This window comes from Oncorhynchus kisutch, linkage group LG14 (genome assembly GCF_002021735.2).
Source record: "Oncorhynchus kisutch isolate 150728-3 linkage group LG14, Okis_V2, whole genome shotgun sequence".
Classification (NCBI taxonomy): Eukaryota; Metazoa; Chordata; class Actinopteri; order Salmoniformes; family Salmonidae; genus Oncorhynchus; species Oncorhynchus kisutch.
This window is the reverse complement of record NC_034187.2, coordinates 31,875,381-31,992,323: the sequence shown is the minus strand read 5'-3', so window position 1 is coordinate 31,992,323 and position 116,943 is coordinate 31,875,381. Positions and strand designations below refer to the sequence as shown.

General features: G+C 41.9%; 8 protein-coding genes and 1 pseudogene across 10 annotated transcripts in view; 2 read left to right on the top strand and 7 right to left on the bottom strand.

Annotated features, from left to right (window-relative positions):
- Positions 1-4,454: 4,454 nt before the first annotated feature.
- On the bottom strand, positions 4,455-7,209 carry LOC109903163 (gap junction beta-3 protein-like). Its single transcript, XM_020499804.2, has 2 exons — positions 7,064-7,209; positions 4,455-5,853 (listed from the first exon to the last, which is right to left on the bottom strand). Exon 2 carries the CDS (start codon positions 5,773-5,775, stop codon positions 4,936-4,938), a length of 840 nt encoding a protein of 279 aa, XP_020355393.1. The 5' UTR covers positions 5,776-5,853; positions 7,064-7,209; the 3' UTR covers positions 4,455-4,935.
- A 13,907-nt stretch (positions 7,210-21,116) lies between these two features.
- LOC109903164 (gap junction beta-4 protein) lies at positions 21,117-26,280 on the bottom strand. 2 transcript variants are annotated; one of them, XM_031788260.1, is made up of 3 exons: positions 26,093-26,216; positions 25,464-25,568; positions 21,117-23,820 (listed from the first exon to the last, which is right to left on the bottom strand). In XM_031788260.1, the coding sequence occupies exon 3, from the start codon at positions 23,686-23,688 to the stop codon at positions 22,864-22,866; it is 825 nt and encodes a 274-aa protein (XP_031644120.1). In that variant the 5' UTR covers positions 23,689-23,820; positions 25,464-25,568; positions 26,093-26,216; the 3' UTR covers positions 21,117-22,863. The 2 variants fall into 2 exon arrangements, with proteins under 2 accessions (XP_031644120.1, XP_020355394.1); XM_020499805.2 differs by lacking the exon at positions 25,464-25,568 and having other exon boundaries at positions 26,093-26,280.
- Positions 26,281-28,700: 2,420 nt separating this feature from the next.
- Positions 28,701-33,311, bottom strand: LOC109903958 (peptidylprolyl isomerase E (cyclophilin E)). 2 transcript variants are annotated; one of them, XM_020500993.2, is made up of 10 exons: positions 33,186-33,311; positions 32,752-32,850; positions 32,533-32,576; positions 32,083-32,109; positions 31,840-31,921; positions 31,645-31,748; positions 31,414-31,537; positions 29,629-29,814; positions 29,348-29,490; positions 28,701-29,259 (listed from the first exon to the last, which is right to left on the bottom strand). In XM_020500993.2, the coding sequence occupies exons 1-10, from the start codon at positions 33,214-33,216 to the stop codon at positions 29,191-29,193; spliced, it is 909 nt and encodes a 302-aa protein (XP_020356582.1). In that variant the 5' UTR covers positions 33,217-33,311; the 3' UTR covers positions 28,701-29,190. The 2 variants fall into 2 exon arrangements, with proteins under 2 accessions (XP_020356582.1, XP_031644118.1); XM_031788258.1 differs by lacking the exon at positions 33,186-33,311 and adding an exon at positions 33,020-33,050.
- A 1,887-nt stretch (positions 33,312-35,198) lies between these two features.
- Positions 35,199-44,184, bottom strand: LOC109903959 (polyadenylate-binding protein 4). The gene is made up of 15 exons (XM_020500995.2): positions 43,564-44,184; positions 40,147-40,340; positions 39,937-40,052; positions 38,737-38,876; positions 38,483-38,577; positions 38,182-38,319; positions 37,915-38,010; positions 37,541-37,810; positions 37,184-37,274; positions 36,895-37,014; positions 36,636-36,769; positions 36,389-36,479; positions 36,067-36,197; positions 35,858-35,962; positions 35,199-35,624 (listed from the first exon to the last, which is right to left on the bottom strand). Exons 1-14 carry the CDS (start codon positions 43,757-43,759, stop codon positions 35,861-35,863), a joined length of 1,914 nt encoding a protein of 637 aa, XP_020356584.1. The 5' UTR covers positions 43,760-44,184; the 3' UTR covers positions 35,199-35,624; positions 35,858-35,860.
- Positions 44,185-55,221: 11,037 nt separating this feature from the next.
- LOC109903961 (histone deacetylase 1) lies at positions 55,222-68,011 on the bottom strand. The gene is made up of 13 exons (XM_020500997.2): positions 67,830-68,011; positions 67,052-67,164; positions 66,805-66,922; positions 66,566-66,640; positions 62,548-62,686; positions 62,255-62,396; positions 59,760-59,852; positions 59,389-59,638; positions 59,107-59,215; positions 57,807-57,937; positions 56,361-56,549; positions 56,217-56,271; positions 55,222-56,110 (listed from the first exon to the last, which is right to left on the bottom strand). Exons 1-13 carry the CDS (start codon positions 67,879-67,881, stop codon positions 56,083-56,085), a joined length of 1,494 nt encoding a protein of 497 aa, XP_020356586.1. The 5' UTR covers positions 67,882-68,011; the 3' UTR covers positions 55,222-56,082.
- Positions 68,012-68,062: 51 nt separating this feature from the next.
- LOC109903960 (proto-oncogene tyrosine-protein kinase LCK) lies at positions 68,063-84,868 on the bottom strand. The gene is made up of 12 exons (XM_020500996.2): positions 84,600-84,868; positions 82,551-82,660; positions 79,180-79,240; positions 78,979-79,069; positions 78,708-78,809; positions 78,260-78,513; positions 77,887-78,039; positions 76,129-76,308; positions 71,342-71,418; positions 69,321-69,474; positions 69,010-69,141; positions 68,063-68,795 (listed from the first exon to the last, which is right to left on the bottom strand). The coding sequence occupies exons 2-12, from the start codon at positions 82,653-82,655 to the stop codon at positions 68,593-68,595; spliced, it is 1,512 nt and encodes a 503-aa protein (XP_020356585.1). The 5' UTR covers positions 82,656-82,660; positions 84,600-84,868; the 3' UTR covers positions 68,063-68,592.
- Positions 84,869-93,751: 8,883 nt separating this feature from the next.
- Positions 93,752-96,365, bottom strand: LOC109903962 (protein FAM167A). Its single transcript, XM_020500998.2, has 2 exons — positions 95,872-96,365; positions 93,752-95,319 (listed from the first exon to the last, which is right to left on the bottom strand). The coding sequence occupies exons 1-2, from the start codon at positions 96,238-96,240 to the stop codon at positions 95,056-95,058; spliced, it is 633 nt and encodes a 210-aa protein (XP_020356587.1). The 5' UTR covers positions 96,241-96,365; the 3' UTR covers positions 93,752-95,055.
- Positions 96,366-104,249: 7,884 nt separating this feature from the next.
- LOC109904519 (myotubularin-related protein 9-like) lies at positions 104,250-109,760 on the top strand (annotated as a pseudogene).
- Positions 109,761-115,847: 6,087 nt separating this feature from the next.
- The window catches only part of LOC109904520 (L-threonine 3-dehydrogenase, mitochondrial-like), a 3,705-nt gene continuing 2,609 nt past the window's right edge, over positions 115,848-116,943 (top strand). The window contains exons 1-3 of the mRNA XM_020501737.2: positions 115,848-116,046; positions 116,570-116,612; positions 116,809-116,879. Of these exons, the coding sequence (XP_020357326.1) occupies positions 115,857-116,046; positions 116,570-116,612; positions 116,809-116,879 (304 nt within the window). The 5' untranslated portion in view covers positions 115,848-115,856. The remainder of the gene's footprint in view (positions 116,047-116,569; positions 116,613-116,808; positions 116,880-116,943) is intronic.

The following is a 116,943-nucleotide window of genomic DNA, read 5'->3' as shown; positions in this document are numbered from 1 at the left end:
AGCAAGTGATGCAAATCTAAGTTTATTTGTCACGTGCGCCGAATACAACAGGTAGACCTTACAGTGGAATGCTTACTTACAGACTCTAACCAATAGTGCAAAAAATTAGTTATGTGAACAATAGTAGTGAGGCTATAAAAGTAGCGAGGCTACATACAGACACCGGTTAGTCAGGCTGATTGAGGTAGCATGTACATGTAGATATGGTTAATGTCACTATGCATGTGTGATGAACAGAGAGTAGCAGTAGCATAAAAGAGGGGTTGGTGGGTGGCAGGACACAATGCAGATAGCCCGGTTAGCCAATGTGCGGGAGCACTGGTTGGTCGGCCCAATTCAGGTAGTATGTACATGAATGTATAGTTAAAGTGACTATGCATATATGATAAACAGAGAGTAGCAACAGCCTAAAAAGAGGGTTTGGGGGGTGGCACACAATAAAAATAGTCCGGGTAGCCATTTGATTACTTGTTCAGGAGTCTTATGGCTTGGGGGTAAAAACTGTAGAGAAGCCTTTTTGTCCTAGACTTGGCACTCCAGTACCGCTTGCCATGCGGTAGTAGAGAGAACAGTCTATGACTGGGTTGGCTGGTGTAAAGGTCCTGGATGGCAGGCAGGTTAGCCCCAGTGATGTACTGGGCCGTACGCACCACCCTCTGTAGTGCCTTGCGGTCAGAGGCCGAGCAATTGCCATACCAGGCAGTGATGCCAAATCTTTTTAGTTTCCTGAGGGGAAATAGGCTTTGTCGTGCCCTCTTCACGACTGTCTTGGTGTGTTTGGACCATTCTAGTTTGTTGTTATGGGGTTATATCCTTCCTGTTTGGCCCTGTCCGGGGGTGTCCTCGGATGGGGCCACAGTGTCTCCTGACCCCTCCTGTCTCAGCCTCCAGTATTTATGCTGCAGTAGTTTATGTGTCGGGGGGCTGGGGTCAGTTTGTTATATCTGGAGTACTTCTCCTGTCCTATTCGGTGTCCTGTGTGAATCTAAGTGTGCGTTCTCTAATTCTCTCCTTCTCTCTTTCTTTCTCTCTCTCGGAGGACCTGAGCCCTAGGACCATGCCCCAGGACTACCTGACATGATGACTCCTTGCTGTCCCCAGTCCACCTGGCCATGCTGCTGTTCCAGTTTCAACTGACCTGAGCCCTAGGACCATGCCCCAGGACTACCTGACATGATGACTCCTTGCTGTCCCCAGTCCACCTGGCCATGCTGCTGCTCCAGTTTCAACTTCCACCTGACTGTGCTGCTGCTCCAGTTTCAACTGTTCTGCTTTATTATTATTCGACCATGCTGGTCATTTATGAACATTTGAACATCTTGGCCATGTTCTGTTATAATCTCCACCCGGCACAGCCAGAAGAGGACTGGCCACCCCACATAGCCTGGTTCCTCTCTAGGTTTCTTCCTAGGTATTGGCCTTTCTAGGGAGTTTTTCCTAGCCACCGTGCTTCTACACCTGCATTGCTTGCTGTTTGGGGTTTTAGGCTGGGTTTCTGTACAGCACTTTGAGATATCAGCTGATGTACGAAGGGCTATATAAATAAATTTGATTTGATTTGATTTGATTTTGTTGATGTGGACACCGAGGAACTTGAAGCTCTCAACCTGCTCCACTACAGACCTGTCGATGAGAATGGGAGCGTGCTCAGTCCTCCTTTTCCTGTAGTCCACAATCATCTCCTTAGTCTTGGCTACGTTGAGGGATAGGTTGTTATTCTGGCACCACACGGCCAGGTCTCTGACCTCCTCCCTATAGGCTGTCTCGTCATTGTCTGTGATCAGGCCTACCACTGTTGTGTCGTCTGCAAACTTAATGATGGTGTTGGAGTTGTGGGAGCCTGGCCATGCAGTCGTGGGTGAACAGGGAGTACAGGAGGGGACTAAGCATGCACGCCTGTGGAACTCCAGTGTTGAGGATCAGCATGGCAGATGTGTTGCTACCTACCCTCACCACCCGGGGGAGGCCCGTCAGGAAGTCCAGGATCCAGTTGCAGAGGGAAGTTTAGTCCCAGGATCCTTAGCTTAGTGATGAGCTTTGAGGGTACTATGGTGTTGAACGCTGTGCTGTAGTCAATGAATAGCATTCTCACATAAGTGTTCCTTTTGTCCAGGTGGGAAAGGGCAGTGTGGAGTGCAATGGAGATAGCATAATCTGTGGATCTGTTTGGGCAGTATGCAAATTGGAGTGGGTCTAGGGTTTCTGGGATAATGGTGTTGATGTGAGCCATTAACAACCTTTCAAAGCACTTCATGGCTACGGACATGAGTGCTATGGGTCTGTAGTCATTTAGGCAGGTTGCCATTGTGTTCTTGGGCACAGGGACTATGGTGGTCTGCTTGAAACATGTTGGTATTACAGACTCAATCAGGGACATGTTGAAAATGTCAGTGAAGACACCTGCCAGTTGGTCAGCACATGCCCGGAGCACACATCCTGGTAATCCATCTGGCCCCGCAGCCTTGTGTATGTTGACCTGTTTAAAGGTCATACTCACGTCGGCTACGGAGAGCGTGATCACACAATTGTCCGGAACTGCTGATGCTCTCATGCATGCCTCAATGTTGCCTGCCTCGAAGTGAGCATAGATGTGATTTAGCTCGTCTGGTAGGCTTGTGTCACTGGGCAGCTCGAAGCTGTGCTTCCCTTTGTAGTCTGTAATAGTTTGCAAGCCCTGCCACATAAGACAAGCGTTGGAGCCGGTGTAGTATGATTCAATCTTAGCCTGTATTGACGCTTTGCCTGTTTGATGGTTCGTCGGAGGGCATAGCAGGATTTCTTTTAAGCTTCCGGGTTCCGAGTCCCGCACCTTGAAAGCGGCAGCTCCACCCTTTAGCTCAGTGTGAATGTTGCCTGTAATCCATGGCTTCTGGTTGGGGTATGTACGTACAGTCACTGTGGGGACAACGTCCTCAATGCACTTATTGATAAAGCCAGTGACTGATGTGGTGTACTCCTCAATGCCATCGGAAGATACCCGGAACATGTTCCAGTCAAATGACTGAGTCAGATCTAGACGATTTTTGTTTTACCATTTGCCTATTTCCTCATTATGGCACAGAAACATTTGTTGAGATTCTCTGAGAATTTGTGTGAGCAAGCTAAAAGAATCTGCATAGCAGGCCCAGCTTGTCATTCAGGTTTCTCTTTGCATTAGGACAAGGAGTGTTTGTCTTCCACTCCTTGTCCTAATGCAAAGAGAAACCTGAATGACAAGCTGGACCTGCTATGCAGATTCCTTTAGCTTGCTAACACAGACTCCCAGAGAATCTCAACAAATGTTTCTGCGCCACAATGAGGAAATAGGCAGATGGTAAAACAATAATTGTCTAGATCTGACTCAGTCATTTGACTATTTCTTGGTCCATTTTTGTCATTGTCATCATTGATTGGGAGAATGCAGAACAGGAAACGGTAAAGTAGATGTTGTCCTTAGCTGGCAGATATGGGCCAATGAGTTGATGACTTGAACATACACATCAGAGAAATTCCAACATCTAATTGAAAATGAACACTAAAGCAATATTTAGTGTTAGAAACATCCTTTCACTGACTGTACGTGTGTGGACCTACATCAATACGACATACTGTATTACATGGTTATAACAGGATGTCTTTGTGCTTGTGGTGCTGTATGTCACATGGGTCTGTTTTAATGTCCTGACTAGAGATGTTCTGATCGAGTCAGTCAGGGTCACCTGAATGGGGCCAAATGTCAAGTACTTGTCTAGAATCCAGAAAAAGATAAGTCAACAGGAATGTCAAATAACTACTGTAACATGAGACTGAAGTAAATTAAATGTAAACATTTTATTTATCAAAATAAAAATGTTCAAAGTGGAAGTTTGAAGCTGATTGTGAAGGTTCTGCTCCTGACAATGAGGCTATCAGGTATCCACACCAATGTTCCATGACGAACACTGTAAGGCTGAGATTTTATCCACTTTATTGTCCACCCTGTTCTTCTTTGCTTTAATGTGCTCCAGCTTTCCAAGATGCCAGGGTTTACTTGCATAAGTGGACTTGATCAATTAAATAGCAGCTTCTATTAGAATAAATGCTGTAAATAAAACTAAATAAATGATTAGAGCATCAAGTAGTGGGAAGCCACTGTCCATTTTAGACTAATCTTGCAGTAACACTGTAAAGTCCAAAGTAAAGAGATTTGTTATCATTCTGTTGTCATCATATTGAGGTCATAAAACAGGGTAGAAAAATGTATTTGAGGGTAATGTTCTACTAGTTTTCATGCAATCTTTTTTCACTTTTTCACTTACACCAAACATCTTAGCTATATATACAATTGTGCGACAGACATCCTCAGTAAAAAATGTATTACAGATTTCTTGATTTATCTTAGATTAATTCTGACTGTTTTGAGGATGTGTTACTGGCTATGTTGTTGCTACGGTGGCTTACGAGGGACAAACAACAGTAATATTGCTGCTTTTTTCTTGTTTTTCAAGCGAAAGTCTTTAGGGAGTATGCGAACACAGACGTTCATTTCGCCTAGCCGAGTTTTGCTATGAACAAACCAAATCTAGTATGCGGGCACCTTTACCCCTGGCAAGAAACCCCAACGTAATGTGAAAACAAAGTGAGACTAACTGGAAAAGCTTTGTAAGATGTTACAGTAGACAATTATAGATTTTTTTGTATTTTTTTGTATTCAGTCTGGCAGTGGGAGCTGAGTTGTATAAAATGGGGTGTGGCTGAAGATCAGGGTTGTCTAGCCCCAGGGTCATGGAACATCAGTACAAAGCCTTGCACCATGGCAGTATAGGGCAGTAATAGGACAGTAGAGTCTTAGAGAAAAACATGTCTCTCATACAGAGTCTTAAAGGAGGACAAGCATGAGCAGACTTGATCAATAAGGTGAGACCTGGCTCCATAGGCATACATGTTGTGGTTGAATCTTGGGATAGTTCAGGCATCCTATGCTGCAGAGGACAGGTTAGGGGCAGACGCCCGCATGTGAGTCGGTAAAGGGGCTTGAAGGTGGCCTGGGGACTGGAACCTTAAGGGTTGTTTCTCCAGCTGAGACATGGGCAGAGTGCAGTCGCTGTAGGAATTCTCCTTGCTGTACCGTTCATTCAGGGCCATGGTGTTCTGTTTTCTCCTCTTATTTTGTGCTATGTGAGCGATCCGCTTGGAGACAAGGTATATGATCTCACAGACGTTGAGCACAATGCAGAGGGCCGAGGCGCCCACCATGAAGTAGGTGAAAACTTTCTTCTCTGTGGGGTGGCCGATGTAGCAGTCCACCTGATTGGGGCAGGGGCTGACCTCACACTTGACCAGCCGGGGCAGGTAGAAGCTGTCGTAGATTTTGTGGAGGATGTAGAGGAAGGAGATCTCGATGCCCGTCTTGACGAAGAGACTAAGCAGGTAGGTCCACCAGAGGCCGCCGTGCCTCTTCCCTGTGTTCTCGTACAGCTTGTCCTTGTTGCCGTGCATGGTATTCTTCCGTTCGCGTTCATCGCGATACGCCACATGCATCATCACCATAAAGGAAGGGCAAGTGACAAAGATGAGCTGCAGGGCCCACAGGCGAATGTGGGAGATGGGGAAGTAGTGGTCGTAGCAGACGTTGGCACAGCCGGGTTGCTTGGTGTTGCAGTCAAAGTCCTTCTGATCATCGCTCCACACACGCTCCGCCGCCACCACGTACACCATCACCCTGAACACAAACACCACAGAGAGCCAGATACGACCAAATGCCGTGGAGTACTTATTCACCCCACTCAGGAGGGCTTGGAAGGTCTTCCAATCCATGGTTGAGGCTGGATGTTGACAGTCTCTTTTTCAGAACTTGCCTCCTTTCGTTCGATAACTATGGAACACTGGAGCAACCTGAGTAGATAAAAGAGAAGATGGTTGAGGGAAGGCATCAATGTAACCTGGATCCTGGTATGAATTAATTGCACAATGCCCTTCAAAATGGTATGATACAATCCACACAAACAAAAGGAGCTTATCAGCTTTTTGGGTGTAGGCCTTTGTTTATGTGTAGATCTCAATCTACAGCATTTTATAGCAACCAGAAGTACATTATTTCTTATTTGAGAACTTAGGTGTTCTACATTGACTGAGATTTTGTTTCCCTTTTTCAATCGATTTTTTTTATCAGTTTACTTCCACATATCCCACATATTCATATTCATATAGTCAGCTTTAGTCAACAAATATCGCTTTAGAATAGTTTATTTCTCCTTGTAATATTTAACTCTTAATATCTAAGGTTTACACAACCATATAAAGTCAATGTGGCAATTCATACATTTTAAAAACTGATGACAGTAGATGAGAATTGGGGAAAGGGGGATACCTAGTCAGTTGTACAACTGAATGGCTTCAATTTAAATGTGTCTTCCGCATTTAACCCAACCCCTCTGAATCAGAGAGGTGGGGGGGGGGGGGGGGGCTGCCTTAATCTACATCCATGTCTTCGGCGCCCGGGGAACAATGGGTTAGGGCCCGGTGGGCATACAAATTAAGGCATATGCTACTATAGTAGGACTTAAAATGACTCAATTTACCACACACTGACTAGGCTATAACAGTTGGGTTGTCTGTGATATATTGGATAAGAATAATTTTCCAATTTAATCAGAGTTTTACTGTGTGGCTGTACAGGGAAGGAAATCAATGTTATCATGTTTATTTGTTCTTTGTTCCCTCATTGTTTATGTCTGCTTATACATTTTACATTTTGGTATAAAGCCAATGTGAACTGTTCAAAAAGTATCCCTAAGAAAGGAATGGATACAGTTGAAAGTAGAATACTTTTTACGCATAGGCCTACCTGCTCTTCTTATTGCGCATATTCAGGTGGCTGAGTAACCTATACATTTTATGATATGTCGGAACAGAGTAAATCTCAGACTTTTGTAGTAACAGAGTAAATTAAATGGGCTATCTGGTTACGCCAAAACTTTAGGCTACAATTCAACATCAGCGGAGTAAGACAATCAACATACCTTTTTACACCATGCTCTCTTTAAACTCATCCACAAAGTAAGGAACAGATACATTCATAAAAATAAGCCTACTTTTCACTTACTTAACAAATGTCAATCCATTGTTTGTGCTTCAGTTCATAATCAGTTTTCTTCTGTTTTCTGTAGTTAATTCGTTTTACGCATAGATTAGCCCCGCTCAACAGATATAATGCTGTTGTCATGATTGATGTGTCTTTGGCGTTTGTCTGTGGGTGGGGTTTAAAAAATAAACTTGTAGCCTACCAATTGAGGCCCAGTTTTTTTTCTGGAATGGGCCTACACCACACTGTATAACATTTCCTGTCAAATGTACAGTAACTTACTGGCAAGCAATTGGTAGTAAGTTACTGTATTTGATTTTACAGTACAGCTACTGTAATACATTTTATGGTACCAAAAATGTTCATGTAATCTAATTTACAGTACCACGTCAGTTACTGTAATATAATTTACAGACCAATTACAATTACAGCATATTAATGAAATTACCCAGTGACATATTACCAAGTGTTTTTGCAAGTTTTCATTTTTATATTTTCATTTACATTTGGGTCATTTAACGGGCACTCTTGTCCTTAACAATTTACAGTTGGTGCATTCAACCAAGATTGATAATTTAAAAAAAACATCATAGTCATAGCAAGTAAAACTTTTCTGTCATCGTTACTGAAAATCCTGTTGTAGTTAAGGATATACTGGTCTTCAAAATAATTGTAATTACAACAAGATAACTTATGGTATATTTCTGACTATCTCTGGATAATGCTAATACATTACTGAAATATTCACGGTAATTGGATGCCTGCTTCCTATAAATTACTATAATGTCAAAGCAATGAAAGACAATACAATACAGTACAATACTGTAAAAGTGACAAAGAAACGGTAGGAAAGTCATGTTTTACAGTACTTTACTGTAATTACGAGGGAGTGGTGCAAGCAAGTTGGCTGATAGGCATTTGTATATTATAGCATATTAATGAATACTTGTACACAATCGCCCAACCTTAACACACACACACACACTCTCTCTGTGTGGTTACAGTAGGCTAATTTATGTCAATGGTTTTAGGAACAGCAGTAACATCAGGGAGGATTTAGGCTACCAACTGCCTAGCCAGTTGTAGCTCAATCTTGGGTGCAATGATCACTTTCCTGCACTGACTGACTGTGTGGAGGCTCATTGTGCCATGCACAACTTTTTCTCTGCTGGCACAATTTGATTGGCTGCTGTCCGATTCAAATTTTAATCCCTTAAATGAAGACTTTATGTGCTGCACACCTTTTTAAATAGCATAATCTTTTATATTTGGGTTTGGGGAGGGTATCAAGTCATAAGGCTCAAGTCCAAGTCAAGTCACGAGTCATTGGTGTTAAAGTCAAAGTCGAGTTGCAAGTCATCATATTTGTGACTCAGTCTGACTCAAGTCCAAGTCATGTGACTCGATGTGTGACTCTGGTGTGGCCACCAGCTGCATTAAGTACTGCAATGCATCTCTTCCTCATGGACTGCACCAGATTTACTAGTTCTTGCTGTGAGATGTTACCCCACTCTTCCACCAAGGCACCTGCAAGTTCCCGGACATTTCTGGGGGGTATGGCCTTAGCCCTCACCCTCCGATCCAACAGGTCCCAGATGTGCTCAATGGGATTGAGATCTGGACTTTTCGCTGGCCATGGCAGACCACTGACATTCCTGTCTTGCAGGAAATCACGCACAGAACGAGCAGTATGCCTGGTGGCATTGTCATGCTGGAGGGTCATGTCAGGATGAGCCTGCAGGAAGGGTACCACATGAGGTCGGAAGATGTCTTCCCTGTAACGCACAACGTTGAGATTGCCTGCAAGGACAACAAGCTCAGTCCGATGATGCTGTGACACACCGCCCCTGACCATGACGGACCTTCCACCTCCAAATCAATCGCCGCTCCAGAGTACAGGCCTGTAACGCTCATTCCTTCAACGATAAACGTGAATCCGACCATCACCCCTGGTAAGACAGAACCGCGACTCGTCAGAGAAGAGCACTTTTTGCCAGTCCTGTCTGGTCCAGAGAAGGTGGGTTTGTGCCCATAGGCGTCGTTGTTGCCAGTGATGTCTGGTGAGGACCTGCCTTACATCAGGTCTACAAGCCCTCAGTCCAGCCTCTCTCAGCCTATTGCGGACAGTCTGAGCACTGACTGTGCGTTCCTGGTGTAACTCGGGCAGATGTTGTTGCCATACTGTACCTGTCCCGCAGGTGTGATGTTCAGATGTACCAATCCTGTGCAGGTGTTGTTACACGTGGTCTGCCACTGCGAGGACGATCAGCTGTCCGTCCTGTCTCCCTGTAGTCTTAGGCGTCTCACAGTACGGACATTGCAATTTATTGCCCTGGCCACATGAGCAGTCCTCATGCCTCCTTGCAGCATGCCTAAGGCATGTTCATGCAGATTAGCAGGGACCCTGGGCATCTTTCTTTTGGTGTTTTTCAGAGTCAGTAGAAAGGCCTCTTTAGTGTCCTACGTTTTCATAACTGTGACCGTAATTGCCTACTGTCTGTAAGCTGTTAGTGTCTTAACGACCGTTCCACAGGTGCATGTTCATGAATTGTTTATCGTTCATTGAACAAGGATGGGAAACAGTGTTTAAACCCTTTACAATGAAGATCTGTGAAGTTATTTGGATTTTTACGAATTATCTTTGAAAGACAGGGTCCTGAAAAGGGGACTTTTTTTGTTGCTGAGTTTATATACACTACTCACACATGTTAAGTTACAGTACATACACAATAAATAGGTATTAGCATATTGTTGAAAGGCCATCTCTTCTCCATTAACTAAACTCAGGACAAACGGAGATAAGGAAACAGCAGATTATTTGAGCATGTTTTGTTTGTGTTGATGTTCATTTCTATCGCCTGTTTCTATGCACAGTTGTTTCTTCTAGTTGAAACTTGTTCCAGAATGCTTCCAACCCTCCACTAACATAAGAGACCGCCACACCCAGAGATGAATATGAGTTTTTGTTCAGCTGCTGTTTCTTACACCTGATTGGTGGAAAGCATCAAAGGTTTACCTGGTGCTAGGCAGTGGTGGAAAAAGTAACCAACTGTCATACTTGAGTAAAAGTAGAGATACCTTAATAGAAAATGACTCAAGTAAAAGTCACCCAGTAAAATACTACTTGAGTGAAAGTCAAAAAGTATTTGGTTTAAAATATACTTAAGTATCAAAAGTAAATGTATCAAAAATAAATGTAATTGGTAAAATATACATAATCATTTCAAATTCCATATATTAAAGAAACCAGATTACACCATTTTCTTGTTTTTAAAATGTACGGAAAGCCAGGGGCACACTCTAACATTCAGACATAATTTACAAATGAAATAAGTGAGTGAGTCTGCCAGATCAGGGGCAGTAGGGATGACCAGGGTTGTTCTGTTGATAAGTACGTGAATTGGACTATTTCCCTGTCCTGCTAAGCATTCAAAATGTAATAAGTACTTTTGGGTGTCAAGGAAAATGTATGGAGTAAAAATTACATCATTTCCTTTAGAAATATAGTGAAGTGAAAGTAAAATAAAGGCACAGCAATTCCTTATCATATTACCTGTTTTTCTTTTAAGTTACCCTCTTTTCATTGTGTTTCTCTACCCTCTTTTCATTGTGTTTCTCTACCCTCTTTTCATTGTGTTTCTCTACCCTCTTTTCAATGAACACTTTTAATTTTTACTTTTGTTTGTTGCATTGACATGCAGAGACCTTCCTTTGCAACACAATATTAGGAATGTGTTTCATTTGGCTATTTCAGCCACACCTGTTGCTGGCAGGTATATTTATTCTTATTTATTTGACCTTTATTTAACTAGGCAAGTCAGTTAAGAACAAATTCTTATATTCAATGACGACCTAGGAACAGTGGGTTAACTGCCTTGTTCAGGGGCAGAACGACAGACTTAAAATCGAGCACACAGCCATGCGATATTCATAGACAAGCATTGGCAATAGAATGACCTTCCTGAAGATCTTTTAACGATGGCGGAGGAGATGGCTGCCGTTTTACGGGCTCCTAAACAATTGTGCTATTGTGTGTTTCTTCACGTTATTTGTCACTTATTTCGTACAAAATGACCGAAAAGAGCTTCTTGATATCAGGACACCGATTACTCACCTCGTACTGGACAAAGATTTTTTCAGTAAAATAATATGCACACACACACACACACACGCACGCCATTTACCACATAGAAGCTAAATATTTTTACAATTTAATTATAGGTCGCCCTTTTTCTTTTATCTCAGGCTTTATCTAAATATTCCGCAAACGGAAATACACATTTCATTTTCTCCTCATCACTCAGCCACATAACGCCAGGGTATATCTGGTGTGCTTTCTGGAATAAGAGCAAGCGTATGTCGTGGTAGAAAGGGCAATAGAGGATAAAAATTTGTTTCATTCTCTATTTCTTCGAGGTCACAATAGTTACATAGTCTTTCCTCTTCCATTTCACCACAATACCGACCTGTTTCAATATGCAGAGACAATGTCCCTGATCTGACCTGTTTCAATACGCAGAGACAACATCTTCCGTCAAGATAGAACTGCCAAAGGGGGAGGAGTTGCAGTCTACTGCAGAGATAGCCTGCAAAGTAATGTCATACTTTCCAGGTCCATACCCAAACAGTTCGAACTACTAATTTTGAAAATTACTCTCTCCAGAAATAAGTCTCTCACTGTTGCCGCCTGCTACCGACCCCCCTCAGCTCCCAGCTGTGCCCTGGACACCATTTGTGAATTGATCGCCCCCCATCTAGCTTCAGAGTTTGTTCTGTTAGGTGACCTAAACTGGGTTATGCTGGGCTTGACAATCTGGACCCTCTATTTCTGAAACTATCCGCCGCCATTGTCGCAACCCCTATTACCAGCCTGTTCAACCTCTCTTTCATATCGTCTGAGATCCCCAAGGATTGGAAAGCTGCCGCAGTCATCCCCCTCTTCAAAGGGGGAGACACCCTGGACCCAAACTGTTACAGACCTATATCCATCCTGCCCTGCCTATCTAAGGTCTTCGAAAGCCAAGTCAACAAACAGGTCACTGACCATCTCGAATCCCACCGTACCTTCTCCGCTGTGCAATCTGGTTTCCGAGCCGGTCACGGGTGCACCTCAGCCACACTCAAGGTACTAAACGATATCATAACCGCCATCGATAAAAGACAGTACTGTGCAGCCGTCTTCATCGACCTTGCCAAGGCTTTCGACTCTGTCAATTACCATATTCTTATCGGCAGACTCAGTAGCCTCGGTTTTTCGGATGACTGCCTTGCCTGGTTCACCAATTACTTTGCAGACAGAGTTCAGTGTGTCAAATCGGAGGGCATGCTGTCCGGTCCTCTGGCAGTCTCTATGGGGGTGCCACAGGGTTCAATTCTCGGGCCGACTCTTTTCTCTGTATATATCAATGATGTTGCTCTTGCTGCGGGCGATTCCCTGATCCACCTCTACGCAGACGACACCATTCTATATACTTCCGGCCCGTCCTTGGACACTGTGCTATCTAACCTCCAAACGAGCTTCAATGCCATACAACACTCCTTCCGTGGCCTCCAACTGCTCTTAAACGCTAGTAAAACCAAATGCATGCTTTTCAACCGATCGCTGCCTGCACCCGCATGCCCGACTAGCATCACCACCCTGGATGGTTCCGACCTTGAATATGTGGACATCTATAAGTACCTAGGTGTCTAGCTAGACTGTAAACTCTCCTTCCAGACTCATATCAAACATCTCCAATCGAAAATCAAATCAAGAGTCGGCTTTCTATTCCTCCTTCACTCACGCCGCCCTAGTAAAACTGACTATCCTACCGATCCTCGACTTCGGCGATGTCATCTACAAAATTGCTTCCAACACTCTACTCAGCAAACTGGATGCAGTTTATCACAGTGCCATCCGTTTTGTCACTAAAGCACCTTATACCACCCACCACTGCGACTTGTATGCTCTAGTCGGCTGGCCCTCGCTACATATTCGTCGCCAGACCCACTGGCTCCAGGTCATCTACAAGTCCATGCTAGGTAAAGCTCCGCCTTATCTCAGTTCACTGGTCACGATGGCAACACCCATCCGTAGCACGCGCTCCAGCAGGTGTATCTCACCGATCATCCCTAAAGCCAACACCTCATTTGGCCGCCTTTCGTTCCAGTACTCTGCTGCCTGTGACTGGAACGAATTGCAAAAATCGCTGAAGTTGGAGACTTTTACCTCCCTCACCAACTTCAAACATCTACTATCTGAGCAGCTAACCGATCGCTGCAGCTGTACATAGTCTATTGGTAAATAGCCACCCATTTTCACCTACCTCATCCCCATACTGTTTTTATTTATTTACTTTTCTGCTCTTTTGCACACCAATATCTCTACCTGTACATGACCATCTGATCATTTATCACTCCAGTGTTAATCTGCAAAATTGTAATTATTCGCCTACCTCCTCATGCCTTTTGCACACAATGTATATAGACTCCCCTTTTTTTCTACTGTGTTATTGACTTGTTAATTGTTTACTCCATGTGTAACTCTGTGTTGTCTGTGCACACTGCTATGCTTTATCTTGGCCAGGTCGCAGTTGCAAATGAGAACTTGTTCTCAACTAGCCTACCTGGTTAAATAAAGGTGAAATAAAAATAAAATAAAAATCCCTGATCTGACCCGTTTCATTACGCAGAGACAATACCCCTGATCTGACCTGTTTCAATATGCAGAGGCAATATCCCTGATCTGACCTGTTTCAATATGCAGAGGCAATATTCCTGATCTGACCTGTTTCAATACGCAGATGCAATATCCCTGATCTTACCTTTTTCAATACGCAGAGGCAATATCCCTGATCTTACCTGTGTACATAGCGATCTTTTGCTTTTAGGTAGGTTATACATAATATATCTCTCACACACAAATTCACCCTTAGTATTTATCACCACAAACCGATGCTGGCACTAAGACGGCACTCAATGAGCTGCATAAGGCCATAAGCAAACAAGAAAATGCTCATCCAGAGGTGGCGCTCCTGGTGGCCGGGGACTTTAGTGTAGGAAAACTTAAATCCATTTTACCTCATTTCTACCAGCATGTTAAATGTGCAACCAGAGGGGGGGGGGGAAACTCCAGACCACCTTTACACCACACACAGAGACGCATACAAAGCTCTCCCTCGACCTCCATTTGGCAAATCTGACCATAATTATATCCTCCTGATTCCTGCTTACAAGCAAAAACTAAAGCAGGAAGTACCAGCGACTATCTAAATAAGGAAGTGGTCAGATGAAGCAGATGCTAAGCTACCGGACTGTTTTGCTAGCACAGACTGGAATATGTTCTGGGATTCTTCCGATGGCATTGAGGAGTATACCACATCAGTCACTGGTTTCATCAATAAGTGCATCGATGACGTCGTCCCCATAGTGACAGTACGTACATACCCCAACCAGAAGCCATGGATTACAGGCAACATCCGCACTGAGCTAAATGGTAGAGCTGCCGCTTTTAAGGAGCTGGAATCTAACCCGGAAGCTTATAAGAAATCCCGCTACGGCCGCCGACGAAACACCAAACAGGAAAAGCTTCAATACAGGACTGAGATCGAAACATTCTACACCGGCTTCAATTCTCGGATGTGGCAGGGCTTGCAAACTATTACGGACTACAAAGGCAAGCACAGCCTGTAGCCGATGTTGATTAAGACCTTTAAATAGGTCAACATTCAAGGGTAAGGGTAGGTAACAACACATCTGCTACACTGATCCTCAACACGGGGGCCCCTCAGGGGTGCGTGCTCAGTCCTCTCTTGTACTCCTTGTTCACATCATTAAGTTTGCCGACGACACAACAGTGGTCGGCCTGATCACCGACAAAGGTGAGACAGCCTATAGGGAGTCGTGAAGAGGGCACAACAACGCCTGTTCCCCCTCAGGAGACTGAAAAGATTTGACATGGGTCCTCAGATCCTCAAAACGTTCCTCAGCTGCATCATCGAAAGCATCCTGACTTGGAGTCAGGAAGCAAGTCCTGTTTCTATGCACAGTCCTTTCTTCCAGTTGAAATGCCCTCCGGAGAGGGAGCACACGTGACACATAGCCTGTTCTCTCTGCTACAGCATGGAAAACGGTACCGGAGCGCCAAGTCTAGTTCCAAAAGGCTTCTTAACAGCTTCTACCCCCAAGCCATAAGACTCCTGAACAGCTAATCAAATGGCTACCCGGACTATTTGCATTGTCCCCACCCCAACCCCATTTTTACGTTGCTGCTACTCTCGGTTTATTATCCATGCATAGTCACTTTAACTCTACCTATGTGTACATTTTACCTCAATTACCTCTACTAACCGGTACCCCCCACATTGACTCTGTACTGGTACCCGCTGCATATAGCCTCGCTACTGTTATTTTATTGTTGCTCCTTAATAATGTGTTATTTTTTTATTTTTCATATTTCTTTTCCGGCATGTTTTGTTTTTGTAAGTACATTTTTTAAACTTCAGTTTATTTTAGCAAATACTTTCTTAACACTTTTTTCCCTTAAAACTGCATTGTTGGTTAAGGGCTTGTAAGTAAGCATTTCACTGTTTCAAGGTTGTATTCAGCGCATGTGACAAATAAAATGTGATTTGATTTTCAGTGACTTTCAACGTGGCACCATCATAGGATGCCACCTTTCCAACAAGTCAGTTTGTCAGATTTCTGCCCTGCTAGAGCTGCCCCGGTCAACTGTAAGTGCTGTTATTGTGAAGTGGAAATGTCTAGGAGCAACAACGGCTCAGCCGCAAAATGGTAGGCCACACAAGCGCCACACAAGCTCACAGAGCGGGCCCGCCGAGTGCTGAAGCACGTAAAAATCGTCTGACCTTGGTTTCAACACTCACTACCGATTTCCAAACTGCCTCTGGAAGCAATGTCAGCACAAGAACTGTTCGTTATGAGCTTCATGAAATGGGTTTCCATGGACGAGCAGCCGCATAAAAGATCACCATGCGCAATGCAAAGTGTTGGCTGGAGCGGTGTAATGCTCGCCACCTTTGGACTCTGGAGCAGTGGAAACGTGTTCTCTGGAGTGATGAATCACGCTTCAACATCTGGCAGTCTGACGGACTAATCTGGGTTTCGCGGATGCCAGGAGAATCAGCCCAATGCATAGTACCAACTGTAAAGTTTGGTGGAGGAGGAATAATGGTCTGGGGCTGTTTTTCATGGTTCATGGGTCTAGACCCCTTAGTTCCAGTGAAGGGAAATCTTAACGTTACAGCATATAATGACATTCTAGACGATTCTGTGCTTCCAACTTTGTGGCAAAAGTTTGAGGAAGGCCCTTTCCTGTTTCAGCATGACAATGGCCCATGCACAAAGCGAGGTCCATACAGAAATGGTTTGTATAGATCGATGTGGAAGAACATGACTGGCCTGCACAGAGCCCTGACCTCAACCCCATCGAACACCTTTGGGATGAATTGGAACGCTGACAGCAAGCCAGGCCTAATCACCCAACATCAATGCCGACCTCACTTATGCTGGTGTGGCTGAATGGAAACAAGTCCCTGCAGAAATGTTCCAACATCTAGTGGAAAGCCTTCCTAGAAGAGTAGAGGCTGTTATAGCAGTAAAGGGAGGACCAAATCCATATTAATGCCCCTGATTTTGGAATAAGATGTTGGACTAGCAGGCGTCAACATACTTTTGGTCATGTAGTGTAGTGGTCATGTACACTGCTCAAAAAAATAAAGGGAACACTTAAACAACACAATGTAACTCCAAGTCAATCACACTTCTGTGAAATCAAATTGTCCACTTAGGAAGCAACACTGATTGACAATACATTTCACATTCTGTTGTGCAAATGGAATAGACAACAGGTAGAAATTATAGGCAATTAGCAAGACACCCCCAATAAAGGAGTGGTTCTGCAGGTTGTGACCACAGACCACTTCTCAGTTCCTATGCTTCCTGGCTGATGTTTTGGTCACTTTTGAATACTGGCGGTGCTTTCATTCTAGTGGTAGCATGAGACGGAGTCTACAACCCACACAAGTGGCTCAGGTAGTGCAGCTCATCCAGGATGGCACATCAATGCGAGCTGTGGCAAGAAGGTTTGCTGTGTCTGTCAGCGTAGTGTCCAGAGCATGGAAGTGCTACCAGGAGACAGGCCAGTACATCAGGAGACGTGGAGGAGGCCGTAGGAGGGCAACAACCCAGCAGCAGGACCGCTACCTCCGCCTTTGTGCAAGGAGGAGCAGGAGGAGCACTGCCAGAGCCCTGCAAAATTACCTCCAGCAGGCCACAAATGTGCATGTGTCTGCTCAAACGGTCAGAAACAGACTCCATGAGGGTGGTATGAGGGCCCGACATCCACAGGGGGGGGGTTGTGCTTACAGCCCAACACCGTGCAGGACGTTTGGCATTTGTCAGAGAACACCAAGATTGGCAAATTCGCCACTGGCGCCCTGTGCTCTTCACAGATGAAAGCAGGTTCACACTGAGCACGTGACAGACGTAACAGAGTCTGGAGACGCTGTGGAGAACGTTCTGCTGCCTGCAACATCCTCCAGCATGACCGGTTTGGAGGTGGGTCAATCATGGTGTGGGGTGGCATCTCTTTGGGGGGCCGCACAGCCCTCCATGTGCTCGCCAGAGGTAGCCTGACTGCGATTAGGTACCGAGATGAGATCCTCAGACCCCTTGTGAGACCATATGCTGGTGCGGTTGGCCCTGGGTTCCTCCTAATGCAAGACAATGCTAGACCTCACGTGGCTGGAGTGTGTCAGCAGTTCCTGCAAGAGGAAGGCATTGATGCTATGGCCTGGCCCGCCCGTTCCCCAGACCTGAATCCAATTGAGCACATCTGGGACATCATGTCTCGCTCCATCCACCAACGCCACGTTGCACCACAGACTGTCCAGGAGTTGGAGGATGCTTTAGTCCAGGTCAGGGAGGAGATCCCTCAGGAGACCATCCGCTACCTCATCAGGAGCATGCCCAGGTGTTGTAGGGAGGTCATACAGTCACGTGGAGGTCACACACACTACTGTGCCTCATTTTGACTTGTTTTAAGGACATTACATCAAAGTTGGATCAGCCTGTAGTGTGGTTTTCCACTTTAATTTTGAGTGTGACTCCAAATCCAGACCTCCATGGGTTGATAAATTTGATTTCCATTGATAATTTTTGTGTGATTTTGTTGTCAGCACATTCAACTATGTAAAGAAAAAAGTATTTAATAAGAATATTTCATTCATTCGGATCTAGGATGTGTTATTTTAGTGTTCCCTTTATTTTTTTGAGCAGTGTATATACTACCTACACATGTTAAGTTACATACACAATAAATTGGTATCATCATATTATTGATAGGCCATCTCTCCATTAACTTAACCCAGGACAAATGGATATAAGGAAACAGCAGCTTGAGCATGTTTTGTTTGTGTGTTGGTCTTGATTTCCAGCTCATGTTTCTATGCACAGTCCTTTCTTCCAGTTGAAACTTGTTCCGGAATGCTTCCCAGCCCTCCACTAACACAAGAGGCCGCCACACCCAGAGGTGAATACGAGGTTTTGTTTGGCTGCTGTTCCTTACACCTGATTGGTGGAAAGCATCAAAGGCTTACCTGGTGCAAGGCAACTCTATTATTGAATGGAGAGGTGGGCCAGCGGAAGGCGCGAGGCAGTGGGTGAGAGGGAGGGGGGCACTTTCAAATCAGCAAGAGAATTCATCCTTTCAACTTTTTTAATAAAAGCACAGCAATTCCTTATCATATTACCTGTTGTTGTTTTTTAAAGTTACCTGACTTTTCATTGTTTCTCTACCCTCTTTTCATTGAACAAATGTTATTTTTACTTTTTTTTGTTTCACTGACATGCAGAGACCTTCCTTTGTTGTCTCTTTATTCCCTTATTCTTCATGGTTATCGAGAGGCCAGGGATGGACTGAACTAGAAGGTTTTTGCTTACTATGGAGATCATCCCAAATCTAAATCTCCAAGGAAATGGACTGTGGCTCATTTCTCCTTGATACGACCAGCAACCACCCACTTTTATGAGCAAACTTTGGAGATAAGCTTTCATAGAAGATGTTCACAATGTCTTTTACTGGATGGCTGTGTTGATGTTCCCAGGACAAAGAGTATCAGTATATTTTCAGATGGCCATAGGAACATCTTTGTTGGGAGAATATTTGTGGGCAAAACAAAAAAACTCCCAGATGTGTGGTGTATGGAAAACATCATCAAATATCTACTTGTGATAATTCCCCAAACATGTCAGAACATATCAGCTCTATGAGGAGGATTGCCTCTATTCAACGCGTTACTGCATGTCCCCACGCATGACACAACAAAGGCAAAAAGGCTTATGTTATATGAATGTACAGTTCCTACATGTGCATTCAACTTTACTGTGTGTGAATAGTATGTATTTGAGCATCCATGTTCTCAAACAGACACACAAACACACCTGAGCTATTGACATATTTTATATTTCATACAGGCTGATACGTACTAATGCTTCAGGATTATAACACACTGGGATCACACGTATGTACCCATGGGATGTGAACTTTCAATGACATCAAACACTTTCTTCATTTCATATAACACCTCTCTCAACTAGTGTTTACTGTTCATCCACTTTGCCCACGCATCAGAGGTCTCAGCTCAGTGAATGGGCAATCTCCCCCACATACATTCCTGCCCTTGAACTGGTTTCTATTTTTCTGTATTTTGTTCACATCCACCAAGGAGAAGTATTCTACCTCTATTCACATTCCACAGGCTATTCACAACGACTCATCCAATAGATCCATGCAATCCTTTAGTCGCTCAATCAAGGGCTGTGTTTTACACAAATTCTGATATTCTGCCAAATGACTGTCAAAAGAGCTGATCTGTTTGGTCAAATTACAAATTAGGGAAACAAATATCAGAATTGGGCTGTGTAAATGCAGCCAATATGACAGTTAGGCTCAACGTAACTACACAGACAAAGGATTTTGAGAATGAGGCATGATGGTAATGGTTCACCACTAGACTAAAAGTTATCATCAGGTATTGTAAGAAAAGATCCTCCCAGATATCACACTTCAGGAATCTTTACAATGGTCATAGGCCTCTTATAAGACACGTCAACATCTTCCCTGGCAACACTTGCTGTAATTTATGTACTAGGTCTAGGAGACAGGGATGGAGTGGAAAGTTCCTTTTTGGCTCCAGTTTAATGACAACTGATCCAGGCAGTTGGACGGGCACACCTGATGGAATGCAGCCCATGACTCAACCGCTGTGCAGCGCATGTCTCCACACGCTGAGAGAATAGACCAGGAAAACTACTCCAATGTTCTGTGTCAGTACTTGTCTTATAGGGCGATGTACAAACAGAAGATGAGGAGCTGGGGCAGAACTAACAGAGAATCCTGTACAGTCTTGCTGCTGCAAAGGTGTGTTATTTTCTTTGTATACGCAGTAAAAGACCCACAAGTCCTTATTCAAGGCGCTGAATAGAGAGAAAGGATACAGGCAGATTACATTCACTGTGTCAACAGACATGGTCCCTCCTTGATTCCTGGTTGACTATTACAGAAGACAAAAACATACACATCATTGAACAACTTTAAATGCCTTTCTGGAATACCAAGTGAGAGTAACTTGTTTGATTTCACCTCACAGCCCCGTGTTCACCTTTACTACACATATCATCCCTTTTCTTTTCTCTCATTTCCATGTAAACAGAGGAGTCACCAACTCAGAACCTGTCCCAGAGATGGTCAAATTCCTCCACTGGGGGGGGGGGGGTCTACAGTTCTGGCTGACGTGTTAAACTGGGGACCCAACCTCTATTCATACAAATGGCAGTGGTGGAAAAAGTATCCAATTGTCATACTTGAGTAAAAGTAAAGATACCTAAATAGAAAAGGATTCACGTAAAAGTGAATCACCCAGTAAAATACTACTTGGGAGTAAAAATCTAAAGGTATTTGGTTTTAAATACACTTAAATATCAAAAGTAAATGTAATTGCTAAAATATACTTAAGTACCAAAAGTAAAAGTATAAATCATTTCAAATTCCTTATATTAAGCAAATCAGACGGCACCATTTTCTTGTTTTTATTTTATTTACAGATACCCAGAGTCACATTGCAAAACTCAGACATAATTTACAAACGAAACGTGTGTTTAGTGAGTCCGCCAGATCAGAGGCAGTAGAGATGACCAGGGATGTTCTGATAAATGGACAGGTCCTCTTATACAATGAGAGTGTGCTTCATATGTTCTGGTCCCCATATAGAATGAGCTATATGAATAACTGCTGTGACTAATGCACTGGTGATGATATGGGACTAATATCAGCACCCAGAACCAAACCATCCAAGGCTGTCACAAGAGAGTAAAAGGGGACTGATACTGTATAATTCAGAAATTATGATTAATCTGAAATAAAGTATATTTCCTACCATACTCAAGGACTTTATTCATGGTCTTGATCCTTATTTAAGAATCTTTGAACAAAAAAACCCTTCATTTGAATACTGTCTGTTGTGCACTTCAGTCATTGTATTTATCAAATTTATTAGAAAAATACATAAATTGCATTGTATAAATATACAAACAAAAAAGTGAAATAGATCAACTGCAACTGTACTTTGATAAAAATATGTAAATATACTTATAAGTGGACCTCACTGTTTGCATCCATGTAATATACATTCTGGGACATATCATCAACAACTATGTTTACTGAAACACATTCAAATCAACACGCTTTACTGGCTTTGTGCAGAGTGCATGTATTTTATAATCTAAACATACACATGAACACAGAAATGAATCGTCAGTATTCAAGCCATAGTTGTGCATAACCTACTGACAAACAACATGACCAAAAAAAAAATAGTCTCTCAATATCCAGAAGGATTTAAAAAATCTTTAATCATCTGACAATATTGACGTATGTGCCATCTTTTCACAACAAAGCCTAAAGCCGCCTCTGCTATTAGTAACGGAGGATGAGACAGGTAACACTTCCCAGGGCATAAGAACAGCAATGGTGTGGGCACAGTGTGGCAAGGGTTGAGTCCTTCCCGAAAAATAACAATGGTAAAGTTGTGAGGTGTGGTAGACAGCAAACAAATAACTTGAGAATATATCACATTGCCCAGCCCTGGTGCAAAACTCTGCTAATGATGGATGTTTTATTTAAAGTGACTCAATTCATTTGATTGTGTTGTAATCAAATTGGTCACATGCGCCGAATAAAACAGGTGTAGAGCTTACCGTGAAATGCTTACTTACAAGTTCTTAACCAACAATGCAGTTCAAGAAATAGAGTTGAGGAAATATTTACTAAATAAACTAAAGTTTTAAAAAAGTAACACAATAAAGAGGCTATACAGGGTGTACCGGTACCGAGTCAGTGTGCGGGAGTGGGGCGGGAACTCCGGTCATCAACACAAAGGTAAGTAAACACTGCCTACAGAGGAACAATGAAGAACCCTGGCCATGTCTTGCCTATCCAGAAGAGAGATGGAAGATACTTCTCACTGCCTCCAGACTCGTTATTCGACTTCTTTACATTCTCTCTTTTTGGTGTGTCATCATAGTGGTCTTTCACTTGTGGTCAGACTCGCTCAGGTGGAACAAACTTAAACTTGAAACCTTTTTTCAATGCTGAATTGAATGTCAGAGAAAACAGAAAGGTGTTCATGTATTTTTTTTGTTGCCAAAAATCTTTTCTAAATGTAAAAGTAATCAACAGTATCTGTAATCTGATTACAATATTTTTGTTGGTGACGGAATTGATTACCTTTTTTTTGTTTTGTAATCAGGTTACATGTTACTGATTACATGTAATCAGTTACTCCCCAACCTTGAGTATAAGATGGGGCTGAGGCATCCTTGCTGGGCAACTTTAGAGAGTTGGACTCCATTTGATTCTTGCCACCGATCACCAGAGACGTAGCCATGACGCCCTGGCGTGACTGGATGGTGGAGTTGCGTGATTGGTGTATCTGGGTGCAACACTCTTTACATCGTTTCCCCACCAGGTACAGGATCTCAAAGAAAGATAGCAGGATACAGGCCAGGCTGGTGACCACCATGAAAATGGTGAAGATACGCTTCTCTGTGGGGCGAGAGATGAAGCAGTCCACCTTGTTGGGACAGGGCTTCTGCTCACACTTGATGAGAGAGGGGAAGTCATAGCCCTCGTAGATATGATAGATTAAATACACAAAGGTGCCGTCCACGGCTATCTTGAAGACAAGGGTCAGGACGTAGGTCCACCACAGCCCCCCGCGCTTCTTGCCGGTGTTCTTGTAAAGTTTCCGACAGCCCTCGCCATATTTGAGCGTGTGTTTGCGCTCACGTTCATCTCTGTAGGCCACATGCATCACCACCATGAAGGAGGGACAGGTGACAAAGATGAGCTGCAGGGCCCATAGGCGGATGTGGGACACAGGGAAGAAGTGGTCGTAACAGACATTATGGCAGCCAGGCTGGGCCGTGTTGCACTGGAAGTCCTTCTGCTCATCCCCCCACACCTTCTCTGCTGCCACGACAAACACCATGACCCTAAAGAGGAAGACAACGGACAGCCACACACGGCCGAATGCCGTGGAGTACTTGTTCACCCCACTGAGGAGGCCCTGGAGGAATGCCCAGTTCATTGGGAAGCTGACTCACAATCTACCTCTCTGACGGAAGTTAAGATGGAGGATGGTGTGAGAAACCCTTTTCGGTTGAAAACTGTTGGTTGAGATCTCAAGTCAAATTCTGGAGTGTTCTTTACTTCCAGCCATCTATAGAACAGAGAGAGAGGGATTAGGGGGAAGAGATGGCCTTTGAGTATGAGTGAACAAAAACATAACTGGTGTTATGACATCAAAACTTTGAAATAACACATGGAATAATGTAGTAAGCAAAAAATGGTTAAATCAAAATATATTTTATATTTGAGATTCTTCAAAGTAGCCACCCTTTGCCTTGATGACAGCTTTGCACACTCTTGGCATTCTCTCAACCAGCTACATGAGGTAGTCACCTGGAATGTATTTCAATTAACAGGTGTGCCTTAAGTTAATTTGTGGAATTTCTTTCCTTCTTAATGCGCAATCACCCTTTGCCTCGATGACAGCTTTGCACACTCTTGGCATTCTCTCAACCAGCTTCACCTGGAATGTTTTTCCAACAGTCTTGAAGGAGTTCCCACAAATGCTGAGCACTTGTTGGCTGCTTTTCCTTCACTCTGCGGTCAGAATCATCCCAAACCATCACCATTTGGTTGAGGTCGGGGGGATTGTGGAGGCTAGGTCATCTGATGCAGCACTATCACACTCCTTGGTAAAATAGCTCTTATACAGCCTGGAGGTGTGTTGTGTCATTGTCATATTGAAAAATAAATTAAACTAAGCCCAAACCAGATGGGATGGCATATCGCTGTAGAATGCTGTGGTAGCCATGCTTGTTAAGTGTGCCTTGAATTCTAAATAAATCACTGACAGTGTCCCCAGCAAAGCACCACCACACCATCACACCTCTTCCTCCATGGCTTCACGGTGGGAACCACACATGCGGAGATCATCCGTTCACCTACTCTGTGTCTCACAAATACACGGCAGTTGCAACCAAAAATCAGACCAAAGGACAGATTTCCACCGTTCTAATGTCCATTATTTGTGTTTCTTGGCCCCAGCAAGTCTCTTATTATTGGTGTCCTTTAATAGTGGTTTCTTTGCAGCAATTCGACCATGAAGGCCTGATTCACGTAGTCTTCTCTACACAGTTTATTTTGAAATGTGTCTGTTACTTCAACTTGTAATATATTGATTTGGGCTCCAATTTCTGAGGCTGGTAACTCTAATGAACTTATCCTCTGCAGCAGAGGTAACTCTGGGTCTTCCTTTCCTGTGGCGGTCCTCATGAGAGCCAGTTTCATCATAGCGCTTGATGGTTTTTGCAACTGCACTTGAGGAAACTTTCAAAGTCCTTGACATTTTCCACATTGACTGACCTTCATGTCTTAAAGTAATGATGGACTGTCATTTCTCTTTGCTTATTTGAACTGTTCTTGCCATAATATGGACTTGGTCTTTTACCAAATAGAGCTATCTTCTGTATACCACCCTTACCTTGTCACAACACAACTGATTGGGTGAAACACATCAAGGAAAGAAAGAAATTCCACAAATTAACTTCCACAAAGACACATCTGTTCATTCAATGCATTCGAGGTGACTACCTCATGATGCTGGTTGAGAGAATGCCAAGAGTGTGCAAAGCTGTCAGCAAGGCAAATGGTGGCTACTTTGAAGAATCTCAAATATATTTAGATTTGTTTAACCATTTTTTGGTTACTGCATGATTCAATGTGTTATTTCATAGTGTTGATGTCTTCACTATTATACTACAATGTAGAAAATAGTAAAAACATTTTTTTTTAAACCTGGAATGAGTAGGTGTGTCCAAACTTTTGACTGGCCCTGTATATATTTAACCCCGGGCGCTGAAGACGTGGATGTCGATTAAGGCAGATTCAGAGAGGTTTAAACTGAAATGTGCAGAAGACCCATTTCAGTTGAATACATTCCGTTGGACAACTGATTTGGTACATTATTCCCATTTTTTATTCACACATAATTGTTTTTTCCCTGTGTAAAATTCTCAATAAATAGGCATAACTGGGAGCTATTTTCACACTTACCGTCTTTTTCAAAATTAGATTGAATGATGAATAATAATGTGTATGTATCAAGGATGGCAAAAGCACCCATGTCCTAAAAGTACATGACAAGATTCCTATTTAGGAGCAAGTTAACTATTGCAAAAAGGCAAGTTAAATGTTCAGAGTAGGTCTTAACACCGACAGGCTATGCAGCAACTACAGTACTTTATTCCCCAATTGTTTATTCTAGTGAGTTCGCTGAATAATAGAAAAAGAATAGAGATAATCTTTCCTAAACGCAGTCTCTTCAACCAATGAAAAATAACCCAAACTTTCTCTATCGTAATCTAATAACCTTACACTACTAGTATTGATACACAGGTGGAAATGTAAACAAATCATGTACTTACACTTCAAAATGTCTATGACAAAAGGACCATAAACTCAGTCGGGGAAGTTGCAGTCCGAATAGGAACGGAGAAACACCCTTTGAATGCGACCCTACCGATGAAAATCGGTTTCTCAACGCAGGCGTGTGGGTGGAGCAGTCAGTCACACATAGCGATGTTGTCGTGCAACAATGAACTTGTTCAGGTGTGGCGGGTGGGGCTCGTGAACCTTGCGGATGAGCGGTTTCACGGGCCATTTAAATGTACAGAACTACAATATAAACATGCATTAATTCAAAATATTTGAAGTTATCAGTTAATTTAAGGAAATCAGTCAATTGAAATAAATGCCTTATGCCCTAATATATGGATTTCACATTACTGGGAATAAAGATATGAGTCTGTGGGTCACAGATACTTTTGATCAGGTAGTGTATGTGGACACCTGCACATCGAACATCTCATTCCAAAATCGTGGGCATTTATATGGAGTTTGTCCCCCTTTGCTGCTATAACAGCCTCCACTCTTCTGGGAAAGCTTTCCACTAGATGTTGAAACATTGCTGCAGGGAATTGCTTCCATTCAGCCACAACAACATTAGTGAGGTTGGGCGATTAGGCCTGGCTCAACAAACCATTTCTGTTTGGACTTTGCTTTGTGGAGTGGGGCATTGTCCTGCTTAAACAGGAAAAGGATTCCCCAAACTGTTGCCACAAAGTTAAAAGCACAGAATGGTCTAGAACAGGGGTACTCACCTCTTACTCTACGAGGTCCGGAACCTGCTGGTTTTCTATTCTACCTGATAGTTAATTGCACACACCTGGTGTAAGTCAGTCCCTGATTAGAGGGGAACAATGAAAAATGCAGTGGAACTGTCTTTGAGGTCCAGAGTTGAGTTTGAGTGGTCTAAAATGTAATTGTATACTGCAGCGTTAAGATTTCCCTTCACTGGAACTAAGAGGCCTAGTCCGAAACATGAAAAACAGCCCCAGACCATTATTCCTCCTCCACCAAACTTTACAGTTGGCACTATGCATTGGGGCAGGTAGCGTTCTCCTGGCATCCGCCAGACCCAGATTTGTCTGTCAGACTGCCAGATTGTGAAACTTAATTCAACACTCCAGAGAACGTTTCCACTGCTCTTGAGTCCAATGGCGGCGAGCGTTACGCCACTACAGCCAACACTTGGCATTGCACATGGTGATCTTAGGCTTATGTGCGGCTGCTGGGCCATGGAAACCCATTTCATGAAGCACCCAACGGACAGTTCTTGTGCTGACGTTGCTTCCAGAAGCAGTTCCAGAGGCAGTTTGGAACTCAGTAGTGAGTGTTGCATTTTTACGTGGTACATGCTTCAGCACTCGGCAGTCCCGTTTTGTGAGCTTGTGTGGCCTACCACTTTGCGGCTGAGCTTTGTTGCTCCTAGACTTTTCCACTTCACAATAACAGCGCGTACAGTTTTCCCTGCGGCAGCTCTAGCAGAGCAGACTTGTTGGAAAGGTGGCATCCTATGACAGTGCCACATTGAAAGTCACTGAGACATTCTACTGCCAATGTTTGTCTATGGCGATTGCATGGCGGTGTGCTCAATTCGATACATCTGTCAGCAACGGGTGTGGCTGAAATAGCCAAATCCACTAATTTTAACTTGTTTCCACATACCTTTGTATAGTGTACATTAGAAAAAGTAGGAGCGTAGATCAGAAAACAAGTGGTGTGACCACCATTTGCCTCATGCTGAAATATGAGGTGATGGTGGCAGATGAATGGCACGACAATGGGCCTCAGGATCTCGTCATGGTATCTATGTGCATTCAAGTTGCCATTGATTAAATGCAATTGTGTTTGTTGTCTGTAGTTTAAGCCTGCCCATACCATAACCCCCCAGCCACCATGGGGCACTCTGTTCGCAACGTTGACATCAGCAAACCGTTCTTCCACACCACGCCATTCATGCCATCTGCCATCTGCCAGGTACAGTTGAAACCGGGGTTCATCCGTGAAGAGGACACTTCTCCAGCGGCCATCAAAGGTGAGTATTTGCACACTGAAGTCGGTTACGACTCCGAACCGCAGTCAGGTAAATACCTTGGTGAGGACTACGAGCATGCAGATGAGCTTCCCCCGAGATAGTTTGTGCAGAAATTATTCAGTTGTGCAAACCCAGAGATTCATCAGCTGTCTGGCTGGCCTCAGACGATCCCGCAGGTGAAGAAGCCAGATGTGGAGGTCCTGGGCTGGCATAGTTACACATGGTCTGCAGTTGTAAGGCCGGTCTGACGTACTCCCAAATTCTCTAAAATGACGTTGGAGGCGGCTTATGGTAAAGAAATGAACAGTCAATACTCTGGCAACAGCTCTGGTGGACATTCATGCAGTCAGCATGCCAATTGCATGCTCCCTCAACTTGACATGTGGCATTGTTGTGACTAAACTACACAATTTAGAGTGGCCTTTTATTGTCCACAAGGTGCACCTGTGTAATGATCATGCTGTTTAATCAGCTTGTTGATATGTCAACACCTGTCAGGTGGATGGATTATCTTGGCAAAGAAGAAATGCTCACTAACAGGGATGTAATAAAAATTTGTGCACTAAAAGAGAAAAATAAGCTTTTTGTGCAAATGGTACATTTCTGGGATCTTTTATTTCAGCTCATGAAACAATTTACATGTTGCGTTTATTTTAGTTCAGTATAATTTGGACTGGAGCTGCTGAACATAGGCTTTCATTTCAGACATTTTATTTAAAAAATAGCGGAGAAAATACATGACCAAAAACATTTAATCTAAAACAGGTCAATTTTATAGTGAGTAGATGTTGGTACAGTATTGTGAAATACAACAAAACGTTTCATTTTACATCTGGAAAATGTGAAATTGACACAGAAGCTGTTCATGTTCATTATAAAAAAAAGTGTTTGCAATATTTACATCACAGAGAAGGTGGAACCAACAGGAACAATCCATGTACAGCAGATGAGTCATAGGCAACTGCAGTACATGATACAACATTTGCCCTTTTAACAATTCTGCAGTCTGACACTGCTCATTTTTCTCAAACATTCAGTCACACAGAGCTACATTAACATACAACAGTCACTCTTCTGTACTTCAACTCAAACATACTCTCCACAGTCTGAAATGATCACTTTTTGCTTGGGCTTGCCTTCTTTTGTTCCTTCCGCCTGTGGGGACAGAAAAACAACATGACAGTCTTAGTACACAACTTCTTCACAGTCTAACCACCCATGCATGTCCCTCTCCACCGCTTACCTCCATGGCTTTGACCACCTCCATGCCCTCCATCAACTCTCCAAACACCACATGTTTGTTATCCAGCCAATCCGTTTTATCACAGGTGATGAAGAACTGAGAGCCGTTGCTGTTTGCTCCAGAGTTAGCCATTGAGAGCTGACCTATTACACATGAGAGGAGAGCATTGTGATCAGAAACCATATTCAACCAAATCTGCGTATGGCAATGCCTCTCGTGCACTTCCTCACCACTCTACAAATTAATTCACAGACAGCCATTTAGACCTGGGCGTGTCTCACCTGCAGCAGTGTGTTTGAGGACAAAGTTCTCATCGTCAAACTTGCGCCCGTAGATGGACTTGCCCCCAGTACCGTTGTGGTTGGTGAAGTCTCCTCCCTGACACATGAACTGAGGGATGACGCGGTGGAAACTGCTGCCTTTGAAGCCAAAGCCCTTCTCATGTGTGCACAAGCAGCGGAAGTTTTCTATAGGAGATATCAGGGTCGAGAGGGTTGGAGATTTTAGGGGATGCTCCTTCTATTTAACAAGCATACAGTACTTCAGACTAGCTGCATGTTTCCTGCTTTACATATGAGCTCTGATTTGATACATCCTGATACCCAGTCACTTCACCCTGCTTCAGAATGTATTCATACCCCTTGACCTATTCCACAATGTTATAGCCTGCATTCAAAATGTTTCAAAATGTTTCCCATAATGACAAAGTAAAAGTGTTTACAGAATTTTTTAAACACAGATATCTAATTCACATAGTATTCACACCCCTGAGTCAATACTTTGTAAAGGCACCTTTGGCAGTCTAAGAGCTTTCTACACTTGGATTGTGCAACATTTTCCCATTATTCTATTCAAATTGGTTGACAATTGCTAGACAACGATTTTCAGGTCTTAGCATAGATTTTCAAGTAGACTTAAGTCAAAACTGTAACTCAGCCACTTAGGAACATTCACTGTCTTCTTGGTTAGCAACTCCAGTGTAGATTTGGCCTTTTGTTTTAGGTTATTGTCCTGCTGAAAGGTGAATTAATCTCAGTGTCTGGTGGAAAGGATACTAAACAAGGTTTTCATTTAGGATTTTGCCTGTGGTTGGTACCGGTACCCCGTATATAGACTTGTCATTATTTTACTGTGGTTTTTTTGTATATCATTTTTTTTAACTTTAGTTTATTTAGGAAATATTTTCTTAACCAACAATGCTGTTTTAAGAAAAATAAGAGTTAAGGGCTTGTAAAGTAAACGTTTCACGGTAAGGTCTACACTACACCTGTTGTATTCGGCGCATGCGACAAATAAAATGTGATTTGATTTAGTTCCATTCCGTAGATTTGTTTTAATCCTGAAAAACTCCCCAGTCCTTAACGATTACAAGCATACCCATAACATGATGCAGCCACCACTATGCTTGCAAATACAGAGAGAGGTACTCCGTATTATGTTGTAATGGATTGTCCCAAACATAACATTTTATATTCAGGACAAAAAGTGACTTGCTTTGCCACATTACTTTAGTGCACTGATTAATATTTGTATTCCGTACATGCTTCCTTCTTTCCCCTGTCAATTAAGTTAATATTGTGGAGTAACTACAACTCTGATCCATCCTCAGTTCTATCACAGCCATGGTGAAATCCCTGAGCGGTTTCCCTCCTCTCCGGCAACAGAGTTAGGAAGGACACCTGTATCTTTGTAGTGAGTGGGTGTATTGATTCACCAGCAAAGTGTAATAACTTTACCATGCTCAAAGGGATATTCAATGTCTGCTTTTTAATTTTTACCCATCTACCAATAGGTGCCCTTCTTTGCGTGGCATTGTAAAATCTCCCTGGTTTTTGTAGTTAATCTGTGTTTGAAATTCACTGCTCTACTGAGGGACCTTACAGATAATTGTATGTGTGGGGTACAGAGATGTGGTAATTCAAAAATCATGTTAAACTATTATTGTATACAGAGTGACAAATACAATTGTATTTGAATATCCCTAAATAATCCCTGAAGTCTAATGATTAAGTGTTCTATTTTCAGAAATGTCCCTGGTACTTTATAACAAGGAGGAGCATAGATACCTGCTGTCATAGGAACAATGTCTGCTCGGAGCAGAAAGCGCAGTCTCCCTGCTGGCTTGTTGCCAATCTTGATGTCCATGTAAACCTGGGGGTTCGTTCTGCCCTTCTTGGCTGGGGGCTCGCCCTGCAATCAGTGATAATATATTATCGTGTCAGGCTTTAAGATCATAATATGATACTATGCAATGTACTACACTCACAGAGACAGGCAGGAACACACAGTCAACTTACATCTGCTGTTGTTGATTTGGCTGATTCTCCAGTGGACTCCGTAACCTCAGCGTCTTCGACAGTCGTTCCCGAGAACTTCTTCAGCCAATCATCATCCGACCAAACTGAGGAAATGGTATACAGTTAGTTTTACCACATCTAAAAGCCATGGGACAGTTTAAAGTCTTTTTAGAGAGACTAACGCATATCACTCACCTGGACGAGAAGAGCCCTCTTTGATCCTCATAGGTTTGGCAATGTTGACCCGGATGGTTCTTCCAAACAACTCTGACTCATTCTGTCAATAAAACAGAGGGAAAACATGCATCAATGAGAATTGTCCAATACCACAGCTTTTAAACATGTGAGTCACTGTCTCAGAGTACATACTATCAAAACAAGGGATAATGCAAATCACTGTTCGTTAAACCAATTTGTTAGTGGGAAGCAAACACTCACCATGTTATCAATAGCAGCTGCAGCATCCTGTGGAAGATGAAGAGGGGGATGAAAGACAATCACAGCAAACCAGTACAACACAATCACCATGATGACTAATGACCATCCACCATAACCTAGATTAGGATGTTAGGTGACGCGACAAACAGGCGCAATGCTAGAATTCTACAAAACACAGCAGTGATCAAATCAATTTTCACTAAACGTCAATAATGTGGTCATCAAAATACATAATAAATCTGAAAACATGAATGTGGACGTTAACCATGTCTAAAAATCACAATACTGTACGATATGATATTTATGTGAAATGACCCTAAATGTATGTAAAATAATTTTTAAAGCATACCGCGATCCATGCTGAACCTGTGGAATGACCTCACAGTGGTAACTAGCTAGCATCTCCAACATAATTTTGTATACTTACATTGAGGTTTTCATTAAACTTACCTCTGCCAATTCAAATTCAATGAAGGCGAATCCTCTGTGCTTCTCTGCAAAGTAAACAATAACATGAGACGTTAACGTCTGCTCTAAACTTCAGGGTTTCATCCACAAACAGTAGCAGTTTGCTCCGGCTAAGTAAACAGGACGGATAGATTACTTTCTTTTTACTGATTCAGCTGATTGTTTATGCCAAATTTGAATGGTAAAGCCATTTATTCTGACCTGTTTCATAGTCTATTGGAATCTGAATGTCTGTGACATCCCCGAACGGAATGAATGCCGCGTGCAGCACTTTTTCGTCCACCTCTTCTGTGAGACCACCTGTCAACACAACAGGCACACACAATCAAGTTAGTTTAGTATGAGTTGATTCAAATCAGATAAAACGTTCTTTCAAGCTTTTATAACTAAAGGTGTTCATATAATATCACGAATGGGGCATTACAACAACCAACAGCTTGATAGACGTTAAATTGCTAACGTTACACACACTTGCTGCCTGCAACTAGCTAACTATCTAGCCAGCTTATTCACAGACTGGTCCACTTTACACGTAAATAATGTGTAGCTTAATTGCCAGGAGATTACTAAGATATGTTTTTTTCAACTACACAGTAACTACGTACAAAAACTATTGCAAAGAGTAGCCAACTCACCAACATACAGCACTCGTTTGGTCGCCGCCATCTTGTAACCTTTAACCCTTGAACCCAACAAGACTCGTGATTGGTGCGTTACAACCAAAGCCCACCTCTCTGGTGATTCACGTTTGAGCTCCGGCGCCACCTGTCTTTTCCATTTAAAAATTATCGCTCAATCTTAACCAGTGGGACTCTCCAAAAGCTGAAATCTTACAGCTCAACTCAAAATACAGTATAGTACCTATTTTTTTTTTTTTTTCAATCACTGTTGCTGGCTAATTTTATTTATTTATTTATTTTACCTTTATTTAACCAGGTAGGCAAGTTGAGAACAAGTTCTCATTTACAATTGCGACCTGGCCAAGATAAAGCAAAGCAGTTCGACAGATAAAACGACACAGAGTTACACATGGAGTAAAAACAAACACAGTCAATAATGCAGTATAAACAAGTCTATATACAATGTGAGCAAATGAGGTGAGAAGGGAGGTAAAGGCAAAAAAGGCCATGATGGCAAAGTAAATACAATATAGCAAGTAAAATACTGGAATGGTAGTTTTGCAATGGAAGAATGTGCAAAGTAGAAATAAAAATAATGGGGTGCAAAGGAGCCAAATAAATAAATTAATTAAAATTAAATACAGTTGGGAAAGAGGTAGTTGTTTGGGCTAAATTATAGGTGGGCTATGTACAGGTGCAGTAATCTGTGAGCTGCTCTGACAGTTGGTGCTTAAAGCTAGTGAGGGAGATAAGTGTTTCCAGTTTCAGAGATTTTTGTAGTTCGTTCCAGTCATTGGCAGTAGAGAACTGGAAGGAGAGGCGGCCAAAGAAAGAATTGGTTTTGGGGGTGACTAGAGAGATATACCTGCTGGAACGTGTGCTACAGGTGGGAGATGCTATGGTGACCAGCGAGCTGAGATAAGGGGGGACTTTACCTAGCAGGGTCTTGTAGATGACATGGAGCCAGTGGGTTTGGCGACGAGTATGAAGCGAGGGCCAGCCAACGAGAGCGTACAGGTCACAATGGTGGGTAGTATATGGGGCTTTGGTGATAAAACGGATTGCACTGTGATAGACTGCATCCAATTTGTTGAGTAGGGTATTGGAGGCTATTTTGTAAATGACATCGCCAAAGTCGAGGATTGGTAGGATGGTCAGTTTTACAAGGGTATGTTTGGCAGCATGAGTGAAGGATGCTTTGTTGCGAAATAGGAAGCCAATTCTAGATTTAACTTTGGATTGGAGATGTTTGATATGGGTCTGGAAGGAGAGTTTACAGTCTAACCAGACACCTAAGTATTTGTAGTTGTCCACGTATTCTAAGTCAGAGCCGTCCAGAGTAGTGATGTTGGACAGGCGGGTAGGTGCAGGTAGCGATCGGTTGAAGAGCATGCATTTAGTTTTACTTGTATTTAAGAGCAATTGGAGGCCACGGAAGGAGAGTTGTATGGCATTGAAGCTTGCCTGGAGGGTTGTTAACACAGTGTCCAAAGAAGGGCCGGAAGTATACAGAATGGTGTCGTCTGCGTAGAGGTGGATCAGGGACTCACCAGCAGCAAGAGCGACCTCATTGATGTATACAGAGAAGAGAGTCGGTCCAAGAATTGAACCCTATGGCACCCCCATAGAGACTTTAATTTAATTGTTATAATAGTTGTCTTACTTCTCAATTCCCCAAACTTTTTAAATTTTTTTATGGTCCTCGGTTCCTGCGAAGGTAGCTAGTGTTACTCATGTAACATTAATGAGCTTTTTGGTTGTGAAATGAATGAATAATTTGATCAATAACCAATAATCTAATCTTTATTCAATGCTTCACTTGAGCAATGAAATGTGTACACACTAGGCATTTTTACACTGCATTTTTCTTAGCTCCGGGTTAAGAGTCCCTGGACTAGCTTATCCGGTTCAAACAAGCATTGGTTAACCTAAGATTTAGCCCTGGGGTAATGTGCAGTGTGAACACGCCTACTATGGGGCTATGGCAGTATGCAAACTATTGTGGAAAAGAAAAACAAACATTGTAAATGTGATATTCATCCCTTTATTGAGAATACCATATACCACACCACCCATAATAACATGATGGGACGGAGGAATCCAATTGTCCAAATCATATCATAAAACAAAACTGTCAAACAAAGAATAAGAGCAAAGCAAATTTTAATCAGAGAAAAGGGGTCTGTCCTGGCCACAAAATAAAGGGCCTTATTTAGTTGGAAGTTTTGCTTTTGGTAAAGTTAAAATGTATTACAGAACTATATATTTTTTTAATTAGACAAATTAAGTACTGTAATCTCTTAAAAAAAATATTTAAGTATGTTTTTAAAAGATTTTTTCTATTTTTTTCAACCTTGTTTTTATTTATTTTTGCATAGGATTTTGTAGAGATGACCCAGTCATTTGAAGCCAATGTAGTGATCTCTCCCCATCTTTTTCTCAGTTGATTGTGTCCTGGGGGGGGGGGACACACACAAAGCATTGGATAAGAAATATGAACCCACTACAATTGAACTAATCAAAAGCAATGGATTAAGTTTGCAAATCTATACACCATTAATGTATGTTGCCAAAAAGTTTGAGTAGACACCATTATCAGTGCTAGGGCAAAAGCTCATGCTTCGGTGATATCATAGCTCACATTTTCTCATCTATTAATCTAACAAACATTTAGTAAGCGGTCTTACACATCAGGAAGTAGAGGCAGCAGTGGTTGTAGGGATGACTCCCACTTTTTGTGTGGCATCCTTCTTTGCCTGGTGGGCCTGCAGAACGGCAACAGCCTCCTCCACCTGCACAAACACGCAGAGAAATAGGAGAAACAATTAGAGCCTTAGCCAACACTATATGACCCTAGATCCATTTTTATGATCTGATATTATCCTGTTCCTGGTACCTTGGAGCGCAGGGATTCGTGGGACTCCAGCATGTGCAGCAGCTCAGAGTTGTCAATCTCAAGCAGCATCCCAGTGATCTTCCCTGCCAAGCTGGGGTGCATGGCCTGGATCAGGGGGAACAGGCGCTCCCCTGAGCGAGAGAGACAAGAGACAGGGAGGGTTAAGATTGGCTTTCATGGTTTCAAATCTTACTGTATAATTACACCTTATTGCAATGATGTTCAAAATCCCTCCAAAAGGTTCTAGACTCTAGATTCTAGAATTTGGCATTGAACTTCCAAGGACCAATATGACACACCACCAATCTGTTCCAGCACTCACCCAGCATCTGCTTCTGCTCCTGGGGGGGTGCAGAAGCCAGCATGGAAGATGTGAGAGGCTCCTGACCCTGCACATGTACAGCTGGCTGAGCCTGAGAGGAGGAAGACAGGGAAGAAAGTGGTTAAAACAAGGGAGTGATGGAACAGAAAAATAGTGGAAGGGAAAATAGAGATTTGAGGGACAGAAGAGTTGAGGGATGAAGGAGGCAGCATTAACTATGCTAAAGATGGAGGTTGGTGAGATTTACCTGCTGTAAGGCGATGGGCTGCACCACTTGGGGGTTAGTATTGCGTATGCTGGTGGCGTACTTGTAGGGTGGCATGGCACGAGGGGCAGGGACTCCCATGGAGGGACGAGGACCCATAGCCTGGCCAGCACCTCCTAATGGTAGGGATGACACATAAGGATGTATGATGAGCCAGTATATCAAGCTTGATGAGGTAATATTTCCACCATGTAAATTATAGTCAGTGGCTTTCAGATATACTGAGGCAATCCAGTCTTACCAACTCTCTGAGCTCCAGCAGGCCCCATGCCTCGTGGGCCCTGGGCGCTGGGAGCCAGGTGTCTCAGGTTGGCACGTGGACCAGGCTGGCGCAGGGAGTTGGGCATCCCCTGGAAACCACCTAGAGAGAGAAGAGGGGGGTGGCAGTGTTACTATTGGACAGCAGTTCAAGTCAACATAATGTCACTAGGACATATAGTAATTTAATAAATATAGCCTGTATCTATAGCCTAGATATATAGCCCATGATACATTTAGTTATTATGTATGATGTCATCTCTAACCCTCACCTTGGCCTCTGCCACCCTGCTGCTGCCAGCGGGGGTTGGGCCTCATCTGGGTCAGCTGATTGGGTGCATAGTAGGTGGTCCTGTTTTGGCCCTGGGACACACACACAGTTAATGACAGAAATGTAACCATGTATGCAATAATGTTGCACAAAATTAAAGTTCTACATCTTGTAAACAACAACTGACTCACTTGTTACAGTGCCAATTATCTTACTGGTATTTACACAGCAGTATTTATCATTTCAACTGTCAGAACCTTGACATGGCTTTTTGAAGGGCATTTTAAGGGCATTTCCAGTAAATCCCACATAACTTTCTCTCAAACCCATTTGAACCCTCTCTCCCTCCCTCACTAACCTGAGGCACTGCAGGCATAAAGTATCCACTGGCGGGCTGGAACTGGTTGATGATGGCGTTGGCAGGCATGGCCCTCATGCCAGTGATGCGCTGCATGTACTGGTTAGTGAGGTGGGCCTTGCGTTCTTCTTTGCGCTGAGCCAAGGCCACGTAGAGGGGCTTGGAGCCCACAATGCGCCCGTTCATCTCAGTCACAGCCTTGGTGGCCTCCTCAGGAGAGGAGAAGCAGACAAACCCAAAGCCCTTGGAACGCCCCTCCTCCAGCATCACCTGCAGCAAGTGAAGCCGTGTTATATCTGGATAACACACTCCAAATACACAACTGAAAATAGTAATTGTGGTGCACTGTTTTGGCTTCTGCTGCACTCTCTCACTTTGGCACTGGTGATGGACCCGAATGGGGTGAATTCCTTGCGCAGTTTCTCGTCGTCAATGGTGTCGTCCAAGTTCTTAATGTAAAGGTTAACACCCTGAAACCAGAAAAACAGTGTCATGACCACAAACATACATACTCAGCCTGGCTTATTCCCTTAATGGATGGGTACTATGAAACAAGATGTCAGGTCGATTAATGGCATTTGGTTGTAATCAGTGTTCTATTAGACATAGTGGTGCCAGAGGAGAGTGACATGCTAGTTGACCTGGTAACGGCTGATCCTCTCCTGTTTCAGCATCTCAAACTTCCTCTTCAGCTCCCCCTGCCGTTCAATCTTCTTCTGAGCGCGTCCCACAAACACAGTCTTCCCATTGAACTCTTGGCCGTTCATCTCCTCACATGCCTGAGTAGAGATCTATTTGTTACAGCCAGTCTATATGCCGTAAACCCATAAGTTAACACAATGTGATTATTCGTACGATTGTCTCACTTAGTCTTTTTACACCAACCACGAAAGCCTGCTGACTTGTATTGACATGACTGTTGTTATGAGGGTATAATAGTACCTTGTTAGCATCCTCGTGTTTCTCGTAACTCACAAAGCCAAAGCCTCGAGATTTGCCACTAGGGTCGGTCATAACCTTCACACTGAGAATTCTACCTGCAGGGGGAAAACAAGAACAAATGGGACTCCGCTATATGCGTTTTGAGAAATGCAAGTGCATGTCTAGTTTCCTTGAAAAGATTGCAAGACAAATATGTGATAAACAAAAACGTCTCCACTAATAAGCAAACTGTGTATGTTTCAGTCACAGCTTACCGTATTGGTCAAACATTTCCTTTAGCTTGTCATCGTTCATGTCGTCTCCAAAGTTCTTGATGTAGACGTTGGTGAACTCCTTTGCTTTGGCCCCGAGTTCTGCCTCCCTCTCCTTCCGAGACTTGAAACGTCCAACGAACCTAAACACCACGAGAGAGCAATGACAACTCTTGTAAAACGGTCCTGAGCAGGAGGGAGAAAGGGACTGTGATCCATCTCTTATATTTTCCCTCTGAGATCCATGTTTTCAGGCTGCAAGCAGGTTTTCACAGCACTGACATTGAGGAGTCCCAGACTTAAATGGAAGGAAGCACTTTGTATAGAACAGCAGCACAGTGAGTCAGTCAAGGACCTCTCAGGAACAACATTGAACACACTTCTTCTTGCACTGTTTATGGCACCACAATCAGGCAAACTGAGCATTCATGCTATACACCCAGAACACAGACACAATGACGTTTCCTGGTCCAAGACTTGAGGCATGGAGGGACGGAGGTCCATAAAAAGGAAAGCTGAGGACCAGACTAGGTTGATAGATCATATTTTTCTACTCAGACTGTACCTTGTTATGCAGACCTCTCCCAATCTGGCTCCAGTATTGCATTCCTGCATTCGCTCCATCACTAAAACACACAAGCGTGGTTACACACACACACACACACGACAGGCAGGTGGACGGGTGGACAAACGTACAGACAGAAGGATGCTCAGCTGACACATGGAGTGAGGTGACCACAGAGAGTCGAAATGGGTTGTTGTATAGGTTTAAAGGCACATTTCCCTGTAAGCACTGCAAAAAACATTCACTGTTAGTTGTGTAATTCACGCAAATCACACAGAAAGACAGGGTGTATGGGGACTGAGTGTGAGAAAGAGGCTCGTTATATGCATCTACAGCAGGGATGGGCAACTGTGATGGGGGCGGGGGCCACAAAATAAGATCGATCTGCGGGCCCGTGGGCCTCCAGTTGCCGATCCCTGATCTACAGGTTGCTGTTCCTCTGCTAACCTCACCCTTTTGCCGTGTCACAGTATAGGCCAACAGATGAACTACTTCAGACTCCAACCATGTACAATCCTCATCAATATCCTAGCCGCCCTTGATTGATCTAAACTGTCCACTTTCTACACAATGATGTAACTCCAGTTCAGCCCCTTCCCCACACCTCCCCACCCGCTCTTCTTTGATCAGACACTCACACCTTGCGGTCGTTCAGAAGCATGCCGTTCATCTTCTCAATGGCACGGTCGGCTGCGTCCTGCGTCTCAAAGTGGACAAACGCGTATCCTTTGGATCCATTCTCATCACACACAACCTGTTTGAGAGACAAGTTGATGTTCTTTTTTTTTTTAAGTACACAAGTCTATGGTCATACCAGATGTCTATGGTCAGAAACACTGCAATCTTACTTTGCAAGACAGAATGTTCCCAAAGGCAGAGAAGGTGTCATAGAGGGCCTTGTTGTCGATGGTCTTGTCCAGGTTCTTGATGAACACGTTGCCCACCCCAGACTTCCTGAGTGAGGGGTCTCTCTGTGACCACATGATTCTGATTGGCTTCCCTTTCACCACATCAAAGTTCATGGTGTCCAGGGCTCTCTCGGCTAGAGGGGAGAGGTCAGAGTGTTAACTTACATCATGGAGCCAAAAACATATCAGCCACTGTGTACACCACCAAACACCATGTTGTTTATGCTATATAGTGCTCACTTCAAATCATGCACACCGCACCATGCTGCATGCTACACCATACGTACATCTCCCAAATCATTCACACTACCACATTGTGTCGTGATGGATAGGACCAGGAGTTACTCCTGGTCAAGTCATGTGGTCAGGAAAAACTACTGGCCCTAGTTTATTGCACACCTAAGAAACCATGCTACTACTGGATTGTCCGAACTACTACACCATGTGGCTATGGAGTCTGACCTCCGCCTGCCACCACATTGAGCAGCTGTTGGGGGGCAGTTGGCTAGGCAGGAGCACATGGCACTAACACACAGACAAATGGGACCAGAAGTGCCACAAGACACAAGTCATAATGGTTGATTCACCCTCTCATAATGAATAGATACAATGGCAGACATATAGTGCATGTACAGATATAATTCAGTGAAGCAAATGGCTCTTAAACTTTACATTCTCTTATAGGTTCTCCAATAAACACCAGCCATTGTATTATTTTTCATGGTCCATACTACCTATGCCAGTGTGTGTAACTTTCCAGATCTGCCTATCATGATTTCTGTTGTGCCAGTTCTCATTTTCCTGCCCCCTCTCTCATGTCCATCTGGGTACACATGCCAACCAGAGAGCACCCCTTTGTTCCTGTCACTCCACAGCAACACACACCCGGGCTTTAGAGCTAAAAATGTCTGTTAAACAAAACGGAGCTCCCTTGCGTCTGCTGGCATCAGCAGTTTGCTGTGCAATTGTACTTCACACAAACCAGCTCAGAGAAGGTGTGTGACGGTCACCCTGTCTGTCTAGTTCTCGAAGGTTCCCATGGCCATGCTTGATGAAAGACCCTGAGCACCATGTAGAGCTGAGATTGCTCAATGGATGAATAGCAGAGATAAACATGATGAAATCAAATAAGAGGTAAAGTGAATGTGACACACAAACAAGTGAACTTCACTGGTCAGTTTGAAGATATTATACTGTAAATGTATTTAGTCATACCGCTGAAAACTGGATAGTTTATTCTAGGCGAGGCTGATAGCCACCCTAATTAATTGTCAAACATTACCCTTGTATGAAGACTAAAACTTTTTAGATATTATAGGCAGGCAACATTTGGACTGCCTGAGAGAGCGACTATATTTAGAGAGGGGTCCTGAGAGGTATGTGCTGGTGTGGAGTGAGTTTATTCATTCTCTTCCATTGATGGAGGGAGACACATTCAACAAGAATGTTCAGATGAGCAACCCCAGGTCTTGTAACTATTTACAAATGCAGCTGTGACATGCTGAAACCCAAGTGGAGACGGTCAGCCAAAGCTAGTTTAGTCACACGAAGGAACACTACTCCCCTCAAATATGTGGTTGTAGTTGTAGACATCTGTGGTAGTTGTACTACACTTTTACTTCCTGACATGTTATATTGATTGTGTATTGTCATAAAAGTACAACCCTCAGGTTATATTGTGACCACAGAGTTCTCTAGCTACACTAAGTCAGATATCTGGTGGCAGGTGTGAAATGGAAAACAGCCCCATAGGTCCACACTGCTTAACAAGTTGGCAGACACACTGTCGTAGAACACACCCCATATGGTACAGCTCAATCGTGTCAGGTCACACCCCCTAACAATTACATGATTCTACTGCACATAAAAGCACTACTTTGGACAATTAAAAGATGAGTGATTGTTGAATCGAGTGGTAATTCAAAGAGTGCAAGTCTGTGTTAAACGTTCAGACTTCGTACAATAGGAGCAGGGGCTTGGATACAAATGTTGGTAATTCCTCCAGTGTACCCTGCAAGCACGTACCCTGCAAGCACGTACCCTGCAAGCACGTACCCTGCAAGCACGTACCCTGCAAGCACGTACCCTGCAAGCACGTACCCTGCAAGCACGTACCCTGCAAGCACGTACCCTGCAAGCACGTACCCTGCAAGCCACTACGACCTGAGCAAAACATCACAGATCAACATGTAGAGGAGAGAACATGGAGGTGTTGAGAATGACACACTTCAACAATTACTCAAGAAAACCAACCAGAAAAGGGTGTTGAATCCACATTAAAAGTTTCAGCAGAATTGTATTCGCAGAAGCAATCTATTCAGACTTGTTCTCCTCAGATCAGAGGACATCACATGATCCCCAGAAAGCAGGGAAATGTAAGTTAGGTCGTGTTCTCCTGCTTAGACATTTCTGACTCATGCCAGATCTTACAACGCCTGGATAGGTATTTTAGGTATCAGCAAACCACATATGTTTTAGCACTCTAGTGCCCGACTGCACAGTCAATAAAGTGGTACGCAACCATTGGTTGGTGCGTGCAACCTCTAATCATTGGGAACGTGGCCTTACTGTTCAGCTGGGCCGTTTCTTCCTCTCTCTGTAAGGCAGCAGAGAAGGTATTGGGAATTCATTTCACTACAGAACGGTTCCCTTATGGCCCTTTAAATAGGAGCAGAAATGGGTCACTTTGGGTTAGGCACTGTGGAGCAGGACTCTGGAGCAAAGCTGCAGCCATCCGTTCAAAGTTAGAGGCACAACACAGACAGTAGGCTGGTTACAACATATCCAAAGCAGGAGTCTTGTACATGTGAAAACAGGAGTCCTGGAGCATATCCTGGTCAATCCTCAAACAATGACACATTGAAGTGGGCCACCATATGGGTCAAGAGATATTCCAAATGTTGTACTTCTCCACTCACCAGAGTTAGTCCATTAAGGGTAAAAAGCATTCCATACATTCCATAGAGTCCATACTGCATGTATTAGTTGTCTGATTCACTGTGCCAGGCATGGTTCAGTGCAAGTTGTGTGGAAAACATTCTCTCCCACTATAGTTTTTCATTCATTCCGTTCCATGCAGCATTGGGGCTTAGCCTACACCTCTTAGATTGCCTGTGTATCGGTATGTCTCTATTATGTCGTCTGGAGGTAACCACTGAGTGCTAGACAGGTGTGAATGCTGTAGATACCTTTAACAGGAAATCACATCACAACTGATTTACACTCAATAAAATCAAGATGTGTTTTACATTGTATTCTCTATAGGACGAATGCACTGAACTGTTGACATGCTCAAATAAATCCAACATCCAAGCAACGCTTTACGCCGTTATCTTGGAGGCATGCTTGATTGCTTACCGTCGGTGGGTTGCGAGAAATTCACATAGGCATAACCCAGAGAGCGTCGGGTGATCATATCACGACATACTCGAATAGACAACACCGGTCCTGCTGGGCTGAATTTCTCATACAGCATAGCCTCCGTGATATCAGGGTGCAGATCGCCAACATAGAGAGAAGCCATTGGATAACTCCCTGTAGTCTCTGTATTCATTTCTCGGAGTGCACAAAATGTATGAATTCTTCCTTCGCGCTATAATCACGGGAATTGTTGATAAGAAATGTTCCCTGGGGCCGAATCTAAGTAAAAACACTGAGTAAAAACACTCAGAATGCGAGTTGTGTTCAGATCGAAGTTTCAAGACTCGCTGACAAGGAAAAGTGACAGCTAAAAACAGAATGGAATCTCGGCGTATTCTCCTGATAAATATAATTGTTTTAAACGTCGGGTTAAGCCCGAGGCCTCCTGTTAACACAATTTAGCGACGTATTTTTATTTTGTATATTACAGAAGGCCTATTTATTTTTAAGATTTTATATTTTGTATTTTTTATATTTTTTTGTTTTTTTAAAGTTGTTAAAGAACGGTGAGTTAGACACTCACGGTTGTTTTGTGGCCGGGGAAAGAGACTGCGTGGGAAAAGCATGGTCACTTTATAGACAGTGCAGTGCGCAGAGGAAATAGGGTCAAACTTGGAATAGAAAAAAAACTGTGCATGAGGTGTAAAAGGGAGAGCGGCGGGTGTACGGTCACAACTACCCACCACAGATCCCTACAGCGACATCTGGGTTTGACAACGTGGTCATTATAGCAGGGGCCGCTTTAGTGTGAAGGGGCCCAAAACGCCTAAGTTTTAAGGACAAGAGAGAATATTTTGGCCAAAGTTACACATTTAAATTGAAAAAGTGGAGTTACAATAACAGAAACTGAGTTTATAAACATGTTCATTGACTACTCCACCTTGTTCATTGGATTAGGCTACTCTGCCTTGTCCAGCTCCCTAAAGAAAAATTACAAAGAAAAACAGTTATGAATGAAAAACCATTCAGTGGAAAAAGTTACACTAACTAAAGGATACAAGTGGAATGAATAAATCAAATTGAACCTGTCAAAACTACAAATGACCTCATCAGATCCAGGAGGAACAACACCAGGTTCCGCTGCCCAACCCTCAGCCTCTTCACTGGGAACCTCTCCTCCATGCCAAAACTCCTGATCCCTGGTTCCTTCAGTCTAGGCCTCCTATCCTCATAAATCTGTGTCTGAAAGACGTCAGCGGCTTGGGACAACTGGAGCTTAGTGTGGACCACAAACTGGGAGTTGTTGCTTTGGTCACCAACTTTTCAGTCTGCTGGCTCCAGACCCCATCAATGGCAGAATTCAATAGAGGCTGTCTAAGAGAAGACAATACATTAAAATAAGCCTGAAACATGAATGGACTGTCAAGACCTAGAGGAATATTATAGAGCCATGATAGTATAATCACATTAAGACAATTAAAATCATAGATACGGACCAATGAATAAGTTCTTATTCAGAGCCTTTACACCTGGAGCCACAGCAGCTGCACACAACATCCCCACTAAGCTTCTCTCATCTGTAACAGATTGGCCACCCATTAAAGCTACATGTTATAGAATAAATCAATGTTTCCCTAGCCCATGCCCAGATACCTTGATTTGATCTTGTTGCAAGACTTAGCATCTGGAGACACCATGATTATAGATGATCACACTGCAGTGCACATAGGTCTAGGAAGGACAGATGAATTCAGAATGGAGTCTAATGTGGACAGAGAACTTATTGTCCTATGGGCAGGCCTGGTGGACACATACCTGGAGGTGGATGTGCTGCCCTCTTTGATAGATACTGGTTTCAGATGCATTGGTCCAGAATGCTGCAAGTTCCATGCGAACATTATATTTGTAAAGAGATTAGTAAAAAAAAAAGTGTCAATTTCACAGTGTCCCCTTTATCATGACTCATAGTTCATCACATTCATAGCATGTAAGACTCCAGTTTGTTCAAACAAGTGTAGTGGGACTCACCTCAGACCTGAGATAGAACAATATTGTAATTAAGCAACATACAACACCCACATTACTTAAACACAAATGTAGAAGCTTTGAAACAAACCTGTGGCATGAAGGTATCGACAGTACAAAAGCAGACAGCCACCAGGTGGGAGTTCCTAGGGTTTAAGTGGAGGACATTGGAATAGGTCTCAAATCCATTGTGTGTAGTATGTTATACACGTATACACGTTATACACGTGGAACCTATAAAATCATTGAGAGATGATATTTGCAAATGATTTGCTTACTGGCTGGTTGGTTACACTCAATTGTATTAACTAGTCTGATTGTGTGGTCTTTTACATTACTTTACCCTAACATGTATGTATGTATGTATGTGTCGGTAGGCCTAGGCCACACATCATTGGAAGTACAATTGAAATTCCCTTCTGCTCCGTATTGACAGACAACTATTTCACAGGTAATAGAGGTGGGGCGTAGTTACAGTTAGTTAGACAAAGATATGTGAAAACTGGGTCATTCCAACCATACAGTGTCTCTTGGACCTCATAACATTTCGGGAAAAGGTATATTTCTTAAATGTGTATTCTATCAGAAAAAGGACACGTTTGACTTTCAGAAAAACATATTGGTCAAGCTCGGGCACAGACTTTTTTTTAGGTGCATTTTCCAACCTGTTAGGTGCATAATCCTAACAGGGTGGACATTTGGCCATCGCTCTGTGAGTGAGCAATATTGAGCCAGCATAATGGTGAATGCTTGAACAACATTTGAACTTCTCTATCAAACATATTTAGAAATGTTCATTTTCTCTATAATTTTTCCTAATGGTGAAAATGTATGATTTGTACGTACAGACTAACAACATGAAACATGAGTGTTTATTTATTTAGTTTTGCACCATTGTTTTCCCACCAAAGAAAAGATGACACTTCCTGAATGTGGTGTCATTGTAGGAAGGGTTATTATCTTAAATGGAGAATTACAGCAAACTAACAACGTGGACAGTGATATCAGGGCCACACAGAAAATCTTAAATAAAAAATAAATACAACCGTGAAAAAAAAAGTTATTGATGAGAGAATTTAACTAGGACTATAAAATAATGAAAGATTGAATATTTTATGGCTTATTTCTTGTGGAAGTTGATGATTAACACCCAGGGTCATAGCAAAACCACCTACATCCCAAAAAGTTTTTAAAAAATGCATAAAATTCCCATTCAAGGTCCATATTGTTTTGTTTTTAAGGTAAAGGACACCTGACCTTATTTAAAGCTTTTTGGAATCCATGTTTACACCACATAAAAAGTTATATTTCCTGGGGACAGAAAAGGCACAACCGCAAACTTGGAATGACTCAACTATGAATGACCCATACTCGATGAGGTTACAGCGCATACAAAACGCCACAATGGAACGTATGGATTCTAAAAATGCAGAAAATAGATATTGTGGTGGCAGCTGCAGAGAAGTACTTGGGGGTACGAGATTTGACTTCGGAAGAGTCACAGCGTGTGTTGAGTGATATCTCAGGCTGTTGGCATGAGGTAGGATCAGATAGATTTAACCCTATGGCAACATTTTGTATAAACTAAGCTGTAACTTCGAGTATGGAAACATAGTTATCACATATCTTGTGTCACAAACTGTAGCTAGGCGAAGTGTAGCATAATCATGCTGATGCACAGGCAACAATTGTCTATAATATTGACAAGATGGTCGACTGATCGCATTTAACAATGGAAATACATGTCCCCAAAGGCGAAAGGCAGGGGGCGGGGGGAAGCGAGATCAGGTGGGAACCAATGACCTTCTGTAGAAAACATATCAATACGCTTGTAACAATCTAAGCATTATTAAACTTCTATTCACTCAAATAAGCCTCACATATTAAAATAGCAAATCATTTTTATCTTTACCAAATTTGACACACTCTCATTGCCCCCCATACAAAAAACTCCTCATTTGCAAAGGTCGCGTTCCCCTGCTCAGATGTTGCATGCATCAACCAATGGTTGAGTGCTACGTCATTGAACTGTGTCATCGACTAACGGAATGTAATAACTTACAGTACCAGTCAAAAGTTGAGGGTTTTTATTTTTACTGTTTTCTACACTGTAGAATAATAGAAGAAATCAAAACTATGAAATAACACACATGGAATCATGTAAATCAAATGTTATTAGTCACATAAGCCGAATACAACAGGTAGACCTTACAGTGAAATGCTTACTTACGAGCCCCTAACCAACAAAGCAGTTTAAAAGAAACAAAAAAATACGGATTAGAAATAAAAGTAACAAGTAATTAATGAGCAGCAGTAAAATAACAATAGCGAGACTATATACAGGGGGGTCAATGTGTGGCGGAACCGGTTAGTTGAGGTAATATGTACATGTGGGTAGAGTTATTAAAGTGACTATGCATAGATGATAACAACAGAGTGTTGCAGCGGTGTAAAAGAGGGGGGCGGGGGGAGGGGCAATGCAAATCATCTGGGAAGCCATTTGATTAGGTGTACAAGAGTCTTATGGCTTGGTGCTCCGGTACCTCTTGCCGTGAAGTAGCTGAGAGAACATTCTATGACTAGGGTGGCTGGAGTCTTTGACAATTTTTAGGGCCTTCATCTGGCACTGTCTGGTATAGAGGTCCTGGATGGCAGGAAGCTTGGCCCCAGGGATGTACTGTGAAGATGCTGGAGGAATCTATATCCACAGTAAAACGAGTCCTATATTGACATAACCTGAAAGGCCGCTCAGCAAGGAAGAAGCCACTGCTCCAAAACTGCCATAAAAAAGCCAGAATACGGTTTGCAACTGCACATGGGGACAAAGATTGTACTTTTTGGAGAAATGTCCTCTGGTCTGATGAAACAAAAATTAGAACTGATTGGCCATAATGACCATCGTTATGTTTGGAGGAAAAAGGGGGAGGAATGGGCCAAAATTCACCCAACTTATTGTGGGAAGCTTGTGGAAGGCTACCCAAAATGTTTTACCCAAGTTAAGCAATTTCAAGGCAATGCTACCAAATACAAATTGAGTGTAAGTAAGCTTCTGACCCACTGGGAATGTGATGAAAGAAATAAAAGCTGAAATAAATCACTCTGTACTATTATTCTGACATTTCACATTCTTAAAATATAGTGGTGATCCTAACTGACCTAAGACCGGGAATTTTTACTAGGATTAAATGTCAGGAATTGTGAAAAACTGAGTTTTAATGTATTTGGCTAAGGTGTATGTAAACTTCCGACTTCAACTGTACATAGTGTGGTCTACAGTTTATCGTGAGATACTATACCTCAGGCTCGAGATTTCCTTAGGTATCGTGCACCAGCTGTTATTTACAAAAATACATAGCCCGCCACCCCTTGTCTTACCAGATGTCGCGGTTCTATCCTACCGGTACAGCGTATAACCAGCCAGCTGTATGTTGATAGTGTAGTCGTTCAGCCACGATTCCGTGACGCATTTTATATTACAGTTTTGAATGTCCCGTTGGTAGTTTAATCTTGCACGTAGGTTATCTATTTTATTCTCCATGCTGGAATGCTTTTCCAGCAGTCTTGAAGGAGTTCCCGCATTTGTTGGCTGCTTTTCCTTCCTTCTGCAGTCCAATTCATCACAAACCATCTCAATTGGGGCGAGGTCGGGTGATTGTGGAGGCCAGTTCATCTGATGCATCACTCTCCTTGGTCAAATAACCCTTACACAGCCTGGAGGTTTGTTAGGTCATTGTCCTGTTGAAAAACAAATGATAGTTCCACTAAGCCCAAACCAGATGGGATGGCGTATCGCTGCAGAATGCTGTGATAGCCATGTTGGTTAAGTGTGCTTTGAATTCTAAATAAATCACAGACAGTGTCAGCAGCAAAGCACCCCCACACCATCAAACCTCCTCCTCCATGCTTCATGGTGAGAACCATGCAAGCAGATATCATCCGTTCACCTACTCTGCGTCTCACAAAGACACTGAGGTTGCAACTAAAAATCTCACATTTGGACTCCAAAGGACAAATTTCCACCAGTCCAATGTCCATTGCTTGTGTTTCTTGGCCCAAGCAAGTCTCTTCTTATTATTTGTGTCCTTTAGTAGTGGTTTCTTTGCAGCAATTCGACCATGAAAGCCTGATTTCACAGTCTCCTCTGAACAGTTGATGATGAGATGTGTCACTTGAACTCTGATGCATTTATTTAGGCTGCCATTTCTGAGGCTGGTAACTAATAAACGTATCCTCTGCAGCAGAGGTAACTCTGGGTTTTCCTTTCTTATGGCGGTCCCCATGAGAGCCAGTTTCATCATAGTGCTTGATGGTTTTTGCGACTGCACTTGAAGAAACTTTTTAAAGTTCTCTACATATTCCTTGACTGCTTGACTTTCATATCTTAAAGTAATGATGGGCTGTGGTTTCTCTTTGCTTATTTGAGCTGTTCTTGCCATTGTATGGGCATGGTCTTTTACCAAATATAGCCATCTTCTGCATATCACCCCTACCTTGTCACAACACAACTGATTGGCTCAAATGTATTAAACTTACTTTAAAAAGGCACACCTGTGAATTGAAATGCATTCCAGGCAAGTACCTCGTGAAGCTGGTTGAGAGAATGCCAAGGGTGTGCAAAGCTGTCATCAAGGCAAATGGTGGCTACTTTGAAGAATCTCAAATAAATTTAGATTTGTTGAACACCTTTTTTGGTTACTACATGATTCCATATGTTATTTCATAGTTTTGTTGTCTTCACAATTATTCTACAATGTTGAAAATAGAGAAAAACCTTTGAATGAGTAGGTGTGTCCAAACCTTTGAGTGGTACTGTGTGTGTGTGTGTGTGTGTGTGTGTGTGTGTGTATATCTATACAGTGGGGCAAAAAAGTATTTAGTCAGCCACCAATTGTGCAAGTTCTCCCACTTAAAAAGATGAGAGAGGCCTGTAATTTTCATCATAGGTACACTTCAACTATGACAGACAAAATGAGAAAAAAAATCCAGAAAATCACATTGTAGGATATTTAATGAATTTATTTGCAAATGATGGTGGAAAATAAGTATTTGGTCAATAACAAAAGTTTATCTCAATACTTTGTTATATACCCTTTGTTGGCAATGGCAGAGGTCAAACGTTTTCTGTAAGTCTTCACAAGGTTTTCACACACTGTTGCTGGTATTTTGGCCCATTCCTCCATGCAGATCTCCTCTAGAGCAGTGATGTTTTGGGGCTGTTGCTGGGCAACACGGACTTTCAACTCCCTCCAAAGATTTTCTATGGGGTTGAGATCTGGAGACTGGCTACGCCACTCCAGGACCTTGAAATGCTTCTTAAGAAGCCACTCCTTTGTTGCCCGGGCGGTGTGTTTGGGATCATTGTCATGCTGAAAGACCCAGCCACGTTTCATCTTCAATGCCCTTGCTGATGGAAGGAGGTTTTCACTCAAAATCTCACGATACATGGCCCCATTCATTCTTTCCTTTACACGGATCAGTCGTCCTGGTCCCTTCGCAGAAAAACAGCCCCAAAGCATGATGTTTCCACCCCCATGCTTCACAGTAGGTATGGTGTTCTTTGGATGCAACTCAGCATTCTTTGTCCTCCAAATGCGACGAGTTGAGTTTTTACCAAAAAGTTATATTTTGTTTTCATCTGACCATATGACATTCTCCCAATCTTCTTCTGGATCATCCAAATGCTCTCTAGCAAACTTCAGACGGGCCTGGACATGTACTGGCTTAAGCAGGGGGACACGTCTGGCACTGCAGGATTTGAGTCCCTGGCGGCGTAGTGTGTTATTGATGGTAGGCTTTGTTACTTTGGTCCCAGCTCTCTCAGGTCATTCACTAGGTCCCCCCGTGTGGTTCTGGGATTTTTGCTCACCGTTCTTGTGATCATTTTGACCCCACGGGGTGAGATCTTGCGTGGAGCCCCAGATCGAGGGAGATTATCAGTGGTCTTGTATGTCTTCCATTTCCTAATAATTGCTCCCACAGTTGATTTCTTCAAACCAAGCTGCTTACCTATTGCAGATTCAGTCTTCCCAGCCGGGTGCAGGTCTACAATTTTGTTTCTGGTGTCCTTTGACAGCTCTTTGGTCTTAGCCATAGTGGAGTTTGGAGTGTGACTGTTTGAGGTTGTGGACAGGTGTCTTTTATACTGATAACAAGTTCAAACAGGTGCCATTAAAACAGGTAACGAGTGGAGGACAGAGGAGCCTCTTAAAGAAGAAGTTACAGGTCTGTGAGAGCCAGAAATCTTGCTTGTTTGTAGGTGACCAAATACTTATTTTCCACCATAATTTGCAAATAAATTCATAAAAAATCCTACAATGTGATTTTCTGGATTTCTTTTCTTCAAATTTTGTCTGTCATAGTTGAAGTGCACCTATGAGGAAAATTACAGGCCTCTCATCTTTTTAAGTGGGAGAACTTGCACAATTGGTGGCTGACTAAATACTTTTTTGCCCCACTGTATATAGATTAGGGTCGAATACATTTATTTCTATTGACTGATATCCTTATATGAACTGTAACTTAAAATCTTTGAAATTGTTTCAGGTTGCATTTATATTTTCTTCAGTACATAACATCTTGGTAATCAGGATTTATAAACTGGGTGGTTCGAGCCCTGAATGCTGATTGGCTGACAGCTGTAGTATGTCAGACCACTTATCACGGGTATGACATTTTTTTTGCTGCTCTAATTACATTGGTAACCAGTTTAATAGCAATAAGGCACCTTGTGGGTTTGTCGTATATGGCCAATATACCACAGCTAAAGGGCTATATCCAGGCACTCCGTATTGCGTAGTGACTAAGAACAGCCCTTTGCCATGGTATATTGGCCATATACTACACCCCTTCGGGCCTTATTGCTTAAATACAGTACACCTGGTACATTTTTGCCTACCCGTCACAATAGCTTTTTTGTTAATTGGCCCCTGCCCTCTTGCTGATGTGGGTGCTGTTGGTGGGCAGTTGTGTGTCAGGTCTTTTGGCAACCACCTCCACTGTGGGGTTATCCATTTCCATGGTTAAGGCCATTATGAGTGGAGGTCAGGGCCTGCTGAAGCATTACAAGGTCCCTGATGCCATTGGCTACTCTAGCATTACCAACAAGTGCCCCTTTGATCCCATAAGGATATATGTAAGTCCTTTAATAGAAAGCTAGTAGACGGGATACACTTGTGTGAATATATTGAAGTTTCAAAAATGGAAGAGTTGAATTGATTGAACAGATTCTGTAAGTAGTGAGGTTATTTGTTTATAAGCAGAGACGAAAAAGGTGTCTGCATACATAGGTTCAGTTTGCACCTAGAATAACTTGGCTTGGCAAAATAAGTGAACGTCTGCGATCTAAATAAGATTTTTTTTTTGCATGAAAATGAGTCGTCTCTCGTTGAATGACAACAAACAATTAATTGAAGAATCCCGTCCATAGTTCCCACTCCTACTAGTGGTACTGTTGACCAATCACCGATGAATGGGCGTAAACTTTGGCTACTGAACTTTGACTTGCCTGAATAAAAAAATAATGTGCATGAAGAGCCAAAAGAAAACCCTGGTGAACACCAAAACATACAAAAACGTCACAAAATTGTCATAATATATGCGCAAACTGTTTCGACTGGGAAGCATGCGACAGGCTTTACACTATTCGACTAAAATACCATACTCACGCCTTTGTTCCTCACTAGGGAACTACTATTATTCTGCGGGTGCCTCTCATCCTTTTGTCTGTGGTGGAAGTGCTTCTCTCAGGCCAGCTGTTTCATTACCTGCACCTCCTTCCTCCACACGTGCAGGAGACCCAGGAAGATGGCCTACCCTCCTGGCATTGACTAACTACCCTCACATGAATGAGGAGTTATCTGACCTGAAGACTTGTAATAGCTCACAGAACTAGAGAGCTGAAGCCTATGTGTGGGTCTCTGGTGTGGGCTAATGCGGCCTTGAGGCGTGTGTATGATTGGTTTGTATCCAGGTCGGTCACAAAGTCCTGCCTTCACTTACAAACTACAATGCTAAATGTATCACTGACACTGCTGATCAGAGGTGTATTCATTAGTTGGATTCCATTCATTTTAATTTGATGGTTTCCACGTGTTGCCATTCCAATCCGATAGTCCGAAGTGTTTGGCACAAGCTATACATCTACAAATGATCGGTTCTTCCATGCTCTAAAGTGAAGTCCACATAGTTCCTTCCAACTTCTTGTCTCTTTTCTTTTTTAAGAGAGACACGACTTGAAGCACCTTTGGCAGTGATTACAGCTTCAAGTCTTCTTGGGTATGACACTACAAGCTTGGCTCACCTGTATTTGGGGAGTTTCTCCCATTCTTCTCTGCAGTTTGATGGGGAACGGAGCTCCACAGCTATTTTCAGGTCTCTCCAGAGATGTTCGATCGGGATCAAGTCCAGGCCACTCAAAGACATTGAGACTTGTCCTGAAGCCACTCCTGTGTTTTTGCTGTGTGCTTAGGGTCGTTGTCCTGTTGGAAGGTGTAACTTTGCCCCCAGTCGGAGGTCCTGAGCAGGTTTCCATCAAGGCTCTCTTTACTTTGTTCCATTCATCTTCCCCCTCAATCCTTTCTAGTCTCCCAGTCCCTGAAAAACATCCCCACAGCATGCTGCTGCCCCCACCATGCTTCACCGTAAAGATGGTATTGGCCAGGTGATGAGCTGTGCCTGTTTTCCCCCCGACATGACTCTTGGCATTCAGGCCAAAGAGTTCAACCTTGGTTTCATCAGGCCAGAGAATCTTTTTTCTCATGGTCCGAGAGTCCTGTAGGAAAACTCCAACCTGGCTGTCATGTGCCTTTTACTGATGAGTAGCTTTCGTCTGGTCACTCTACCATGAAGGCCTAATTGGTGGAGTGCTGCAGAGGTGGTTGTCCATCTGGAAGGTTCTCCAATCTCCACAGAGGAACTCGAGCTGTCAGAATGACCATCGGGTTATTTTTCATCTCCCTGACCAAGGCCCTTCTCCCCCGATTGCTCAGTTTGGCCAGGTGTCTTGGTGGTTCCAAACTTCTATTTTAAGAATGATGGAGGCCACTGTTCTTGGAGAACTTCAATGCTGCACATTTTTTTGGTACCCTTCCACCAGATCTGTGCCTCGACACAATCCTGTCTCGGAGCTCTACGGACAATTCCGTCGACCCCATGGCTTGGTTTTTGCTCTGATATGCACCGTCAACTGTGGGACCTTATATAGACAGGTGTGCCTTTCCAAATCATGTCCAATCAATAGAATTTACCACAGGTGGACTCCAATCAAGTTGTGGAAACATCAAGGATGATCGATGGAAACAGGATGCACCGGAGCTCAATTTCAAGTCTCATAGCAAAGGGTCTATATACAAAAAACAATCAAATTCTGAAAATCAGTTCTGTCATTATGCGGTATTGTGTTTGAGGGAAACTTTAATTTTAGAATAAGGCTTTAATGTGTCAAAGTGAACGGGCCTGAATACTTTCCAAACGCACTGTATTTTTGTATATATAGTGAATGTTAACTTAAACTTCTCTGCCATGTAAAATGAGCAACAGCCATGCTGGTAACTAGCAAACTAAACCTGAAGATGTTTACAATTTACAACATGACATTAAATTATATTTCTGTAGATTAATAAGACCAGTAGATTTTCATAGCATTGTTTTTATTGGTTTCTAAAAGTAGTCAAAGATTGTGCAGTCCTTCATATTTGTATGAAGTTTACAAGAACTCCAGGGGAAAAAAATATCAATTTTAATTTTGCAGAATAAAATCACATCCACACAACACTGAATGTGTCCATTTTTGCTTGGCCAACTTTACTAAAAATGTTGTAGCATTACCAAAATACCTTTGAACATCCCGTTCCAAGTGAAAAATCTAGGAACGCTGTTTTCATTGAAATGTGGGGATGACATGGGTCCTAAACAGTCACTGGTACTAAACAATAACCTCTGAAAATACTAAACTACAATACATGGATGGAAGTCCATCACGATTGTTTTGTTTTATCACATACTGGAGGAGCAGCATTCTATATTGTTAATCTGGGTAATACAGAATGAATACATCTTTGAGAAGTGGACCTAATTGTCATGCTTCAACTTCATTTCCGAACGCACATAAGTGGGACTAAATACACGAGTGGATTAAATAAATTAAATCCAGAAGATATAAAATACTTCGTGCTAGGCCTGTAATAGACTACAGAAATGTTTGAGTAAGGAGAAGCGGGATAGGATTTCATAGGATAAAAAGATTCGAAACAAAATGGGCCTAAGCATACAGAAAACAGTACTTACAAATAAATCACTCCATTTGAATTTCAGTCCTTGAACAGAAACATTTATATGTTCTAGAAAAGACATTTAGCCCATTCCAATTTGAAGGAGCAGGATCTGTCATTAAAATGTATAGTCCTTCAGGGATATTCTTTGTAGCAGCCAGGAAAGGTAACTGCTCTGAAAAATAAAACCGGTAGGATCGCTTTAAGGAGAGCTAGGAGCTCCTCACGGTGTCTTGGACTCCTCTTTTGGCCTGTTGGATAAACAGGGAAAATGACTATTAGATTTTTTACAAACTTATTTAATGATGACTATTTGATACGACAAGTTTAAAATGGAGGTTTGAAATGTTTGCTCACCCCTTTGTGGAAGTGTCCATTTTCTCCTCATCTGGCACCTTTTCTTCTTTAACTTCTATAATAACAAAGCAACAACAAATAATCCTCACATGTTCAATGGGACCATGGTATGTCTGATATAGAACGAAGTAATGATTTTGATACCTTTCTTCTCATCAGCTTTCTTTTCGTCACCTGCTTTCTTCTCCTCACCCTCTTTGTCTTCCTCAGTCTTGGTCCTCTTGGCCTTCTTGAAGCTGGCTGCATTTCTGCGTCCGCCCCCTTGACCCTCAGCCTCGTCCTCAGAGTCGGAGAACTCCTCGTCACATGCTATCCTCTTATCGTGGGCACGGACTGCACAAAAGCAGAAGACGAGTATAAGCATCTCCGTGTGTGTGACATTAACTCACACACCAACTGCATACGCCGGGCAGATTATGTATGATACTCACCAAAAATATAAACATGTAAAGTGTTGGTCCCATGTTTCATGAGATGAAATATAAATCACATTGTCTATACACACAAAAATCACCTTTCATGGATTTTGTGCACAAATGTGTTTCTCCCTTCCCTGTTAGTGAGCATTTCTCCTTTGCCAAGATAATGCCACCACCTGACAGGTGTGGCATATCAACAAGCTGATTAAACAGCATGATCATTACACTGGTGCACCTTGTGCTGGGGACAAGGCCCCACCAAAACACGCAATTGAGTCAACACAATGACACAGATGTCAAGTTGAGGGTGCATGCAATTGGCATGTGGACATTCCTGCAGTCAGCATTTCTCTACTAAGCCGCATCTAAATGTAGTTTTAGAGAATTTGGTAGTACGTCCAACTGGCCTCACCACATGTAACCATGCCAGCCCAGGACCCCCCCATTTGGCTTCATCACCAGACCTGTGTGTGAGCGGTTTTCCGATGTCAGCATTGTGAACAGAGTGTCCCATGGTGGCGGTGGGGTTATGGTATGGGCAGGCATAAGCTACAGACAAATACAAAACTGCTTTTTATCAATAGCAATTTGAATGCACAGAGCTACGTTGACGAGATCCTGAGGCCCATTCATCCCCCTTCATCACCTCATGTTTCAGCATGATAATACACAGCCCCATGTCACAAGGATCTGTACACAATTCCTGGAAGCTGAAAATGTCATGTCACCCATTGGGCATGTTTGGGATGCTTTGGGTCAACAGGTACAACAGCCTGTTCCATTCCTAACAATGTTCAGCAAATTCGCACAGCCATTAGAGGTGTGGGACAACATTTCGATAGGCCACAATCAGCCTGATCAACTATGTGAAGGAGATTTTTCACACCGCATGAGGCAAATGGTGGTCACACCAGACTGGTTTTGTGATCCACGCCTCTACCTTAAAAAAACAGGATATCTGTGCTCAGATGCAAATCCGTATTCCCAGTCATGTGAAATCCATACATTTGAGCCAAATGCATTTATTTCAATTGAAGTATTTCCTTCTATGAACTGTAAAATCTTTGAAATTGTTGCATGCGTTTACATTCTTTATTTGGTGTATTTGCAAACTGGGCAAAGAACTTAGAAGATGTTTTTGCTATGAATCATATCTCAATACAAAACTTACTGGAGATGCGTTTGTTAGGGTCTTCCTCCTCCTCATCGCCACTGTCCTCCTGCACAGCATCTTCTGGGATGGCCTGCATCTGAACACCCGGGGCATGGGGCAGCATGCGCAGGTTCTCAAACAGACGCTGCCTGAAGGGACACACATACAAGTGACATTAAACTAAATTATATCTCAACACAATTATAATAGTGCCAAAAATACACTCATGACACAAGGATCAAATGTAAAACATAAGTGTAGTAATATTACCTTTTTGGTAAGTGAAATTACCTGATTAACATAAATAACTACACAACCAAAAGTATGTGGACATCTCTTCAAATTAGTGGATTCGGACATTTCAGCCACACCCGTTGCTGACGGGTGTATAAAATCAACACGAAATCATCAGCCATGAAATCTCCACAGAAAAACATTGGCAGAAGAATGGCCTTCCGAAAGAGCTTAGTGACATTCAACGTGGCACCATCATAGGATGCCACGTCCCCAACAAGTCAGTTTGTCAAATTTCTGCCCTGCTAGTGCTGCCCTGGGCAACTGTAAGTGCCGTTATTGTGAAGTGGAAATATCTTGGAACAGCTCAGTGGCGAAGTGGTAGGCCACAAGCTCACAGAACCAGACCAGAGTCCTGAAGCATGTAAAAATCTGCCCTTATTTGCAACACTCACTACCAAGGTCCAAACCGCCTCTGGAAGCATCAGCACAAGAACAGTTAGTCGGGAGCTTCGTGAAATGGGTTTCTATGGCCGAGCAGCTGCCCACAAGCCCGATGGCAAGCGTCGTCTGGAGTGGTGGAAAGCTCACTGCCATTGGACTCTAGCAGTAGAAACGTGTTCTCTAGAGTGATGAATCACGCTTCATCTGGCAGTCCGAAGGACGAATCTGGGTTTGACAGATTCCAGGAGAACGCTACCTGCCCCAATTCATAGTGCCAACTGTAAAGTTTGGTGGCGGAGGAATAATGGTCTGGGCTAGGCCCCTTAGTTCCAGTCAAGGGAAATCTTAACGCTACAGCATACAATGACATTCTAGATGATTCTGTGCTTCCAATTTTGTGACAACAGTTTGAGAAAGGCCCTTTCCTGTTTCAGCATGACAATGCCCTTGTGCACAAAGCGAGGTCCACAAAGAAATGGTTTGTCGAGATTGGCCATGTAGTGTAGCTTATATAACGGTTATATCTATATAATCTATACTAAGAACCAAACTTGATGTTACTTCATGACATGAAAAAATATTTTTTTATGATGTACAGTTGGACTAAAGCGCACAATAAAAGGTGTGGTCAAGGACTCACTTGATCTTCTCCAGGTAGTCGTTGGTGTTCTGGTTGGTCATGTTAGAGGGGCTGATGTGCAGTTTGAAGTCCGGCCCAAAGTACTCAAAGTAATCATTGTATGGAAGCTCTGTGGAGAAACACCAATGTGTTATCAACACGGTGGGCAGTGGCATGTCTGCTTTAGCAGAACCTATCCTTAAAACACTCATGCTCCTCTGACCTGTCAAAAGCAACTGTCAAAGATCGTCACACTAGAAAGTAAAAAGTCCACAAATCAAATGGTGCAGCAGGAGAGCTCACCATTGGGTATGGCGCTGTCCAGGGCCACGGCTGTCTCATAGGTCCAGCAGCGGGCCACGTTCCGGATGGTGTAGCCTCCACCACCCAGCATCAGCAAGGGCAGGTTGAAGCTCTTCATGTATTCCACACACTTAGCATGGCCTTTGATGGTGAGGTTAAAGCAGCCAAGCCTGTCTCCTGAGAGGGAGTCAGCTCCACACTGAAGAACCACTGCACTAGGCTGGTACATCTCCATCACCTTAGCCATGATCTACACACAGATATAAAATTACACGATATGGTTGGCTAAATGGAAACAGGGTCTATCTACATGGTCTATGAGTTACAGGGAGGAAAGATTAAACACTAAAGATTTTTTTTTAAAGACTTACAGGTTTGAATATGGCTTCGTAAGACTCGTCGTCTATACCATCTCTCAGAGGGTAATTCACAGCATAGTACTTGCCCTTCCCGGCGCCAATATCCTTGAGGAGAAACAAGTCAGTCAACTACAAATGTGGACAGTTAATTGACCATTAAGATGAATGAGAACATATATTTAACAGCAACAACCTGCGGAAGAGTTACAGGGGGAGGAGACCAACGTCAACCAATAAAGCATACAGGAAACTACAAGCAACAGGCCATGAAATTGGAATTCAAAGTATCCTTTAGTTGCCATTTAATAAACAATGCCTGCCAATATAATATTGCAATGCTTAAAAGCCAGATCAATGCCAGTGGGCTGGACAGACCAGAATATTGTGACCATAACCATGAATACAAAGGTTCAAAGGAAACCCCCTAGGATTGAGGTCGAGAAATGTTCAAACATTTAATCATGAGCTATTTCTAAATGATTTGGCTGCTGTACCCTGGGAGCTGATTTATCTAGAGGATTATTTAAATCACACTACAGAATGTTTTATTGATTTGCTCACTGAGGTAATGGACCATCATGCCCCTATAAGAAAGAGTACAGTTGGTGCTCGTCCATCTCCATGGATTGATGAACCGGTGAGGCATTTTCTCAAAGAAATATAGCGAAAGTCTTAACAGCCAAGTCAAAATTAGAAATTGATGAACAGAATTATAGAACAGTAAGTAATTATGCAGTTAAATTGAATCGAAATAGTTTACAACAATGCTTTTATTGATTGTAAAAATGCAAAAAAAAAAAAAAAGGTACAGAACAGTTAAGGGCTTATCTAGTGTGGTTGACGGGAGAACAACAAAACCAGTTGATATTGCCAATCATTGCAGATTGTTTTTCAAAAATGTGTTTTTACAAATAATTTATTTACTGAGCAACAATGTAAACATAGCTTGTTTGGATGAATGTATTGTCCAATGGATTGATGAGCAACAAGATGTGCTCTTTTAGTCTGCTGTGTCAGTGGAGGAGGTATGAAACCTATTGAAGTCATTACCTGATGGTAAATCTACAGGTTATGGTCTTATGGACAATTTTCTGCTTCGATGTGCTGCTCCAAAGATTGCAGTTCCACTGAGACACATTTAATTGGTCACTGGAAAAGGGGATGATAGCAAATGTATGGAAGCATGCGAAACGGTGTCCTATTCCGAAAGACAAAGAACCCATTACTCCTACCAATAGTCGACCAATTAGTCTACTCCCTACACTCAGTAAGATATTGGAGGGTATTGTGAGTAGACAAATATGGGAGTACATGTAAAAGAATGATCTGATTACAGCCAATCAGCATGGTTCTCTCAAAAACCATTCCACTACATTGGTTGACATGACTGACCAGTGGCTCAATGGGATGGATAATGGCAAGTTTGTGAGTGTACTATTTTTAGATTTCAGTGCAGCATTTGATTTAGTGGATCATGAAATAATTGACTAAATTAATGCTTTATGGTTTTAAGGAGGTGGCATTGAATTGGGTACAGTCATGCAGATGACACTACAATGTATGCAGCAAGACAATCGGTTCAACAGGTACAGCAAGCTTTGGAGAATATCAGGGAGTGGGTTTGCCAGAACAAACTTGTTTTAAACACCAAGAAAACCAAAGTTATGCTGGTCTGTTCCACTAGGAAAAGGCCAACACAGCATGGGATAGAATTAAGTTTGGGAGGAGTACAAATTGAAGAAGTGTCAGAAACCAAACTATTGGGCATGCAGCTAGACAGCTGCATATCATGGTCGTCTCAAATAACTAATGTAACAAAATTTATTAAAACAGCATGCAAAATCAGAAGGATAGCTAAATATTTACCAAGAAAAGTTCTTAAGCAAATAACACAGGCATTAATTGAGAGTTAGGTTAACTACTGTTCTGTGGTCTGGGGAAATGCATCATCAAGTGAAGTTAGGTGGCTGTAGAATGCACAGAACAAAGCAGCAAGGATTGTTTTACGGTAGAGATATGGTTCTTCTGTTGCGGCCATGCACAATGTTCTTGGTTGGTCATCAATCGACAAGATAAATTGGAAAAAACATGCTTATTTTATTTCATAACATACATAATTTAACAGCCAAGTTCTATTCAGTTGGTAAGAGAGACATTCCGTAAATATTAGGAATAGATTGTCCACCATCTATGCGTTATCCAGACAGAAAAGAGAAATAGGCAAAAGAACCCTTCGATATAGAGCAATAAAGAAATGGAATAAATTTCCTGCGCAAACCAGAAACCTTTCAATATATAAATTAACATTTTAAAACCATTTAAATATAATATAGAAATGTTGAGGGACTATAGTAGATGAAGAATCAATATTCATTGGGTCATTATGCTAGTATATTATGTTTGTAATAGTGTGTTATATGTGAAAATGTGTTTGTATTATAAGTTATATTTTAATGTTTGGAAGAGTATGGGGACTAAAAGCGATCCAAATCAAATATCTAACTCACCCTCAGGTCTCCGGTGCCGGGGAAGTACTCTCCATACTTGTGGAAGGACACGGTCATGACCCTGTCTGTGGTGTAAAACGCCTCCTCCACTCCATCTCCATGGTGGATATCAATGTCTATGTACAGGACTCTCTGGTGGTATCTGGGGGAAGAGAAGATTCAGCAACAGAATGAATGATACTTCTAAATGTGGTGTACCTATGGGGTCCCAATGTGAAGTTACTATTTAATTCAGTAGTCTACAATATTTCCTATGTAAACTTGATCAAGTGCTGTGGGCCTGTTTGACTCACTTCAGTAACTCCAGAATGGCGAGCACAATGTCATTCACATAGCAGAAACCTGACGCCTCAGACTTCTTGGCGTGATGGAGGCCTCCGGCCCAGTTAATGGCAATGTCTGTCTGCTGTTTGTTCAGCTTCACAGCTCCAGCTAAAAACACAGGACAAGAGAAGCCAATCGGAGAATCAGAGCACATGAAACTATAGCTATATTCTGTGTTTTGTCAATTACAGGAAGAGGACAAGCAAGCCAGAAAAATATTCCAACTATCCAGGCAAAATGTGTCATCCAACGCCCAATGTGCAAAACCGATGTCAAAGCTGACGTGCATACCTATATAATGAAAGTACATTGTGTAATGACACCACGTAAAATTGAGCTACATGCGCAACATAGCATTCCTAAACTAGCCCAAAATGTCTGCTGTGTGGATCAAGCAGTCAACAAGTCAAGCAGTAATTTGAAAGAGGAACAAAATCAGGCAAAATCCATTAAAGCCAAGATAATGGAATTCATTGCCCTTAACAATCAACCGTTCTGTCGTGTGTGATGTTGGCTTTCACAGACTGGTCAAGCAACAGTTTACACTACCAAGTGCGCTATTTTTCCGATGTTGCCCTACTGGAGTTACAGTAATAGCGTCACTGCTATGAGCTTCACAACATACATACTATGGAATGCCATTTGAGTCTTTGCATGTCAAAAAGATAGCACTGTCAAGGCTGTACAAAAGTCTGCAAACAAGCAAACACCGGCCACGAACGATATGTTTACAAAACCGTGTAGGTAATAAAGCATAATTTGTTCGACCTCAACTTCTGAGGTGGCTAGCGTTAGCTTGGAACCTAGCTAGCACCAATACAACCAGTTTGAAAACAATGACCAGTAGAAACTGCAGTCATTTTCATTATTCTTAACAATGAGTTAGGAATCCTTGAGTAAGTATTGTTGTTGTTGGCTTATTGAAATTGAACTTCAGTTCATGAAAATAAATAGCTAGCCAGCTACTTAACCCTGTTGCCCAAAGCTAACGTTATAAGCAGCCAGCTAGCTTCATCTGGCTAGTGAGGCTCAACCGGACTGTGTTGTGAAAATAGCCACAATAAGGATTTGCCACAATAGCGGAATTTGAGGTTGCCTTAAAAAAAATATATATTTAAAAAAAAGTATGAGGCCTCCTGGGTGGCGCAGTGGTCTAAGGCACTTTGCAGTGCTAGTTGTGCCACCAGAGACTCTGGGTTCGACCCCAGGCTCTGTCGCAGCCAGCCGCGACCGGGAGGCCCATGGGACGGCGCAAAATTGGCCTAGCGTTGTTCGGGTTAGGCCGGCAAGGATATCCTTGTCTCATTGCGCACTAGTGACTCCTGTGGCGGGCAGGGCACAGTGCATGCTGACCAGGTCGCTAGGTGTTTCCTTCGACACATTGGTAGTGAAGCGGATTTTTGTTTTGCTGTTTTTGGGGAAGAACATTGTTTGCATCCATGAGCTAGCTAGCTTTTGTTTTGTGACCAGCACGGTAGGTACGCATCGATGAATCGTTTTGACATATGTAATACAAGTGATAGTGTAGTAGCCATGTAAAAAAATTATGAATGCGTAAAATTATTATGTGACGTGCAGTCCAAATGCCATCTTTTGACACGCAAAGACCCAAGCTGGGTTACATAGGAATCCTGGTTGAGAATGAAACAGCACAGCAAGTAAGCGAAAGAAATAGGTTTTGATTATGTTTGACTGGCAATGAGGACATACGTAAATGCCAACAAAATATATTTTTGGTCAGTGTGGTGCGTGTGTAACCGTTAACTTGGCAAGTCAGTTAAGAACAAATTCTTATTTACAATGACGGCCTACCCCGGACGACGCTGGGCCAATTGTGCGCCACCCTATGGAACTCCCAATCACGGCCGGATGTGATACTGCCTGGATTCGAACCAGGGACTGTAGTGACGGCTCTTGCACTGAGTTGCAGTGCCTTAGATTGCTGCGCCCATGTGTTAACTATTTAACTGTACGAGAATGCTTAAAAGGCCTTAAATTGTAAATACTGGTTATCGGTATCAGTTTTTTTTGGCAAAGAACATGTTGGATATCGGTCAAAAATGTAATATCGGTGCATCACTAGTTCAACACGCTCCTTTCTTTAGCCACCAATGGATCACAGTGTATCAATGTGTCCATATGGCAGAGGCTGGTGATCTCGCATTAGTTTAATTGATACTTTTAAAAATGTTCCCTTTTAATTCAGACTTTACTGATTAACCACGGGACAATGCTTTTGAGAAACAAACTTGGTTATTGAAATGAAACAGTTCCACAAAAATGTGCATATGAAAATCTTAACTGGCACAGATCAGTAGGAGTGGTAGGATAAACTGGAAGCTTCCCGACTTGAAACCCACACACCATCTATGATGTCTTTATAAAATAATTGCCTCCATCTTGTCATGGTCAGATTCTGGCTACTTTGAAGTAAGGTGAGACATGCCTCATATGAAATAAAACATTTAGGTTTCAAACAATTAAGTACGTTTTTAAAATGCATACTGCCTCCAGCTCACATTGTAAAGTGGTGGGTGACTTGGTGATATCCTGTTGGCTGCACTTGAATGGGAGGCCTGCTTCAATTACCAGGTGAGTTTTTTTTTTTTTTTTTTAAATAGCCCTTTTAAATCATGCGCCAAAACTGTATTTATAATTGTGCAATTACTGAGTTTATAAAAAGCATGTGCAAGTCCAGCAGTAAGTGGCTGAGGAGCTGCATCAGAATGGCTCTGTATGCTGTGCGCCTGTGATAGAGACAATAAAGACAAACAAAAATACACCCACCAATTTAATTCCACTTAAGTACCGTAATTGCTGGACTATTAAGCGCACCCGAATATAAACCACACCCACTGAATTATTTAAAAAAAACATTTTGTACATAAGCCGCACATGCCTACCGGTACATTGAAACAAATTAACTTTACACAGCTTGTAACAAAAATTAAACAGTAGCCTACCAGTAAAGTCATTGGTCACCATCTTCCTCCTCCTGTGCACTGAAACCACTGAAGTCATCTCCTTCGGTGTCGGAGTTGAATAGCCTCAGAATTGCTTCATCCGATGTTGGAACGTTTTCATTGTCGCTCGTGTCACTTTCATCCGGAGGCAAATACCCCGCTGAGCTCATGCTGCCCCTTCAACACGCAGCAGTCCAGCCTTTCGAAACCCGTTGACGATAGTGGATTTTTTGACAATGCTTCATGCTGTCAGGACCCACTGGCAGACTTGACCATAAGTTGCTCTTCGCATGCGGCCCGTTTTAGTGAAGGATTTCTCCCCACTTGTCAACCAAGCCTACTTGTCAACCAAGCCTCCCACTGAACGCCACCTTAAATGCACGATTTACACTGATGTCGAGTGGCTGCAAATACTTTGGGCCATCTGCTTTTCTTCCCTCTGAAAGGTTTGTTGTCTATTTCCACTGAGTCAGTTCCTCACAAAGCTGTTTACAAAGTCTTATCATCGACTCATTAAGGCCAAGCTCCCATGCAGCAGCTCTATTTCCTTTTCCAACAGCCAGATCGATCGCCTTCAACTTGAAAGCTGCATCATATGCATTTCTCCGTGTCTTTGCAATGATGAGGGTGACAAAATTACTACCGTAATCAGAAATGGGAAGTTTGAGCGCGCTCGATTTACGTCACATTATGTGACAGTGCTCAGTTTTTTGGCGGCATGAATCTTGTGAAAGCGGGAAAAATCCATAAATTAGCCGCGTCATTGTATAAACGCGAGGTTCAAAGTGTGGGAATAAAGTAGCGGCTTATAGTCCGGAAATTACGGTATGCATATTATAGACCAATAAGGAAATGGTCATATGCATTTCCAGCAACAATTGAAAGCATTATTTTACAATTGGATATTTTTTGTCCAGCGACAGTATTATTTAAAAACAAAAAAGTTTTTAAAAATTTGGACCAAAAGCCGGTACTTGCGGCTAACAGAAACCGTGCTACACATGAACATGACAGATTAACTTACCAACAGAGCCTCCTGTTGAGAGCTGGCAGAACTCAAACAGGCCATCAAACACAGGGCAATCCTCTCCAACGTTAACTGTGTGGCAATTACAGAAAATGTGTTAATTACAATCCATGACAGCAGCAAAAACAATGACAAAGCTTTACGATATGTTTTCCCAAAGAAATGTGTAACTTTTCATGGGCTACATCTAAAATGTATAGGTATATTGAGACATGACATCTCTGCCCCAAACTCACATCTCTGCATCTGTTTGCTGTACTCTGACATGTTGTCTGGCCGAATGGAACGCAGGAACTTGATGTAGTCGTCACTGTGGTACTTGGTCATCTCCTCGCCATTGGCTTTGTGAGGTCGCTGTACAGAGACAAGGAGAAGACCAATTAATGACACCTTAAAAACCAGGCACTACATTTTCAATTGGGAACTATTGCGCATGCAGGCTTTCTGCTGCGCTTACAAATCGTTTCAAGGTTTTCAACATACGTATATCTCCATCTTTCTGTAGAGACCATAGTTCAGCAAGAGGTTGTGTGTCATGCGGATACGGTGTGGCTTCATGGGGTGGCCCTGGCCATAGTAGTAATTCCCAACATCACCTTTGAATTAAGAGAGGAAAATAGTGAACATAAGCAGACATCCAATGAATGCATTATCCTAGCTTGTTGTTCAGTACAGCATAGTCTGGCTATCGTTGCAATAAAACTTTTGCGTTGATTAATAGTAACAATTCGGACCACGACATATGCACAGCCGCAGACAATGGACGGCCACTAACGTGCAAACAATCTGGCCAATGCAACGGAACTGGGTGCATTTTTTATAGAGACTCGCCATGATGGTAGCAAGCTTAATACGCCCAGGAAGTGAAATAGGTTAACGTTAACTAATAGTAGCTAACGTTGCTAGCCATCTTCGTGGTTTGTGGATTCCAATGCTTGCATAGCTAGCTAATGGGTCCTGCCAATGTGTTCTCCCTTTGTCCAAGCTAGCAAGCTAATCGACGACGTGGACAAGTAACTTGACGTTACTACACATTGGATGATAATGTGGCATTGGTGAACATTTTCTGAACGATCAATTTAACCTAAAGATTTTGAAAATGCCTCGCTCTTGCACAAAGGGAATCTGCACGTTTGCACATCGGAGCTAGATAACGTTAGCTAATGTTAGCTGGCTAATCTAACCACAAATTGAACCATTTGCACCAGTCTAACAAAGCACATTGTACAATTAGTCAATGTGTAGGCAAATCAGTACTTACCATCATAATAGTAGCAAACTTTTTTCTTTGTTCCTTGAGAACTCAGCGCCATTTTACCTTATTTTACAGCACAGACTACAATTAGCGAAAAGCGGCAGCTGTACTTCGGAAAACGGATGGATACAATCGGATAATTTGTAGAACGTCACTTGAACCAATCAAGTAGTAGTTTACAATGTCGAGGGGCGTTGCAAACAGATCCCGCCACAATAAGCACTGTTTTGGATTCCAGGTTGGGAAACATTTTTTTACTTTTGCCATTTATTTGTTTACAGTCTTTTCTATGTTTTATATCACTTTTTATTGCATGATCATCATCGACATCTCATATGCATTTCGGGTAAGAAGATGTATCAATGGCACCATAGATACATGAACAGAGTAGGTCTTACATTTGTGGTTTTTGTAGGGGCATCATCATCCATGGATTTATAGTCTTCAAACGCATAGAAAAAATATACAAATAGAAAAATCGAAACAGTACAAATCGAACAAAAAACATGAAATGACAAAGTATATAAAAAAAAAATGCAAAGTATATAAAAGTACAGTGGTATCTTCCTTGAGCTTAAAAAATGTCACACTATAAATGCTTTAATTACATCCTACAAATGTTTAGGTGTGTATTGAAAGTAGATCAGGTATGGTTCTCAGATAGACAGTATCAAAAGCATATATGCTGGGACCATATCTCTCTGTGTCTTAACAGTTGGAGTTAATGTCCTTAATGACCTCTCCTCTCCATTCCCCATGTCTGTCTGTCTTATGGCTGTTCCTGGTACTGCCGCTCTGTGGCTGTGAAGAAGTCCTCCAGAACGCTTTTCAGGTACTCAAAGGTTGGCCGGTTCTCTGGGCTCTCCTTCCAGCACAGGTCCATGATGTTGTACAGACCCTCAGGGCAGTTATCAGGTCGGGGCATCCGGTAGCCTTTCTCCAGGTTTTGGATCACCTCTGGGTTACTCATTCCTGACAGTGGGAAGAGACAAGAGATGGGGATGCAGCCTTGTTAATAATGTGGCCAATGTGTTGGGGTTTTGTGGGCAACACCTTTGTAGAGAGTATGTGATGTTTGTGGATTATACAGGTGCTATGTGGAGAATGTGTGTCAAGTCTACATGCAATGCATATGAAATAGACATGTATAATATTGGATTATTGTGGAGGTGCATCAGTGAAATACCTGGATATGGGATACGGCCATACGTCACTATCTCTGTCAAGAGGATCCCAAACGACCACACATCTGACTTGATGGAAAAGGTTCCATAGTTTATAGCTTCAGGTGCTGTCCATTTTATGGGGAATTTAGCACCTGATAAGAAAAAGTGAAACGGGTTTAATTTTGGGTTCATGTTCATTTCAAAAGCACCCAATGGATTCTACATGAACACTTGGTGGGGCTATAGTATATAGAGTGCATGGCTTTGCAGAAAGCGCTTAGAACATTCAAGCACATCCATTTTTTTCTAGTTTAAAGTAAAGTCATGCTACCCTCTCTGGCTGTGTACTCGTTGTCCTCAATGAGTCTTGCGAGTCCAAAGTCAGCGATCTTACAGATGAGCTCATCAGACACCAGGATGTTTGCTGCTCGCAGGTCCCGATGGATGTAGTTCTTCTCTTCAATGTAGGCCATTCCCTCAGCCACCTGCAGGAGGCAGTACATCATAAATAATTAATCATACTTGTTTAAAAAAAAATATATATAATTTCACCTTTATTTAACCAGGTAGGCCAGTTGAGAACAAGTTCTCATTTACAACTGCGACCTGGACAAGATAATGCAAAGCAGTGCGACACAAACAACAACACATGGAATAAGTTACACATGGAATAAGCAAACGTACAGTCAATAACACAATAGAAAAAAATTAAGTCTATTTACAGTGTGTGGAAATGGCGTGAGGAGGTAAGGCAATAAATAGGCCATAGTAGCGAAGTAATTACAATTTAGCAAATTAACACTGGAGTGATAGATGTGCAGATGATGATGTGCAAGTATAAATACTGGTGTGCAAATAAGTAAATAAAAACAATATGGGGATGAGGTAGATAGATTGGATGGACTATTTACAGATGGGCTGTGTACAGCTGTATTAGTCGTTTAGGGTACACATGGTATACACTGTCCAATGAAATGCTTACTTCCTTCTCGACAATGTTACAACAATAAGAAATAATAAAAGATAAGAATAGGAACATAAAGTAACTGGCTCAGTAGAATAGAATACACATTTTGGCACAAGTATAATACAGGAAGGCACAATTTATGAAGGATACATACTGTGTGTGCTCGTGTGTGTATAAGAGACAGACAGGGCAGCGGTAGATTCCTGTGACAAGGAGGTTCCCACTTCCCCAGGTCAGATCTCTGCTTCTCACCTCAGTGCTCCACCCAGTTTTCACCGGCAGGTTATGAACCCCTAACAACCAGCTCTCTTTCCGGCCCACCCTAATGCCCCAGCTGTGCTATCTACATCGCTTTTGTGTGTGTCAATGTGCGTATGTGTGTGTGTGTGTGTGTGTTTAGGCAGACATTAGTGCATATTTCAGATGTAAGAATCTCACAGATATGTGTCATGTGGCCCCGAATCCCTTGGCAGAAAACCGAGAGGTGCGCATGTGATATGAACTTCATATCATCATTACGCATCACTCTGGAAGTAAAACAAATCTCAATTTTCACTCATTAGCTCTAGGGGTCAATGTTGTTTCAGTGTTCTTACTATCTACATGCTTACCGCAATGTATGGTGCTGAATGTCATTCAGTGTTCTAGCCATTACTCAGGAACATACTTTTGCCGTAATACGTTCACAGTGCATCCATAGAGTAGGCTGTTCCTTTGCCACAGGCGGCTTTGACAGCTTTGTTAGTTGAAATCCCTGTAACCCCATTACACATCCATGTGGTTCAATGTCTCATTACTATATGAGAGTTATATAATTTAACCACAATATTACGTTAGTGGAGCCCAATTAGATAAGATGTTGGTGTAATTAGATGTTAGATGTTCTCCCATCTTTGGCCCCATCTTTGGCCGTAAACTACTTCTAAGTAAGTTGTTCTTCTAGAACGAGAGGCTCCAACAGCAATACAACTGCTTTCTTGATCTTATGAAGCTTGGTGCAAGTGTGATTTAGAGTAGGCTGTAGGTTTGTTTTATTATGGAATATGCATTATGTCTCTCAGGTATCGGGATATCTGTCACTTTGATTTGTGTTACACCTATAGCATTGCACTGTGATAGGGGTGAGCACCTCAGTGGTGTTGATTTGTGACAAGGTGTATAGACTTATGGTTGTTAGTAAACCTCACACAGTGCTCTCCATTGTTACCGGGAGATTATAGTTAGCCTCATAATAGCAAGAGCTGTTTCCTGTAGACGAGGGCCATACAGAGAATAGAAACTGAAAGAGCGAATGGAGGGGAAAGAGTGAGAGAGAATTTTGGAGACAGACACTCGTTAAAAGTGTAGAGAGCTATTGGGATTGATGTAAAGAGCAGGGAACTTGCCTGAGAGGCCATATCTATGAGGGTGCTGATGGGTATGTTGGATCCCTCAGACGACTTGAGAAAATCTACCAGAGCGCCTGTAACAAAATGTGATCAAGTTATTAAAATGACATATGTTTTGAGCGGCATTACATCAGATCTCCTTTGTTTAATTATAAACAGATGTTACCAGTCACCAGCACTTAATGCAATATTGATGGAGGTGGAATTATTATTATTATTATTAAGTCAGAAAACTCTATGTTCAGTGAAAGGTTTTGTGAGAAAGATTAATGACACTGCCATTAAAACTACATTTAGATATGTCTCAGACATAAATAGCTGGCCTTAGACCCAGAATAGATGTTTAAATGGGATAAATAACATTCTCAGGAAGTGCGTTCACCTTCAGTCAACGTGATGCATGGCCTCTATTCGACAGGCCATGGCTCCTCCGTCTCTACATTGTGTTTGATTAAAACCGAACAATACCTCAGCCAGCCAAGGCAAGCAGCAGGAAATGCGTTAAGAAAAGAAGATTGACTCTTCCAGGAAAGAAGGGCAACAGGCTCCTGTGCTTTAGTAAAGAAGGACTCCTTTGATGTCTGTGCGCCAAAGGAACGGTATAAGCCAAGGTTGCGAGGAAAGTTAAGCATGCCACACCTGTTATTTTCCAGTTGTATTGTCTTCAATGATAAAAAACGAGGGACAAATTGAGAGGATGGGAACATCAAGCCTTCCTTTCTAGTGACAACAGAGGCAACAATTGTGTCTGTGCATGTGAATCACAAACAAAGAAACAGTTCATGTTAAGGCACTGTTGGTGCTCTACAGGCCTCTCATAGAGGACAATACAAAGGCTCTCCATTCACTGGCTCAGAGCACTTACATACTGAAGCTGTTGTTGCACCAGTGACAGAGCCTTTTCAATGTGCTTTGTTACTGTCCCTCCTAATGTCAGGTCTTGAAAAAAGCAACAACAACCTTTGATGGGAATGTGGGGTCACATTAAAAAACATGCAGGTGACATAGTAACTGTAGTCAGAGATTATGACGAAGGCTTTTGGAGAGAGCATACTGGTATCAAAATAAGTTGTTGTATTAAGCCGGGGCGTAGGCACGGGTGGGACCAGGCCCACCCACTGGGGAGCTAGGCCCAAACACCATCAGATATAATTCATAGCAAGCAGTGCACTGGTTTAGTTGGATTTGATTAATAAATATAACAGAACCAATGATGTATATAAACCCTGGATTGCTGCATTGTTTCACGTCAGATGGCGTCACTCATCCACAACGCTCGTCCCTAAACCAATCTTTATTGTTGGACGTGGAACTCATTTTCGAATTTGAATATTGAACTTTCTAAAAATGAAAACAGTTCCTAATTCCTAATCACTGTGCTCTCGTATGACTCTCCATCGAATAGGAATAATAACTAGCTAGTTAAATTATTACAAATGTTGTGACAGTGATTTAATAGTTTGAAATTGTGATAAAATAAAAATTAAACCGGTGGCTTTTGCCTGCACAAATTCTGTGCAAGGAAGTTGGTCGTCTGTGCAGTGACTTGATCAGCTGTGTAGCTAACTGTTGTAGCTAGCTAGCTTACTTCCTTCACTCACATAAACTTGCTTAGCCTGTTTAAAATGCCCTGAAGTTGTAGAAATGCAGCCCCACAATTAAGAGGAACTGAATGTTATCAGAAATCAGTCCGTAGATAGATCAGCATGTTTCTCCACGATCTTATCGTTGGGTCTGCTGTACACAGCAGCTGACTTGGGAGGCTACTGCAATGACTCGTGGCAAGAACAGTTGCTTCATGAAAACTCATAATAATGTAAGCATTAGCACTACTAGCTACAGTAGCTTGCAAGCTAGCTTTTGTTGGAAGAAAAACATTGTATGTGGAGCACGAAGTAGGTAGCTGGTAGGTTAGCAGCATCGTTTCAGTCAAAGATGATTTCAGTGACTGGTTCAGCAAGCTAGCAAACTAACGTTAATGTTGGACAAATTTATGATAGCTTTCATTCCCATAGTCAAACTTCAGAAATACTGCTCATTGAAGCAAAATAATCCTTAGCTAGATTTAAAATGGGGGTGACTAAGACTTCCTCACCAACAAAACATAAACATTATTAACATATTTATTGTTTTAGCTTAGATTAATTCAGAACATTTTGAGGCAGAAATTAGGTTCACAGCAGACGATGTCACCTAGGTAATATTTTATAATGTTATGGCAGCCCATTGTAGCTGTAATACTTTTGATCTATCCCATTAGCCTTTGCAAGATATGCGACAGAACAGTGCGTGCAGAATCGACGCGCTATCTGATGGAAGACAATGTGGATTGCTGATGCTATGTTTTGGCCATTGAGAGGCTTTGAAGCCACTGGCCAAATTGGCACTCCCCAGTACAAGCAGTCCTCCATAGGAATGAATGGAATTCTATAGTAGTTTTTGCCTAAAATGACATACCCAAATCTAACTGAAGGCCCTGAAGCAAGGCTATGCATATTCTTGGCACCATTTGAAGGAAACACTTTGAAGTTTGTGGAAATGTGAAAGGAATGTAGGAGAATATAACACAATAGATCTGGTAAACGATAATACAAAGAAAAAACGAACCATTCTTTTGTATTTTTTTGTACCATCATCTTCGAAATGCAAGAGAACGTCCATAATGTATTATTCCAGCCTAGGTGCAATTTAGATTTTAACCATTAGATGACAGCAGTGTATGTGAAAAGTTTTAGACTGATCCAGTGAACCATTGCATTTCTGTTCAAAATATTGTATCAAGACTGCTCAAATGTGCCTAATAAAAAAAACTTTTCATGTTCAAAATTGTTCACTCTCCTCAAACAATAGCATGGTATTCTTTCACTGTAATAGCTACTGTAAATTTGACAATGCAGTTAGATTAACAAGAATGTAAGCTTTCTGCCAATATCAGATATGTCTACGTCCTGGGAGATTTTCTTGTTACTTATAACCTCATGTTAATCGCATTAGCCTACATTAGCTCAACCGTCCCGTGGACGGGACACCGATCCCGAAGAAGTGCATTAAGGTGTCTGTAATAGAATAAATGTGGCAAACAAATGTAGACGTTAATAAATGCATTTCTATAGCTTCCCAAATATATTTTACAATAGTGGGCGAGTGCCAATATGGAGGCACGGTGGCTTCGACACAGTGCCCTATATCAGTCATCTCGTCTTTATATAAATTATTGAACAGAACCGATGACCTCAAATGACATTCACTATCATGGGATGGGTTGCCAAAAATAACTAACTTAAAGCCACACCCCCAATAAGCCACAAATGTGACCGCATTGAGGATATGTCACTGTGCTTCTATAGCTATATGCTAGTTAAATAAAGGTCAAATAAAAAATATGCACCATGCCACTGCTTATTTTATTTCTTCATTTAGCAAACAAGACAGCTCACAATCCAGTGCCTTTGTCAGTAAACACACCTATATGTTAGCTTTAATTAGCTTAGAAAATGTAAAATTGTCTTTCAGCCTCATGGCAAAATGTGTAGAATAGAATTAGATGAGCTATAAAACTGCACATTTTCCTCTCTGCACCAAGGCAAAATGTGTACAATTTCAGGAAGTTAGTTGCCCATCAACATTTTTGCAAGCTCACCCACCAACAAATTTCTAGCTACGCCACTGGTATTAAGACTTGTGTTTTCAATGTCAGCTAGTCTGTGTACAGGGCAGTGCACCTGTAACCATGGTGCCATTTTATTGGTCTGGCTTTGCTTTGCTACCCTTTTACAGACAGCCTCTCTCTTTCTTGTGTGAAGAGAGAAAGAGAGTAGTAACTGGACAGTGGCTGAATAGCCTAGTCTGACTGGGGGAATAGGGGGGGCTGTGTTGCGGTCTGTCTGTGCTAACACTGGAATGGAGCCACGTGCCCATGGGGGTGGACACAGGTCCCATCACTGAACAATGAGACAGTGAATCACCACTCCCCTATTTGACGTCTCTCTTTTCCAGTCAGAACGGACTTCCCTTTGGTGTGTTGACATTAGAGGCACTGGCTAGTACGGGAAACGAGAGTTAAAGTTCACGTTTGCTGATTTGATTATTTAAGTTGAGGAAAGTGCAGCAGGGTCACCAAAATAGGCTGAAAATAGCCTCTAAGAAGATCTGAAGTAGGAGATGTATGGAAAAACAAGGTTAAATTTGTACTGCGTTTCTGCAGAATGAGCATTTCAGTAAATAACCGTTAAGCCAGAACTAGGAGTGTTCATCTTATAATTGAATAAGAAAACATTACATTTTAATCTTGCATCTATAATAAAAATGCTTTTTTGGACCATTTAACATTGTCAGTGGACTGCAGTATGCCTGGGAAAAGGCTCTGACTCATGAAACGCATTCTGGTAAACACCCAAGCCACTCTTTTGTTATTCTCACTCTTATCAACATGCAAACCCAATAACAGTTTAACATGTTTGATCACGAAAGCCGATGACGATATCCTGGCTGAAAACACTCTTTTGTCTGCTCCAGGTGTTTCTTTAGAATCTCCCTTGATGACTCTGTTTTAGCTGTTCACTCTTTCAGCGCCGGGATTAAGAGTCATCTATGTTGACAGGCACAGACATAGGCATAGGCTTGCTGAGCAGCTGTCATGGAATAGAGTACAGTAGAATAGAAGAACAACTGAATAGAATAGGATCAGGGTTATTGACCTTTTGTATAAGGAGTTGGTCTTACCCTGAAAGACGAGCATTGACCATTAGCCTAATAACAATGTAATCCTAGACAGTGACACCCACCGTTCTCCATGAACTCTGTGATGATGTAGATGGGCTCCTGGGTAACCACGGCGAAGAGGCGGACCAGGCGCGGGTGCTGCAGCTCCTTCATCAGGTTGGCCTCGGCCAGGAAGGCAGCCATGGACATGGTGCCCACCTTCAGGTTCTTAATGGCAACCCGCCTGTGGTTGTTGTACAGACCTGCATCATGGAGGAAGGTCATTGGTGATACAGTAAATATACAGTTTACTGCAGTAATATCACAGTGATTTTACTCAGTAGTGTAGCATACAATGTGTAAAATGGAGTGATTTGAGGACACTCAAGTTTGCAATAGGTCACAATTTGCCGAATTATAGCATATGCTGTAATGGTGAGAATGAACTTTATTTGTTATTGAAAGCATTCTTCCCTACTTTTATCTATAACTGAAATAATTTCGAGAAAAGGAATGGTGGTTTGTTTTTTCCAATCTGACATGCATGAATACTTTTTGTTGTTGTCAAACAACAATCACCCCTATGATGTTGGTGTATTCAGTCGCTGAGAGAAACAAATACTGTATGTTGCCAAGACCGCATGAAGGAGTGATTAGGAAAATAAAAAAGTCCCACAGCAGGATAGTTTTGAATGTCGCTTTGTGTTCACACACATGGAGCTGGACAATAGGGAAATCTCCCCCTCCACTGGAAAACTAGTGTGAAGTGATCAGATTACATCAGCAGATATTATCACAATCAAAACACTGGAGTTTATTTTTTAATGGTTGATTTTAGGGTCACAGTGGGAGGTGATAGCAAATATTGTAATATGAACTAATATAGAGAGAGCCTCTGGTGTGGCTAGAACTTCAGCCCAGCATGCTCTCTTGCGTAATGCAGCTAATACCTGACATCAATCCCAAACGGGCCCTACCAGCTCAAACAAGCACTGCAGTGATGGCAGTATTTAGGAAATTACACACAATGCAGAACTAAAGCCTAAACTAAAGCTGTTCTGGCAGACACAGAGAGAGACAGGACCAATTGAGCAACTGGTTGCTTTATATCAGGTGCATCTATGCAAACCAACACACGCATTGGTAATCTGAAAATATCAACCACTGTGGTTGTGCATTGCCTTTAGAATGTATTCACACATTTTGTTGTATTACAGCCTGACTTTAAATATATATTTTTTTATCTCAACCATCTACACACAATACCCCATAACGACAAAGTGAAAACATGTTTTTAGACATTTTTGTACATTGAAATTGTCAACAAGACAATAACCTAAATAAAACACAATGCCAAATCTTCACTGGAGTTGCTTACCAAGACGACATTGAATGTTCCTGAATGGGCTAGTTACATTTTTGGATTTAAATCGGCTTGAAAATCTATGGCAAGACATGAAAAGGACTGTTTAGCCATGATCAACAATCAAGTTGACAGCGCTTGAAGATTTTTTTTAAAGAATAGAGGGAAAATATTGTACAATCCAGGTGTGGAAAGCTCTTAGAGATATACCCCAAAATTCTCACAGGTGTAATCGCCACTAAAAGTGTTTCTACAAAGTATGTGGTGTGTGAATAATTATGTAAATTATATAGTGCTGTATTTAATTTTCAAATAAATTAGCAAACATTTCGAAAAAATGTTTTCACTTAGTCATTATAGGGTATTGTGTGTAGATGGGTGAGAAAACAAATCTATTTAATTAATTTGGAATTCAGGCTGTAACACAACACAATGTTGAATAAGTCAAGGGGTATGAATACTTTCTGAAGGTGCTCACCCATCCAGACTTCTCCAAACTGCCCGGCCCCGAGCCTGCGCTCCATCTTGAGGGACTCTCGGGGGATCTCCCATTCGTCCTGCCACCAGGGTTTCTGGGGCATGCGGGACTGGCATGGCTTCATCAGCCGGGTGCACAGACCGTCCGCCTCACCTGCAGACACATGCAACACAGGCAGGGTTAAAGGTTGAATAACGTCAAGTTATACAGTTCACATTTTTGAGAAAGACTGTGCTAAGGTGTATGTGCACTATGGATGGTATGATAATGGTATTTGGTACCAAGGCTTTCTGTATTGTTTGGCTGATGTATTGTGTTCTGACTGGAGTCATAGCTCCAGGAGTTCAGACAGGATGTGAGTCATAGCACGTACGTGAGTGATGCTGGACCAGCTCTTTCAGGGAGTTGAAGGATATCTTTGCGGTGATGTAGAAACCACCAGTATCCAAGTTCCGGATTCTGTAGTGCTTGACTGTGTCTCCAGTGTCGGGATCCAAGTCCCTGACAGATAAGGAGAAGGAGCCTTGGGCTGTCTCACTCTCTCTGACCATGAAGGAGCCCTGTGTATTCCCCGGAGCTAGCAGGAGCCTCATGGCATCGTTTCTGGAGAGGTTCTTGAAAAACCATCTGAAGCACAAAAACAGGCATAGAGCTTCAAACATAACCACATCCCTTTCCCTTGAAGGTGGTTGAGTATGGGGAGATGGTTTTGGTTGAGTGAGACGATGTTGGGTAATGTATGTGTGTGCTTCCTGCACGAGTTAAAGTGAAATGAAATGCAGTTATTTGAGTTTGAATTGAATTCAACTGTATTTACTTACGTCTCCATCTCCATTGAGTTCAGGGGGGCAACAAAGTTGTATGGGATGAAGCCCTTCTGGCCTGTGATGAGAGACTCTGCCATGAACCACTCCGGGTCATCCCTGGACAGCAGACATCGCAGCAACACTTACTCACTATCTCATACTTTTCAAGCACTGGCAATGTGTCATACTCCATCAAACAACTACACACTTTTGCACAACTACACAAATATATCACATCCTCTAAAAAGTAAATTGCATCACACAACCCTCCCATCCCTATTCTTACTTATTGAGGATTTTCAGCTTGTCTCCCTTCTCAAAGCCCAGGTCATCATTGTGGTTTGGTTCATAGCTGTATATGGCAATCACCAGGCTATCTGTACAACCATAACCAGCATGGGTGAGGAAAACATAAACAATAATGATTAGATTTGATCCACCAGCAGAAGGCACATAATTACCCACATATTCATGTATAAGAACATACCTGGTAGAGGGGAAGAGGGAGGCGTGAGATGAGAGGGGTAGGGGATCAGTTGATCTGTGTACTGATGAGACCAAAGCAGGGTCAGTAAAATAACCTGGGTTTCCACTCCTGAATTCAAAGATTCTCATTCAGAGTACAAACTATAGAAGTTCAAGCTGTTACTTGCATGAAAACAGTAAAGAGAAAAGTCTGGGGGTTTACACTGTCATGATGGGAAATTTGACCTGAGGTAAAAACCATACATTCCTTAAAGTGAGGAACGATATTAAGAGAAGATTTTTAAAGACACCCTAGGTTTTACTTCATGTTTACTTTGTGCTGACACACTGGCCAACAACAACATAGCATTCACATGTGCTATTCTCTACTTCAAATCTACTAGTATATCTCCTGTAATTCAGAGGGAGGAAGTGAAACAGAACATTTAGTGAATGGTTACAGTCCCAATTAATTGCACACACAAAAGCCAACTTCCCCCAAATTATGTAATTTGCCAATTCCCATTGCTAGCTACCCAGAATCATTGAGAGAGTTTGATTAAGTACAGCGGGCTATGGCCCGTGATGTGAACATGCAAAAGCGGTGAGGGAGGAGTGCCCTTCTCAAATCTAACAGTAATCTGCACCGCTCGGTCATGTTGTCAACAAGGCAGCATCGTTCAGAAACATACAACATCTCGTTTCCATAAAATATATGTTCGAATTCTCAAAATAGTTTTCATTGGGTCGACAGATAAAGCCTTTTTTTAATCAAAATCAATCACTTCTGTATGTGAACACACAGAATCCTACTTGTTACTCCACATGCTTAACCTACATGACATTTGTTTTAAGCCGACTTCGCCGTCAACCAAAACGGGGCACCTAGCTCACGCCATAGAGGCAGCTTGGTTCCAGTAGGGCTGGGAATTGCCAGGGACCTCAGAATACGATATTAACATGATACTTAGGTGCCGATACGGCGTTATTACTGCGATTTTCATTTTCCAAACATATTGCTCACTACAGTGCCTTCAGAAAGTATTCACACCCCTTGACTTTTTCCACATTTGGTTGTGATACAGCCTGAATTTAAAATGGATTAAATTGAGATTTTGTGTCACTGATCTACACACGATATCTCACAATGTCAAAGTGGAAGTATGTTTTTAGAAATGTGTACAAATGAATTATAAAGGAAAAGCTGAAATGTCTTGAGTCAATAATTATTCAACCTCTTTGTTATGGCAAGCCTGAATAAGTTCAGGAGTAAACATTTGCTTAACAAGTCACATAATAAGTTGCATGGACTTACTCTGTGTGCAATAATAGTGTTTTACATGATTCTTTTAATGACTACCTTATATCTGTACCCCATGCATTTTCTGTCAGTCTAGCAGTGCATTTCAAACACAGATTCAACCAGAAAGACCAGGGAGGTTTTCCAATGCCTTGCAAAGAAGGGCAGCTGTATTGGTACTGTCTTGGGGGAAGTTATTCAATTACACTTTGGATGGTGAATCAATCAGTCAGTGCAAAAATACAGTTGTACTTCCTAACTCAAATACTAACCTAAATGACAGAGTGAAAATAATAAAGAATATTAATCCTGTTTGCAATACGTTACTAAAGTAAAACTGCAAAAAATGTGGCAAAGAAATGTACTTTATGTCCTTAATACAAAGCGTTATGTTTGGGGCAAATCCACATAACTGAGTACCACTCTTCATATTTTCAAGCATGGTGGTGGCAGCATCATGTTATGGGGATGTTTGCCATCGGCAAGGACTAGGGAGTTTTTTTTTAGGATGAAAAGAAACAGAATAGAGCTAAGCATAGTGAAATCCTAGAGGAAAACCTGTCTCAGACACTGGGAGACAAATACACCCTTTAGCAGGACAATAACCTAAAACACGAGGCCAAATATGCACTGGAGTTGCTTATCAAGACGACACTGAATATTCCTGAGTGGCCTAGTTACAATTTTGACTTAAATCGTCTTGAAAATCTATGGCAAGACTTGAAAATGGCTGTCTAGCAACTTGACAGAGCTTGAAGAAAATAATAATGTGCAAGTATTGTTCATTCCAGGTGTGCAAAGCTCTTTTGGACCCAGAAAGACTCACAGCAGTAATCACTGCCAAAGGTTATTCTAACATATTGATTCAGGGGGTTGAATACTTATGTAATATTAAATTATATAAGTGTTTTATTTTTATATATACTGTATATATATATGTTTTACAAATGTTTAAATTTTTCTTTCACTTTGTGTATTTTGTGTAAATCATTGACAAAAATTCATTTGAATCCTACTTTGTAACGCAATTGTTTTGGTAAAAAGTCAAGGGGTGTAAATACTTTCACAAGGCACTGTATATGTCTGATGCAGAGAGACAAGAGACAGCATGCGGCAGGTAGCCTAGCAGTTAAGGGTGTTGGGCCAGTAACCAAAAGGTCACTGGTTCAAATCCCCGAGATGACTAGGTGAAAAATCTGTCTATGTCCTTGAGCAAGACACTTAACCCTAATTGTTCTTCTATGTCGCCCTGGATAAGTCTGCTAAATGACTAAAATGTAAAAACGAGTTTTGATCAGGCAGGGAAATAAAAGTGCTGAGAACATGTTGGCTCACTATTTAAAAACCAGATGGAGAACAAGCTATTGGATAAAAATTACTTTTTTCGAGCAGGTACAGCCAACTAGCGCTAGCTATCACTACCTAAAAAATGCATACTCAGAGTCAACTATCAATATAATATCGTCCATATCACCCCCCCCCCCCCCATCACTAAGTTCAAAACAAATGCAATCAATGCTAACCCGCATTAATAGAGCTCCCTCATTGTTCCTGCCAAACGCCACGCCCACAAACATCGGTTTCTTCTCCGCAATGAGTCTGGATTTGACTCCTTTCCTGATCCCTCTAGAATGTGAACACTTTCGGACTGTCTGATTGGTCCCAATATACAATCGGTTGGGCCAGAGCCAGCAGTGTTTTCGAAGTAAGCAATTGGCTTTGATACTCTGATTGGTAAGAGACAATCTAATTGCTGATTCCTTTGTTTTCATTGCAAAGATGTTACCACAAACGACTTTCAATGATGGCAGATTCAGACTGAAGTATGTAACGAACGATAGAGCATTGAAATAATTCAGTGCGAGTCATCAGGCAACAATTCCCAAGCATTGACTGGCACTTTTAGGTAGACCGTGGTTGTATAACTTATATTCATTGATATGTCAATTAAATTGTGTGTTGTTTTCTTTTTTGTGAGACCACGTAAAAATATCACACCCTCTTCCTCGCATTCCACACTACTTCCCCAGCCACTTCGAGACGCTATGCCGCTGTCTACACACACAAACACACACACAAACACACACACTCACCGGTTTAGCCGACTGGGTGGGAATCGGGCAGTTGCAGTTGTCACACACTTCGTCTAGGTTCTCTACCCAGTCATCATCATAATCTGAACTACAGTTGCATCCCATTTTACCTGAAACATAGTCAAGAGTTTGTCAGTTTACATCACTACATAATAGAAGAGATTGATTGACAAAGTATGATTTTTTTATGTGCTTGATTGAAACAAAATAGTTGCTTATTGCCCCATACTTAGACTTGGCTCCCAAGAGAGTTTGTGAACTAGATAGCTGTAGCTTATTATATTACCTTCTTAAAAATTGAAAAGCTGTTCAACCTCAAATCACTTGGAAATGTAAACTCAAATCAATCAAATGAAGAGTGTACATAAACAAATGAATTAACATTAATAAGCATAACTAATGTCTTTTATGTTAACATCCTGTAAACATCTAATATCCCTTAAATCCCCAGCCCTGGAAAAACAACTCAGGATGTCCTGATATGACTAAATCTTTGAAGTGAGAAAATAAAGTTATAATCTTGACCAGACAAAAATATGAAATTGTGTCAGGATGTTAACCTACATTATTGTTTCTGTGTAGCTTCACATCAATACACAACAACCAGCGGAGTTTAGCAGGATGTCAAACTAAAATACTCCAACACATTGGCATGTACGCCTCGTCTCATAGTAGTGTGATGAGGATCTGCATGGGACTAAGAACTCATTCATAGACTGTGCAGCTTGCTGGGATATGACAGAATTACATTGGTGACAGATACAGTGAAGAGAAATGCTTTTGATATAATTCAATGTGACCTTTTTTGTTTGCGAAACCAAGTGATCTACATTTCGTGTTATAATTATTTGTCTTAATTTGGGAATGAATCATAGTCCAGATTTGTTTTGAGAAAATGTGATTATATTTCAAATAAAACGAATCCAGTGTTAAACCATGCTCTCAGTGCGGATGGAGCGCTCTACCCCTCAGCAGTACAGTATGACCCTGTGTTCTCAGGCCCGCTCCATGCTCCAATCCCATTGGTTGGCTCACGTAACAGGGTCAGTGGGCTAGTTGGAGTCGCCGCATGTCCCGAGGGCACAAATCCGTGAGAAAATCTGACGGGCCCGGAAAAGCCTGACCCCGTTAGCAACAGTCCACCCCTACACTGGGACGGAATGGAGGGGGACGAGAAGGGTCGCTTTTGGGTGACATCTCTCCTGCCTTTGTCTGACAGGCTCTCAGAGAAAGTCATCTAAACAAAGTCAATATTTTCCATTGAGTGAATGCCCTCTTGATTTAATCTCTTAATCATATTCAGCTGCTGAGGGGCTACCCTCCTCTCAAGGCACAGTGTGTGGCTTTGGTTGGTTGGCTTTATTATCATTACATTGTGCTGCATTTGTTGAGGCATTTATGTTTCTTTCACATGAAATGCTATGTGTGGTGTGATCCACCCTGAAGGTCATTATAATGAAGGCTGGAGAAGGGTTACACAGAGGTAGACACTAAACACTGCTCTTTAGGCTACCTTTTAGTGGTATGACGAACCTGTATTAATGCATTACATCAACATGATGTCCTTCCATTTGTCAAACTGCTCTGAAAATAGTAGCCCTCTTGAGCGTTTCTGCTTTCATGAAATCATCACATTTTCCAAACGCATATTATGCATACTAAATTACGTGCTATACAGATGGATACTAAATCACAAGGACCTTCGTGGTCACCAGATCTCTTCCTGACAAACAAAAACCTTAAACAACAAACTGTAATAAAAGCATAATAACCACAAGATTTGCAATTACCAAACCAGATGTTAATTTTCATCAATCTTTACCTAAATTACCTGTTACCCCCTGTATTTTGTATTGTCTTTTAAGATAAATGTAATTTTTTCAGTACATTAAACTTCTTCTCAATATTGACTATAGCCTAAACATTTGTTGACTGCTCATTTACTGTAAAACACAATTGTATACATTGTTGTACATCCTGATTCAAATTACGCTCTCAAAGGGAAACCACGTCAATATAGATGCATTATATAGAAAGTTTAAGACCTACCTCATTAAACTTTAAGCCTAATATAATGCTCTTCAACAGGGTGTCAGCAATGTCACTGGTCTGCAGCCAGAGCAGCTTTATCCATGACTAAGAGACCTAGTCTTCATCAAATATAAATCTTATCAAAAACAGCAACTAGAAATATAACGTTACTTTTGGAGAGAAAATAAGAAACAATAGGATGTTGAGTGAGGTTTTCAGGCCGGGAGTTTTGTATGTGAAGATCTCATCACTTACTCATGCAGTACCTTCAAAACACGCACACCACACACACGCACACACATACACATGCACGCACGTACACACACCTCAGTGGAGAGAAAGCCACCCAAAGGGCTTCCTGTCGTTGAAAGGTTGAGGGTTGTTCTGCAGTGGCTCTGACAGGTGCTACCCATGCAGCTGTGTGTTTCACAGGGAACGTTGGCCTCTGTAAATGGGTCAGGACAGTACCTCTCTCCTAGTTCGTGAATACGTATGAATGTTCCATCAGTCACAATTGGGTAGGATTGGTGAAGTAGAGTCTCAGGCAGCTGATAAGACTCCATTTTGATTCAGATCTTTGTGTCTGTGTATCGCAATGAGACTGATTACGGGGAAACCTGTGTCATCGACATTAAGTTGTAATTGCCAAATGAGTCATCACCCCCCCTCCCCCCCACCCCAATTGACTATGCAGAAAAGTGCTGTCCTGTTCATTTTCAAATGGAGAGTGATTCCCTGGGACTTATTAAACCCATCAATTGTTTGGTTTGTTTAGTCTTAGGAAATCAACAATGACTCAAACTCAAGGTAATTTTGTTTATTTTCTAGTCACATCATATTTTCTGTGCTCTGGTCTGGGATGACAGATGCTATTTCAAGTTATTTTGGTCAATGGTGTGGTTTATCACTGATCCACAGACAGTCAGTTTTGATTAGTTTACTTGGTCACAAAACAATCTGAAAACGGCTTTGATTTTCACCATTCATTTCTTGGTTGGTATGCTTACAAACATCCACACACCTACACAAACCCTCAGATGATCTCCCATAAATAATTATTTACACACCATCTCTGTGATGTGCACGACTGTGACCACAGCACGGCCCTGTTCCACTGTCAAATGACAAAGGTGTAGAAGCATGTGATGAATATGAAGCTCCAGTCACATCCCCCTCTCTTGTAGGGAGTGTTGCGGACCACATAGATCTTTGTTGAGGTGGCAGGCTGCAGCTCTAGACTCTATAGCATGTACTGACAGGAAGTCAGCCCAAACATGTACAGGAAGTGCACTGAAGTAGGTGCAAGTGTGACTGCTACAGGAGAGATTAATACACACATTAAACCACTCAAATTAAGGAAACATTGTTTTGTAGTTTTACTTTCAAGTTCTAAGGTGACCTATGTGGCTGGCGTCTTCTCTGTGTGCCGGGTTATCAAAGAGAGAAGATTTGAGAAGATTTGTGCTCATAGGGCTTTCTATAAAGATGTGTGACATTGGGATCAACATTTCTAAATGCTTTGAAACAAAATTAAAATGATTTTACATGCAGATTTTCCTGTTGCCTATGTGGCTGACGCAGGGACACATTAGTATTCATCTCACCATCGCTGTTTTTATAATGAGAAAGTGATCAAAAAACAGGTAATATTTTTAATGGAAGTGTTTGTATGTAAAGCCATGTTGAAGCCAACAGATGCTGTCTTCTTCCTCATAATAACCGCACATAATTTTACCGCAACAGAGTAGCGCAATACCCTTCAACTGAAGCAGCGGGAGACAAACCAAAGTATCACCATCTCTCACAAAAACATATCACAAATTAAATCACGGTTAATTATAAGGGAGTAGGAGACTTATACAGTGGGGCAAAAAAGTATTTAGTCAGCCACCAATTGTGCAAGTTCTCCCACTTAAAAAGATGAGAGAGGCCTGTAATTTTCATCATAGGTACACTTCAACTACGACAGACATAATGAGGAAAAAAAATCCAGAAAATCACATTGTAGGATTTTTAATGAATTTATTTGCAAATTATGGTGGAAAATAAGTATTTGGTCACCTACAAACAAGCAAGATTTCTGGCTCTCACAGACCTGTAACTTCTTCTTTAAGAGGCTCCTCTGTCCTCCACTTGTTACCTGTATTAATGGCACCTGTTTGAACTTGTTATCAGTATAAAAGACACCTGTCCACAACCTCAAACAGTCACACTCCAAACTCCACTATGGCCAAGACCAAAGAGCTGTCAAAGGACACCAGAAACAAAATTGTAGACCTGCACCCGGCTGGGAAGACTGAATCTGCAATAGGTAAGCAGCTTGGTTTGAAGAAATCAACTGTGGGAGCAATTATTAGGAAATTAAAGATAATACAAGACCACTAATAATCTCCTTCGATCTGGGGCTCAACGCAAGATCTCACCCATGGGGTCAAAATGATCACAAGAATGGTGAGCAAAAATCCCAGAACCACACGGGGGGACCTAGTGAATGACCTGCAGAGAGCTGGGACCAAAGTAACAAAGCCTACCATCCGTAACACACTACGCCGCCAGGGACTCAAATCCTGCAGTGCCAGACGTGTCCCCCTGCTTAAGCCAGTACATGTCCAGGCCCATCTTAAGTTTGCTAGAGAGCATTTGGATGATCTAGAAGAAGATTGGGAGAATGTCATATGGTCAGATGAAACCAAAATATAACTTTTTGGTATAAACTCAACTCGTCGTGTTTGGAGGACAAAGAATGCTGAGTTGCATCCAAAGAACACCATACCTACTACTGTGAAGCATGGGGGTGGAAACATCATGCTTTGGGGCTGTTTTTCTGCAAAGGGACCAGGACGACTGATCCGTGTAAAGGAATGAATGAATGGGGCCATGTATCATGAGATTTTGAGTGAAAACCTCCTTCCATCAGCAAGGGCATTTAAGATGAAACGTGGCTGGATCTTTCAGCATGACAATGATCCCAAACACACCGCCCGGGCAACGAAGGAGTGGCTTCGTAAGAAGCATTTCAAGGTCCTCGAGTGGCCTAGCCAGTCTCCAGATCTCAACCCCATAAAACATCTTTGGATGGAGTTGAAAGTCCGTGTTGCCCAACAACAGCCCCAAAACATCACTGCTCTAGAGGAGATCTGCATGGAGGAATGGGCCAAAATACCAGCAACAGTGTGTGAAAACCTTGTGAAGACTTACAGAAAACGTTTGACCTCTGTCATTGCCAACAAAGGGTATTTAACAAAGTATTGAGATAAACTTTTGCTATTGACCAAATACTTATTTTCCACCATAATTTGCAAATAAATTCCTTAAAAATCCTACAATGTGATTTTCTGGATTTTGTCTTCTCATTTTGTCTGTCATAGTTGAAGTGTACCTATGATGAAAATTACAGGACTCTCTCATCTTTTTTTAAGTGGGAGAACTTGCACAATTGATGGCTGACTAAGTACTTTTTTGCCCCACTGTAAATTGTCTACAATAATTACAAGGACTTCTCAAGCACCAAATTGAGGATTTGATTTTCAAGATGCCTAATCCATTAGCCTAATGTGTTGTTGTCATATCTAGAATAATTCATAGGAATAGAATTGGGTGTTGCGCAACAGTCTATCCTACACGATTGTGCACACTAGACTCGGTGTCCAGTCCTAGGCACAGAAACATGAACTGATTTCCTTAATAATGCTTTCTCTGTTAAATCTAATGAGGCCCTGTTCTAAATCAAGCAGACAACAACATATGATCAACATCAATTTGCTGGGGATATTAGATCCAACCTGGATCCAGGCACAACTGTCTTCACCAGTGTAATGAGTGAGACACCAAAATGTGCTTGACATTTCCTCGTGAACATATTTTTACAGCACTTTGGCTATCACCACAGCTGTTCATCACTTCACTGTCATTTGGAAAATTCCATCCTCAATCAGCAACACCTTAACTAATCAGATGGATACCAAATGCGCATTCAAAAGGTATTAAGCATACCTAGCCACAGGAAGTAGGGGTGCTGAGGGTGCTGCAGCACCCCCTGAAAAATTTGAATATTTAAAAAATCTCTCTCTATATATATATATAAAATAAAATAATCACAAAAGTAGTGCACTGGGCCTTTACTAGTCGTGTATAAGCAGGACCTGTAGCCAGGCCAAAACATTTCTGAGATCTCTATACAAAAAACTTCAACAGCTAGATCCAGGATTCTTACAGGGTTCAAGTTCAATGCAATTTACTGCTTAATATATTATATAAATGACCATTTACACTGCCATAATTGCAAGGACAGACAAGTAATGGTTTATGTCACGTGATTTTTTTGACAAATCCTTCAAGACATGATAAAGGGTTAAACATATAGGTTTTAAATCAACTCGTGAACTTGATTTAATATAGCTATGATCCCCCCCCTAATATTTTAATGTAATGACATGAAAAAAATAGCCAGATTATTATCAATGACTTATCCGCAGCTGGAACAAGTTGTCCAGTGTAGGAAATCCTCACTGGTACCCTCGTTTAGAAAGACCCTCATACAGACACATCATGTACATTTTCAGTTATGAGTAGCAGTTTTCAGAAGAGTAGGAGTCATTGATTCAGTGTAAACATGTTTAATCAGGTTTATGTGGAGACAAGTAACATGCGTGCAGTATCCCCGAGAAGCAGAAATATCAGCCAACAGAGATTCAACTTTCAAGAGCAGTGTTCACCAACCGGTTGATCGTGATCGGCTGGTCGATCTCCAAGGCATTCCTAGTTGATCGCCAAACATTTCTGTAAAAAAAACAACGATAAAGCCTTGTGTTCCCATTTTCATTTCATTTTATAGGGCTGTAGGCGGTAGTTGCACCTGATTCAGCTGCCCTGCTCGCCGGGTAGTCGAACTGTTGCAATTTTGAACCATTTGATGTGTCTGAAGGCACAAACTCTGCCTTCCCGGCCGGTCCAGAGAGCAAGTCAAGTGGACTGTAGACTATAGGCCTACCGCTGGCCAATCGGGTGGCTCAGATGACAGTGTCTGCAGTAATGTACTGTAGCAGGCATAAAAGAAAGCTACAGCGAAGTTGATACTGTGAGATTTCAAAACATTTAATATAGGGCTGTCAAATTATTCAAATAATTAATCGCATTAAATTCTGTAGTTAATCGCCATTAATCACACTTTTTTTTGCTCAAATTTGGTGCTAAATTTAAATATTTCCATTTTTTTAAAACAGTTTATTCAGTTATAGGAATGTAAGGACTGAAACACTAAAAATATTTTGTAGCTTTTTGGCAGCTTTCTTCTTTAGTTGCTCTGTCTCTTTTGCTTCATCAGGTTGCTGTGCAGGCCTCTCTTCCTTCAGCAAGTTACTGACCAAAGCCCACACCTCACCCCTCTCAGGTCTGGGAAGGCACTTCAGGTCCTTAAACCTTGGGTCGAGTGCTGTGGCGTTCTTCAGCCATGTGAGGTTGGTGTTTTCTCCACTTGTGTTCCTCCAGGTCTGTTGTGAATGTCAGCTTGAATCTTACCATTTAGACAAGGTCATCATCGGAGCTCTCCATCACCTGAAGGAGATGGCAGAAAGCAGGCAACACCACAGAGCAGGAAATGTACTTCTCTCCTCCCAGAAGTTCAGGCAAGTACCTGCAGTGAAAGATCATTCAAAATCACTTCAGTTAATTGTGAGAAACGTGTTATACACAGACTCTCTCGCTCCCTCTCTCTCACACACACACACTTTTTCACACAACAAACCGTATTGTAACACTAAGAGAGGTCAAATATTGTGCCTCCAACTTCTACAGTTTCTCCAATTCAGCTGTGGTTCAGCTGTGGTTGGCATGGTGATGTTAGTATTCTGTTGGGCCAGTTTTCATCAATGTGGTGCACAGAACCACATTGGTAGTTGTGGTTACTGGCTGAAGTCCAGTTCTCTCCCGTGAGAGCAACAGCTGTTGCATGTTTCAACTCCTCCGCTTTCATACAGCTGGTATATTCTTGTAACGACAGTGGCTCTCGAGGGTAACTCATACGTTGAGTCGTTTGATGCTATCCGAATGATATCCCCCAAGCATTCGTTCCCCACAATGTGGACTGGCCAGCAAGACGAAGCTATTGCTTGTGTTAGCTTGCTGCTCCTTGACTTGTCCATAGGCCTCTCGCACGCACACTCTTCTAGCTCAACCTGCCAATATTCCTCCATTGCCACTTGTAACGTTACTTGTATTGCTGGCATCAACAGTATGTTTCGCTTGTAAATGTTAACAAAGACTCAATGTACTTTGTGATAAATCAATTCAGCCTGCAGTAGACGCAAATGACTTTGGTTTTATCCAGAAGGCCATCTGGGAGGGATTTGAAATGTAATTAGCCATTTACTAGCATTCTCCATCATTAATGCATATAATTAGCCAACATTATCTAGTAAAGTAATTGTCAAACTAGCCCGTTGGCTGCCAGGGCTTGAATTTGAACTATGGATGATGCAGTGGCGACCCGTCATTCAAAGCCGGTAGGGCTCTTTTTGCATGTTATTTTGGCATTAATACCTGTCACATATCCAGGGTTGGGGAGTAACGGAAGACATGTAATCCGTTACATGTAAGGGATTACCAAAAACTGGTAACTGTAATCCGTTACATTACCAGCAAAAATATTGTCCTCAGATTACAGATACTTTCGAAAAACTAGATGATTACTTTGAGGATGACTTTTAAAAGGATGTTTGTGAAAACAAATCTTTGACACTTCTCTGTTTTCTCAATGACATTCAAATCAGCATTGAAAAGAGGCGCACATTTAAATGTGTTCCAACCTGAGTGAGTGACCACAAATGTGTTTCATGGATCGCATGAAAAGAGCAGGAATAGGTAGTTTTTATGTCTTCACTATTATTCTACAATGTTGAAAATAGTAAAAATAAAGAAAAACCCTTGAATGAGTAGGTGTGTCCAAACCTTTGACTGGTGCTGTATATCCATTGATTCTTGAAGAAAATAACTTATAAATGCCTCATGAGCTTAGTTCAACTGTCATACTCCATGAGAACCCAAAATATAAGCGTGTTTTTCTCCAATGTTTGTAAACATTGTAAATGTAAACAACCACTGTATAGCCTCATAACATGGTTAAAACTGTAATTTTGATATCATGGATGGTCAGTCCTTGCATTCATAGCTCTGTCTATTTATGTGAGAGTAGTTACATTTCTCCAGGCCCACGGCTTTTTAACAAAACAGAGGCTGGGCAACCGTTTTGTTATTGTTTCATCTGTGGATTTGCCATTTAAACAGCTGCATGTTATCAAGACATCAAAGTCCTTAGTTTTGGGTTTGTGCTCAGCTAAAAAATGTGGCTAATCTATACTAAGTCCTATTCTTGAAGATCAAGGTGCATAACATTTATTGGAATGACTGGAATTCTGATAGACTTTGGTTTTTAATGTAAAGATATAATTTAATCATATTATATGTAGTAGAAAGCATTTGCACACACTGTATATAGATGTTTGTATTGTGTTATCGACTGTACCTTTGTTTATCCCATGTGTAACTCTGTGTTGTGGTTTTTGTCACACGGCTTTGCTTTATCTTGGCCAGGTTGCAGTTGTAAATGTTCTCAACTGGCCTACCTGGTTAAATAAAGGTCAAATAAAAAAAATATTTTAAAAAAGCAATGTGTTAGATGTGCTGGTGTTTCGGCCTAGCTCAGTGCTTTCCGTGGTGGTGGGACAGCCAGCGGAAAATAGGGGTTGGTAATGTTCTCTAGTTGCATCATGATTGGCTCAGTGTTCTGTCATGGGAACACTACGTCAATGCAAAATCTACAGGTAGTCCATTGGGTGCTGCCATAGAGTTACATTAGAAGTGCCCATCCATGAAGGCTCAAGGTCATTGGCCACAGATAAAATGACGTCAAGTCACGTTATATCTACCGTAGCTTTGATTGAACTGATCATGTCAACGTCATACTTTCAAAATGTTAAGGTCTTCATCATGAATCAAGACGACAATCTACTGGCAAATCCTTTTCCATCCTTGTCATATGAAGAGAAATTATAGATAAAACGTATCGGTGCTCATCGGCCATTGGACAATAACAATACACAACAAGTTGGAAATCGCAAATTCAACAATGAGTGGTTTGGAAGGCATCAGTGGCTAACTGGAACCAATATATACATGCAGTTAGGAAAGCAAAGGCTAGCTTTTTCAAACAGAAATTTCCATCCTGCAGCACAAACTCCAAAAAAGATTTTAATACCTTTGCAAACATTTCTAAAAACCTCTTTTTGCTTTGTCATTATGGGTATTGTGTGTAGATTGATGAGGATTTTTTATTTTATTTAATCAATTTTAGAATAAGGCTGTAATGTAACAAAAATGTGTAAAAAGGGAAGGGGTCTGAATACTTTCCAAATGCACTGTATATCCTATAATTAATTACAATGGTTCCATTTGGCCTAGTTATCTCTCGCTCTCACGTCATTCATGAGGTAATCTCAGTGTAAACTAGTATGTCATGTCTACCCATTTTGTAGGATAATTGATGACATCTTGACATCTTTATGAATTCATCCATTTCTGCATCATCAACTAGATTCAACCACGAGCAGATATTTTCTTGAGAGGAAGGTAGGGGGGCCGGAATATAATTACAAATCATTTGTAGCCTGCAAATTGAACGCAAGAAGCACAAACAGACATAATACTTGACTAAAACATAATAATTTCAAACCTTTGCATATGATCACGTGTCTGTCTATTATGGGTGGAAATACTTGGGAACAGATTTCCCAAATTAAAATCACTTGGAGCTGATTTCCTGTTTTTTTTATTTTACAGTTTATGTGTAACATGTTTTTTTTTTATGGCTCAGAAAACTTGGGGGCGCAAATAAAACAACCAGTTGGGGAACCCTGCCTTAGGAGTTGTTCTGATAGGATCAGCTTGCACCACGGAATGTTTAAGAGACAAACGCCTGATGTAGTTGAAAGAGGAAACTGCGCATTGAAGGTGTTTCAGGATGTGAAAGGTTATAGCTGAGCACTCATTGAGGTCTCGCGTAATGACTCCGGTCATTTACCCTGTTCTAACTTTTTTAACCTTTAACTAGGTAAGTCAGTTAAGAACAAATTCTTATTTACAATGACAGCCTACCTTAATGGACAGACAGACAACCATTTTCTTTCTCAAGTGTATTTTCAAGTTTGTTGCCATTTTTTGTGCATTTAAACAAATACATTGAAAAACAAGCATCTTGAAAACCAGTCTGCCTCTAGTCATTTCCCTCATTCATTAAATGGATGGCCTTGAGATATTCCTGCATTAGCAGAGTATAACTCAGTACGTAATCATTAAAAAGCACTTACAAATCTACATTTTGCTTTGTGTATATTCAGCAAACATTTTGGAACATTGATTAACACCCACTAAATCCTGTTCAACATTCAAAATTCCCCCCAAAATACTTTCAGTTTCTCCTCTCTCTTCCTGAGAACAATATCTTTAAATACATCTAAAACTTTGATACAGTTTTTTTACTTGGACAACATTGCAGTAGGCCATGCCTATAATCTACTGTAAAACACAATGACAGCACATTGGGCTGTGGTCTGTCTACAACATCTGGATCATCTAAAGGACAATAAAACGCATGGAGTACTACATAAGGCATCGCCTCCAATAATGTCCTATCACGGAAGCCATGACCCCATGGAGGTCCTTGCTATTTTTGGTCTCAGAAGAAGAGGTGACAGAATGCTGGAATGTGACCTACAGCTTCCTGGGGAGTGTGGACTGGGACTCTGCCAATGCAGAGGGAAGGGAAAAGCTTCCCATTGGGCTGTCAAATGTCCCTGGGGGTGTGACTAGTGTTAAGGTGTCTGTATGAAGAGATACATACTTCCTCCTGGGTTGTGATTAAAGTATGGGACTCGTGTTAATGAGTGTTATCGCTGTGACCATTTTTTCTTTGTCTGAAGAAAGACAATTCCCCTGTGCAACGCTCAAGAGACATCTCTAGTTACAGTACCACCATGGCAGTCAGGCCTATTCGGTATGTCAGTGGGTCATCATAACTAATTATCTGAATACAGTGCAATTGATCTGACACCATGGCAATCCAAACTCAAACCATATCCATTCCAGAGCCACACCTCATCACTAGCTTCCCTGACCTATCAGTCCGCACCTTCCCTGAGGTGCATTGGAAAGGTGCAGCTTTGCTATGGGTGTATGCCGTGCGCCTACAGGGCTCTACTATGGAGGCCTGTGTCTCTCTCACGTCAGGACTAGGGCACGGATCAGAGGAGTCATTTCCATTTCCTCCCACTTGGCTAATTACAGTCTGCACGCTCTGCCAGCCATTCTTCTTCCCTCTCATGTCATAACAGAAACCTGTGCAGTGGAAAACCCCTGATTACCCTGCAAAGATTAGATAGAGGCTTTAATACAGTAAATCAAGCCTCGCAGGGTGGTATATGTTTCAACAGAGGGAGAAGCGTCGGGAGTTGATGTTCATCTTGGTGAGGCCAAGGTGTTTGAGGGGGGTGGACAGAGCAAAGGCAGCCTTCATGGGGATGTCACAGAGCAGGTCGGACTCCTCGCCACACTCCTCCAGCTCGTAGGTGGCGTCGTCCAGCATCTCCTTGTGGCGGTGACACACCTGCTCCACCTTCAGCCGGTGGATCTCCACACGCAGACGGATCAGCTGGCGCGCCAGACGGTTATCCTGGAACCGCATCTCCCTCTGTATGACAAGGAAGGGGAAGAGATTAGCAATCAAATATCAATTCAAGCGCTCAATCCCTTGGATTAGGTTTTCGTTATTGATGTGTAAAGACACCAACACATGATCTGTGTAAAAAGAAAAGTGAATTTTTCAGCTCTGAAATTAACAAGGTCCCTGTGGTTTTAGTGTGTTTGCATTGTTTTGGATGGAAAGATAGCGCAAAGTCATGCTGTAATCAGAGCTCAACCTGAAAACAGGTTTATTTTCCATAGATGTCTCCATCACATGACACTGGTAACTGGCACATAGACTCTGCACTATGGCACACTTGTGTCATGAGGATGCACAAACCAGGCAAACCAAACCAGTGAAACTACCTGCCTGGTAATTATGTTAGTCTCATTGTGTCCTATTCAAATCGACTTGAGTGTTTTCATTGTATATCTGATTCTAAAGGACGTTATGCAGAAATATTGCAGCCTTATTCATTTCTAACATGTCCAAGTAAAAATAACTGAGTCAGAGTTGGAGAAAAAGAGACAATATCTGCAGTAAAATAAGTGCACTCACCAGCTCTTTTCTAAGAAAATCCAACGCATCATCAATGGTATCGAAGCCACAGATGTTGCGGATGGTTAGATCTGAGTTCTCATCCCGCATAATTTCAGGCAAAAACACATATTTCTCTGCAGTCTCTTGACTATTATCTAAACCATTTGGGTTCTCCTTCCACGGTCGGCTCTGCAAGCGCTCCTGCCATTCAAGGTATGATGGTCTGCGAGTTTGTAACTTTAGTTTTTCGGTAAGGACTTTCACATTGTTCAAATCCTCAGCGTTTCCCTCTGTATCTCCTTCGCAGTTGTCCTCGCCTCCCAGCTCCTTGAAGTCCATTGCAATTGCACTAGACGTTTTAAATGGATCTGCGTAAAAAGTCATCATAGAGGCTGCAAAAACTTTTGAATGAGTTATTCTCAGCGCAAGATATGTCCCTTGAGTGTTCAGTCAGTGGGCTTGCCAGTTCTGGATTGGAGTGCACTGGTGTTCCTTACTTTATTTATAGAGTGATAAGGATAAATAAAAGTTACCGCCCCTTATTGAGCGAGGCTGCGAGGGAGAAGAGGTGTAGTGTGCAGCCTCCCTCAAGTATTCATGTGACCACACGTTGGTGAAATAAAGAGTTAGCGGTGTCTACTTATGGCAGCACTTAGGTGCAACTTTTAACATTGGAACGCAAGGATTTGATTTGACATGTCAATGGTTCAAAGGCTTTAAAAAATCCTACTCGAAAATGGCAATGGGATAAAAGTGACATTGATGTATGCATATCTCTGAAACTTGTGAAGTTAAGATGACACCTAGATATATTTTGTATTTATATGGAATGTTTGTAATTAAAATATTTTTTATTTGATTCGATTTGAATTATTTTGGTGTTACCAATACATTTTTATTAGGACAGGTACAGTAGCTATTCATACAAATTATGTATCAGTGCATGATCCTGACTGGAACAGCTGACAAACTGAAAAAAGGTTTCACTTACTGTGATATGTGGTTGTCTTACCTAGCTTGTATGTCGCTCTGGATAAGTGTCTGCTAAATGCAAACGTTAACTCCTCAGAAATAGGATTGGAATGTTTTCATTTAGGGAAATGCCTCCATCTAGTGGTGATGGTCTAACACACGGGGAATCAATTCGACTTGCTCAATTATCGGATGGAAATATGGATGGGCTAGCAAGCAGCTTGCTGCAAGTTTTACACTATATGTGAGTGTCTACTCTCTGCCACCTACTGTTTGACCTTCAGATGATCCATTTTCTATCAAAGACTAGGTCAACACACTGGGAATGAGAATGGTATTCACAAATGTTGACCAATACAGTGGCTTGCTTTGGATTGGTGACCTGAAGTTACTAGATTAGTAATTTAACTAACTAGTCTGGGATGGTTCAACAACAGCTTGAAAGAGACAGCAGATTTCACTCATAAAATCTAGTATGATTTTTATACATACTCAACTCCAATGGTCAAATTAAGCAATAAGGCCCAAGGGGGTGTGGTACATGGCCAATATACCAGGGCTAAGAGCTGTACTTAGGCACAGCTCTTTCTAGAGCAACAACTTGAAGATCACTGACGTCATGATTCAACCTTGTTTTTTTCAGAGTTTGCAGTTGTCTTGAAAGCACCATTAATCCAGATAATGCCTGACTTTGATGACAAAATTGGCCCACGAAGGACCGCTGCGCCACCTTCCTATTCAAGTGAGAACACCAAGGTGAGTACAAAAATGTCTTGTATGCTGCTGCATAAATTATGTAATATGCCTGGGAGATACAGTTGAAGTAGAAGTACATGTCCTAACCGACTTGCCAAAACTATAGTTAGTTAACAAGAAATTTGTGGAGTGGTTAAAAAACAAGTTTTAATGACGCCAACCTTAGGGTATGTAAACTTCCGACTTCAACTGTATATACACCTGTTCTGAAAGGCCCGAGAGTCTGCAACACCACTAAGCAAGGGGCACCACCAAGCAAGCTTCACCATGAAGACCAAGGAGCTATCCAAACAGGTTAAGGACAAAGTTGTGGAGAAGTACAGATCATGGTTGGGTTATACAAAAATATCCGAAACTTTGAACATCCCACAGAGCACCATTAAATCGATTATTAAAAAATTGAAAGAATATGGCACCACAACAAACCTGACCACAGAGGTCCGCCCACCAAAACTCACGTACCAGGAAAGAGGGCATTAATCAGAGAGGCATCAAAGTGACCCAGGAATTAGCCTGAAGGAGCAGCAAAGCTCCACAGCGGAGATTGGAGTATCTGTCAATAGTACCCCTTTAAGCCATACACTCCACAGAGCTGTGTCACGTTCTGACCTTTATTTCCTTTGTTTTATCATTATTTAGTATGGTCAGGGCGTGAGTTGGGTGGGCAGTCTATGTTTGTTTTTCTATAATTTGGGTATTTCTATGTTTCGGCCTAGTATGGTTCTCAATCAGAGGCAGGTGTCATTAGTTGTCTCTGATTGAGAATCATACTTAGGTAGCCTGGGTTTCACTGTGTGTTTGTGGGTGATTGTTCCTGTCTCTGTGTTTGCACCAGATAGGACTGTTTTGAGTTTTCACATTTCTTGAATTTGTTAGTTTGTTCATGTGAAGGGATTTATTAAAACATGAATCAAAACAACCACGCTGCGCTTTGGTCCGCCTCTCGTTCAGATGAAGAAATCCATTACAAGCTGGGCTTTACGGAAGAGTGGCCAGAAAAATAGCCATTGCTTAAAGAAAATAATAAGCAAACGTGTTTGCCAGAAGGCATGTGGGAGACTCCCCAAACATGTGGAAGAAGATATTATGTTCAGATGATACAAAAATGTAGCATTTTGGCCATCAAGGAAAACGTTGGCACAAACCCAACACTTCTCACCCCCCTGAGAATACCATCCCAGATATTTTAGACTGGGACAGAGGTTCACCTTCCAGCAGGATAATGACCCTAAGCATACTGCTAAAGCAACACTCGAGTGGTTTAAGGGGAAACATCTGTGGTATGACTTATATATTGCTGTACACCAGCAGGAACCCATCCAACTTGAAGGAGCTGGAGTAGTTTTGCCTTGAAGAATGGGCAACAAATCCCAGTGGCTAGATGGGCCAAGCTTATAGAGACATATCCCAAGAGACTTGCAGCTGTAATTGCTGCAAAAGGTGGCTCTACAAAATATTGACTTTGGGTGGGTGAATAGTTATGCACGCTCAAGTTTTCAGTTTTTTTGTCTTATTTCTTGTTTGTTTCGCAAAAAAAATATTCTGAATCTTTAAAGTGGTAAGGCGTGTTGTGTACATTAAATGATACAAAACCACAAAAAAATATATTTTAATACCAGGTTGTAAGGCAACAAAATAGGAAAAATGGGAAGGGGGATGAATCCTTTCGCAAGGCACTGTACATGTCTTTACTATTAGGCCCATAAATAAATTGGCCCTGTGAAAAAGAGTCCCCCAAATGTCACGGTATAATTGGTACTCTTACCTTGCTTCAAAGTAGCCTAGCCAAAATCTGACCATAGAAACATTTAAGGAATTACTTTATAGGCCTAAAGACTTCCTCATGTCATTTCTCTCCTGTTCTATTGGTTTCATATCAACTTTCTTTCTTTGTCCAGAAGCCAAAGGCATAATCCTAGTCTTATTAGCAACCTATCCTAGTTGTTATGTCTTCAGATTTCCATAATAATCTATATTAAGCATTTGGCTGACCAGTGGGCAAAGGCTGGGCACCTACGAAGATGGGTCGACCCAGTTTTCTGATTAGCTGAGCTGAGGTGGCGCAAATAAATTAACATTCAATGTAAAGCACACATAATCAAAGAGAGTGAGACCTGCTCTGACTCTCCGTCAGAAAAACAGAAAGGTATAGTACCGAAAAAGTTAGATGAAAAAAGGGCTTTTGAGGCCGAAGCTGCTAAATTTGTGAAATGAACCGACTTACTTGCTAAAAGTTCTGGTTCAGCAGGTCCTAGTGCTGTGTCTGTGAGAAATGACAGATCACCTGCTGTGGTGCAGAAATGACAGATCAGCTACTGTGGTGCAGAAATGGCAGATCAACTGCTGTGGTGCAGAAATGACAGATCAGCTGCTGTGGTGCAGAAATGGCAGATCGGCTGCTGTGGTGCAGAAATGACAGATCAGCTGCTGTGGTGCAGAAATGACAGATCAGCTGCTGTGGTGCAGAAATGGCAGATCGGCTGCTGTGGTGCAGAAATGGCAGATCGGCTGCTGTGGTGCAGAAATGGCAGATCAGCTGCTGTGGTGCAGAAATGGCAGATCGGCTGCTGTGGTGCAGAAATGGCAGATCGGCTGCTGTGGTGCAGAAATGGCAGATCGGCTGCTGTGGTGCAGAAATGGCAGATCGGCTGCTGTGGTGCAGAAATGGCAGATCGGCTGCTGTGGTGCAGAAATGACAGATCAGCTACTGTGGTGCAGAAATGACAGATCAGCTGCTGTGGTGCAGAAATGACAGATCAGCTGCTGTGGTGCAGAAATGACAGATCAGCTGCTGTGGTGCAGTCAAGGTATAGGAAGAAAACATAGAAGACACACTCATGCACACTGACACAGATCATGTAGCCTACTGCTGCCAGTTAGGCCTCATATTTTAGCTGTGTATTGTATGAAATATATTTCATACCTACTATAGGCTAATTAGGGAAATGGGGGATTTGGGAGAACATTTATACAATAGGCTACTACTTGCAATTTAGCCTAACAAGTCGCTTTTATAACAATAAGGCAATAGCCGTCTAATAGACATTTTTACAGTGCTATATAAACATATTTTTCTTAACTGCTGTAACGGCGTTCGTCTGTTGAAGGAGAGTCGAACCGAAATGCAGAGTGGTGGTTACTCATGTCTTTTAATGAAGAATAGCGATACATGAAATAACTCATATATATATATATATATATATATATATATATATATATATATATATATATATATATATATATATATATACAAAACAACAAACGGAACGCGAAAACCTATTACAGCCTATCTGGTGAAACTACACAGAGACAGGAACAATCACCCACAAACACACAGTGAAACCCAGGCTACCTAAATATGGTTCCCAATCAGAGACAATGAGAATCACCTGACTCTGATTGAGAACCGCCTCAGGCAGCCACCCCTAATCAGCCACAATCCCAATGCCTACAAAAAAACCAATACGACAACACAATAAACCCATGTCACACCCTGGCCTGAACAAATAATTAAAGAAAACACAAAATACTAAGACCAAGGCGTGACAACTGCATTGTTGGTTAAGGGCTTGTAAGTAAGCATTTCATGGTAAGGTCTACTACACCTGTTGATATTTGGTGCATGTGACAAATAACATTTTATTTGATTTGATTACAGTAAAGGTCAATTCGGGGACTGTCTGTGTATTTGAATTGTTTTATAAATGTTTAGAAGCTTCTGAATCAGTCTCTTCAGCCCAGGAATTGTGTTTATACGCTGTAGTAATGAGTGACTGTGGTGTCAGATTACATTACATTGCCACAGCCACTGAAGGGTGGAAAGTCCCACCTATCTCCTGCTTATTTCACTTGCTGAAAGACTTGTCACTTCTTGGCAGAAGGTTACACATAACCTTTGCGCACTGCACTGTCAAATGAAGCACAACGCTGGAAATCTATCCGCACCCACATAAACTAGTCCCGGCATCATTCTATGACAAATCATTAGTAAAGTCGTTAGGGCAGTCCTTAATCTAAAGTGAGTACTATTTATACTTTTTAAATAGTTTATAAATGTTTTGAGTGGCTGGTTCAATTTCTCACCAGTCACTCACCAGGCATGCCATTGGTAGACATTCATACAGTACCTGGTAAATGAACAAGCACACAACACAGGAGGTTTTAGTAAATATACAGCACCAGTTAAAAGTGTGGACACACTTAGTCATTCAAGGGTTTTTCTTTATTTTTTACTATTTTCTACATTGTAGAATAATAGTGAAGACATCAACACTATGAAATAACACACATGTAATCATGTAGTAACCAAAAGTGTTAAACAAAGATTCTTCAAAGTAGCCACACTCTTTGCATTTTCTAACACAGCAAAACTAGGGCCAGTAGGACCTGTCTGGTTGATTTAGATGTCAAGAAAGCGGAGCCATGCCTTATCATGGACAGACCTCTTCCCATTTTAGAAACCATTGAGTCTATATGTTTTGACCATGACCGCTTGCTATCTAGGGTTACACCCAGCAGTTTAGGGTTAGGGTTGAGTGAGTGATTTGTCCCAAAAACTATACTTTTAGTTTTTGAGATATTTAGCACCAGCCTATTGCTAGTTACGCATTCTAAAACGACCTGCGCTACAGACATATCGGTCCGCTAATACAGGACTAGTAAAGGCCAAGTGCACTTTTACAAATTAAAATGCGTTTTTAATTTGGAATTTTCTGGTGGTGCTGCAGCACCCTCCAAACCCTTACTTCCCATGGCTATGCCAATAGGTGCCTGCTTGTTCATGAAAGTATTGGTGGAAAAAGTACTCATTTGTCATACTTGAGTAAAAGTAAAAATACCTTAATAGAAAATGACTCAAGTAAAAGTGAAAGTCACCCAGTAAAATACTACTTGAGTAAAAGTCTAAAAGTATTTGGTTTTAAATATACTTAAGTATCAAAAGTAAATGGAATTGCTAAAATGTACTTAATTATCAAAAGTAAAAGTATAAACCATTTCAAATTCCTTATGTAAAGCAAATCAGACGGCACCATTTTCTTTTTTATTCTTTTTATTAACGGATAGCCAGGTTCACACTCCAACACTCAGACATCATTTACAAACAAAGCATTTGTGTTGAGTGAGTCCGCCAGATCAGAGGCAGTAGGGATGACCAGGGATGTTCTCTTGAATTGGACCATTTTCCTGTCAAAATGTTCTGGGTGTCCAGGGAAAATGTATGGAGTAAAAAGTACATTATTTTCTTTAGGAATGTTGCGCAGTAAAAGTAAAAGTTGTCAAACATATGACTAGTAAAGTACAGATACCCCCAAAAACTACTGAAGTAGTAGTTTTTACTTAAGTACTTTACACCACTGAGTATAGCCTACCAATGTCACTAACATTCAATGTCTGATTGATGGACCATATAGCCTAGAATACAGAACTGCTGCCATATTGCTTAAACCCCATATTTCAACGTGCTGACAGCCAATTGACATATTGCGCATAGATCTACTAATAGTTACTAATAAAGTTTAACCTGTTAACATTTTCCCATCCTATACACAGGGCCGGATTACCACATTTGGGGCCCTGGGGCACTGACTCCGGGGCCATTCTATTTAAAAAATAGAACAAAACAATATTCTAGATTTTTGGGGGAAAACAGTTTTTGCCATGGTGCAGAGAAATATATGCAGTTATATAATGCTATTTCTACACATTCTTTCATGAGGCTTAGATAAAATGTTGCAGTTTTAAAGCAAATGTCCTGCAATTCTACACATTTTGCCATGAGGCTCAGAGAACATTTAGCAGTTTCCAATCTAATTTCCCACAATTCTTCATATATATAAAAAATAACTAAATTGGAGGGGGTTGGTGGCCCCCTGGAGGTTGGGGGCTCCAGGGCACGTGCCCTGCCTGTCTGTTCTGTAATCTGGCCCTGCCTACAATCACTCAGTGAATGTTGGGTCAGGGTTTCTGGTTATGCATGCATGACTGTAAGTCGCTTTGGATAAAAGCGTCTGCTAAACGGAATATATTATTATTACTGTTGTTGTTGTTATTATTATTATTATTATTATTAAGTTTGCTGTTGATAAGGATGTCTCACTAACCAAAGCCCCCTCCTAACTCTCTCTCCCTCCCTGCCCATTATGGAAAACCTATTGGCCTCTTCTCTAGTACAGGCCAGAGACAAAGGATTTACACATGTGTTTTTTGTGTTTTGCACTATGCTGCTTTCCATGTGCGAAAGGAACAGAGGATTCTTAATGTTTTTCTCCACATGCTTTTTGTCATGAACTGCAAAGAATTGAGGACTTTCAGCATTAATTTGCAGCCGTGATGAATCTGGTTCGGAGGTGTACTGCAGACAAAGAGTTGTAATGGAGGGGTAATGTAGGTCTCACATACTGTCACTTAGAGGAACTCCAAGACTTTATTTTTCAGCCCAGATCATAGAACCCTGAGGGGTAGTGTTGAGTGTAATGTGTAGGGTGAGACAGGCCCTTGTGTGTGTTTCATATAAACGCCATCCGGGTACTCTGGAACAATCACCCTCAAGTGTAAGGTACTGTGTGTTCTCTAGTTGGACATTGAGGTACACCCCCCCCCCCCTCTCTCTCTCTCGCTCTTGCTCTCGCTCTCTGTGGTCTCTCTCTTCTCTGGTAAGTGTGTCCGATATGTATCCATTTTTCTACAGCCCGTTTAAACTCAGTCTCCAGGACCAGTGGGGTATCTCATCGCCTCCACAGGCCTATGCTCAAATGGAGGAGCTAGTAAGTGCCATACACACACACACATATATATATATACACACACATATATATCCCGTCGTTGTTGCATTAAATCTAAAATCAGAGACAATTATCACAGACTATAATCCAGGTCTTCACATGTGACAGGAAAACAGAGAGCTGGGATCAGGAAGTCCACATAGGGGGTTGGGAACAGAGCAACATGCCTATGGGTCACTGGGTAGACACAATGGAAGGGTCAAGATTCAGATCAATTCATCCTGCTGAGACCACAATACCAGCTCTGCAGCCTAGTACATGTGGTTTCACTTACTACATTATGACTGTGTAGTGTATACAGTACATGTGGGAAACAACATGAATCCCTGCTAAGCTATTTAGTCAGCTTCCTGTGAAACCCTTGACATGGTACATTTAGGCTACTGTAGTTCTAAAACATATGATAACCTGGGGATCGCTATGTCAAGACAACCTAATAGACCCAGTGTAGGCCCTGTTAGAAGAAATCATATTATTTCAAACCAAAAAGGGTTCAATGGCTCGCTTCATATATGGCCCTCAAAAGGTTGTGTGTGTATATATAGAACCACAAATCACCCTCATTGTTTAACAGTGAACTATATGTATCTGTGTTGTTGTGTCTTCTAACTTTCATCTCCCTCTGCAGCAGGATAAGTATAGACTGAGTCATGTGAACAGAGACTACACTGTGTGTCTTAACCTTTATTTAACTAGGCAAGTCAGTTAAGAACAACTTCTTATTTACAATGACGGCCTACACCAGCCAAACCCTCCCCTAACCCAGACGACGCTGGGTCAATTGTGCGCCGCTCCATGGAACTCCCGATCACGGCCGGTTGCAATACAGCCCGGGATCGAACCAGGGTCTGTAGTGACGCCTCTAGCACTGAGATGTAGTGCCTTAAACCGCTGCGCCACTCGGGAGCCCACACATGCACGCGCACATAAATGGAGTTGCAGTCACACACAGATACATTCATGTCACTACAATGCCATACTTTTGTCTGTAGATGGCATCTATGGTATCAAATAGCAAAATTGTGTTTCCCAGGTCATCATGTGCAGTAGCCGGACCCTGACGGGAGCCAATAGGAAGCGCTGTAGGGAGGATGCGCTCCTCCTCCAGTCGGTAATTGACAGCTCTGGGCTGGGTTACATCGTTGACACCCGTTCCAAGCAATATGCTCAGCAGACCAGGATGACAGAGGGCAGGTTGGAGTCCAGATCTAGCTACAGCTGTTGGAAGAGACTGCACTGCCAACTGGAAAGGTGTCTGTGTGTTTGCCTGTTGTGTGTGAGTTCTTTCATGTGTTTGTGGCTACGTATGTCTAACGTAGTTGCCAGGCTGTTTCTGCTTTAGCCAACCCCTTTTTTTGTCATGCCAAACAATGCCACATTTGTTTGGCTGAATAGCTCTATGCCTATTGACTGAATAGTTGTATGTGTGTATCCCCAGGAGAAAGGTGCCCCAGGAGAGTCTGATAAAGCTGGTGGAGGCCTGTGGGGATCACTCCCACAGTGTGGACTGCTTACTGAGCAAGCTGGAGAACTCCCAGTTCTTCCATGGCCTGCATACTCACCCATTGAGGATGTTTGGGATCCTCTGAAAACGATGTGTACGACAGCGCGTTCCAGTTCCCGCCAATTTCCAGCAACTTCCCACAGCCATTGATGAGGAGTTGGACAACATTCCACAGGCCACAATCAACAGCCTGATCAACTCTATGCGAAGGAGATGTGTTGCGATGCATGAGGCAAATGGTGGTCACACCACATACTGACTGGTTTTCTGTATTCCCAGTCATGTGAAATCCATAGATTAGGGCCTGATTAATATATTTCAATTGACTGATTTCCTTATATGAACTGTAACTCAGTATAATATTTGTAATGGTTGTGTTTATATTTTTGTTCAGTGTATGTTATGTAACCCTCTATGGTGCTCTGTGGCTGTGTCCAGGGATGGCCACACTGTTCTAGTCCATGGTTCAAAGGTCACAGACACCACCCTTCTGGTGAGCTCTTTGGCCCAACTCATCCTGGACCCAAATACACGCACACTGGCCGGCTTCCTGTGTGTGTATGTGTGTAAGGTTGGCCATGCGGTTGGATTATAACAGTGAGGAGGCAACAGCAGATATTGACTTCTCTTTCCCAGAGTGAGCCTTTTTATATGTAGATGGAGAAAATAGACTGGCAAAAACTGTATTTACAACAAAACAAAGAAAACAGTGGTTGATGATCAAAGACAATCTGAATCAAAATATGTGGAACTCTATCAAAGAAAAACCCAGGTGTCAAGTATAGCTTTAAAACTGGAGGCATGCTGACCTGATCCCTGCCTCTCTCAAACAATGAAATACCAGGGTTCTTATACCCACAATGCATCCGCCAATGGGAATACGTTTCACACAATGATTCATTAACAATCAAATCAAATTGTATTCGTTACATGCATCGTGAACAACTATTCAACCAAACTATTTAGCAGTCTTGTGGATTGGGGGCAGACTTGATGCATTGGTACCGCTTTCTGTGCGGTAGCAGAGAGAACAGTCTATGACTTGGTGGCTGGAATCTTTGACAATTTTTAGGGCCTTCCTCTGACACCGCCTGGTGTAGAGGTCATGTATGGCAGGGAGCTCAGCCCCAGCAAACAGGCAGAGCGTCAATACACGATTAAGATCGAATCCTACTACACCGGCTCTGACACTCATCAGACGTGGCAGGGCTTGAAAACTATACTGAACAAAAATATTAAGTGTCGGTGCCATATTTCATGAGCTGAAATAAAATATCCCTGAAATGTTCCCTATGCACAAAAAGCTTATTTCTCAACAAATTGCACACATTTGTTTACATTCCTGTTAGTGAGCATTTCTCTTTTGCCAAGATAATCCATCCACCTGACAGGTGTGTCACATCAAGAAGGTGATGAAACAGCATGGTCATTACACAGGTGCACCTTGTGCTGGAGACAATAAAAGGCCACTAAAATGTGCAGTTTTGTCACACAATACAAAGCCAGAGATGTCTCAAGTTTTGAGGGAGCGTGCAATTGGTATGCTGACTGCAGGAATGTCCACCAGAGCTGTTGCCAGAGAATTTAATGTTAATTTATCTACCATAAACTGCCACCAACTTCATTTTAGAATTTGGCAGTAGGTCCAACTGGCCTAAAAACCACAGACCAGCCCAGGACCATCACATCCAGCTTCACCTGCGGGATCATCTGAGACCAGCCACCCGGACAGCTGATGAAACTGAGGAGTATTTATGTCTGTAATAAAGCCGTTTTGTGGGGGGAAACGTATTCTGATTGGCTGAGCCTGCCCAGTGGGTGGGCATGGATCCCAAGTGGATAGGCCTATGCCCTCCCAGACCCACCCATGGCTGCGCCCTTGCCTAGCAATGTGAAATCCATAGATAGGCCCTAATGAATTTATTTCAATTTACTCTTTGAAATTGTTGTATGTTGCGTTTAGATTTTTGTTCAGTATATCACAGATTACGAATGGAAACCCAGCTGCGAGCTGCCCAGTGATGCTAGCCTACCAGTCGAGCTAAATACCAAATATGTTAACTTCGAGGCAAACAGCACTGAACCATGCATGAGAGCACCAGCTGTTACGAACGACTATGTGATCACACTCTCTATAGCCGATGTGAGTAAGACCTTTAAACAGGTTAACATTCGCAAGGCCGCAGGTCCAGACAGATTACCAGGATGCATACTCAGAATCAAGGGCAACCATTACAATATACACCTGTTCATATTATAAACATAAATGTATTTCCATAGTGCACACACTTCAATAAAGATTCTACACAATGCTTTAAGCATAAATACAACCAGGGATATAAACGTACTGTACGTAAGAAACTATGCGCTCAAACAAGCCCCATTTCTCTGTCAATTCTCAGACCAGGAAATTAACAGATAACCCTCTTCAATTAATGAGGAAAACAAGGTAAGCAGCTCCATTTCTTAAGATTAATCCTCATGATTTAATAGTCAAAGATGAATACATCAGTTGTACTTCCTGATCATAAATACATGAGTTACATACTGGGTGTAACGGCTTTCTTCCTGGGAAAGAGAGGACCAAAGCACAGCATGGTGAGTGTTCATCTTATTTAATAAATAAATCCAAACTGAACACTTCAAATTATAAAACAATAAATGTGAAAACAGAAACAGTCCTGTGTGGTGAAACAGACACGGAACAATCACCCACAAAACAACAGTGAAACCCAGGCTACCTAAGTATGATTCTCAATCAGAGACAACTAACGACACCTGCCTCTGATTGAGAACCATACTAGGCCGAACACAGAAAAACAACCTAGAAACACAAAACATAGAATACCCACCCAACTCACGCCCTGACCAACTAAAACAAACAATTAACACAATAACTAGGGTCAGAACGTGACACTGAGCAATGCACAACAATGGGTTTTGAGCGCACAAACCTGTTGACAGCGTGCGACCATAAACTCTCATGTCTACTCTCGTTTGCAGGTGATCAGCAACAATCAAGAGGACATCTCTACCCCACATTATTATCAATAAAGAAATGTGCTTCTCATCTTCCGTAAATCATTGTCAGTGTCTGGTAATTCATCATTTCTTTAGATCAAGTGATGGAGCTCATGGGACGATCAGCAGCATACAGTGTTGATGATGCTGCTGGACTGTGTGTGGCAGCTGGCCCAGCAGTTCCCCCTGGCCGCGGGCTTCTCTGAGCCTGTGCTGCTGCGGCTGGCCAATGAGGTCTACGCTTCAGACGATAGCACCTTCCTCTGCAACAGCGATCAGGAGAGTTGAGACGTGTGACACCTGGATTCATCCGTTGTCCAGACTCCTTATATCCACAGTCCTTGTCCAAGAATATAGTCTATCCACACTAAATCCGCATCTGTCTGTACCTTTCCACTTGCTCTTCATCTGTCTCTCTCAATTGTTAGGTGTGCTGCAGGGGCGAAGGAGAGAACCCACTGTCTGTTCCAGTCCCTCCTGAGGCCCTGTGAGAGGGAGCACTACTCTACCCCCTGTATGAGCCTACTGAGCTGGTCATCTGGCCCTCTGTCGAGCCACAGTCCCTGCAGCTCTGGAGAGGTGAGTTACAGTACTACAGGCAGATCTGGGGCTGCTCTCCCCTTCAGCAGCCCTCTGACATACGCTGAATGTTGGATGGGTGAATCGAAATAGCTATTACATGAAGAGTATTTACTAAAACAGTTAATTGATGAGTAATACGCACCAAAAAATATAGCATTATTCCCAAAGAACATGTCTTTTTCTGGATGTGTCTAAGGTCTGCTCCTGCGGTGGAACCAATATGCTCTTCACCTGAGGGAACACCGGGGGAGATACGGAACCTTGTCATTGAGTGCCGTGAGGAAAGTTGAAAACATTGATGAAGAGAGGACAACAATACAGTGACACACAGAGACACTGGAGGCTCATCCTGGTTGATTGACTGTTGAGGGAGAGAACAAATCTACTTTTATTGCAAGAGATTGCTGCTCCTATGGACATCAAATTGCATTGCATACTGTGAAAGTTCCTCATTGTTAAAAATGTTTCTCTCATGACGACACATACAGTGCCTTGCGAAAGTATTCGGCTCCCTTGAACTTTGCGACCTTTTGCCACATTTCAGGCTTCAAACATAAAGATATAAAACTGTATTTTTTTGTGAAGAATCAACAATAAGTGGGACACAATCATGAAGTGGAACGACATTTATTGGATATTTAAAACTTTTTTACCAAATCAAAAACTGAAACATTGGGCGTGCAAAATTATTCAGCCCCTTTACTTTCAGTGCAGCAAACTCTCTCCAGAAGTTCAGTGAGGATCTCTGAATGATCCAATGTTGACCTAAATGACTAATGATGATAAATACAATCCACCTGTGTGTAATCAAGTCTCCGTATAAATGCACCTGCACTGTGATAGTCTCAGAGGTCCGTTAAAAGCGCAGATAGCATCATGAAGAACAAGGAACACACCAAGCAGGTCCGAGATACTGTTGTGAAGAAGTTTAAAGCCGGATTTGGATACAAAAAGATTTCCCAAGCTTTAAACATCCCACGGAGCACTGTGCAAGCGATAATATTGAAATGGAAGGAGTATTAGACCACTGCAAATCTACCAAGACCTGGCCGTCCCTCTAAACTTTCAGCTCATACAAGGAGATGACTGATCAGAGATGTAGCCAAGAGGCCCATGATCACTCTGGATGAACTGCAGAGATCTACAGCTGAGGTGGGAGACTCTGTCCATAGGACAACAATCAGTCATATATTGCACAAATCTGGCCTTAATGGAAGAGTGGCAAGAAGAAAGCCATTTCTTAAAGATATCCATAAAAAGTGTTGTTTAAAGTTTGCCACAAGCCACCTGGGAGACACACCAAACATGTGGAAGAAGGTGCTCTGGTCAGATGAAACCAAAATTGAACTTTTTGGCAACAATGCAAAACGTTATGTTTGGCGTAAAAACAACACAGCTCATCACCCTGAACACACCATCCCCACTGTCAAACATGGTGGTGGCAGCATCATGGTTTGGGCCTGCTTTTCTTCAGCAGGGACAGGGAAGATGGTTAAAATTGATGGGAAGATGGATGGAGCCAAATACAGGACCATTCTGGAAGAAAGCCTGATGGAGTCTGCAAAAGACCTGAGACTGGGACGGAGATTTGTCTTCCAACAAGACAATGATCCAAAACATAAAGCAAAATCTACAATGGAATGGTTCAAAAATAAACATATCCAGGTGTTAGAATGGGCAAGTCAAAGTCCAGACCTGAATCCAATCGAGAATCTGTGGAAAGAACTGAAAACTGCTGTTCACAAATGCTCTCCATCCAACCTCACTGAGCTCGAGCTGTTTTGCAAGGAGGAATGGGAAAAAATTTCAGTCTCTCGATGTGCAAAACTGATAGAGACATACCCCAAGCGACTTACAGCTGTAATCGCAGCAAAAGGTGGCGCTACAAAGTATTAATTTAAGGGGGCTGAATAATTTTGCACGCCCAATTTTTCAGTTTTTGATTTGTTAAAAAAGTTTGAAATATCCAATAAATGCCGTTCCACTTCATGATTGTGTCCCACTTGTTGTTGATTCTTCACAAAAAAATACAGTTTTATATCTTTATGTTTGAAGCCTGAATTGTGGCAAAAGGTCGCAAAAGTTCAAGGGGGCCGAATACTTTCGCAAGGCACTGTATCTACTCTAACTACCTTTTTATACTGTTTTCACTGCAAGTCCAGATTTTGTTTTCTAGAATTAAGAGATCAGGGAAAATGTAATGTATATTATTGTTGACAATCAAACATTTCACAAGATGAATTCAAACGATTTCATAGCTTATTTCGTGCAGGACTAATGTGATGTCCTTTTAACCTTAGCCTAGTACTATGATGCATTTCAGGACAAAACACATATACACTACTGTTCAAAAGTTTTGGAACACCTAGTCATGTTGCTTACAGTATCAGGCTACCTACAACACATACAGTACCAGTCAAATGTGTGGACACACCTACTCATTCAAGGTTTTTTTAAATGTATTTTTACTATTTTCTACATTGTAGAATAATAGTGAAGACATCATGAAATAACACATGGAATTATGTACTAACCAAAAAAGTTCTAAACAAATCTAAATATATTTTATATTTAAATAGCCACTCTTTGCCTTGAGGACAGCTTGCACACTCTTGGCATTCTCTCAACCAGCTTCACCTGGAATGCTTTTCAGCAGTCTTGAAGGAGTTCCCACATATGCCGAGCACTTGTTGGCTGCTTTCCTTCACTCTGTGGTACAACTCATCCCAAACCATCTCAATTTGGTTGTGGTAGGGGGATTGTGGAGGCCAGGTGATCTGATGCAGCACTCCATCACTCACCTTCTTGGTAAAATATCCCTTACACAACCTGGAGGTGTGTTGGGTCATTTGTCCTGTTGAAAAACAAATGATAGTCCCACTTAGCCCAAACCAGATGGGATGGCGTATCGCTGCAGAATGTTGTGGTAGCCATGCTGGTTAAGTGTGCCTTGTATTCTAAATAAATCACAGACATTGTCACCAGCAAAGCACCCTCACACCATAACACCTCCTCCTCCATGCCTTTTGGTGGGAAATACACATGCGGAGATCATCAGTTCATCCACACTGCGTCTCACAAAGACACGGTGGTTGGAACCAAACATCTCCCATTTGGACTCCAGACCAAAGGACAAATTTCCACCGGTCTAATGTCCATTGCTCGTGTTTCTTGGCCCAAGCAAGTCTCTTCCTCTTATTTCACCTTTATTTAACCAGGTAGGCCAGTTAAGAACAAGTTCTCATTTGCAACTGCGACCTGGCCAAGATAAAGCAAAGCAGTGCGACACAAACAACAACACAGAGTTACACAAGCGTACAGTCAATAACACAATAGAAAAAAAAATTGGGTCTATATACAGTGTGTGCAAATGGCATGAGGTAAGGCAATAAATAGGCCATAGTAGCAAAGTAATTAACATTTAGAAAGTTAACACTGGAGTTATAGATGACCAGATGGTGATGTGCAAGTAGAAATACTGGTGTGCAAAAGAGCAGAAAAGTAAATAAAAACAATATGGGGATGAGGTAGGTAGATTGGGTGGGCTATTTACAGATGGGCTATGTAAAGCTGCAGCGATCGGTTAGCTGCTCGGATATCTGATGTTTAAAGTTATTGAGGGAAATATAAGTCTCCAGCTTCAGCAATTTTTGCAATTCATTCCAGTCATTGGCAGCAGAGAACTGGAAGGAAAGGCGGCCAAAAAGGTATTGGCTTTGGGGATGACCAGTGAGATATACCTGCTGGAGCGCCTGCTACGTGTGGGTGTTGTTATCCCAATGGTTTCTTTGCAGCAATTCGACCATGAAAGCCTGATTCACACAGTCTCCTCTGAACAGTTGATGTTGAGATGTGTCTGTTACTTGAACTCTGTGAAGCATTTATTTGGGCTGCAATTTCTGAGGCTGGTAACTGTAATGAACTTATCCTCTGCAGCAGAGGTAACTCTGGGTCTGCCATTCCTGTGGCGGTCCTCGTGAGAGCCAGTTTCATCATAGCGCTTGATGGTTTTTGCGACTGCACTTGAAGAAACTATCAAAGTTCTTGAAATGTTCTGTATAGACTGACCTTCATGTCTTAAAGTAATGATGGACTGTAATTTCTCTTTGCTTTTTTGAGCTGTTCTTGCCATAATATGGTCTTTTACCAGATAGGGCGATCTTCTGCACAACCCCCCTACTTTGTCACAACACAACTGATTGGCTCAAACGCATTAAGAAGGAAAGAAATTCTACAAATGAACTTTTAAGAAGGCACACCTGTTAATTGAAATGCATTCCAGGTGACTCCCTCATGAAGCTGGTTGAGAGAATGCCATGAGTGTGCATAGCTGTCATCAAGGCAAAGGGTGACTACTTTGAAGAATCTCAAATGTAAAATACATTTTGATTTGTTTAACACTTTTCTGGTTACTACATGATTCCATATGTGTTATTTCATAGTTTTGATGTCTTCACTATTATTCTACAATGTAGAAAATAATACACATAATGAGTAGTTTTTCTAAAACCTTTGACCGGCATTCTATCTTATTGTTTTTGTTAATAAATTGTTTCTGTATTCTGATTTGGTTGGTTGATGTGTGTTTCTGTTGGGTTTTAAAGACAGGAATCAGAAGTCCTCTTCACAGCATTTGACTTATACACAACACACTACACCTGAGGTGACATATATCACACCAAACTGTAGTAAGTAGCATAATGCTTGTTGTCACTTGTCAAATATATGTTTGATCCCTTCTCTGACTCTGAAGTAAGCCTCTACGCTCCAGTCCTGCTCAAGCCAAACTCAGCTAAACATTTCTACACAATACAAATCCACTGTGAGCGGCTAGTCAGCATGTTTGCCCACATGTATTGCCTTGCAGGCTGGATATTGTAGTCCTTTACAATTGAGTCACGCCCCCTTGCGCTCTTACATCACAACAAGGAAAACTACATATCCCAGCATGACTTTCATCAGCCGTTTATCTAGTTTTACCCAATAGATGCTTGGTGCGCTTAATCCGTGACCAATCGGAGGGTAATCTTTTAATTCTAAGAGTTAACTACCATGAAAACCGTTTTACCAGCGCAATTTTCATAAATTCGTTTTGTAACATAGCGTGAAATGCGATTGTGCGATCTGTAAAGTATTCAGTTTGGTTGGCACGAACAGAGACTGATTGCAGGTTTTTGTCAGCACACAGGTAACATGTTGTTTTGTATCCATTCTACTTCTGAAAGATAACGCGTGGTGTTTCAGTCAATATGAACTGTATAAAGTTGATGTTTTAAATGGGCTAAACAACAATGTTACATAACTAACCTACTCATTGTTGTACGGATGTGTAACTGAAAAACAGCTTCTATCTCAAGGCAGACTGTTAAATAGGCATCACGAGCTGGCCTCCATCCAGTACCCTGCCCTGAACTTACAGGCAGGGTACCACCCGGTTACTCACCCCTGCACTTTCGAGGCTGCTGCCATATGTACATAGACATAGAAAACTCGTCACTTTAATAATGTTTACATACGGTTTAACCAATTTCAAATCTATATACTGTACTCTAGTCAAGGCCATCCTATTCAACTAATGATGTACATTTACTATTCTATCCACTTATTCTTCAGATATACTACATATTCTATCCACACACGGTCCATAATGTCTATTACAGCCCATCACACACAAACACAGACACACACATATATATACATATATACATACATATATGCTACTCGCTGTATATTATATCTGCATAGTCACTTCACCTACATGTACAAGTTACCTCAACTAATCTGTACCACCGCACACTGACTCGGTACCGGTTCCCCATGTATATAGCCTCGTTATTGTTATTCTTAATGTGTTACTTTTTATTATTACTTTTTATCATTACGTTTTATTTTAGTCTACTTGGTAAATATTTTCTTAACTCTTCTTAAACTGCACTGTTGGGTTAAGCAATTCACAGTAAAGTCTACACTTGTTGTATTTGGCGCATGTGACAAATACAGTTTGATTTTATATTTCTACACACTCTGGACTCCTACATTGCTCGTCCTAATATTTCTATATTTCTTAATTCCATTCTTTTACTTTTAGGTTCATGTGTATTGTTGTGTATTGTTAGATATTACCACACTGTTGGAGCAAGGAACACAAGCATTTCGCCAAAACTGCAATAACATCTGCTAACGTTACATATGTGTATTCGACCAATAAAATTGGATTTGATTTTTCCATTGCACTGTTCAAATTGTAATTTTTTAATGAATCCATAGAATGAACCGTGCCTATGGCCTAAATGGTCTCATTCCTACTGAGTGAGATTGATTTGCCGGATGAAATAGATAACATGTTGTCTTTGATCCATCTTTTTCCACAGGGTCAACAGCTCCATATGCTACCGGGTATACGGTTCTGTATGCCCTCCGCGGCAGCTCTATTCGGATCGTTGTGCCATGGCTGTCGCAGCCGGGCGCGTAGTTTGTCATTCTGGGGCTGTAGTTGGTCGCCCCGACAGAACAGCCGGTGGAACAGTCAGGATTCAATTCAATCTACTGCAGAGAACCCACGAATTCTCATCACAGGTTAACTATTTTTTATTATCTCAAGTAGCAAATAACACTTTATGGCCCATAGTCTATAGATAGGCCCTATAGGATGTATATGTGTTTATGAAATTGAGTCAAATCTGTTCAATTTTTTATACACGAATAGACATGCTGTCATTCTCTTTGTCATTTCGAGTTGTTTTCAATGTTCAGTAAGTGGCCATCCTCTTTTCCTTAGTACAATAGGCTGTGAGTAGACTGGGGACAAAAAGGCCCTAGCAAGTGACCATGGGCAGAATAATGGCCTGAGGCCAGTTTTTGTCTGTACATAAAGCTTTGGTGAAAACAAAAAAGGTTGCAGCCTGGTTGAAGCACAATATGACAAAACATTCAGCCCTACTTTTTTCTGAAATTGTACATAAGAAACACATTTTCACCATATATTCTTTGAGAGCTTTTAGCAAATACAAATGAACAAGAACAATTGAGATGGTGTTGTTTCATGAATGCTTATGAATTCTGTATTGTATTATGTATTATTTTTCTCTTCGTGGTTAAGGAGGCCTTGGCCAGTTAGGTGTGGGGCTTGCAGAAATCTTGAGGTAAGAAAAAAACTAAAGAGTAATCTTTTCTTCAATGCTGATTTCTTCGATGTTGATAGCATGAATATTCCCCAGGTTGTCGAATTCTCACTTAACATCTAGTTTACCTTCTGGGGTTGGGCTCCTATCCAATTCAATTCCGTAAATTCCAGGAATGAACTGAAATGTCATATATTAATTGAATATCAATGTGTAGGAAACAGTACGGAACAGAAAACGTTATCCTATCGGATATTAAAAAGGCTCCACCAGAAGTGTACAGAAGTGGTAAGTTTTCTTAGTTGGCACGATCAGCAATTCTCTATTGATCTCAATGTCCATGCACATCTCC

What these genes read in the sequence shown, in the direction of transcription:
- LOC109903960 (XM_020500996.2), bottom strand. Translation starts at nt 82,655, where the DNA reads ATGGGATGCAACTGTAGTTCAGATTATGATGATGACTGGGTAGAGAAC. An exon ending in GCTGGTCCAGCATCACTCAC is followed by an intron (nt 78,040 to 78,259) that starts GTACGTGCTATG and finishes ATGTGTCTGCAG; the next exon opens with GTGAGGCGGACGGTCTGTGC. An exon ending in CACAGAGTTCATGGAGAACG is followed by an intron (nt 71,419 to 76,128) that starts GTGGGTGTCACT and finishes ATTTTGTTACAG; the next exon opens with GCGCTCTGGTAGATTTTCTC.
- LOC109903962 (XM_020500998.2), bottom strand. Translation starts at nt 96,240, where the DNA reads ATGATGACTTTTTACGCAGATCCATTTAAAACGTCTAGTGCAATTGCA. An exon ending in ATTTTCTTAGAAAAGAGCTG is followed by an intron (nt 95,320 to 95,871) that starts GTGAGTGCACTT and finishes CTTGTCATACAG; the next exon opens with AGGGAGATGCGGTTCCAGGA.
- LOC109903164 (XM_020499805.2), bottom strand. Translation starts at nt 23,688, where the DNA reads ATGAACTGGGCATTCCTCCAGGGCCTCCTCAGTGGGGTGAACAAGTAC.
- LOC109903958 (XM_020500993.2), bottom strand. Translation starts at nt 33,216, where the DNA reads ATGGCGGCGACCAAACGAGTGCTGTATGTTG. An exon ending in TTGAATTTGAATTGGCAGAG is followed by an intron (nt 32,110 to 32,532) that starts GTAAGTTTAATG and finishes CATCTTCCACAG; the next exon opens with GATGCTGCAGCTGCTATTGA. An exon ending in CCTCAAACACACTGCTGCAG is followed by an intron (nt 29,491 to 29,628) that starts GTGAGACACGCC and finishes CATGTGTAATAG; the next exon opens with GTCAGCTCTCAATGGCTAAC.
- LOC109903959 (XM_020500995.2), bottom strand. Translation starts at nt 43,759, where the DNA reads ATGAATACAGAGACTACAGGGAGTTATCCAATGGCTTCTCTCTATGTT. An exon ending in AACACGAGGATGCTAACAAG is followed by an intron (nt 38,320 to 38,482) that starts GTACTATTATAC and finishes ATCTCTACTCAG; the next exon opens with GCATGTGAGGAGATGAACGG. An exon ending in GGAGCAGAAGCAGATGCTGG is followed by an intron (nt 36,198 to 36,388) that starts GTGAGTGCTGGA and finishes TCTCTCGCTCAG; the next exon opens with GGGAGCGCCTGTTCCCCCTG.
- LOC109903961 (XM_020500997.2), bottom strand. Translation starts at nt 67,881, where the DNA reads ATGGCGCTGAGTTCTCAAGGAACAAAGAAAAAAGTTTGCTACTATTAT. An exon ending in GCCATTCTGGAGTTACTGAA is followed by an intron (nt 62,397 to 62,547) that starts GTGAGTCAAACA and finishes CTCTTCCCCCAG; the next exon opens with ATACCACCAGAGAGTCCTGT. An exon ending in GAAAGCTGATGAGAAGAAAG is followed by an intron (nt 56,272 to 56,360) that starts GTATCAAAATCA and finishes TTGTTATTATAG; the next exon opens with AAGTTAAAGAAGAAAAGGTG.
- LOC109903163 (XM_020499804.2), bottom strand. Translation starts at nt 5,775, where the DNA reads ATGGATTGGAAGACCTTCCAAGCCCTCCTGAGTGGGGTGAATAAGTAC.